Source organism: Sminthopsis crassicaudata, chromosome 4, assembly GCF_048593235.1.
Source record: "Sminthopsis crassicaudata isolate SCR6 chromosome 4, ASM4859323v1, whole genome shotgun sequence".
Classification (NCBI taxonomy): Eukaryota; Metazoa; Chordata; class Mammalia; order Dasyuromorphia; family Dasyuridae; genus Sminthopsis; species Sminthopsis crassicaudata.
Window position 1 is genome coordinate 429,129,127 of NC_133620.1, and position 144,179 is coordinate 429,273,305.

Consider the following 144,179-nt stretch of genomic DNA (forward strand, 5'->3'; position numbering starts at 1 on the left):
GGGTATAAAGCTACATGACTTCTTAAATAAATAAGCAAATATATTTATGTGTGTGTTGTTTATTTTTAACATTGTTTTTAAAAAAAAACTTTTTTGAATTCTGAAGTTTCTCTCTGCCTCCAGTCTCTCCTTTCTCCATTGAAAAGACAAGGAATATATTAATGTGTGCATATGAAATCTTGCAAAACATGCCTCCATATTAGCTATGTTGCAGAAAAGACAAGAAAAATAATGAAAGTTTATAAGGTATACTTCAGTCTGCATTCAGAGTTCATCTATGGTGATAGACTTTGTTCTTTAGAATTGTTTTGGATCATTACATTGGTCAGAGTAACTATATCTTTCATAGTTGATCATCTTTACAATGTTGTTACTGTGTCCTTGTTCTTCTTATTTTACTTTGCATTAGTTCATAAGTCTTTTCAAGGTTTTCTGAAAGCATCCTGCTCATCATTTCTTATAGCACGATAGTATTTTATCACAATCATATACTATAACTGGTTTAGTCATTCCTTAATCAATGTGTATTTCCTTTATTTCTAATTCTTTGCTATCAGAAAAGAGCTGCTATAAAGATTTTTGTAGTATAAATTATTTCACTTTTTCTTTGATCTCTTTGGAATATATATCTAATAGTTGCATTGATAAATCAAATGATATGTCTTATAGCCCTTTGGGCCTGGTTTCAAATTATTCTCCAGACTGGATGGACCAGTTCACAACTTCACTAATAGTGCATTGATATCCTAATTTTTCCACACTCCCTCTAGCATTTATCCTTTTCTGTCATGTTAGCCAATCTGATAAGTGTTAAGGTATATGGTATCTTCAAATTGTTTTAATATGCATTTCTCTAATTAATAGTGATGGAGAGCATTTTATATGACTATTGATAGCTTTGATTACTTCTTCTGACAATTTATTTTGACCAGTTATCAATTGGGGAGTGGCTTTTATTTTTATAAATTTGACTCAGTTTCCTAGAAATTTGAAAAGTGAGGCATTTATAACCTTTTGATCTTTGGCTACATTGGTTTGTTTATGTAAACCATTTTTAATTTAATGCAACCAAAATTATCCATTTTATTTCTTGTGATCATCCCCATCTCTTGTTTGGTCATAATATCTTCTATTATCCACAGGTCTGATAGATACTTTTTCCCTAATTTGCTTAAAATAGATAATTTTAATAGATGACTATATTTAAAATAATAATAAAATAATGTTTAAATCATGTACCCACTTTGATCTTATCTTGGCATGTGGTATGAGTTGTTAATATATAACTAGTTTCTGCCAAACTACTTTCCAGTTTTCCCAGCAATTTTTGTCAAATAGTGAGTTTTTGACCCCAAATTTTAGGTCTTTGAGTTTTTCAAATATTTGATTACTATGATCATTTCCTATATGGTATACCTAATCTGTTCTATCATTCTATTTCTTAGCCAAAGCAGATTGTTTTCTGCTTTGTAATATAGTTTGAACTTTGGTGCTGCTAGGTCACCTTCCTTCACATGTTTTTCATTGATTCCCTTGATTTTCTTGACCTTTTGTTCTTCCAGATGAATTTTTCTCTAGCTCTATAAAATAATTCTTTGATCATTTGGTTGGCATGGCATGAAATAATAAAATAATTTAGGTAGAATTTTTATTTTTATTACATTGGCTCAGCCTACCCAAGAGAAATTAGCCTGAAATAGTCAATGAAAGCTTCATAGAGAAGCTGGACTTATAGAATGGGAAGAGTTTAAAGAGACATAAAGAAGTTGGGTGACATTTCTGTTTAAGAGTAGCATCATGAGCAAAGAAATAGATACAGAGGGAGCATGACATGTTCAGGGAACAGTGAAAAGACCAGTGTGGTTTGATTGTGGGATTTATGTTAAGAAATACCTAGGTAGGAGGATAGATGGACCAGTTGGTGGATGACCACTTTTAAAAGCCAGACCAAAGACTTGGGGATTGATGTGGCAAGCTAAAGAAATAACATGAACAAAGAGATTTGTCCATTTTGTAGGGATCAGATTAAATGGAGAAGACATTGGGAAAAAAAGAATGAAAGTGAAGAAAATTCATTAGTTTAGGCATGAGATGGTGAGGACCTAAATTATGGATTTTTAGCAGTGAAAATGATAAATGAACGGAATGACCATAAGAAACATTTTACCTGGGAGGCTCAAGAGAACTTGATGATTGTTTAGGGGCACAAAGGAAGGCATAAACCAAAATTCTCTAACAGCTTTTGAACTCATGGGACTGTGTGCTTAAAAGAATACTGATATCTATCCACATAAAGGATACATATAGGGCCTATGATTTTATCAATATAGAGAACTCCAGATAAGGAAACTCACTTCACCAATGCAGACTGGCACTTTTCTGTAACTTAAAACCTTAGAAAATCAACTGGGAAATTCAAAGCTTATGTGAATTGTCTAGAGTCATATAGACAATTAGAGAGGGAACTTGAATATATTTTTTTCCTGGTTCTATACTGCCTCTGTGATTTTAAAAAGAAATTTAATAATCCCTTCCCAAATTATAGTTACATTTTAAGTGTACTTCTGTTTTTCTGGAGGAAAACAAAAAGTGTCTTGAAAATGGGGACTAAAAATTGAAAGGAGTCTCTATATATGTGAATCTATAGCCTTCTAGATTGCCAACTCCAATAATCTCTCAATTAATTTACCTTTATTAAGCACCTACTCTATGCCAGGAACCATGCTAAGTGCTAGAGACACAGAAAGAGGCAAGGCACAGAAAGAGAAAAACAATCCCTGCCTTCAAGAAGCTTTCAATCTAAAGAGGAAGAAAACATGCAAATATATACAAAGCAACAGGACAGATGCTGTATCTTAAACTTGATCTTCTCCAGCATTTAGCACAGTCATCTACGTACAGTAGACATTTAATAAATAGTAGTTAATTGTTGTTATAATTTCATGATAGGTCATGATTAATCGACAGGTTACTTTGCCAGAAAGTCTAAGTCTTGTGGAGAAGGGCACAGTGATCTCAATAACATGTGTAAAGAAAGGGAAATGATTGGATCCTGTCAAATCCTGTTTATTCTGCCTCTGAAACAACTTTTCTATCTCTCTGTTCCTTTTTATTCTCACTGCTATGACCATAGTTAGCACAGGCCTTTGTGGACTTGTTGTGAGGCATTTCAGTTGTTGCTTCCTCCCCATTAATCCATTCTTCAAACCTTTGCCTAAATTCACCTTCCTTGTTCACAGATCTGATCCTCCCCATTCTCTGTTCAAAAGCATTCAACGACTCCTAATTGCTAACCAGTGTTCTTTTTTTGAACTCCACTAGTGGGTCATTCAAGGTCTTCCACACTCTGGCTGTACCTTACATTTCTAAGGTTTCTTACACCCTTCCTTCCAGTGCTTTGTGCTGCAGCCAAATTGGAGGGCTTCTCCATACAAACTCCAGTCCCCCCACATCTCCTGGGCCTTTGTTCCATATGTTACTTTTGGTTGTAAAGTCCTACCCCCACATCATCTTCCCCTGAATAAATGTTACTTATCATTCAAGGTTCAACTCAAAAGTCACCACCTGCTTGAAGCCTCCAGACACTAATGATTCACACCTCCTCAAGTTTTGAATATTACTTGATTTGAATCTCCCTCATATGCCATTTTATATTATATTCATTGTATAACTCTATAATCTCAATTTTGTTTTTTCCCCTGTGCCCTGCCATACTTTATATAGAGAAATAACAGTTGATAAGCTTTTATAACACTTGATATTGGGCAAAACTCCTTATGTATATTATCTTACTTGAGCTATGAGGATAAATTTGATCATCCCCATTTTACAAATGAAGATACAGTCTTACAGAGGTTAAAAGCTGTAAGTTCACATAAATCATAAGGTATTTGAGCTTAGGTGTTCCTAATTTGATACCCATCATTCTATGAATTATGTGATTATACTTCTCTAGAAGCAAATGGCTAATAAAATGTATAATGAGGATCATATTATCTGCCTTTTCAATGGGTGGGGGAAGAGCAGGAGAAGGGAGAGAAGGTGAAACTCAAAAATTTTAAAATGAGTGTTAAAAATTAATTTTTTTAATTCTAAAAAAAGAAATGAAAGGGAGCACTGGGCATGTAGGAGAGCAGTACTTGAATGAAGTTATATAAGCATGAGATGAAGTAAAGGAAAAAAAGAGATTAAAAAGAGAGAAGCTGGGCTTTGGCATGTAGGTCTATAATTCCTGCTGATGAGCAGGATGAGACGAGTAGATTTCTTGAGCTCAGGAATTCTGATTTAAAATGAGCAGATCCAATAGGGCATTCACATTCTGTTCTAAAGGAAGACAATATTGACTCGGAAGAAATGAGTTATCTTGGGTAGGAAAACAGAGCAGGTCAAAGCTATCCTGCCAGTTAGCAGTGAAATCAGATTATAAGCAGCCCCTGAATGTCCAATCTGGGTAAGATAGGGAAATCCCCTCTTTCAAAAGTATTTAATTAATTTAATTTAATAATAAAATTTTAAAAATAAAGAAGAGAGAGTCTGAAAGTTTGACAGAGGGAGGAAGGGCAGTCTAAGGAAAAAAGAGGCTTACTGAAGCATAATTAGGAAAAATTATTCAGAGGAACAGACAGTTCAGTTAGCCACAGAGAAGACAGTTTTGACTTGAAGCTAAGCATGAGATCTACAGCTTAGACAGAAAAGAAGAAATAAATGTCTCTTCAAAGATAAGGATTGACTAGCCTTATGGAGAAGAAACTATGAGAAGAAAATGTCTGGGTAAAGTCATTTCAAGATGTACTTATTAACCAGGCTACAACCTGTATATAGTTTGTGCTCTGAGATTTCTTGACATTATGGTTAATTTATTTTGAGCCTAAATGGCTAACTGAGAATATGATAGATAGATAGATAGATAGATAGATAGATAGATAGATAGATAGATAAATAGATAGATATGTATGTATATATATATCATATTCTCAGTTAGCCATTTATATATATATATATATATATATATATCATATTCTCAGTTAGCCATTTATATATATATGTATATATATATATATATATACATATATATGTATATATATATATATATGACTTTGGAGGCTCAGGGGCATATAGGGGTATCTGGCAAGAGAAGCTGATTTTCCCTATATTTCAGCATATAAAAAAGATTACAGTCTCTCTAGTTATTTATTCCCCTTAAATGTTTGTAGAATTGAATAATATCTAGTATAGGGTTCTCGGTTTTTATGGAATTAACTTAATTGGAAAGAAATAGTCATCATAGACTTTCAGGGTGGGAGGGATCCCTAGAGTTCAACTAATACAATCTAATTATCAATAAAATATTCTTTTGCAGCATTTTAGTCTCAGGGATCTTTTGTGGGTCATATGTTGCTGTGTATCTGACTAACAAAAGTTCAGAAAAAGGTTTTGGATAGCTTAGTGGATAGAAACTTGGAATTAGGAAGACATGAATTCAAATAATATATTTAATAAATGCTTGTTGACTGACTGATTGAAATTTGTTAGTTAATCTTTGAGTCAGGTTCGCCCAGGGTTAGTCTCACAAAAGAGTAATAACACTTCTCTATTCCTCCCAACACATCCCAAGGAACATGAGCAGGTGACAGCTCAAGCAGGTAGTAGCAGCAGTCCAATAAAAAGAGCAGCAAATAGAAACTTCATAAGTAGAATAAGAGATTCTGAGTCAGAGCCTAAGTGGATGATGTGTGGAACAACAGTACAAAGAGGAATGCTGCAGTATTTAAGCCAAGAAGCAATGAGACACATCTGGCTGTCAGGAAAGGGAGAAGTAAAAGATGTGCTAATCTCAATATAATCGTACCTCAGCTAGGAGCATGAATTTCCTTTCCCCATCATGATGAGAATTGAGAGAAATCATATCCCTCTGTGTATGTGGGAACTAAGACAGGTTTTAAAATTTGATTTTCTCTTATTATTCACTTTGATGTTCTGTATTAATTAAATGCTTTGATATTTAATTTGTTATAACTGCCCAGTATGTTGGTAGAGAGTTCATTAACAGGATCCTAAGTCATTTGCATAATCATGATTACTGAAAACACTTCAGTACAACTGAGGTTGAAAGTGACTCCAGATCAAGTGGAATCCAAGTTACATTAATAATACTTTCTATTTTATATCACTTCTCTTCCTCCCTCCCCTCATGTCTCCTCTTCTTCTTTCCTTTCTTTCTATTTCCCCTTTCCTTCCTCCCTCCATCCTTCCCTTTCTTCCTTTTTTTCCTTCTTCCATCTCTCCTTTCCTTTATTATTTCCTTCGATTCTACTTCCAGCTTCCTTTCTCAAATGTTTATTGACTACTTTTATTTTAGTTTCTAGGAAAGGTACAAGGTTCTTGAAGAGACCCATGACATCAAATAGGTCCAGAGGCAAACTATGGATCAGAATGATTGGAGATAGCCCTGGATGCATTTATATAAATATATTTTATGAAGGAAGGGTATACAGACCTTGACCTCAAAAAATCTTCTAGGGCCGTTGAGCATAAAAATTTGTATTGTAGTAAAAAACCAAGAACTGATTATAGTTTAAGACCTAAATATCAAAGGATATAGAAGTGACTGTAATGCATAATGTTATGTGACAATTGCATTAGAAAAGTGTAAAATAAAATATTATGAGATATCTAAGGGAGAAATTCATTACTGACCTGAGAGGAATAATGAGAGAATTTGACATTTAATTTAGGCTTTTAGAAAGTGAATAGGAATTCGTCTGGAAAGGAAGAGAGAGAGAGAACACATTCCAAAAATAGGGGGAAAATAAAGGCAAATAGAAGCATGAGTGAACGTTGTTATGGATGGCAGAGAGTAGGTTGGAATGTAGAATGAGTGGAGACAAGTAATGTGAGATAAAACTGTAGCAACTGGGTGACACCATATTGTGAAGAGCTTGAAATGATTGGCAAGAAGTTTAAACTTGGCTCACTAGGCAATAGAGAGCCAGAAAAAAATTTTTTTTTGAATCAGAGCTAATGAGATTTAGACATAGGAAAAATCACTTCAACAGTGATAATAAAGGATGGGATAAACAGGAATGAGAATACATGGGAGCTGATGAAGTCATTGAGAAACAATGTACAGATGAGAAGAGAATTGGATTAATTTCAATATGAAAAAATAATTTCTACAAATTGTTGCTTTTCAAAAGTGGAATGAATTCCTTTAGGAGTTGGTAGGATCCCTCTAGAAAGTAGTCTTGAGGCAGGTTGGTGGTTAGGTGGATAGAGTGCTGGGCCTGGAGTTCAAATCTAACCTCAGATATTTATTGTGTGACTCTGGGTCACACTTCCTTAGATCCATCTTCCTTCGAATCCTCAACTGTAAAATGGAAATTATAATAGCACCTAACTCCTAGGGTTGTTGTGACAGTCAAATGAGATAATATTTGTAAAGTGATTAGTACATAGTAGGTATTTAATAAATGCTTATTTTCTTTCTTAAGGCAAAAGCTAGTTGACCACTTCTGAGAATCTTTCAGAGGGAATTTTTTAATGAATATATTTTATTGATGGCTTTTGTCTTTATATTACAGTTATTTCTGGGAAAAACAAAAACACCTTTAGCTCAGACTGAATACTCTTTCATGGCAAAGAAAAACAATCAAAAACCCTAGTGTGATGACTGGATCTAAAAATGTGTGTAATATTCTGCCCTGCTAGGGTCCCCACCATCTTTGATCTATGAAAAGAGAGATAAAATTCAGTGTCTGTATTCTAGTATATTCATTGGCTTTTCAGCTACTCAGAATTTAGCTTTTAGGAATCTTTTGCTGTAATCACTGGGCATTTTCTTCTTTTGATTCTCCACTCCACCCCCTCAGCTGGTGCCTTCCTCCTGAATACAAATAGCAATCATTTCTGTTTTGAACAGAAACCCTGAGGATCTTCCCCTCTCAGATTCATTTATTATTTTTTTCTTTTTTGGGTTAGGTAAAAGAGACTATCCTTCGCCTCAAATCTTACCTGGTCTCAATCACAGAATTGGCATGGCCTCGATCAAACTGAGACCTGGGAAGGACTTAGTTTTAAAGGCCAAGGTCTCCCACTGCATCCAAGGCCATCTTCAGTCGTCCTGATCTATATCTGGCCACTGAACCCAGGTGGCTCTGGAGGGGAAAGTGAGGCAGGTGACCTTACCCAGCTCTCCTTCACTTCAGTTCAATTTACTTTCATGTTGTAGGATCACCTCCTTGATGTCATGGTCTTCTTCAAGAATGAAGGACAAAAACAATTCAAATTACTATATATGTGTGTATGCATAAGTATATACATATACACACATACAGTTACACATAGAACATGTATATAATATAAATATATGTATATATAATACAAATTAATTTTAAAAGGGAGAACAGGAAGTCACCAGCTGCAGAGGAGGAGTGAATTAGAACATATATATGTATATGCATATATATATATATATATGTGTATATTAGGATAGATATAACATAAATAAATATATGCATGTAACATAGTATATATGTACATATCTAGATATATACATACACATATATATGTATACACATATATTCACAATAATTTAAAGGTGAAGGCAAGAAGTTATTAGCAAAGAAGGATTTTACATATGTGTATGGATAGTATACAAAGATAGCTAGATATACTTATATTTTGGTAATTGTAAAAGACTGCGAGCTCTTTGAAATCAGAGAATATTTCTTTTTCAATTTTTTCTTTGTATTCCAAGCACCTAATACAATGCCTGGCATATAGGTAGGTTCTTAATGACGAGTGGATTCTAATACCTGGGAAAGAACACAGAGAATATTTGATGAATGGAGGAGGGCATCTGACAAAGTTCACATTAAATGATCTCAGTCTTTCAGGAGGCCAGGTTTTCTGCTGAAAATGTTAGGAATTAGGGTGTAGTTAGGGAATGAAAGGAGAGGGGAAAGTGTTTCTGGAATAGTCTCTGTGGGAACGAAAGAGAAAATTGATAAGTGAGTTTGAATCTCTCAGCTCATTTATTATTACATCCCAATTTGGGAGATATTATTCTCCTGTTCACTTTCAGCTGGGGAACCTGAAACTCAATCTATGGAGCTGAGCCTAGAATGTGGGACTCTCTCTTCTGGTTGCAGCCCTGCAAGTCAGTGTTGTCTCAGGATGATGAATGTATTTAAATCTACAGAGTGCTTTGAATTCAAAGATAAATTGAAAGTTTTTAATTATCTTGCCCCCTCCAAGTCCCCTCCCCTACCTAAGAGTAGGATGGAACCAAATTCATGGCTCTTATCATGAGCTTGATTGAGCTTAAAGCCTTAATGAGCTTCAGTAATGTAGTATTTTCCTCTTGTTTGTGCTGGAAGTTGCTCTTTTAATTCAGAGCAGGAGTGGGAGAAGGAGCTGAATGTTAACAGCACACTTCAGAGGGACTGAAGGAGAGCAGAGAGACAGAATGCTCCTCAGCATGCATGAAAGGAAGCCAGGGTTTGACACAGGACGGGATCTATTACTCCTGGGATGCTCTGGGGAGTCAGCTCTGGATCTCTGACAAGCCTCCACTGGGGACAGAGCTCATCTTCAGACCTGGCTGATGTTAGAGAAGGGATGTTTCCTAGCTTCACTGACAGCCCCAGGGCCACGTTAGCTGGCAGGCTGAGCTCAGCCTGAAATGACAGTGGAAGAGAAGATATGTGTCACAGTTGCCCCTAGAGGAAAAATTTCCCTCCTGCCAGAAGGTGGGGGGTTTGAGTTATATGACTAATGAATCAGTCAGCATAGCCTTTAAAAAGAGAGTCAGTTCTACTCAGTCTGGGATGAAAATGGTAGACTAAGGTGGTCCCGGCCAGAGGCAGCAAAATGGACCTCAGGCCGGTGATACCTTGAATAACTTTAAAGGGGAAATCTTTTGTGAGACTGATGGAAAAGGGTAACCTATGCTTTGAATTACATTACTCAGATTTCAAGGTAATGGGATAAATTCAATGTAACAGTTCTTTCTATCTTTTTACCAATTTGGGAGAGAACTATGTGACAAATCCACTATTTGTTCACCCAAAAGGCTTTTTGATTGTCTGAAAATGAGCCTGGGATTAGAAGAACACATCAGTGATCTTCACCAATGACCAGAGGGGCAAATTCCAAAAAGCTCTGTTGGGTAATTTTAGGAGGGGAAATTCCCTGTTCATCTGGAGCCTGAAACTACCTGAAACAAGGAGAATCTCAAATTCTGGGTCTTTCTGTGCTCCTGGGCTACTCACTTTTCCTATGGAAAGATTACATGGGACTTGACCTAGTACAGATGGTACTTTTATCTGTCAGGGCTCGTCAGTACAACTGCCCAAATACTAGAATTACTCTATGGGGATTGGTATATGACTCAGTAGGGCTAATCTCAATGACCACAAGTTGTGAGGGAGGGGTAAGTGATCTTGCCCTATTACGTTAATTTCCAGTTATCTCCATACTCTATAAAATTGGGTTTTACTGAAGGGGGCACTCTTGATCCTCTAGGGCTTTATACCTGAACAACCCTTCACACATGAATCCTGGTCATATTTTTCTGCCACAAAGGTGTGCCTTCCATGTATGTGTGAGCCTCTTTCTATGTGTTCCATGCCTTAAACCCAAACCAACTGATTCTCATTGATTGGCCAATAGGTCCCAGGCCAAGCCTAATTTGGTCATTGTTTGGGTCCTGATTGACTCCGATTGAATATAAGTAACAATCTTCTCTGCTCTGACCAGAAATCCTGAGGTTCTTCACCTTCATTTATTTAGAGAGTATCCTAGATTTGTTTATGGGGAAATTGGCTATTATTTTTCTGATGTACCATCCAACTAAATGCTCTTACTTGGATCAATGCTGTCCTCCAGCTGACTAGTAAAAGTTAATACATGGATGAGAACTTGTATATGTGAATTCACAAAGTATAATGAACTTGGGGACTCATTGTTAGTTGGTGAGGTGTCCCATGTTTTCTCTTTCTTGCTATCCATCTTCCCCTTCTTTCTCTTTCTCCCTCCCTTCCCTCCTCTCAAGTTCTCCTTTTATCCTCATCTTATTCCTCTTTACTCCTCTCTTTCATTTTCTCTCTCATCTACTCTCTCCTTCCCCTCTCTTTCTCCTTTCTCTGCTCTGTTCTCACTTCTCTTTCCCTATTCCTCTACTCTTTCTGCCTCCCTTTCCACTCTGCTCCAGGGTCAACTGTCAATTATAAGAATATTGTGTAATATTATATGATAAGAATACCTCTAACAAAGGCAAATAAGTGCTTCCTCCAGCTTTTAGATGCTAACATAAGGCAGAAAAACACAGCAGAAAAACTGATGCTCTGATGGAAACTTTGTAGCACCACAATAACTTCCCTACAGCTCATTCGTACTGCCTTCTTTGTGAAAATATAATGCTTCTTTAGAATAGGAATTGGGACTTAAGATCTCATACAGTAATGATAACTCACATTTGTACAGTACCCTAAGATTTGCAAATCTCTTCATAATAATTTTATTATGATAGTACTAGTGCTCATTATCCTATATTACAAATGAAAAATTGTGGCTAGAAGATATTAAGTATTTTGATACTAATAAGTATCTGAAAAAGGGTTCAAAAGCCAGGCTTCTTGACTTCAAATCTAAGCCAATTCAATACAGCATGAGAAGCATTTATTGTTTGTAAAACATAATTCCTTTCCTCCAGAATTATAGGCTCATAAGATTTAGATTTGAGATTACATTCTGCTAGGGGGATATAATATGTAAACAAATACATGATAATCTGAGGGAAAAGGGGAGAATACAAACTAAGGGAATTAAGAAAGCCTTCCTTAAATAAACCAACCTTTGAAGGAGGCTAGGTATTCTAGGAGATGGCAGTGAGAAGGAAAAGTATCATAGGTAAAGGACTCAGTTTTTTCAAAATTATGGAAGAATGATTCCATATTCTCAGACTTCTCCATCACTTCTGGGTGAGGTTCTATGAGTTCAGATGGGATGGACCCATAAGGAAGTCATGATGAGGTCATTTTACTGTTTTTAGAGCCTTCAGAGACGTCTATTGCTAACTTTCCCTTCATTTCCTGATGTTCTGTGGAGATACACTTCTAACTGCTCAGATCACAATTCTCTTCTTAAATTCATCTGACATAATGGGCTACCCTGGACAGGAATTCCTAATCGGGGTCTATGATTTTTTTAGATAGGTAGTTAAATAGACAAATAGGTAGATAAATAGATGTATGGATAGATGAATAGGCAGGTTGATAGATAAATATATTTTACTATAATTGGTTACCTTTGTAATACTGTGCATTTTATTTTATACATTTTAAAACATTATTTAAGGGTCCATAGATATCACCAAACTGCTAATTAAGGCTGGGACACACCAAAAAAAATTAAGAAGCTCTGAGTTAAGGATAAATATTTGGTATTTATTTCTAAAGTTGATCTAGATGACCTGGTAAGGGGTCCTGTCAGTTACAGCTGAAAAGGGGTTTTAGCTGGCAAGAACTCATGGATTGCCTGTCTTTCTCTTGAGGAGACATCACAAGTTTAGGGCTTGTTATTCACTTTTATAGGTTTGCATCTATTTTATCAGTTCACCCAGAGTTGATGAGGTGAGAAACTTTGAGAAACTGATTTATGCTTACTTTACCTATAATTTTTAAACCAGAGGGCTGTTATTAGTCATGTGAATAGGACACACCCTTCTGATGAGTATTTTCAGTCAGAATACCAAATCACACAAAATAGGAAATAAGCACAGAATTAGAACCAAATTGCTCCCACCTCGATCCTTCCTCATAAGAAACATTTTACAGTTTCCTTGATGACAATGTCTCTTTAGAGACAGAAATAGAAGGGCAGAAACATTTATTAAGCACCCTACTATATGCCAGGCACCATCCTAAAAACTTATAAATATTCCATTGGAGTTTCATAACAACCCTATAAGATAAGTACCACATTTTACAGTTGAAGAAACTGAGGCAGAGAGGTTAAGTGAGTCACCCAGCATCACACAGCTAGTAAGTATCTAAGGCCATATTTGAACTCAGGTCTTCCTTAGTGCTCAATCCAATGTGCCACCTAATGCTACCATGGCTAATAAACAGATACTTTCATTTTACAGTATGATTCTAAGTTCCTTGTAGTTTCAGGAATCTTTTCAGTAGCACTTTTGCAAAGTCCCTCCTGGAGCCAATAGAATATTATTTTACAAAGGATATTCTGTCTATATAGGCAACTTCATTTATACACTCCTGGATAGACACCTGGATCAGCTCATTATTCCTATTTCTGCTTCTGCTTTAATTTCACTTTGATTCTTCAGGGCTACTCTACTGATTCCATACTAGTAAAATGGAATTTGTGCCCAGCTAGGTAGTATAGTGGTTAGGGCACCACACATGGCCACTGACCTACCCTTGTAGGCAATGTACCCCATAGGCATGGACTCTGTATCCTTTCTCTGCATCTCTTCACATTGGCAATTTTGGGGAGGGGGGCAAAGAGGGGTATGGTTCCAGAGAGGAGTCCAATTATGGCTATGGCCACACTGCTCCAACTCCAAGTTTCCTAGGAATAACCCTGGTATGTGTAGAAACATACCTCACTACATATGACTATAACTTCTGAGTCCTGGTCATTGTGCCTCCAATTTACACAATATCAATCTCATTAACTTCACTGACTCTTAAACATAAAATATTTATTAAATGAGAGGGAAAATGTAAGAACAACCACATAATTTACTCAACAGAAAGCAAAAATAGAAATGCTCAGAATATTTTCATTTTAAAATCTAAGTCATACTCTCCCATCAATGCGCAGAATGTTTATAAGGTGAGTGGGCACACACTTACAAAAACTCAGCAAGAAGCCACATGAGTAGGGAAAACTAGGGGTCTAAGACAATTCACAATCTGGATAGTGGAGCCAAAATATTCTCAGTTTCTTAAGAGAACAATTTGAATGGGAGTCAATTGCTTGCCAAGCAATTTCTCTGCTGCTCTCACAGCACTGAAGATCTCTGTCTTTTTTTTAAGTATACAGCCAGCCACCTTTGACAAAGTTATGCTTTTTCATCTCCTTTAATCAGGAGAACTATCAAACCTTTTGGTATTCTCTAAAGTTTTGAGTGATTTCTTCTCAAGTTAGTGAGAGGACTATGCAGTCTTTTCCCAGTCAGCTTTTCAAATAGGACTCTAATTCTACATCCAATCAGCTTTCAGCAAAGCCATACCTCTTCTCCAATCTGCACAGCTACCAGCAATGCAAATGTAAAACCTTTCTTTCCCTACTCTTTCTACCTCTCAAACCAGAGGTTGATGAAGGACAACTTTGGCAAATCTCTGCAAGATTTTGTTTCTCAGGGACTAGGTGACAATAGAAAGACAACACCGCACTTCTCCAGCCAATCACCTCCTCTTAAAATCATCATTGTTCCAGAAAAACAGCTGTAAAATCTGCTTTTACATCTAATGTCTTATGAATTGGCTTTTGACAAGAGCTCCCTTGACCTCTTACATCTTCAGTTCCTGATTCCTCCTTCCTCCATAGGTTTTTCTCCTTTTAGTTTTATCTGATCATCTCCTTACCACTCCTTTAATTTGAAAGTTTCAATTTAGAGCCTCTTTATAAGTGACCCCATTTCTATCTAATAATATTAAACTAAAAAAGTCTATATTTCTATGAATTATGATGAAATCAATAATTCTTTTTTTTGTTTTTTTTAATTTTAAATCTTTTTTTTTATTATTGTTTTTATATACAAAACATATGCATGGGTAATTTTTCAACATTGACCCTTGCAAAACCTTCTGTTCCAACTTTTCCCCTACTTCCCCCCACCCCTTCCCCAAGATGGCAGGTAGTCCCATATATGTTAAATATGTTAAAGTATATCTTAAATACAATATATGTATACATATTTATACAGTTATCTTGTTGCACAGGAAAGATAGGATTTAACCTGAGAAGAAAAAAAACAAAAATGCAAACAAACATTAACAGAAAGACTGGAAATGTTATTTTGTGGTCCATACTCATTTCCCAGTATTCTTTCTCTGGGTGTATGGTTCTGTTCATTACAGATCAATTGGAACTGATTTTAATCCTTTCATTGTTGAAGAGAGCCAGGTCCATCATGTAGTGTTGTTGTTGAAGTGTATAATGATCTCCTAGTTCTGATCGTTTCACTCAGCATCAGTTCATATAAGTCTCTCCAAACCTCTCTGTATTCATCCTGCTGGTCATTTCTTACATTATGGACCAGTTCCATAATGTCATGTTCCATAACATTCATATACCACAGTTTATTCAGCCATTATCCAACTGATGGGCATCCCCTCAGTTTCCAGTTTCTGGCCACTACAAAAAGGGCTGCTACAAACATTTTTGCACATACAGGTCCCTTTCCCTTCTTTAATATCTCTTTTGGGATTTATAGCCCAGTAGTAACGATGCTGGATCAAAGGATATGCACAGTTGAAACCAATAATTCTTATATGACAATAATACCTGAACAGTTTTTTGATTTATGATTTCTCAGTTATAAACTTTCAAAATTCTAACACACACACACGTATATATATAGAGAGAGATATAGATATAGATATAGATATAAGCTGATGGACCATAATGCCCTTCATCCATTTTTACCATGATTCTGATACCCAGCTACCTAGTGCTACCCAGCTTTTAAAGGAGAGAAGATGGACTAAATATGCAGAATAAGGTACACATTTTTGAACATGACTAGTATGGGAATTTGCTTTATATAACTATGCATATTTGTTATAAAATTATTTTTATTATCCCTGAGGCAGGAGAGAAAAAAATCACTATTAATTTAAAAAATTAATTTAACAAGTAGATGAATAATGAGACAGTGGACATAAACAGTATAGCCACTTCCAAGGGAAAGGAGGAGATGGGATGATTGGTCGAAGTTAGAGCAAGACCAAGGGATATCTGAAAAATCCTTATTCAACATGTATCTTTGCATATGTGCCTCTCTGCTTTACTGAGTGAGTCATTCAGATATAATTTCCTTCCTGAGGAAATACCCTTACCTGAGGCTCCTTTCTTGCTTGGTTTCCTTTTGTCTTTCTTTTTGGAGGGGAGGATGTGAGTGGGGAGGATGTCAAGTTGCTTTTTCCAAGTATATGTCCCTCATTCTTACCTCTCACATTACAGAACAAGAGAATCTTTCCCCTAGTTACATATGTAATTGAATGTTTTTATGGAGATAATAATTATCTTCTATATGCTCTCTTCCACAGAAAGGAAGTAGTCGTGACTAGGAGGAGTCACTACAATAAGGCAAAAAGGTTAAATTTAGTCCGGGCAGGGGGAGCAAAAAATTATGGGTTACAAGAAAAAAAAAGGAGATGGGATAGCAGTGTGAACAGAATCAAGGATTGAGTTAGCAAAAGGAAGATGGAGAAGCTTGAAGTTTGAGAAAGGTCCAGATTAGAAAGAGGAAGTCTAGAGAAAATGTAACTGTACAATGTACACTGCCTAGAATGTAGACTTGAGCTTGAAGATTAAACTTTGGGAATTAATTAGGACATAGCACATTTTTTGTCCCTAGAGAATTGTAGTTGGACTGGAAATAGAAGTAAGCTTCAACTAAAAAGGGAGCTCACCAAATAACGTCCTAGTCTGACTAAGGTTGGAATTGTACCATGTACACATATTATCCATGACAATTAGGAGTTTGCTGTAGCATAGGGCAAATCAAGATATCCAGCCTGGTTCCTGCCTTTTGGGGAATTGAAGCTGTTGGTGGGACCATACTGTAGATGCTAGGAATTATTCACTGAGGAAGAAAATGCTTCTGTCGGGTATTTAAAAAATAAAAAGGAAAAACAAGGCTTTAAGTTACTAGGATCCATCGAATGGATGGGGGAAAACAAAATCTCACTACCTGGCAATGATGGCATCCATCTTCTTCCACACACAGCCTGAAACTTCTTGTCATTTTAGATTACTTTCCCTTTTAGTCCCCATTCAAGGCTATTCTTGATATACATTTAACTCAAATTTATAAGAAGCATTTTCCCCAGCTCTTGCCTTAAGTGGTGGCTTTGCCTATTTGCATATAGTTTATGCACTTAAATGGCGTTTTCTTGCCCTCTATATGCTGAATGACTCCCCAGTGAAACTGATGATTTACTAGTGATGAAGGGAAATTAGAAAAAATAAAGAAGCTAGAGCTGTGGATCCAAAGCTTCAGAGGAAAGAAGAGACCCTACCCTCCTCTCTTTCCAGCCTCAAATGACGATAGAGAAAGTGGCTGATGGAGAAAACGGGGAGTTTCCTTTTGGGGCTGCCCCTGGGAGAGAGATATTACCACATATCCAGTTCTGCTTTTGAGAATATAAATCCCTTCAGTCTCATTCATTTACAACTTCCTGTTCCAATTTGCCCTCCTAATCAGAAGTCTTTTCCCCATAAAGTCTTTTCCTTTACATTTTGTAGGATTTTGTAATCCTAGCTCAATCCAAAAAGCATGTTTTTCCTAAAATGTAGTGCAAAGAAATGGGCAGAGTCCAGTATAGCCTGTTCTTTCTTCCTTTGCTCCAGTTTCAGAGGATAAAGTAGTCTTTCTCCTTGTCAAGAACACAGTTTCCACCAATGGAGTCTTCAATAATGTGCCCTCATATCTTTTAGGATGTTGCCCCATTGAACATCTCTTCACTCTGTTCTTCAGTCTCTATCTTTTGTGTCCTATCTTGCTAGATACAAAATACTTCTACATCTTCCCTATTTTTGAAAATTCATTCCTTTAAACTGACAAATCATTCAAGCTATCATCTCATGCTCCTCATCCCTTTTTTTCCCCCCTGAGGCTGGGATTAAGTGACTTGCTCAGGGTCACACAGCTAGGAAGTGTTAAGTGTCTGAGACCAGATTTGAACTCGGGTCCTCCTGAATTTAGGGCTGGTGCTCTATCACTGCGCTATGTAGTTACCCCCCCATCCCTTTTAATACAAAACCTCAGAAAAAAATAGTGCCCTTATCTCTTCACCATTCATTAACACATCTATTCCTTTGAAAAAAGCCACTTTCTCAAAGGGCAGCAGTGACTTCTTTATTTCTAAATGCCTAAATTGTTAGGTCCTCAATTGCCTTGATTATTTTGAAATATTTAACCATTTTAATTCACTCTACCTCATTTCTCTGTTCCATAATAGTTTTTTCTCCTTCCTTTCCTTTCATTTTCACTTTCTCTCTCTTCTCTCCCTCTTTCTCTCCCTCTTTCTCCTTCTCTCTCTCTCTCTCTCTCTCTCTCTGTCTCTCTCTCTCTCTCTCTCTTTCTCTCTCTCTCTCTCTCTCTCTCTCTCTCTCTCTCTCTCTCTCTCTCTCTCTCTCTCTCTCTCTGTCTCTCTGTCTCTCTGTCTCTTCTCCACCTCTCCTTTTTTTCTCCCTCTTCTTGCCTCTTTTTCTGCCTCTCTCTTCCTCTCTCTCCTTCTCTCCCCACTCCCCCCTTCTCTCTCTCCTTCCTGGTTCTGATTGTTCTTCCTTGTTCTCTTTCACTGTTTCATTCTCCTATTCTGACCTCTATATATGTCTTGAGAAAGCATCTTTTCTTTTCTCTCTCTGTTCTCTCCATGATTTTGCCTACTCCTACAGTGAATTAAATAATTACCTTTCTGTAGCTGAAGCTACCATCTATATATTGAATTCAAATCTCTATCCTGACCTCTATTCTTGTATTGAAAAGTGGTTTGAACATTTCTATCTACCTATCCCAGCGATAACTCAAACTCAGAGCTATCTCAAGATGAACATCTTTCTTCCTCAATCTGGACAGCTAGGAGGTGCTGTGAAAAGGCTTGGAAACAGGAAAATCCAGTTTCAGACACTTACCAACTGTGTGACCCTGGGCAAACCATTTATCTGCTTGTCTCATTTTTCTGAGCTGGACAATAATTGGAGATAAAAAGGATCAAATGAAATAATATATGCAAAGTGCTTAACACAGCACCTGGCACATAGGAGGCATTTAATAAATCCATTTCCTTCCACTCAATCTGCTCCATCCTCCCACTTTCCTCATTTCTATTGCAGTAGCCACCATCTTCCAACATACTTACGCACAAATCCTTAAGCGTTTCACTGACCTTTCCTTCCTCCCCTTAACCTCTAGTCCATATCTAATCTTCTGACAAGTCCTATTGATTAACATCTCACACAACTATACACTTCTCATCTGCTGTCATCGCTATAGTTTAGACTCTTATCATCTACAGACAGAAGAGGTTTTTGTGTCACTTAAGCCCAACTCCCTCATTTTACAAATAAGGAAACTGAAACGGTCAAGGTTAAGTGACTTACTTAGAGTCAGAGTTAGTAAGTATCTGAGGCTGGATTTGAACTTAGGAAGATAAGTTTTCATGACTCTAGGCCCAGTGCTCTATTCACTGTGCCATTTCCTCCCTCTCATCCACCCTCTATAGACATATCCATCTTCATAAATATCTATGAAGATTGAATGTTAACTTAGAAAATCATATATATTAACATCATTTATGCTCTACTTTATTTTTAATTAAATATTTCCCAAATTAATACTTTAATCTAGTTTGGGCTGCACTGGCCAGTATTGCTGACTGCAGCTATATTTGATATTTCTGAGTGATGGCAAATTAATCTTCCAAGTGAGCATGGTTGACTATTCATCAATGATACTTTCTCAAGATGAATTTGGTCTAGTCCAGTTCCCCTTTCTGACTTTATTTACTTAACAACTATTTCTATGCCACCTTGGCCAACCAGATGGTATAATGACTAGAACACTGAATTTGGAGTCAGAAAGTATTAAATTCAAATTTTGCTTTACATATTTACTAGCTATATACCCCTGGGGAAATCTATTAAACATATCTCTGCTTCCATTTCCCTTTCTATAAAGTAAATAAAATAATAACACATATTTCTTAGGATTTGTGTGAGAAACAAATGAAATAATATATGCAAAGCATTTAGCAAACTTTTAATTTAGAATATAAATGTTACTTGTTACTACTTCCTCATATAACACATTAGGGACTAGAATTGATTTACAAGTGTGGTGGCTCAATCAGCCACAATGATGAGAATAGATCATTGTAGAGACTTTGAAGAATCTGTTCCACTTTCCATCTCGGTTCCATCTCTTGCTAATTTCTTCTATGAATGCTCTTGGGATGATACAGCTTTATTGGATCTCCTGTCTTTGCATCAAAAGGCTGTAAAATTAATGTCTTCTCTATTGTTTTTTCGTGCCTTTTGTGGTAATACTTCTTGTAATCTTCTGCCATCCTTCCCGAGAGTGTTCTACAAATGAGTTTCTATTCAAAACTGATGTAACTTTTGTCCTCTCCCTCTGCTTGAAAAGGAAACCAAGTATTTTTTTAAATAAAGTGGACTTGAGACTTTTGTGACCTCCATATGGAAGTCTCTCTTTTCTATTGATTAATTTTTCACAGGAATAGCTGATAAGTTAATATCTTTGCTTTTTCCATTTCTATTTTCAAGCATCTATGACTTGTTTGAATAGGTCAGTTTGAAACTGTTGTAACTATTATATTCAATTATCATCCTTTCCCCCCCCAACTCGATGTTGATTTTATTTTTTTCTTCTAAGTTTATTACTGTTAATAGTCTACTTATGTTAAGAACAAAGATTCTTTCTCAACTGCCAATCACTTCCTGTTTTTAAAGATGTAATCAAATTCATTTCTCAGGATGTGGTTTGGTGTATATTGTTATACCCAGAGCTTTCTGAATCTCTTCTTCAAGAAAATATTTATATTATATAGTCAAAAGCTTCTGGGTATTCTACAAACTTTTGGTCTCCTTTATTTCTTAAACCTGAACCATATTTTATAAGGTATCTTACCCTTCTTGCTGAGGCTCACTTTTGCATTGAAGTTCCATAGCATTAGATTGTGCATTGACTTAGTTTGAAGGATGCTACCAAGCTATTCAAAGAACTTCTCTATCTCATTATTCTCAGCAGCAGATGCTGATGCATAAGCTTCAGATATCTCATGGTGTTCTGTTTGCTTTTGTTCATCACGAGCACTGCAGGATGAGATAGCCAAGTGTTCCATGAAATTATGTTTCCTATTAGCTTTGGGGAGACAGTGAAACTAGTCCTGCCAGTTCCTTTCTTTGGCTCTCCAAGGAGAACCTGTGGGGCGTCCTACTGTTTGCTGATCTTATTTAATGAGAAAGTCCTCAAAGTGGACCGCAGGCATGATGTGAGTCAACAGTTTGACATGGAAGCCAAAAAAAAAGCTACGTGAGGAGAATGAGAGATGTAACAGTCCTACTTTTCTCTGCCCTAATCAGACTTCATCTGAATTATGGTGTTAAGCGTGGGGGATCACATCTTAGAATGGACAATTAATCAGCTGGAGTGTTTAGAAAAAAAGGAGGAGGAGGAGAAGAAAGATCTTGAGATGATTCCAGGCAAAGATCTGGTAATAGAATTGGACATGTTTTATCCTTGAAAAGAGAAATCTTAAGAAGTCTTCTTTCATGGTGGATGAATAGTGGAGCATGACAGATAACTTCACATATCTGAAAAACTGTCATGTGGAAAAGAGTTTATTCTTTTCCCACTATGTCCCAGAGGACAAACCTAGGAGTAATAGGTAGAAATTACAAAGAGGTATAGATTGTGGTTTGACATGTAAAAAAAAAAAACTTATTCCCAATTATGGCTGTCTTCAAGCAAGGAGATCTTTAAGAACAATAGGGTGGCTAAGTAGTACAGTGGATAGAGCACCAGGCTCAGAGTTAGAAAGTCCTGGCTTCAAATCTGATTTCAGACATTTCCTTGCTGTGTGAACATGAGAAAATTACTTAACCTCTATTTGCTTCTGTTTCCTTATCTATAAATTAGCACTTATTTCCTAGGGTTTTTGTGAGAATCAAGTGAGGTAATAATTGTATAGCCCTGAGCACAGTGGCTGGCACTTTATAAGTATGATATCAATGTTTGTCATTAATACTTTTATTATTCAAGCTTTTGAATATTATTCAATTCAAGTAATTGAATATTATTCAATTATTCTATAAGCACTCTTGCTTGGATGCTTGTAGGAAGGATTCTTGTTCAGGTAGAGCACATAAGAACAAGCTAAGAGAAGAGAAATAATAAATAAGTGCTGCTTTCTCTTTGTCACCCTTTATCATCAATCCATTCCCAAAATGGAGATGGCCCCATCCCTCCCTTTTTTTTGCCTTGTCCTTTCTGTAATATAGGAAAAAAGTAGATATTGTATCGTCCTTCATTTTATTAACCACTGTTAGCTCATCCTTAGCATGCTTGAGACTATTCTGCCAGAACCATGTCATACTCTGATGACCATGTACCCAACTGCTCCTTTCTGGGTCTTGTTCTCAAGACCAAGGGAAGCCATTGTCCCCTTTAGCACCATCAATGAAGCTGCTTCTTTCTGAAAAGAAATTCAGTAAGTTCTGGGGATGGGCATAGAGTGAAATTTTCAAGAAAAGGACCAAGCCCTATATTCTGGTTGGCAAGAATAGTGTCATTACCAAGATATAGTGGCTAGCAATGGAGGATGGAGTCAGGATAAGGCTGCCATGAGCAAGCCACATCTGAGCACAGATTCCTGTGTATCCCATTCATCCCCAAATGATTTCTAAGAATATTTTCTATCTCCCCCCTCTTGGTGTAGACAATCCATGCCAATGAGTTCAGTGGTTTTCCTTATACTTCGACATTTATGTTTCTATAGTCCTTGGAATTCTCTAGTTGAGTTCTTATCTCTTCCTCTATTTATCCTTATTTCTCCACTTCCCTGATTCTGGCTCACATATCTCTTTAATCTCTATTCTAACTCTGCCTTCAGCAAAGATCAGGAATTGTGACTGTAATTTTTGGTATAGAATAAAAAAATGTTGATTTTCACTTAAAACATATTGCCTATTTTTACAGCATATTAGAGCCAGAAGTATCCTAAAGATCATTTATAAAGTTCTACTCTTCCAAATTTTACAGATAAGGATGTTGAAGTCTATCAAGGTAAAGTGACTTGCTACAGCACTCAGGACTGTGATTTAGGATTCCATGTGATGTTTTCCTCTATACCAATGGTAACCAACTCAAATAGAAACAAATTCCTGTGGACCATATATTGACTCCAAAAGCACAAATTAACATTATCTATGTTGTATTGTATTTTTATTTTGTTGAACATTTCCTAATTACATTTTAATCTGGTTTAGGCAGGTGTTTTGTTCTTATGTGTCTCTTAAAAGCTGAGTCAATCAGGGAAGAAGAGAGATGAATAATGAAGCAACAGCTACATTAAACAGCCTTCTGGATTAGTAATAATCTGCCCAGGTAATGGGAAATAGTGGGTGGGCAAGCAGGATTGGCTAAGGGGCCTTTTCTTAAAAATGTAAGGGTCAAGGCAATTGGAATTTTTGACTTGTCTGGGTATTCTGGGCTGATAGTGGAGGAAGGAGAAAGAATAGTGATGGAGAATAACAAAGGTGCTCTTCTTTATGGATAATGTGGTAGGATTAGCATCCACTAAGACTGGAAATTCCCTGCCAACTGAGCTAAACTACCTTTCCCTAAAAAGACAATCAATCCATTCATGACACTTAATTGGTTCAAGGGATTTGAAACTTAACATAGTTTCCTGGCTGCTTATAGCATTAAAATCTCAGTATAAGAATAGAAGTAAGTCAGTGCTCCTTGAGCTTGACATACTGGTACCTTCTGATAAAGCATGTCACCATGGCAAATGTTAATTGTAAGGGGAGCAGCACCTACATGAACCAATGTTGTTTCTTTACTAGATATCCTTTCCATGTTATTATTGAAGAAGTTCTTTTTTTTCTTGCTAAATGTCAGATGGTCTACAAATGATTTCTTTCTTCATTTCTTCAAGTTAACCATTTTATCCTTTCACCTCCAGGGAGCATTTGGAGCAAAAGGCAAAAGGAATGGATCCATTCTTCCTTGCCCCCAGACACCTCTCCCAATCTAGTGTCAAGCTTTCATTATGATTCTGAGTTTTTAATACAGTGATAACATACAACCAGAGACAACAGGAAGGAGAAAACCTTTATATCAGCAGGACTAATATCAGATTAGAACATACTGTTCCCCTGACAACCCCATTTTCACATTCCTAGGACATAAGATACAACAGGTACTCCTACCTCATTCTTGGAAGAGTAGGGTCACAGGTGAGTTTGGGGGCTGAGAATATATGTAAGTACAAGGATATCGTTTTATGGTAATTAGGAAATGGAGATAAGAGGACACTGAAACAAAGAGTTATCAAGCAAGAGACTGTAACTTTTAAAAAAGGTTGTTATGATAAAAAATTATCAAGAATTTGCAAATGAATTCACATTCAAACTGTTCTGGAAGATAATATACAAGAAATGTAGTAATTGGCCAGAAACTAATGGGAAGCAAATCTGGGCAAATTAAAGCATTATCTTTTCCCAAATGAATAAAGCAACAAACAAAATATCCAATAATCCTATTCTTAAGATGCTCAGGAAATTGAAATCATCAAGCACTAGTTAAGGAATCATCTACCCCAAATCAGAGACTGACTCTGCCATTTCAAATGCCTTTGGAAACAAGGGTTCTGGCAGCATCTCCAAAGCTGTAAACACCCCTATGATGTCCCTAAAGAGGATGAGGCAGTCAAATTTAGGAGAATGTGGGCAAGGGGACAGTCAGATGATCTTTTTTTTTTTTTTGCTGAGGCATTTGGGGAAGTGTTAAGTGTCTGAGACCAGATTTGAACTCAGGTCCTCCTGACTTCAAGGCTGATGCTCTATCCACTGCACAACTTCACTGTCCCAGATGCTCTTCAATGTGTGCTTGACAAGTGCACAAAGATATGGAGAAAGAAGACCACATGGCTAGGATATCCAGGCTTTAGGGAACTTTCTTAGATGACTGAAATGAGACTGATATTCCCTTTATGGCTATTCACCTGAACACAATGAAACAGCCCTTAGGGGACTCTTTAATTATTTAATGAGCAATTAGGGATCAAAATGAAGATTTATGAGATCCATACTCTGATAATAGGTCCCATGCATGTGTCCTGGAACATGGACTAACTTCCATGCCTCCAGTCATGGGAAATCATAGTAGGTTATTGTCTCAAGCAGTGACCTGAAGTTCAGATTTTATTTTCAGCTATTTATGATAATTATCTCCATTGCATATAATGTCACTTTTGGTTTACCTGGCTTGATAATGTGGTATCACACTATCAATCAGCTCCATTAGGAGGGCATGCTTTATTAGTACATAGATAAGTAACCTTGTCTAGAAATCAAAATTGAGTATCAAGCCAAGGGTAGGACATGTGAGAGCTGCAAGATGGTCACTGGGACGGCTTTTTTTTAACCCGGATCTATTTCTGAAAGAATCACTGAATGGAACTCTAGAACCTGTCCAGAAAATTCAGCTGCAAAGGATGCTATTTGGAAGCCTCTGTGTCGCTTACTATATGAAGGACTCTTCTAGCTATGGCTCAATTCCTGTCCAGGTAGGAGCTTCAGTGGCGTGATAAGGAACCTTGAATTCTTTGGCAGATTTGCTTTCTTGAAAACAAACTAGTCCATTAATCAATATGTATTAAGTGACTACTCTGTCCCACAGTGTTAGGATCTCCTCTTGTTCTTCTTGTTTCTCCTTCATTTTTGAAGAGAACCATGGTACCATAATGTCCTGACATGCAAATGACTTGAATTTAAGTCACCAGTCTCATTTTCTCCTCCAGAGCCATCTGGGTCCACTGGCACAATATAGGTCAAGATGACTGGAGATGGTCGAATATGCAGGGGGAGACCTTGACCTTTTTAAGCTGAATTTTAACAGGTCTCAGTCTGACTGAGTCAATGTCCAATCAGTGATTAAGGTTAGGTAAGAAATGGGGCAGAGAGTATTAGGAGATAGGAATATAAAAATATAAATAAAATAATTCCTGCCCTGAAAAAACTTACATTATGCCAGGAGGAATCAATATTTATATAGATGAGTATTTTGAGTATTTGTAAAACATAAAAAAGTATTTTAGTAAGGGGAAAAAACCAACAACACAAAACAATCCAGGACATCAGTTAAAGGGTTCATTTAATCAGTTTCCTGTTTGGTTGTATTTTTATCCCTCATTTTCTTACCTTTGTATCAAATTAATTAAGAAAATCTGTCAATTCTGCCTTTAAAACATTGCCCCCAACTGTGGCCCTATTCTTTGTTCTCACTGGTACCATCTAGAATACACCTTCACTGCCACCTCTCTGGATGGTGGCAATAGATTTCTAACAGGGGACAATAAGGTATAAATTCCTAGTTCTAAAGTCAGAAGAGTTGTGTTCAAATCCTGATTCTTTTACTTAGAAGTTGTGTGACCTCCAAGCTTCAGTTTCATCATCTATAAAATGAGGGGATTAGTCAAATAATTTCTGGGGTCTCTTTCAGCTCTAGTTCTATGACCCTACAGCCCTTTGATCCATCCTTTATATCACTGCCAGACTAACCTTTCTAATGCATTGTTTAGATCATGTTATCAAGCCTGGAGGCAGATATGTAGCACAGAGAATACATCTGAGCCTAAAAGTAATAAGACACAAGTTTAAATCCAGCCTCAAACATTTACTAGCTATGTGATCTTGGATAAGTCACTTAGCTGCTATTTCCCTCAGTTTCTCATCTGTAAAATGGGAATACACTGGAGGAGGAAATGACAAATCATTCCACCGTCTTTGCAAAAAAAACCAATACTATATACAAGTCCATGGAGTCATGTAGAGTTAGACATGAATGAATGGTTGCACAATAAGTCTACACTAGAGAAAAGTCTCTGTCCCTTTGGCATGACTCAAATGAACTTTTGCTTTCCCTGTCTCCTATACTTGGTCATCTTCCCTCTTCTTTTTGCTTTTAGCATTACTATCCATTCTTTAAAGTCTTACTGAAATACCACCTCTTCCATGAAGTTTTCTTTGATTCCCTCAACCCATTGGTGATGACCTTTCTCCCAAGCACCTTCCCCAGAACTTTCTTTTACAATTTGGTAATGCAATCATAATGTGTTATTTTGCATTATGAGTATCTGTTTATGTCTTATCCTTCTTATAGACTGTATGTTCTTTGAGTACATGGACTAGGTCCTATCTCAGATAGAGCTACCTGCAAGCTGAAGATGCCTTATCAATAGTGCCTCTTGATAGTGTACTATAATAATAAGATTTGGTAAAATACTAAAGAATTCATCTATTATCATTCAGTCAATAATCCTCCTTCTGCTTCTTAGAATGTTCTTATTTCTCTTTATTCTAGATACTCTTTATTCCTCCATCTTTCTTTCCCCTTCTAATAGTCAGTTAGCCCCTGAACATTCCTCCTCAGACAATTTCATTTTTTCTCTCTCTAATGTTGGTATGCAATCACATTTTATGAGCTATAGGAGCTCCTTCAGCTCCCGACAGTATATGTTATGGATTCACAGACTTTTGCCAAAGCAATCTAAGAAATGGCACTTTTCATCACCAAGCATCACATCTATACATATGCACGGACACACACACACACACACACACACACACACACACACACACATACACACACACACACACAAAGGCACACAGAAGCTGAGGATTAAGGATCAGCCCTGGGTGGGAAAAACCAGTCTTACTTATTTCATTCACAAATGGCCTGGGGAGACACAGTGGAGATGGAAAATCTGACTTATGAATTTTTCAACAGTACTTGGGCTTTCTCTTCAGACAAGGAAGATCATCTTTAAGGCTGAATTTTTCAAACAACCCAATGGACCCTGACCTGATTTCATTTTGATTTTATTCTCTGGCTTTCTTCCAGGGTAGGGAAAAGAAGAGGGAGGGAGATTGTCTGAAGGAGATGAATACAACTGTCAGAGACACTGTCAGAGTCCAGAGCTCTGCTGGCTGTAAACCTTCCTGTAACCTGCACGAATCCTTCTCACATAATGCCTCCCACTAAGATGTTCAGCCCACACTGTCTCACTTGCCCCTTCACTTCCACATACAAAGTCTTAGCTCTGCAGCCCTACAAATCTGTGCCTAAAAACTGGAGTTTGGGTAGGCCTTTCTGATTCCAGGTATCCAGCAGAAGGAATGTAAGCCCCTTGAGAGCAGAGACCCATCTCACAGTTGTAGTTGTACTCTTGTTATTTGGCAACAGAATACTGGAATGCAGTAGATGCTTAATAAGTGCTTATTGGATGATTGATTTTCTCTTTGTGACCCAATTTGTCAGTCAAAAATTCTGAGTTTGAGTCTTGGTTCAACACTTAGAAAATCATAAAATTTAGAGCTCTAAGGGACCTTAAAGATATTTACTTTTCCATAAGGAATTCTTCTTGGAGGAAGTGATACTTGCGCTGCAAGACATCAGTGGATGAGGATGCAGTTTCAAATTTTGACTGATCCTCACTATCTCTAGCCTTGAATAAGACACTTCATATGTAAATCAACACATGCTATGTTAATTTTTTCTTTTTCTTGTTTTTTTTTCCTCTTGTGATTGTTCTGATTTTTCTCTCCCAACATGATTCATAAAAAAATGTGTTCTTTAAAATGAATGTACATGGGGGCAGCTAGTTGGTATAGTGGATAGAGCACCACTCTTGAAGTCAGGAGGATCTGAGTTCAAATTTGACCTCAGACACTTAACACTTCTTAGCTGTGTGACCCTGGGAAAGTCACTTAACCCCAATTCCTCAGCAAAAAAAAAAGTACATGTATAACCAAAACATAAAAAAATAAAAAACCCAAGTCACTTCACATTCTAAGCTTCAATTTCTTTAGAAATAAAATGGAGCAAGGCTAGACAGTCTGTAAAATTTTATTTAGGTTCCAAATCCTGTAGAACAACGCAGACATGAGAAATGGGACAGAACAGAGCACTTCAGGAATGCATGATGGCTTTCAATAAAGCATGGAGGTCGAAGAGAGCAGGGTAGAATCAGGGAACAACAAGGGATCAACCCAGTCTGGTAGGAGCAAAAGTAGGAGAAAGAGGGTGGGAATGAAGTATGGTTTATCACTTAACTCCATTTTTACCTCAGTTCTTCAACTATAAAATGGGTTGAAGAAGAATATGAAAAACCACTGCAGTGAAGAAAACCTCAAATGAAAAAATGAAAACAATAAACAACAATAATAACAAACACAGAAATATTAGACCAAGATGCAGAAGGGCCTTTAATGCTGGACCAATAATTTTTATTTTCTTTTCTGGGCTATGGGAAGAATGGATAGTTGTTTCAATTTATCATCTGTTGATTTGTGTGTGTGTGTGTGTGTGTGTGTGTGTGTGTGTGTGTGTGTGTGAGAGAGAGAGAGAGAGAGAGAGAGAGAGAGAGAGAGAGAGAGAGAGAGAGAGAGAGAGAGAGAATTAATTAGGGTTAAGCGACTTTTCTAGGGTTACACAGTTAAGTAAGTGTTAAGTGTTTGAAGTCAGGTTTGAATTCAGGTCCTCCTGACTTCAGGGCTAGAGCTCTATCCACTGCTCCATCTAGCTGCCCCAATCTGTTGATTTCACTTAGTTGTGAGACTAAAACACCAAATTGAACAGTCCTGTTCTTCCTCCCTCAGCTTTTCAGCACACAAGAAGCATGTGGACTTTCACTAAATTATTATAAGCTCCTGTGCCCTTCAGGCAACATCAGAATAACTCTATAGAAATGAAAATTCCTTTTTCAATTTATGCTGTTGGAATAAATGGGGATCAGTAATGGGCTTTGGCAAGAAATTGGACCTGCAGAGTCTAATACATGTCAAAGGCCAAATGGGAAAACGCAAGTTTTGGGGAATTTGAATTCAGGATTAGCAACTTCAGTAAAGAGGCAGACAGTCAGAGCCCACAAGTAAGTCTAGAATCTAAACACCAGCCTCATTGAATTCGATTCCTCAAAGATAGATTGAGCACAAATTGTGTGAAGCATGGGGGTGAAAAAGGACAATCCTTGTTCAAGGGAATCAATAATTCCACTGTGTTCTACACTGATCAGTCCATATTTGGAGGATGATGTCTAGTTCTGGATGCCTTGTTATAGCAAGGGCAATGACAAACTGAAACATATCCAGAGGACAGTGACTTGGATGGTAAAAAGAATGAAGATCATTTAAAGGAACTGAAAAGCCATGCAGTTGGGTAAAAGGAACATGTAACTTGTGGTCAGAAGAAATCTGGATATAAATGCCACTCTGACACTAGTTGGCCATTCTCTGAACCCTGTTTTCCTTAACCAAAAAATGAGGAAAATACCCATTTTTAGAGATATATAATTATTGTAAGACTAAGAAAATAGACCTGCCTTGACGGCTTGCCCTTGAAGGTTGGATCTCCATCTCTGCTTTGAAGAACCCCTAGCTTCTTAAAGCTTGGCAAAGAATCCCACCTGTTTAAAGAAAGCTTATTCTGATATATCCCTGCTCTGAAAATTACTTTTTATGTGTTTGGTTTTCTGTGTCCATGTTTTTTCCACTAATGATGTATAACTCCCTGAAGGTAGAAATTGTTTCATTTTGGAGTTTTTTGTCCCCAGTACTTAGAATAGTGCCTAAGTCATGTAAGTCCTTAATAAATGTTTATGACAGATATGAGCAGAGCAATAGAAAGACCCATGGTGCTTTCAAATACATTACAAGCCACTTCTCAATGTTGGTCTCTGTTCAGGAAGGGACAACAGGGATTTCACTAAGGAAATGTATATGCAGAAAAGGAAACAGGCCTGTCATGTGATAAGAACAACAGATAATTTATGGATAACCACAATGCTTCACTAGTACCCCACAATATATATTTTTAAAGACCTAGAAAGGATTCTTACTCAATGAATGTGAGATCTATGGGAAAATATCAACTAGAATCACCTAGGCAAAGAAGGAATAGGAAGGATGAGGTCTGTATAAATGGAGTGTATAACACCCTAAGGCTCTGTTACACACTCCATTTATACAGACCTCATGAAAATAAAACTTATCAAAAAAATTTCCAGCTCTCAAAATCCATGTTTCTGTTGTCCTATGATTTATTGAATATACACTAATAAATCATTCAGCATTTATTAAATGTCTGCTTTGGGCCAGGCACTGTTCTCATTGCTAGAGATATAAAAACAAATAATAAGTAGTTTCCTGTTCTCAAAGAACTCACAAGGGCAAGCATGTGGTATTTATACACATAAACATGTATCAAAAATTCTTACTGCAGTTTTTCTTTTTCTTCTTTGTTTTTTCCTCCCTTCTCTTCCTTCCTCCTCCCCTCCTTCTTTCTTCCTTCCTCCCTCTTTCCTCCCTTCCTTCCTTCCTTCCTCCTCCCCTCCTTCTTTCTTCCTTCCCCCCTCTTTCCTTCCTCCCTCCCTCCCCTCTCTCCCTCCCTCTCTCCCTCCCTCCCTCCCTCCCTCTCTCCCTCCCTCCCTCCCTTCCTCCTTCCTTCCTTCCTCCTCCCTCCCCTCCCTCCCTCCCTCCCTCCCTCCTTCCTTTCTTTCTTTCTTTCTTTCTTTCTTTCTTTCTCTTTCTTTCTTTCTTTCTTTCTTTCTTTCTTTCTTTCTTTCTTTCTTTCTTTCTTTCTTTCTTTCTTTCTTTCTTTTCTTTCTTTCTTTCTTTCTTTCTTTCTTCCTTCCTTTCCTTCTTCCTTCCTTCCTTCCTTCCTTCCTTCCTTTCTTTCTTCTTTCTTCTTTCTTTCTTTCTTTCTTTCTTTCTTTCTTTCTTTCTTTCTTTCTTTCTTTCTTTCTTCTTTCTTTCTTTCTTTCTTTCTTTCTTCTTCCTTTCTTCCTTCCTTCCTTCCTTCCTTCCTTCCTTCCTTCCTTCCTTCCTTCCTTCCTTCCTTCCTTCCTTCCTTCCTTTCTTTCTTTCTTTCTTTCTTTCTTTCTTTCTTTCTTTCTTTCTTTCTTTCTTTCTTTCTTTCTTTCTTCCTTCCTTCCTTCCTTCCTTCCTTCCTTTCTTCCTTTCTTCCTTCCTTCCTTCCTTCCTTTCTTTCTTTCTTTCTTTCTTTCTTTCTTTCTTTTCTTTCTTTCTTTCTTTCTTTCTTTCTTTCTTTCTTTCTTTCTTTCTTTCTTCCTTTCTTTCTTTCTTTCTTTCTTCCTTTCTTTCTTTTTCTCTTTCTTTCTTTCTTCTCTCTCTCTCTCTTTCTTTCTTTCTTTCTCCTCTTTCTTTCTTTCTCTCTTTCTTTCTTTCTTTCTCTCTTTCTTCCTTTCTTTCCCTTGAGGCAATTGGGTTAAGTGACTTGCCTAGAGTCACACAGCTAATAAATGTCTGAGGTCACATTTGAATTCACATCCTCCTGACTCTAGGGCTGGTACTCTATCGACTGTGCCACCTAGCTGCACTTTAGTACAGTTTTCAAAACTTTAATTGCTTAAAACTACATCATTATCTAGGGTTTTTTTTCCTTTTTTTTTTTTTTTTTAAAAAGCATTCAGAAAGATGCATTCCTAGGTCAGAATGCCTATTTTTTCCCCCAAGTCATTAAAGCTTAAAACTGCACTAAGAATTTGGGGACAAAGATACAGACACTCATATTACATTTAGAAAAATTCAAAATAAATGCAAATAAATTATGGAAAGAACTCATTAAGATTTGTGGAGTAGTGGGATAGGAGAACTAAGAAAGACTTCATATAAAAAGGTGATGCCTGAGCTGAGATTTAAAAGAAGTAAGAATTATACAGTTTAGAAATGAAGTAAATGAGAATTTCTGGAATTAAAACATACAGGGAAAAGTCATGGAAACAAGAAACCAAGTGCTACATGTGAAGAATAGCACAAAGATTAGTTTGACAATCACAGAAGGTGAGAAGGGAATAATGTAGTACAAGACTAGAAAGGTAGGTTAGGGATCAAGTTAGGAAAGGCTTTAAAAATCAGAGGTATTTATATTTTATCCTAGAAGGAATTGCAGGAAATGGAATAAGCATTTGCATCGTACCTACTATGTGCCAGGTATTGTGCTAAGCATTTTCATAAATACTCTTTCATTTGATGTTTATTATAGTTTGATGTTGTAGTTTATTGAATTGGGAAGTGACATGGTCAGATGTGTAATTAAGTAAAGAACTTTACTGGTTATGCAAAGGATAGAGAAAGAGGGATATTGAAAAAGTCTAGATGAGAAGTAATTATAACATAATACAAAGGTGGTGGTGGTCACGGTTATGAGTAGGGAAAATAGACACAAGACTGTAATAGATATTGTGCAATTCTGGCCTCAGACACTTAATAGTTCCTAGCTGTGGGACTCTGGGCAAGTCACTTAATCCCAAGTGCCTCAGGGGGAAAAAAAAGATATTGTGTAAGTAGTAATGAGAAGATTTGGCAATTCATTAGCTAAATTCATTAGAGTGAGAAGTCATGGAAGAAAGACTATATGTATATATGTATGCATGTATGTATGTATATATATGTATATAATATATAAATATAGTATCTACATATATAGTTCTATTGCAATCCTGAAAACTAGAAGGATGGTAGAAACCGCTAAAGAAATAGGGAAATTTGCTAAAGGGTTTGAGGATAAAGATAATGAGTTTTATTTTGATCATGATAAGATTGAGATATCTATGGAATATCCAGTATGAAATATCAACTAGTGGGTAACGTAGGGCAGCTAGGTGTAATGATGCATAGAGTATGATGTCTAGATTTAGGAAGTCCTGGATTTAGCAAATCCATTCTCAGACACTTACTAGTTGTGTGACTGTGGGCTATCTTTCTGTTTGCCTCAGTTTCCTCTTCTGTAAAATAAGCTGCAGAAGGAAATGGCAAACCACTCCAGTAGCTTTGCCAAGAAAATCCCAAAAGAGATCACTAAGAATTAGACATCACTGAACAAAAACTCCTTAACTCCTGACCCAGCTCTCTATCTACTTACCCACCAAGATACCTAGAATAGTGAGTTCAAATCTCTTTTCAAACACTGTCTCTGAAGTCATGAGCAGGTCATTCAATCTCTTAGAGATCTCAGTTTTGTAATCCGTAAAATGGGCATAATTGAGGATTGCTGTGAGGAAAGGGCTTTTCAGATAGTGGAGGGCTTTATACGTGGTAGTTAATTGTAATTTTTTGGTCCTGTAGCCATATCCTGTTGCATTTGAGTACCCCAAACCAACAAAAGTCTCCTTATATATACATACACACACATCTGTATAAATACATACATATATTTGCATTGTGTATATGCATATGTATGTATTCTAATCCCCCCTGATAGAAGCAGTACCCATGGATTAAAAGATCTGCAAGATTAAAAACTGATAAAAGCTGTTGTCTTATAGAAAAGGTTAAAAGCAGTCCGCAAGTCCTTAGGAGCTGCCTGACAAAGCATTTATTTTTATATTCTTCTTGACCAAAGGCTCCAAGTCTAGGTCCCAAATCAATCCACCTGGGAGTCAGATCTCTCCGGGTCTGCATAGATGCTTCCTTGTTTTCCTCCATCTCCTCCAAGAAACTCATCACTAGATATTGCTTCAGCTCTGGAACTTGCACCTCATCAGATTCTCATGGCTTTTGCTCCTCTGATTAGAAGACTGTGGGGTGGAAGCAAAAACTTCTCCCATAGCCTCCCCATAAAGAGAGCTTGGAAGCCCAGTGATTTCCTCACATTAGCTGTACTGTTTAAATCCCACTATCCTCATGCCCCTTCCCCACAGCTACCTTTCTTTTCTTATTTGCATCACTTGTGCTTAGAACAGTACCTAGGATGTAGTAGATACTTACATGTTTATTGTATAGTATTTTGACTGTGCAGGCTGGTATGGTAGGAATATGGGGTTTTCTACAGTTTCACCATCATTATTATTTTCTAGTTCTTTTCATTTTACAAAGGCTTTTCAGAAAGAAGCAGTTCTAGGTCAGATTGCTAGCCTATAATCATTATTCACTGATATTTAATTTTCTGTAAACTTGCACAGGTGGAGTAAATGATTGATTTTTCTCCTAACTGCCTACAAATATTGGGATGTCAGACCATCTGTAGAGAAATTTGCAGAAATTTGCAGATAAGATGATTGGGATAATATGTTTCTATGTAGGTTTTGATTTCTTTTTAATCCTGCTCTATATTTCGAAAGTTTTTTTTAATCCACATGACTTGGAGGTTATGGGTATTTGGTTTGGTAATATCTATTAAAAATGCCAAACTTAAATTTGAATCGATAATTATTATGTCGGAATGGTTGTGAGCAATGGTTTGAACAGTAATGATGATTGTGTTCCAGTGCAATTTATTGGTTGAGTGCTCAAGGAAAAGGCTCCAAGATCATAGGTGAGTGCTTTGTGAAGCATTTACAGAAATAGAGGACAAATTCACAAAGGGATAGGGGGAAGGTTGGCAATCCATCAGGAAAGCAGAATCTACCTGGGCAAAATGTCAAATTCCCTGCCACTCTCCCTTTATCCAAACCTGACCTGCAGAAACCACGTCTTAGGAGAATTAATCTACCCTATTTTTTAACTGTTTTCTCTGAGGATGAATTGTCTGGATTGATGAGTAAGTATGGACTCACCTAACTCTATATCCCTGACGCTTCCCATTCTATCCTGCAACAATCCATTGAGATACTTATTTTGGATTGACTTCTACATTTTGTTGCCTGTCTTGATATTGTATGTGTTCTTTATAGTTCCCACCTCCTTTTTACTCCTATTTCTCTTTTCACTTCTTTCTCTGGGAAGAATGATTGAATCAATACTAAGATTGCTCCTAGAAAGAACATGCTAATCATTTGCCCTGTTGTTTCACATTCAATCCCTGTAACTGTCCAAATCTAAATAATAGTCTAATATAAGCTTCTTGAGAGGGACTATCTCGATTTGGTATTTGTATCTCTAGCACCTAGCAGAATCCTAGTAAATGTTTTTTGTTCATTCATCATTCATTTATTCATTCTGCACCATTGGAGAGAGCATTCAGACTGATGAAACCGATAATGTTCCTATATATTTACTATATACTACACTGTTATAGACACAGAGAAAAATATAAGGAAATTCAGAATATCCCAAAAGTCATAGTGCAGTTTTAAGCTATTAAATCTTTTTTAAGCTATTAAATCTTTAATAGCATGAAATTAAGTATTAATATTTTCTAGATGAATAATTTATGATTATTATACATAAGTACATATTATATAACACAATTATAAATAACCAATCATATATAATTATGTAAGAACATTATCAATAATTATATAAACTTTATTTTATAACAATAATTATAAATAATTGTTTGTTGTTTGTCCTTCATTTTCAAAGAGAACCAATAACTTTATGGGGTGAAAGCTTGACTTGCACATGAATTGGATTTAAGTGAAACAGAATTGCACAAAGTCGTCAGTCTCACTCTTTCCCAGAGTCATCAAAGTCCAGTAAGATTGGGTGAATCAGGTGAGACACCAAAGATGGATGAACAACCTGAAAAAATCCCTGAATAGCTGAATGGCAACCTCCTATACCAAAGGAGCTAGTCCTCCTGAATACCCAATATACCTCAAATAAGTAATTATTAATTTAATAGTTTAACTAAGCTTTTAAAGCTTTAAAGTCTTAACACTGCACTAAGACTTTTGGGATACTCTGTGATCCCAATGTTAACTTTTTTTTGAAGGGATGATTTCATATGAAAAACTACGATGGCATGATTTTAAAATAAATCATGCTTGTTGATATTTGTGCATATATCCAAACAAATCATAAAGATAAACATCTTAGAACTGATTGAAATCATGAAGCAACATTACTTTGGAGTTCTTAAAAAAAAAAAAAAAAAACTCCTGTTCTCTACTCTTCAAGCTTCCAGGGACCTTTTGAATTATTTAATTAAAACCTCTCATTTTTCCAGGTAAGGAAATAGCCCTAACAAAATGAAAACAACTTGACTGAGGTTCCACAGCTAAATAATGGCAAATCCAGGTTGTTTAAGTATCAGCCTAGTGGGCTTGCATCTCTGCTACCCTGGCTTTTGGCTTGGTTTCCATGGAAACCTGCATCAGAGGGAAAAGTCTAGGTTTGTGTTTGTTAGTGGTATTTGGGGCAGCCTAAGGGAGGTAACTGGTAGCAGAGCTTGCTGGCTGTGACCAGAGATACTGCTGCTGAATTTGAGAATATGTGGCTAGAAGGATAAAGGGAGCTGGGCCATGTACATACCAGACACTGATGTCATGCTGACCTTTTTGGGCAATGGGAAGTTGGTGGATGCGACATACCTACTCACAAGCAATGCAAAAATATCATCAGGATATTGCTATTCTAAGCACTTATTACATAATAGAAATGACCTTTGATGAAGATGCATGATTATTGAACTGCATCTGATTAGAAGGTAAAAGAAAATAGCACAACAACAGTTATTGGTGAATGGCAATGGTGTGATTTGGGCTTTTAAGAGAAGCATTCAAGCCTCTCTCAGGATTCTATCTTTTCCACTGAAACTAAGCTTTATTATTTGAATACCAGACTTTGAACTATGTGAATATGGCTAAATTGCCTAAGTTCTGTCTGATTGTAAAAAGGAAAATAAAATCAAATGCTCATAGCATGGTAGGGGATCATTTAATACTGACTTTCCAAATCTATAAAATGGAGGTCATTATAATATTGCCTATTTCACAGAATCACAGAATTTGAGAGCTAGAAGAGATAACAGCAGTCATTTTTTTCTGTCCCATATGCAAAAGGAATGTCCCCTATTACGTCCATGACAAATGATCACGTAGCATCTGTTTGAAAATTTCCAAGGAGGGACCATTCCCCACTTCTAGCAGCAGTCTATTTTACCTGCCAACAAGTCTAATTATTAGAAGGTTCCAGTTGAGGGGGGGGGACTAAAGTTGCTTTTGGTCAATTGTTCATTGTTCTTAGTTCTGATTTCTGAGATCAAACAGATTCAGTATAATCCCTTCAAATTCTTGAACACAGCTATTCCATCTCCCTTTCTCATGCTACCCCCTTCTTATCTCCTTGCTAAAACCCCTGAATTCCTTCAAGTGATCCTCACAGGACATCAACCATTCTGAAGGACTTTAGGGCTCCAATTGAATTCTGGTGAGGGTGCCATCCCTATTTCTGGAAACTCTGCCTCCTTCCATCTAGCTAAAGAATGATTTGGCTGCCATATAGGCTGATTCATATGGAGTATGAATCCAGTAAAACCTACATATCTTTTTCAGAAAAGCTACGACCTAACCATGCTTCCCTCATCTTGTAATTAAAGTTGGTTATTTTGATACCTAAATGTAAAACTTCACATTTATCTCGACTGGATTTTCCCTTTTGAAATTCAGACCAATGCCCTAGTCTATAAAGACTTTCACGGTTCCTAACTGTCATCTGATTTGTCATCTCACAGTTTCCCAGGGTTGTTGGAAGAAAAGTACCTTATAAACTTTGAAAAATTACAAAAAATGTGAGTCATTATTATCCTTGCATGGCACTGAATAGCTGGCATTGCATAGAAATTATTATCCTTACATGGCACTGAGTGACTAGCATTGCATAGAAAAGGTGGATATTCAGTAGTAATGCCGGCTTTAAAAGTAATTTCACTTGGACCAAGGAAAGAAGGACTCACAAAGTAAATTTAATGTCCCTTGGTCACAGAGGAAAAGGTTCATGTTTTTAGCCAAAAAAATAGTCTTTGGAGCAAAGGGATACCTTAGAAATAATCTAGTCCAACGTTTTTACCTCTTATTTTACAAATGAGGAAATGAGACTCAGAGAAGGAATGACTTGCCTTAGTTCATGTAGGTATTAAATAGCAGAATCAGAATTCAAATCCAGATCTGCTGATTTTGCATCCATTGTTCTTTCAATTGTCAGTCAACAAGCATTTATTAAGCTTATGAGTCTGGGAGTATACTAAACACTGGGTTTTTTTTTTAAAGGCAAAAACATGGTCTCTGTCCTCAAGGAACTCATTCTAGTGGGGGAGACAGCATGTAAACAACTACATACTTACAAGAATACACAGTGTAGGGGCAGCTAGGTGGAGCAGTGGATAGAGCACCAGCCCTGAAGTCAGGAGGGCCTGAGTTCAAATTTGACCTTTCTTCTCTAGCTCATTTTACAAATGAGGAACTTAGACAAACAGGGTTAAATGACTTGCGCAGTTTTGGACAGCTAGTATGTCTGAGACAGGAGCTGAACTCAGGAAAAGGAGTCTTTGACTCTAAGCCTAGTGCTCTAGTCATTTTGCACAGAATTTTGTATCTCTTATTATTGTAACCCTTGTCCCAAAGCCCATTGGTATGAAATTCTCACCTTTTAGTGGGAGAGAAATGACTTGCTCTGTGAGAGAGACAGAGTGGGGTTAGCAAGAGACAGAGAGTTCTGACCCTTTACAGTATTCTTTGGGACTCTTGGAGTTCTAGTTTTCTTCAAGACATTTCAAGGAGGAATCACTTTGGGTACTTCTGGCTTCCAGCTTTAGGAAAGAAGATGAAAGAAATCAACCTCACTTCAGTTTGCTGAAAGGAAAAACTCTGAGAAAACTCAAGAGAAGCTGTAAGTCCCCAATTAACTACTGTAGAGGCTTGGGGACTTTCAATATTTGTGCACATATATATCTTGTTACTTTTCTAGACTTTAAACTCCCAGACGGCAGGTTCTGGGTCATATTTGATCTTTCCATGTCTTGTATTATTTAGCATAATAAATGCTTAATAAATGTTTATGCAAACATGGGGAAAATGTTTGCTTTTTTCAAAAGCATGGACCAATCCTGTTTTTGGAATTCCCATCACCAATAAAAGCAGGTCACAATCATTCTGTGATTTAATAGAGAAAATTATAGAGTTGCTATAGGTGTATTGAAGGAAGGAGAGAACAAACATTTATTGAGTGCCTACTATGTGTCAGGCACTGTGCTTTACAAGTATTATCTCCACTGATCGTCACAGGTCTGGGAGGTAGGTGCTATTATCTTCCCCTATTTTCTCATTGGGGAGACTGAGGCTGACAAAGATAAACCAGGTCACACAGCTTGTAAATATTAGAAGTACAATTTTAACTGTGTTCTTTCTGACCCCCGAACAAAATATTGTATCCACTGCACCATATTTCCTTTAAGAATCATAGATAGGATGATGGATTGGAAAGAAGATTGGATTTGAAATCAGAGGTCCAGAGTTTGATCCTTGATTTCTCCATTCGCTATTTGTACAACCTTATCAAGACACAACCCCCCCCCTAGGAATCAATGTCCATATTTATAAAAAAAAAAAGGGGGGGGTGGTTGGATACAAGTTCTCTACAATCTAGTGCTAAGTCTATGTCCTTGAATGTTGATTGAATGAAACTGAATCAAGTTGAATCGAAAAACAGCCTGTTTCTCAAACTTCTGAATTATCATGTTACCTCTGGTCAATGCCATCAGAACCATGGGAAGAAAAGAAACCACAGGATTGATTCTCCTTCCTATTAATATTGAAACACTAATAATAAGCAACACCAGTGCTTTAAAGAATGTGAGTTCCATGACTGTGAATGATAGGGAAAAATGATTGCATAATCAGTTCCTAGATTATTCATGGAGAATTCGTCCTAAAAGTCTTAAGAGATGATTTACACTAATCATAAGAAAGTTTCTATATCCTTCTATCCTAAACTGCATTCCAACTATATTTAGGACCTGGGCGTCTGAGTTCTCTTATCATCCCTAGAATGAAATTGAATTAATATAATTCATTAGAATTGACCTCTGAAAATGTGACTGGTAGAGCAGAACAGAAAATAATAAAGCAGTGTACAGAAAGGGCACGAAGACAATTGAAAAATCAGGTGAACAGGTGTTAAGACATACCCAGGGCCAGGCAATTAAGCTGAGCAAGAATTTCAGTGGAAGCAAGAAGTGGAAATGATGAGCCAGCTTCTTTGGCTGATGTATCAGCCTCCTAACAATCTAGCAGCCAGGTGTTTCTGTAAGTAAGACTGTTTTCTGCATGACAACAAACTGATTCATGAATTTGGTTAACTCTTCAGGAGTGTTAATATAGCAGTGCTCTAACAACAAGATTATATGATGATCAATTCTGATGGACGTGGCTCTTTTCAGCAATGAGATGATTCAGACCAGTTCCAATGGTCTTGTGATGAAGAGGGCCATTTACACCCAGAGAGAGGACTGTGGGAACTGAGTGTGGGATTACAACATAGCATTTTCACCCTTTTTGTTGCTGTTTATTTGAATTTTATTTCTCTTTTTTTCCTTTTTGATTTGATTTTTCTTGTGGAACAAGACATTTGTATAAATATGTTTGCCTATATTGGATTTAACATATATATTTTACCATGTTTAACATATATTGCATTACTTGCCATCTAGGGGAGAAAGTGGGGGGAAGTCAGAGAAAAATTGGAATGCAATGTTTTACAGGGAATAATGCTGAAAAATTATCCATGCATATGTTTTGAAAATTAAAAAGCTCTAATAATAAAAATATAGCAGTGCTGTGATTAGAAGGAAGTGTCTAGAGAAGCTCCTAGACAAAGACTTCCCAGCAAGGAATAAACAAATACATCTTGCTATGACAAAAGCAACAACAAAAAACAAACAATAAACCAAAAGAGGAGTCAGTAGAGCCCAATAATACTGGAAAATAAGTTTACAAGTGCAGAGCAAACAATTACTGGGTCAATAGCTCAGCAGGAGCTGGCTTTTCCTCAGCTGTTGTTCCAAGTGGAAGCTCTTAGCTCAAGTCTTCAAGAGTTAGCCATAAAAATCCTTAATATTGGTGATCTGCTCTAGGTTCCCATTTCTGCCTTGCTGGAAAAGTCATCGCAAAGCAGGGATTCGGCTTGATTTTACAGCCCAGAATACTAGAGAGAATAGTCAAAAATTACTCTCCTCATTGACTAGGATTCTTCCATCAATTGTTCTGGAGTTTGAGTTTCTGTGTTTCCTCTAGATAACATAATACAATATATAACATAATATAATACATAATAATAGCCAGAATTTATATAGTGATTTAAAGTTTGTGAGTGCTTTACAAATTTCACCTTTATTTGATCGTCACAACAATCCTTGGAAATATGTTGCTAATATTATCTCCATTTTACAGATTAGTAAGCGAAAGTTGTTCAGTCATTTTTAGTCCTGTCCTACTTTTCAAGACCCCATTTGGATTTTTTTGTCAAAGATACTGGAATATTTTGCCATTTTTTTCTCCAGCTCATTTTACAGATGAAGAATTAAGGCTAACAGAGTTAAATGATTTGACTAGAATCATCCAACTAGTGTCTGAGGCCAGATTTGATCTCAGGAAGATAAGCCTTCTTGACTCCAAGATCAGCACTAAGATGGGCAGTGGTTAAATGACTTGTGCAGGAATACCCAGCTACTAAATGTCCAAGGCTGGACTTTAGCCTCAGCACTCTATCCACTGTGCCACCTGCCTCTTTTAGGAATGATACAAAGGAAATGCATCTTATCTTTATGTTTCTGGGAAATCTGAAATCACTGAGCAAGTTCTTTCCAGTCCTATCACTCTCTGGATTCAGATCTGACCTCAGACACTGTCACTCTAAACAATTCACTTCAACTCAATTTCCCCATTTGTAAAATGGAGCTAATAATGTGCTAATAATAGCACCTCTCAGAATTGTTCTAAGGATAATACTTGTAAAGCATCATAAGAACAAGTTATATTAATATTTTTTTTAGAATTTTGGATCTAGTGTCCAGGTCCTTTGTACACAGGTTAGACAAGGGAATTGTCCTGAGCTGGTTAGTTTTAGACATGTCAGCCCTGAGAAAAAAAGATCCCAGATTAAACTAACTAACTAGCTCACTAGAATGGCAACTAGTTGACAGTGAACAGAACTGCCTTTTCCTAAGTTCACATCTTGCCTCAGACTCTTAGTAGCTCTGGGTAAATCACTTAACCCTGTATGCCTTAGTTTTCTCATCTATAAAATGAGCTGGAGAAGGAAATGGCAAACCACTTCAATATCCTTGTCAAGAAAACCTCAAACGGGGTTACAAGTCAAACATGACTGAAAAATAATTGAACAACAACAAAGCCCACTAGATTATGGTTCTGAGAAGTCCAATCCTTTACTGTCAAGAAATAAGACCTAGAAGAAAGTTTTTAATGAAAAAAACTTAAGTCAGTGGGTAGAAAAAGTCTTTCAGATAAGTTTATTCAGTCCAAATATTAGCTTTAAAACTTCCATATATTCAAACTTGGTCCTGAGTGAATTGTCTTGGGTGCTCAGAGTGCCTAGTCAGAGTCAATCAATAAACATTTATTAAGTACCTACTGTGTGCTCGGGACACCAAGGATACAGAGAGAGAGAGAGAGAGAGACAGAGAGAGACAGAGAGAGAGAGAGAGATAAAAGTACCTTCCCTCAAGGCACTTAATCTAACAGGAAACATGTAAACTGTGATGTCCAAACAAGCTAATACAAGATAAAACAGGAAAGAATCAGAAAAACCCCAGTGGACTTTGAATTCTGGACTTTGAGCAACATATCACTAGTAAATATTTATTAAGCACCTAGTATGTGTTAGGCATTGTGCAAAGTGCTGAAGTAAACAACAAAAAAGGCAGTAGATAATTCCTTCTGTCAAGGAGCTTACAATGTAATGAAGATATCACTAAGACATGATGCCTGTAGGAAGTATTAAAGCTTCTTCACTTGGCAGAATCTGGAAATTGGGAGACAGACTGTTTATCTACTAATTTCTTTTAATAAAAAGTGACATTTTCCTAATAGCAAAAGACTCACATAAATACTCTACCCGATGTTTCATGCTTCCATTGAAGTCCTGCCCAATGGAATAAGGGTGTCATTCAAGTACAAGAGTACATCCCAGATAAATAGAATAGCTCAAATTTACTTATGTTTTACACTTTCCACATTTGGTTTCATATTCACAACCTCCTTTTAGCTTTACCATTCATTCTTTTGGGGATATATATTATCTTTCCCATTTTACAGATGAGGAAACTGAGGTCCAAAAATAAAGTAGTGTGATTTGTTCAGGATCATACAGGAAGTCCTAGTTCTGTTATTCACCAGAAAACCAAAGTCAAGCCCCTGACTCATGCTGCCCCCTTTCCTCTTCCACATATTGCAAGATTCATTTTCTGTTTTGTTAAACATTCTTTTTTCTCTCTTTTCTCACTGATGAGGGGAAGGGAAGAGAATGTATTAGAAAAATGAAAGTGATACAAAAACAAGATATAGCAACAAGAATTAAAAGTAAAGCAAGAAAATAACCCCATCAAATCCTAAAGTCAGAGACTCTTATTAGAGATTTTTTAAAAATTTCTCAGCCCCAACTCCCTCATTTTATGGATGCAGAACCTCCAACTCAATGATATGTCTAGCTCGTTATAGTTATAGAAGCTAACACTAGAACCCAGAGGTACTGACTCCAAGTCCCGTGTCTTATCTAATGTGCCACAAACTAAGTGCCAAGTCTAAGCAGTTATACTATCTCATCCCTCTGGGTCAGGGATGTCAAACTGAAATTGAAATGGGGACCGTTACATGGGCAGCTAGGTGGTGCCTTAGTGGATAAGAGCACCAGACTCAAAATCAGGAAGACTCATCTTCATGAGCTCAAATCCAGCCTCAGAAAACTTACCATCTGTGTGACCTTGGGCAAGTCACTTAACTCTATTTGTCCCAGTTTCCTCATCTGTAAAAAGAGCTAGAGATGAAAATGGCAAACTAGTAAGGGATCTTTGCCAAAAAAAAGAAAAAAGAAAAAACAAATGGAGTCACAAAGAGTCAGATACAACTGAACAATAAACAAGAAATAAAAATCCCTATAAACTTCATATTGACATCATTTTAAAATGTTATATCTAGATTTTATTGTGTTTTTGTTTTCTTAAATAATTCCCAATGACATTATAATATTATTGAGGTTTCAGTTGTGAGTATTGTGGGTTATGTGGAGGTCCAAGGTCTAAAGGATACAAACATATATAAAACATAGGAACCACTGAGACCTCCAGTCAGTAACATTTTAGAGGGAATTACAACTCAAATACATGTTGGCAGAGATGCCTTCTGGGGTCCCATCTGATTCTGACATTCCATGTGACTTATTTCCTGCCCTTAGGAAGCCTACAATCAGCTAGCATTTGTGTGTCTCCCTCTAGATCTGCTCTAATGAGGAAGATGATAATGGTACTGATGATGTTGATAATAACGATGATGATAATAGTGGTGATGATGGTGGTGGTGATGGTGATAATTATGGTGATAATAGTGATTGTGATGATGATATGATGATGATAATAATCCTTTTCATAGGACCATAATTTAGAGCTGGGAAGAACCTAGCAGGTCATCTGTTCCAATCCCTTCATTTTAGAAATAAGAATAATGAGGCAGAGACATAGTTAAGTGATTTGCCTACGGCCACTCAGGAAATAAGGTTGGTATTTGAACCCAAGTCCTCTGTGTCTATAATCACTTTGCTTTCTACTGCATTTCTAAGTTCCCTTCTAACTCTGAGTTTAGATTCTATCTTAATTGGGGTGATAATAAATCACTTTTATTTGTAATTTCCTAAGTGCTTTCCTCATAATGATCCATAGATAGAGAGCATTTATTATTTTAATATTAATATTATTGCAATATTACTATTATTTTCATAATGAAAAGGAGGTAATCAGAGAGGTAATGGAAGGAGAAAAGAATAAGCATTTTTGTTAAACACCTCCTATGTTCTAGGCAATATGCTAAGCATTTTACAAAAATTATCCCATTTGATTCTCACAACAACCCTAAGAGGTAGGGGCTGTTGTGATTTCAATTTTGCAGATGAGGAAATTGAGGTAAACCAATATTAAGTGGTTTGCCCAGAGTTAAATGTCCCATTTGAACTCATCTCTCAGGCCTAGCTCTCTACCCACTGCACTACCTACATCCCTAGGTGAGAAGGGAGGTTGAAAGAAGTCAACATTTTCTAAGTATCGTGGGACCCAGATGACTCCAGAGGAGAGATTGAGGCTGGTGACTTTGCATAGCCCTCTCTCATTTAAATCCAATTCATTTGCAAGTCATGGCATCACCTTCCTGATTCATGGTCCAATTTGAGAACAAAGGACAAACAGCAATAGGGTCACACAGTTAGTATGCATTGGGTCTGACATTCCAGTCCATAAATGCACTGCTCTTTCTAAGACTTGCATACAAAAAAAGCTAATAAAATACTAGCTTTAAATAGCAGTTCAAGACAATAGAAAAGATGTCAAAGCAGTGCATGATTAATTGTTCATGCTTGCCACAGACAATTGTTGCCATAGGAGTTCAGAAGAGAATGAGACCTCTTTAGGATGGGATAATCAGAAAAAGCTTTATGGAGAAGATGAGATTTCAACTAGGATATGGAATGTTTTAAGATCATCAGAGCAAAGATGCAGGGGTAGAAAGACCAAAGATCCTTGGGCTCATCCTATTCTACAACACCATCATTATTCAGATGAATTCATTGAGGTCCAGGGAAGCTCCATCAGATAAAGATCTAAGGATCACAAAGCCAATAGGGGCAGAACCAGATTTTGAACTTGTGATACCAATCTAACCCTTAGAGAGTATTTGGGTCATTTTAGGTTGAAAGTTACTTATGTAATATTTTGGATGTTTAGGAGAAAACTGAGGCTTCTCAGAGCCAAAGACAAAAAGAACTTGTCTTTTTACTTTTTTTTTGTTTTTGTTTTTCCTTTTTACTTTTTTAAAAAAATTTTTACACATCCCAAAAAAGAACATGATACAGTAAAAGTGATTACACAGCTTTTAAAATTAAGTGTCAGTATTGGCCCCCTCACACCAGCATTAAAAAGGGTTGTTATCACTGTAGTTTCACCATTTTGTAGTTTTTTTTCTTCTGAGCATATAACCAAACTAAAGATATAGATAATTTTATGAAAGCTGCGATAAGAAAGTACTGTGTAATTAGATTTACTTGGCGCTATTTAAATTTAAATAGATTGCCACTTGCAAGAATAAATAACTTTAAATATTGTAAATGAATTAATATTAAAAGTTTTTCCATTTAATACTTTGTTAACACTGGGTGCAACAATTTAATAGTTTAGCATTAATGAAAACAACTGGATCTTTCTGCTGATCACTTGGGTTATATGAGTTATACCTAAAAGCTTTAAATCTAATGTTTCTTGTATCTGTCACACAATGTTAAAATGTTACCTTCAAACATCTTCCTGCAACTTCTCAAACTGTATGGAATTGATATACCTTGAAGTCTGACTCTGTGCTAACAAAATTTCATTTTAAATAGTATATGGTTTTAATTTTTGTTAAGCTGCTGAATTTTAAAGAAAGTTTTTGGGGAATACTAAATATTTTGAATAATGCAGAGAATATATATTGTACTGCAGTAATTTTGTATTTACATTTATATGATGTGACAAAGTAGATGTGAATGTTAATCACTGTTAATAAAATTGTTTAAATATAAAAAAATAAAATGACTGATCTAAGAAATAAATATCCTGTGTGACCCTGTTTAAACTCAATTGCCTCAGCAAAAAGAAAAGAATAAGAAATAAATATCCCCATTAGGATGGATGAATGGATAGATGGATGGATGGATGGATGGATGGAGAGATAGATAGACAGATGGACTAATAAGTGCCTACTATGCATCAGTGCTGAATCCTGGCTTTATAAATAAAAGAGAGCTAAACAGTACCTGACCTCAAGGAGCTTATATTCTAAAAGGGAAGACAATGCATAAAGTGGAAGTGGAAAACCATTAAGGGATTACACGTACTAGGGCACAGCTGAAGATATCCAGAAATTGTTGTGGAGACCTGTTATTGAGCAAGAAAAGGCCAAAGCAGCCTTTCTAATAACACGATGATTCTAAACTCAGGGCCCAAAAGTATGGTTATTTTAATGCCCTTGGAAGGATACATCTGACTTGGAAGAAATGAGAGGGGATCAATTCTGAATGGAAGGTTGTATGGGGAATTAAGGAGAGCATTCTGGTGTAGACAGCTTAAGTGGAACTGAAAAGAATGTGGAACAGATGTGCAGAATTGTAGATATGAAAAAGCCCTACAAGAGTTTGGGGACTAATGAGCACAAGTAGCTTAGTAAGAAGTTCTCTCTTAACTAACAAGACAACTTTCATCTCTTTGGCAATCAAGAAGAATGTTAGCTCTTTAAAAACAGGAAACATGTCTTACTCCATTCAATTTCAATCTACTGCCTACTCAACATATAGCCACTTGCTCTGGACAAACTGGACTATCTGCCATTCCTGATATACAGTTTCTTTTTTCCTGTGTCACATCTTTCCTGCTGCCTGGAATAATCCCCTCTTTCTAATATTACCAAATAGCCTTTTACCCATTCTATAGAATCCAATTCATATGCTACCTCCTTTGTGAAGGCTTCTCTCTCCCCTCCCTCCCTTCATCTGTACCCCCAGAATTATTTATAGAAATTGTGATTTGTATTCTAAGAGGTTTCCAGAGCCAGTAATGACTGTGGGATAATATCCAACTAGAGGCCAGATGTCTCCAAATGAGATGATAGTTTTAAATGTCCCAGAGCAGAGACAGCTTCAAATTTCTCTTGATTTCTTACAGTTCCTTGTTCCAATATCTCTACCACATTTTGCCTTGCATTGTAGCTGTTAGTAAAATGCTTTCTCTCCCTACCAGACTGTAAACTGCATAAAGACAATAATTATGTCTTATTCATCTTTGTATTTCTCACACTCCTATCACATGGCCTTGTATGTGACATGCACAGCTATTACGTCTGCCCTAAAGTCTTCTTTCATTAAATAATAGTGAAATGAATACATTTGATCTCCCTAATACTGAAGACTCATGTTGTGGGGGATCTGACTGAGCTGAAGCCTCTAGGAATCTTGGTCTGGACACAAGTGCAAGTCTTCTTCCTAATAATTTTGTTTCTGTTTAGTTTTCTGTGTTCCTTGGTATGGCGGCTCCTAAGCTAATGCAGTGTCCTAGCAGGTATGGATGGAGGGAAGAGGGGCAGCACTACAGAAAATCCTGCCTTGTAACTAATTTGTTATTCTCTTTTCCTGAACAAATTCTTTCCTGACTTTGCTCTACATCTCAGAGTGGATTCTTTTTACAAAGCATTTCTAATGAGGACAAAGTCAAATCAGTGCAGTGAGGGGAACTGAACCAGCTCCACATAACCTTTTTTTCTGTAAGTAGAGTCAAGACTCATCTTATAATAATAGTTTAATTGATTTATATTGAGAAGAAATCATAAAGGTCATTTGGTCCAACCTTCTAATCTTCAGATAGGGAAACTGAGTTCTAGAGTCTTGTCCTGGGGCATTCAACTGCTAAATGTCTGAAGTGGGATTTTAATCCAGGTCTCCAAGTATCATTCTGCCTATATTCAACACGCTTCCTCCAGTTATGGAGCATCCTTTCCCTCCTTCCTATGATGTCCAAGCTCCCTTTCCTTTGAGGGTATTTGGTGAATCAGAGTAGAAGGGGAAAGAAAATTTTTCATTTTATCTCTAGTGCTTAGCACATCTTGGACTATTTTCCCACGTGTGGAAGGAAATTCCAGTGCTGATTATCAGCTGTTTCAGTATTAGTCCAAGAGCTGCTTGGAACACCATGAAGTCAAATGATTTGGCCAAGATCATACTCAGATCGCAACAGATGCAAGATTTAAACCCAGGGCTCTCTTTACCATAGCATGCTGTCTTTGACATAACAGATGCTTAAATGTTTTTAATTAAATTGAATTAGATTGATCTGAAAGCCAAGCAAGATAATGTGGCAAGGCAACGAGCCTTTATTAAGTGGGTAGAATGGGCCACACATGTGCTAAGTGCTGGAAATAGAAATATAAGCAAAAAGAAAGATAATTCCTGCTCTCAAGAAGATTACATTCTAATAAGGGAACACTATGCACAACGCATAACTGAAAAGGAGAAGGATCAAGGGAAGCAGAAGGTACCTCCCTACATGGAAGGGAGTAGAAAAGAAGGTAGAATCAGAAACACAGGGAATGAGGCACAGATGATCTGAGCTTGTTCCCAAAATGGAGGCCCTAAAAGGAACCTGAAAATGAGAGAGGATTCCAGGGTGAGAAGGCTCTGGGTGCTGAAGGAAGTTCCAGAGTGAAAAGGCAGTCGAATCATGGTATCAAAGTCCTGAGAGTAACACAGGAAGGAAATGAAACATGGCCTATATGTTTTCCATCCCCAAAATGGAAGCTTCATGAAGAATTCACCAAAGAGAAAAGGGTGAGAAGGTGACTAGCATTAGCTTCTTTCTTGTGGGAAGAGACTGAAACTCAGAAAGCTGTTAATGTGATGGAGTCTTCAACAGGGTCTATTTAGTCCTTAAACCAGATTCAAGATCATTGAATAATTGAGATGAAAGTCTGATTTCTTCTTGCTTTTTCCTGTCTTGCTGCAGTTCAGACTAGAGAGACAATGTTAGAAGGGGAAGGTTCCTTCTCACCCCAAGTTAACATATGGCCCATGAAAATGGTCTTCTTTCTTTGCCTATTCCCTCCTCGCTTTAGCTGTAAATTGGAAGTAACTCTGTCGTTTTGAATTTCTAAAGGTCAAGAGGCAGGAGCTGGAGTTCTAGCCAGGTTTAGCAACCTCCCAACTCCTCAGTAAGGCCATGTAGAATGACCTGAGGGGCCCAGCTTTATAACAGCTAATAAGAGGACTCATCCAGTGGCTATATCAAATTTGAAAGTCAATTGGTAAGAGTGACTGCTCTGCAGGGACTGAAATGGTATAGGACAGGGGTTTTAAAACTTTTTCTACTCCTAATACCTTTTCATTCTAGAAAATTTTAGTATATAAAATAGGTATACAAATCAAGCCTTTACTGATAATAAATCACAAAGAAATTTATTTTTGAAATAATTCTTTGGTATATGTATAATTTTATCATATGTTAAAGACAAAAACAAATTTGTTAATGAGAAGAATGTGCTTGTTTATTTTTACATAAAGAATTAAATCTTGCTGGAATAATTGATACATTTTACTTGTCAAATTTTTCACAACTCCCATATTCAATTATACAAATCATATAGGGTCTCAATTCACAGTTTAATAAGCTTTGGTATAGGGGAGACTGTGCTCCCCAAGGTTTTGGAGGAGAAAGAATGACATGCTTTTATTCTTGCTCTATCATCTCAGAAAAATCATCATTTTGTAAATGCTTTCAACAAGTAAAATGAGGCAAACAGGAGCTAGAGAGGGATACTTTTAAGCAGATGGTTCAATTCCCAAAAGACAGAGAAGAAGGTGTTGGGATCATTATGTAGGTAATTGAGCATCTTCTGCTCCTGTTCAAAGTGGAAGGATCACAAGTTTGGGGTTCCTACTGGAGGGAGTCTAGAGAAGCTTTTCTCTAAGTTGACATCCTTCAGGGCAGAGCCTGCCAGTCCATTGTTGTTCATTGGAAAGTTCCTTGATTCCTTTTCCCAATCTCCCATCTGCTGCACTTCCCCCACTCTCCATTTAAATCCAAAGCACCGAGGCTTCTAGTCACCAGTGGAAACAGCAGAGCTGCTGCAGTGTCTGAGACTGACTTTCATTTAAAGAGTATTTCCCACACACCCTGACTGAAGTGAGGTGTGACAGTAGCCCCATTCTCACCAACTTTTCAAAACATTTCCAAGGTTTGATCTTGCTTGGCAGGAGTTGCCTGTCAGCTGTGGTGGGGAAATAACCAGCATTCCACATTTCCACATTTGCATAATGCTTTTAATCTTGGTGGCACAGCATTACATCATTAGCCCAGCCTGACATTCTCCAAAGATTACTCTGCTTTATCATCTGGTATTCAGATCAGAGAGTGTGCTTCTATTTGTAAGGAGAGCAGCCCTTCATGAGTTTATGTCAGGTAAGGAAAATTTATTTCTCCCTGCCCCAAACTGGAACAGTTTTTCTTAAGGTATACTGTTCTCCACAATGGTACCCTAGTAGCATTTTCCCAAGGAGCCAAATCACTCTTTCATGTGCCCATCAGAGACATACAGAAACAGACTTAAAACTAGGAAGGGTGACCAGTAATTTCTCCCAGGACACCAAGATTCAGAGGCCTGTCATTGTTTGGGTTTGCCATTGTTGTTTAACCTTTGTTCTCAAGGTTAATCAACATGGAGGTGATTCTGAGACATGCAAGTGAATTGGATTTGAATGAGAGACAGATGTTCAAGGTCATCAGCCTTGTTTTCTCCTCTGGAATCATCAGGGACAACTAGAGAACAAGAATAATTAATAAAATAGGAAGCTACTAGATGGCCCCACTCTATATGTGGCAGCTGCCCCATCAGCAAACTCTTTGTGTTCTAAGGTCTCTAAGTCTACAACCTTCAATCTCCTGCTCAAAAGTTGGACCTTGTGCACTGAGAGCTGAGGTTTCTTTCTGCAGCCTCCCTTTCACAGCTAAATTTGTGCTCGTCAAAAACCAGCTGATCAATTAAAATAACTTATTCGGCACCTGCTACATCCTAGATATTGTGCTGTCTAGGGATGATGCTGGTGATCACATAATCCCTGCCCTCAAGGACCTCCATTCTCCTTATGACTCTGCTCAGGAGTATGGAAGTCAAGTGAATTGCTGATCTATGTATGACTGGAGATTTTTCAGTGAAATCCAGGAAAGAATATATAGCAGGAGACACATCCTTTATCAACAATTCAGGAATCTAACTGGCTCTGAATAAAATTGTGAAGTGGGCAAAACTGATCTTTTGAATCTCCTTGCTCTCTTATCTTTCTTTCTTTTCCATCCTTTTGCTTGTTTTATGCCTTCTTCACTGCAAACATTTTGGGCCTTTATAATGTTCTATATATTTCAAGGGTCATCCAATATGACAGCATAGCAGCCTAAATCATTCCCCTAGTTTTGGGAGCTCCTCTTCTCTATCAAAACATTCATACCTTCTGTCCTATCCCAGCAGAGAAACTGTCCTCCCTTTGGTAGAAGTGGGTAATAATGGAAAAATCAGATATCTAAACCTTTCTCCCCTTTAATATGTTTAAAGAAATGCTGGCTTGTTCTTCCATCAACAACCTTTCTAGCAGAATACAGTGTCTTAATCCATTTGAGTTTATTGTTCTTTACAAAGGTTCATCAAAATAATAGCAGGCAATTGGGATACTGATATTTTTAGTAGGAGGTCAAGAAAGCTTTTGGAGCCATTCATATCACTGTATCTGGGCATCTTTTGCTTTGGCAACCTTTTGGTACAATTCTAGGTGGGCACACTAGTAAGACAACATATTTTATTCAAAACCATAGGGAAGGGAAGGGTTGCGCTAGCGGCAGCTCCTACCAACTTGAGAAAGTCAACTGTTAAATTTTCATTGTGAACATTTACACCTTAGAAATCTGCAAATGCTTCAAATCAAGCTTTAATTTATTTTTTGCTAGATGCTAGACTTAAGAAAATGATGGATATAGCAATAATGCAGATGAAACTTAAAAAATATGTTGCATGTACTTTTTTCAGAGAGCCTGTTGTTAAGCATTTATTAACACATTAGTGGGAAGGCTATCTAAAATGCCCATTGACTCTTCTATCTTGAAATGTATTTCTGACTTCCTGGGCCTTGGTGTAGGGGCTAGAACTAGAGAGACTTTTTGTGCAGGAGAAACTGGGTATCAAGTACTGCATTGTGACGCCAGACCATGATGAAGTCTGGAATCAAGCTAGAGGAATATCAGACAACTCGTAATCGCAAGGGTTTCCTAAATCCTTTGTAGAAGGAATCTCAAGTCCTGTCCAAGCCCTCAAACTTGGGAATTCTGGACTTTCTGATGTGACTCAAAATTAAGCCTTGATTAGAAGGAAGAATGGGTAGGGAAAAGAAGGATGAGAGAGAATGAGATAGGAGAAAAGGTGTGATCACAGAGTCTGAGAATTACGTTTCCAATACACAGTAATTCCAAGTGACCTCATTTTGTTTTCAAAAAACAAAAACAAAAACAAAACAAACAAACCAAAAAAACCCAATGGTCAAAAAAAATTTGGAACTCAAAATCTTATAAAAGTGAATGTTGAAAACTATCTTCACATGTAAGTGGAAAAAATTAAATACCATTAAGTGAAAAAACAAAAGCAAAAAACCTCTTTGGGATATGGAGGATATCATTGTCGATAATATTGACACTCTGAAGCCATCACCAGGTTATATTTGTCAGCTGCTCACAGAAGCCTTTGAAATCTCTCTCTAAATTGGCCAGTTACATATTTTGAGTTTGTATGTCTCCCTCCGGATCAATCTATTAACCATCTACACTAGGGAATCATGGCTTGTCTTTGTGTTTTCAGATAAACAGGGATGCTTGAGCAGGCACTGACTGGTCTATGTCTGTGGGATGTGGGAAGGCGCTCTTTTCTGGGTTTGAAATGTCATCACTTTGCAGAAAAGCTTCCCCTGAGAGCTGTCTGCTCTCTCAGAATGAAGTATTAATTGCAGAGACAATAGAAACAAAGCGAATGGCTTGTAGCACGTGCCAGAAATTTTAATCATTTTCCCCAGAATGACTTTGATTAATGTTCTTTCCAACCTTACCCAGGTGTGTTTCAAGGCTCACTCAACACCAGCTGCTAGGTAATTATTGTGCTGGGGAGGGAGGAAGGGAGGGAGATCCTTGTCTTTCCCTAATTTTGCCTCTTACTGGTGCCACATTTTTGATACTGATAAGCTAAAGAGCATTCAGAGGAAGGTTGTAGGGATAATAATAAGAGCTGACATTTATATAACATTGTAAGGTTTGCAAATCATTTTCACAAATATCATCTTGCATTTAGCCTCATAAAAATCTTGGAAAATTTTATCTTCATTTTATAGATGAGCAAACTGAGATTGACAGATGTTGTGAATTGCTGGGTCTTACAACAGTAAGTATATGTGATAGAATTTGAACTCAAGTCTTACTGATTCCAGTCCACAATCCTGTTCACTGAACTACTTTATTCTATTATTCTAGGAATTTGGAATATTATGCCTAGAAAAAGAGTAAATTTGGAATGAGTATGTCTTCATATATTTTAAAGCTTATCTTGGGAAAAGGGACCTAGACCCATTTTGTTTGACCATAAGCTAAAGGAAAGGAGTAAGCATTTAAATGCTTATGTGTTTGGCACTGTGTTAAGTACTTTACATCTATCTCATCTGATCATCACAACTCTGTAAGGTAAAGGCGATTAATTCTCCCATTTTATGGTTGAGCAAACTGAGGCTAGATTTGAACTCTGATTTTCTTACTCTAGCTCCAGCACTCTACTGACCATGTCAACTAACTGCCTCAAGAAGATGTTGCTTTGGAAAGTAGAGGATGTCTCCTCATTAGAGACTTGAAGCAAAGACTATATGAATAAATAATATTTAGAACATTCCCATAATGTGCTAAGCACTGGGGGTTCAAAATAAGTCTGTAGTATGACCTCAAGGAGCTTGCATTCTAATGGAGGACACTCCACTTTATGACTGCAGACTGGGTTTTCTGTAGAGAGAGCTGCTTGTTCAGGTCAGGGTGGACTCTTAGGTCCCTTCTTTTTACTCTGTGATTCTGTGATTTCTGCCTCCAAAGTATTCATCTAAGGTCCCACTTCCCATTTCAGATTCTCTGTTTTAGACTCTGACAAGAAGGAGAAATGAATACCTAAATCACCAAAAAAGAAAGAAAAAAGGCAGATAGAGGAAGAAGGAACAGCTGGTATCTTTCCCTCTTGAGTCACCAAAAAGTTGAATGTAGAATATATGGCATCTGATTACATCACTTTTTTCAGATCCTCTTGCTTTTATTTTTCAAACTTCAGTTAACTCCATCCTTCCTCAGTGGCTTCAGTTCCCAGATCATAGTCTTTACAACAAGACTTGTCCTATTTTGGTGACCCTAGTATTTAGTTTGATCACTTTGACCTCCTAGTTCATCACTCTCCCCATGAACTCTGTCTCCACTTTAGTACAAGTGCTAACATCTCTCTAGGAAAGAAGGAACCACATTTATTAAGCATCTGCTGTGTACCAGGCATGGTGCCAAATACTTTACAAATATAATCTTATTTGATCTTCACAACAACCCTGAGAGGTAAATGCTGTTATCCCCATATTATAGTTGGGAAAACTGAGGCAGACAGCTAATAAGGGTCTGAGGCTAAACCTGAACTCAGGTTTTACTGACTCCAAGCCTAGTACTTTATTTACTGTACAATCTATCTATTTTTATCCTGCCAAACTTTTTCCATCCCATTCCCAACTCTAAAATTTTCCTCTTATTCCTTCAACATTTATTAAGTCACTATATTCTAAGTCCAAGAATACAAAAATAACAAACCATGATAATTCCAGTCCTCCAGAGACTTACATGTAAATGACATGGAGAAGGTTGGGATATATGATCCTGAAACAAACTTAGACTCTGGTAAAGTCTCACCTCTTAGAACCTGGGGACCCAGGGCTAGAAATGATGATTTTGCTTAAGGAGGTGGTAGAGATCGTGCAACAAGAAACTCGATTTTACACACATATATTGTACCTAGGATATACTATAACACATGTAACATGTATGGGATTTTGCCTGCGGTAGAGGGAGGGAGGGGAAAATTCGGAAAAGAAGTGAGTACAAGGGATAATGCTGTAAAAAAAAAATTACCCATGTATATTTAATGTCAAAAAAATTAATTATAAAATTAATTTAAAAATTAAAAAAATTTTTAAAAAGGAGGTGGTGGAGATAATTGTCTGAAAGGAGAAGGCATTGCTTGGAAATAGCCAGATGATGCAGATATGAACAAAAACCGAGCTACTCGGAGCCAACATTTCTCATTGAAATCTTTTGACTTCCTCTGTCTTTCATTGACTCACTCCACCCTAACCCTATTTTCAGTCTCAGATGACTTCTGCTTTTCCAGTTTTCCCTTATTTTCTATCTTTCAACCTTTCTTCTGCCCTCAACATTTTTCTCTAATTTTGAGGATTGGGATTTTCATGTCTTTGGATCCTTTGACTTTTTGTTCTACATCTCACAAATCCGTCACATCAAATCTTCTTTACCTACCAATTCCCTTCTTCTCTTCCATTCCTGAGCTGGTAAATGCTCTGGATATGAAGCCGGCTATCAATTCATTTTATCTAACTTCCACTGGGTTCTCAGCACTACACAGAAATCCTTTTATTTATTTCTAAAGGACTCCCAATTTATCATCCAAAAAGTGAAGGAAAGCTTCATGGAAGGCATGCTTGGGCTGCACCATAGAACAAGTGAGGAAGTAGATAGGAGACCTCTGGCTAAAGAATGCCATCAGAAAAATGCTTGACCAAAGAAAAAGATGGAGTGCCTATGGCGCAAGAATGAGGAATAGTAAATGACAGCCTGTGTGCTTTGCTGCTAAGATTGCAGTGTTAGGAGAAGTGAAGTAAGGGCCCTACCCAGCATGCTGAACAGACTCTTTGTAGTGAATAAACAGAAAAACACAGAAAAGGATTGCATAGAAGAGGCAATCATAAATGACTTGTAATCAGTACTGTTAGAAAGACTATTATTAACATCTATGAAATCACAGATTGCTGAATTTTAATTGACTCCCTATCAGACTTCTCATATCTGTTCCAAGTCCCAGATCCATGACAATTTTACTCTTTCCCGGCAGATGTTTTTATCCCCTATTTTATTAGGGTAGGGGTTCTGGAGGGGGGAGCATAGTAAGGAGGAGGAATAAAGCATTTATTTATTAAACTCTTATTATGTGCCAGGCTCTGGGATAAGTTCTTTATAAATATCTCATTTGATCCTTACAACAACCCTGGGAGGTAGGTGATATTATTCATCCCTATTTTACAATTGAAGAAACCAAGGCAGAAAGTGATTCAATGACTTGTCCAAAATCACACAACTAGGAAGTATTTGATGTAGAATTTGAACTCCAGGTCTTCCTGATTCAGACCCAGCACTCCATCCACCTCACCACCTACGTCAATTTTACTGAAAACATTGAGAATCTGCAATGACCTCCCTCCCTCTCTTTCATACCTTGAAGCTTCTTGATCCCATCACCCATCTTCTCTTTCTGCTAAAGAATTAGAGGATGTGGTCATCCTTTTCTTTCTTTCTTTTTTTTTTTTTGAGTTACAAGTACTATTTTTATTAATTTAATTAATTAATTAATTTGGGGACATTGCTGATCATATGATTGTTTCTACTCCTTTTTTTACATTCATTGAATGAATTTTTTTATTAATTTTTATCAATTATAACATTTTCTTTGACAGTAGATATGCATAGGTAAAATTTTTTTACAACATAATCCCTTGTACTCCCTTCTGTTCCAAATTTTTCCCCTCCTTCCCTCCACCCCCTCCCCTAGATGACAGGCATTCCCATACATATTAAATATCTTATAGTATATCCTAGGTACAATATATATGTGCAGAACCGAATTTGTTGTTGTTGTTGCAAAGGAATAATTGTATTCAGAAGGTAAAAATAATATGGGAAGAAAAACAAAAAAAAAAAATGCTCACAGTTTATACTCATTTCCCAGTGTTTATTTTCTGGGTGTAGCTGATTCTGTCCATCATTGATCAATTGGAATTGGATTAGCTCTTCTCTATGTTGAAGATATTCCATCCCACTCCATCCATTCCACTTCCATCAGAATACATCCTCATACAGTATCATTGTTGAAGTGTATAATGATCCCCTAGTTCTTCTCGTTTAACTCAGCATCAGTTGATATAAGTCTCTCCAAGCCTTTCTGTATTCCTCCAGTTGGTCATTTCTTACAGAGCAATAATATTCCATAACATTCATAAACCATAAGTTGCCCAACCATTCTCCAATTGATGGACAGCCATTCATTTTCCAGTTTCTAGCCACTATGAAAAGGGCTGCCACAAACATTTTGGCACATACGGATCCCTTTCCCTTCTTTAGTATTTCCTTGGGATATAAGCCCAGTAGTAGCACTGCTGGATCAAAGGATATGGACATTTTGATAACTTTTTGGGCATAATTCCAGATTGCTCTCCAGAATGGTTGGATTATTTCACAACTCCACCAACAATGCATCAGTGTCCCAGTTTTCCCACGGCCTTTCCAACATTCATCCTTCTTTGTTCCTGTCATCTTAGCCAATCTGACAGGTGTGTAGTGATATCTCAGAGTTGTTTTAATTTGCATTTCTCTGATCAATAGTGATTTGGAACACTTTCATATGAGTGGAAATAGTTTTAATTTCATCATCTGAAAAATATCTGTTTATATCCTTTGACCATTTATCAATTGGAGAATGGCTTGATTTCTTATAAATTAAAGTCAATTCTCTGTATATTTTGGAGATGAGGCCTTTATCAGAACCTTTAACTGTAAAGATGTTTTCCCAATTTGTTACTTCCCTTCTAATCTTGTTTGCATTAGTTTTGTTTGTGCAGAAACTTTTTAATTTGGTGTAATCAAAATTTTCTATTTTGTGATCAATAATGGTCTCTAGTTCTCCCTTGGACACAAACTCCTTCCTCCTCCACAAGTCTGAGAGGTAAACCATCCCAGGTTCCTCCAATTTATTTATGATTTCGTTCTTTATGCCTAAATCTTGGACCCATTTTGATCTAATCTTAGTATGTGGTGTTAAATGTGGGTCCATGCCTAGTTTCTGCCATACTAATTTCCAGTTTTCCCAGAAGTTTTTGTCAAATAATGAATTCTTATCCCAAAATTTGGGATCTTTGGGTTTGTCAAACACTAGATTGCTATTTTTATTCACTATCTTGCCCTGTGAACCTAACCTATGCCACTGATCAACTAGTCTATTTCTTAGCCAATACCAGATGGTTTTGGTGACTGTTGCTTTATAATATAGTTCTAGATCAGGTACAGCTAGACCACCTTCACTTAATTTTTTTTTCATTACTTCCCTTGAAATTCTCGACCTTTTGTTGTTCTATATGAATTCTGTTGTTATTTTTTCTAGGTCATTAAAGTAGTTTCTTGGGAGTCTGATTGGTATAGCACTAAATAAATAGATTAGTTTAAGGAGTATTGTCATCTTAATTATATTCGCTCAGCCTATCCAAGAGCACTGAATGTCTTTCCAATTATTTAAATCTGACTTTATTTTTGTGGCAAGTGTTTTGTAATTTTGCTCATATAATTCCTGACTCTCCTTTGGTAGATATATTCCCAAATATTTTATACTATCGACCGTTATTTGGAATGGAATTTCTCTTTGTATCTCTTGCTGTTGGATTGTGTTGGTAATGTATAAAAATGCTGAGGATTTATGTGGATTTATTTTATATCCTGCAACTTTGCTAAAATTCTGAATTATTTCTAATAGCTTTTTAGCAGAGTCTTTGGGGTTCTCTAAGTATACCATCATGTCATCGTCATCCTTTTCAAAAAGGTATTAAGGCAATGAGAAGGGAGGAGGAACCAGAAAAGCTCATATAAAGCTATGTCCTCTGAGATATGATTGATCAAAGATCCCCAAAAATCTGCTGTGAGTCACTACTGCTTGTTATACCAGGTTCAGACTTCTTCCCCTAAGATTCAAGTCTTATCTTTGACTCTTCCCCATCAGCATTCCCTAAGCTTATTTGAACCCAGTCTATAAGTCAAAGTCTCTGTTATTTTAAGAGACAGGTAAATTCAAGTCTGTGGATGGGGCTGGTCTCATGAGTTCACACTTATGTAGTATGATTTGATAACTGAGGGAAAGATTTCCTTGCCCTCAAGTAACATGCTCAATCACACCTGTCAGTGATGGTAAATTCCCTTGTTAGGGATTGATTCCTTTGTATTAAGGTCTCCACCCCTTTCAAAATGTAAAATCCTTCCCTTCTCCTGATAAGTGCTAAGACATTAACCTTAGCAGTCATTTATATGAATGAAGTCACACAATCCTTTCCTGAGAGCAGGTGTCATTGGGGAGAGATTAGAAGATATTAAATAGGAATATTGGCAAGATGGGAGAAGACATCTGAACTCTGATCAGTGGAGATTGGATAGAGTGCAGAGTGGATAAAATGCATTTCTACTCTAGAAGCTCCTGCAGATGACAGATGAGGCAGCAAGGAGGTAAAGCCTCATTAGGGCTTTGGCAGAAATCTAATGCTCAGGTACAGACAAAAGGCAGCTTAGCCCTCTAGAATCCTATTTTGAGATAAGATTTACAGTGAATTAAGTAAGCCTTATTAGGTAACCCTCAATATCTGAGCCCCTAGCTTAGTGAACAGAAGAGGCAAACAAACACCAGAGACCAAAGAATCTCCTTTCTAGAAATTAGAAGAAAGGAGGAGAGTTTTGTTAAGTACCCAAGAGTGTACATGTGTGTGCAGGCATCAATGTGAGTGGCTATTATATGCACCAAGTTGATCTTCCTTACTAGAGAGCATGAAAGTATGGCAAGAACATATCTCAGGGAGAATGAGTAGTTCCCTGGAAGAATGAAGCTAATATTTTAGAAGGAAAATCATAATAATAGCTGGCATTTGCAGAGTGCTTTGAAACTCATAACAGGCCTTATACATGTCATTTCTTTTTAGTCTCACAATTCTAATGGGGTTAGATGCTATTATTATACCCATTTTATAGATGAAAAAAATTGAGGCTGAAAGAAATAAGGGGATTTGGCCATGGTCACTCAGTTAATAAGTGTCTATGACAGGATTTAAAACTCAGGATCTTCTGATGTAAGGTCTAGTTCATTACCTACCCATTGGGCCACCTAGTTCTAGTTCCCTCCAAAAAGAATGAGATAGTTAAATTCTATTGTTATTGAGTCATATCCAATCTTTTGTGACCCATATGGAGTTTTAATGGCAAAGATAATGGAGTCACTTATCATTTCCTTCTCTGGATCATTTTACAGATGAGAAAATTGAGGCAATGTTAGATTGGCTAAGATGACAGGAAAAGATAATGATGAATGTTGGAGGGGATGTGGGAAAACTGAGACACTGGTACATTGTTGGTGGAGCTGTAAACAAATCCAACCATTCTGGAGAGAAATTTGGAACTATGCTCAAAAAGTTATCAAACTGTGCATACCCTTCAACCCAGCAGTGTTTCTATTGGGCTTATCTCCCAAAGAGATTTTAAAGGAGGGAAAGGGACCCACATGTGCAAAAGTGTTTGTGGCAGCCCTCTTTGTAGTGGCCAGAAACTGGAAACTGAGTGGATGCCCAACAATTGGAGAATGGTTGAATAAATTGTGGCATATGAATGTTATGGAATATTATTGTTCTGTAAGAAATGACCAGCAGGATGATTTTAGAGAGGCTTAGAGAAATTTATATGAATTGATGCTAAGTGAAACAAGCAGAACCAAGAGATCTTTATACACGACTATATGACAATCAATTCTGATGGATGTGGCTCTCTTTAACAATGAGATGATTCAAACCAGTTCCTGTTGTTCAGTGATGAAGAGAGCCATCTACACCCAGAGAGAGGGCTATGGGAACTGAGTATAGACCACAACATAGCATTTTCATGCTTTCCATTGATATTTGCTTGTATTTTGTTTTCTTTTACAGGGTTTTTTTTTCCTTCTTGATCCGATTTTTCATGTGCAGCAAGATAGTTGTAAAAATATGTGTACATATATCGGATTTAACATATATTTTAACATATTTAACATGTATTGAACTACCTGCCATCTAGGGGAGGGGATGGGGGAAAGAGGGGAAAATTTGGAACAGAAAGTTTTGCAAGGCTCATTATTGAAAAATTACCCATGGAATTGAATATAAACTGTTAGCACTACTGTCTATCTACCCAGGTTACTTATATCTTTGGAATCCAATTCTTTTTTTTTTGTCCCCCTGAATAATATATTTTTATTGTAAATATTTTTTTATTCATTTTTCCAAATTATCCCCTCCCTCCCTCCACTCCCTCCCCCCGATGGCAGGTAATCCCATACATTTTACATGTGTTACAATATAACCTAGATACAATATATGTGTGTAAATACCATTTTCTTGTTGCACATTAATTATTAGCTTCCAAAGGTATAAGTAACCTGGGTAGATAGACAGTAGTGCTAACAATTTACATTCGCTTCCCACTGTTCCTTCTCTGGGTATAGTTATTTCTGTCCATCATTGATCAACTGGAAGTGAGTTGGATCTTCTTTATGTTGAAGATTTCCACTTCCATCAGAATACATCCTCATACAGTATTGTTGTTGAAGTGTATAGTGATCTTCCGGTTCTGCTCATTTCACTCAGCAACAGTTGATTTAAGTCTCTCCAGGCCTCTTTGTATTTCTCCTGCTGGCCATTTCTTACACAGCAATAATATTCCATAACCTTCATATACCACAATTTACCCAACCATTCTCCAATTGATGGACATCCATTCAACTTCCAGTTTCTAGCTACAACAAAAAGAGCTGCCACAAACATTTTGGCACATACAGGTCCCTTTCCACTCTTTAGTATTTCTTTGGGATATAATCCCAGTAACAGCAATGCTGGGTATGCACAGTTTGACAGAATCCAATTCTTAACGTGCAACAAGAAAATTGGATTTACGCACATATATTGTATATAGGTTATACTGTAACACATGTAAAATGTATGGGATTGCCTGTCATCTAGGGGAGGGAGTAGAGGGAGGGAGGGGAAAATTTGGAAAAATAAATATAAGGGATAATGTTATAAAAAAAATTACTCATGCATATGTACTGTCAAAAAATATATAATTATAAAATTAATTTAAAAATAACAATAAAAAAGAAAAATTACCCATGCATATGTTTTGTAAATAAAAAAGCTTTAATAATAATAATAATAATAATAATAATAAAGAACTCAGGCAAACAGGATAAAGTGGTACACCAGGATCTCACAGATGGTAAATGTCTGAGACTGGATTTGAACTTATGAAAATGAGTTTTCCTGACTCTAGGCCCAGGATTCTATCTACTGGGCCAATTAACCTGTCTCCTATGGAATTTTAACCAATATCAGAATGTTGGAAGATGAAAGAGCATCATACATATGAGAAAATGAAAAAGGAAGATAACTGAATGTTTTGGGTTACATAATGAATATAATGCTCTTTCTTTAGAGGATGTTTCTGAACACTATGAGGAAAAATGGTAGTCTTGTGCTTCCAATAATAATGATGTGAATCTATGAATGTCTTCAAGAAAGAACAGATGTAGAAACTTTCCTCCAAAGAGATGCTGAGACATCTATGTATGGCCCTGAAATAAATAGTAGGTAGACATTCCAAAGGGAATTGATTTCTGATGGAGTAGAGAACCTCTGGATATGAATCATGACTTCTGGGTAATTCACAGAGAGACAAATAATAGTATCAAGAGAAACCTGGAAAGTATGGATAAGGATGATGAAATCATCAGGTTATAGGAATGAGAGCTAGAAGGGAATTTAAAAGCCATTGAGTCTAATTTCTTCATTTTGTAATTGAAAAAACAAAGGTACAGAGATATAAATGACTTACTTGGAGTCACACAGCTACTGAGTACCTGAAACACAATTAGAAATCAGGTCTTGGTGATTCCAAGTGAGTATTCCATCCACTATACCAAATAGCAGCTTGGGCAAAAATAAATGAATGAACAGATAAATAAATGCATCTCAAAACAATCACAGAGGGCCCAAAGGACAGAGTATTGGCCATGGAGTAGGGAGGACCTGAGTTCAAATCCAGCCTTAGACACTCAACACTTACTAGCTGTGTGACTTAAGTCATACAAGTCACTTAACCCCAATTGAATTTTGCCAAAACAAACATCCAGTGGTATAGATGGTATTTTGTTTTGTTTGTTTTTTTGGTCACTGCTTTCTATATTAGTATTCTTACCTTATACTTACCAGATTACTTTGTATTTATTTCATATAAATTATATTAACTTATCTGCGTTTTTGTTACCTCTTTTCTCCAATGGAATGTGAACTCCAGGAGGCTGGGGGCTAATTAATGTATGCCTTTGTATTCCCAGTGCCTAAGATTTCCTGCAATATCATAGTTGCTTAACAAGGGCCATTGGAAATAGACTGACTTGAAGGTAAGATGCTTTAGAAGAAAAAGGAAGATTTGAGATTGTGATTAAGAAAAAAATAGAGCATCTGTATATATATTTGATATATATATATATTAAACATATATATGTATTTATTAAATAATATTTATTTATAGATATTTATTAAATTATAATACTTTGGAAATATGTGTATATATATTCATGGATGTGTTTAATATACAAATATGTATATATATGGGCTATACAATGCTATGGAAATATTGGTCATATATACATGTGCATGTTATATAGGTTTGATATATAAATATATAAAATTGAAATACTATGGAAACATGTTAGCATATTTACATATATGTATAACATATGTTTGATATATAAATATATATATGTTAATGAGATTTAAAACCATGGAATTATATGTGTACATATACTCATATTGCAATAAATGCAGGTTTTATATATTAATATATTTATAAGATATACAAGATTATGGAAATATAAGTGTATGCATATGTACATATATGTATACAGTTCTTGGGTGTCTTAAAAACATACAAATGCTGGGTTCAGATGGCCAATATCTTAGAATACTAAAAGAACTGACAGCTATGATTGCTGAACTCTTATCATACAACCATAGTTAGAAAGAATTTTAGAGAAATCCAACATCATTATTATCTCATAGATGAGGAATCTGAGGCACAAAGAAATTAGGTGGCTTACCCTGAGTAATCAATGAGCTAAATATCTGAGATACGATTTGAACTCTTTTTTTCTTTAAAATTTCAGTCTTAGCATTTCCCATGTATCTTTTGTTTCTCTCAGCAGCTCTACTTGGTTTTGACTCCATAGAACATTATATCGCCTGGGAGCCCCTTCACTCATTTCAGCTTTCTTTTGTCTTCCCCTATTAGATTGTAAGCTCCTTGAGGGTTGAGCATGTTTTTTCCCCTTGTTTATATCCCAGCACTTAGCACAGTGCGTGGCACATAATAGATACTTAATAAATATTTATACATACACTAGACTCTAGATAATATTCTATAAACTAGAACACCTATTAGTTATTTTTTCAAAACTGAAAAAATGGAGAGGTGAGACAAGGCCAAAGACAAGTGAGTTTTATTCTCTTTCCAAAAAGACATGAGAACATAGTCTTCAAGTCATAAGCTAGGGAGCTTCATTCTCATTGCCAACCAAATTCTAGAGTATATTATTTAAGTTACTGATTTATTCATTCATCTATCTAATTTAGAAAGGAAGGCAGGGATTATCAACCAGAATAGTTTGATCAAGAATAGGTCTATCAAGCTAATGTGCATCCCTTTCTTTTTGACAGGGTTGCTTGATGGCAGAAAAGGGAAATTATATAGATGGAGCATGCTTGGATTTCAGCAATTCATTTGACAGTTTCATTCTGCCTTTGTGGATGAGGGAAAAACATAGGTTACAGTTAGTGGTTTGGAAAATGCTTTAATGAATAGACCAAAAGAATAATTCAATTCTATTCAATTCAATAAATATTTATTAAGCACTTACTATGTATCTGACCACTTTGCTAAGTGGTACAGATGCAAATAAGAAAAAAAAAATAGTCCCTCTCCTCATGGAGCTTACAATAAAGTAGAAGAAGATAATATCCAAAAGGAAACTGAAAAATAAGGAGTGCATGAGGGTGGATTAGGAAGTACCTAATACGGGGTCATGATGTTCAACAATAGAAACCAAGCGGAGCTGCCAATGGAAAATGAAGATTTATCGGAAAGTTCTGGGTCCTCTAAAATGGAAAGTTTTGAGAAGAGTTGATTTCTCTTCCTTTTAGCTCTCCAATCAGAGGACAAAAGCAACTGAGGGAGTTGAGAAGATTTTGACTATCAAAGCCAAGTGAATTTTCAAGGTGATGAGGTTTGAGGTGATCATGTTATCCTGGGGAAAGTGTGTTTGTGGAGTTGAAACCAAGCAGGGTCCTTGATGGAAAATGAAGAGAACAGCCATTTGATGGGTCACTGTCAACTTGTGAAGTATTACAGTGAAGTGCTTCAGGCATTTTTTCATTGTCCCTTTGTGATTTAATCTTTTTTTTTCAATGATTTAATTAAAAGCATGATTATGAAATTTGCAGATGATATAAAACTTGGAGAGATGTCTAATATATTGGAAGATAGAATCCAAAATTAAAAAGATCTTGTCAGAATATAGTGCTGAATCTAAAAAGTTGGAACTAATTGAACTAAATGCAGAATTCTCTTGGGCACACACACACAAAAGTAGTTGCACAGGTAGAAAGAAGATAGGGAGAGAAAAAAGTTCCCCACTCTTCAATTTCTTCAGTTGTAAAGCAAATCTAAAAATAATTTTATTTTTTGAACTTTATTAATAAAAACAATATACTCTACTTTGATTTTCAAGATGCTTTCCTTAAGACCCTGTGGAGTAAGCAGATTTCATATAATTGAACTCTTTTCTTTTTTCAGATTAATTAACTGTAGCTCAGGAAGTTAGATGATTTGACAAGGTCATAAAGATAATAAACATAAGAACTGTATAACAAACTCAGGTCCTCTGATTTGATGACTAATGTTCTTACCTAGAGCAGCAAAGTGATCAGGGTATAGGAACTGGAGTCAGGAAGTCTCATCTTCCTGAGTCCAAATCTGTCCTCAAACATTTACTATCTGTGTGAGCCTGAACGAGTCCTTTTACTCTGTTTACCTCAGTTTCCCCATCTATAAAATGAACAGGAGAAAGAAATAGCAAATCACTCCAGTATCTTTGTAAGAAAACCCCAAATAGGTTTATAGAAGAATCAGATATGGCTGAAAAGCAACAAAGTTCTTATTATTAGATGATGTTTCTGTCACATGCTTAATAACCATAAGACAGTACATAAATCAAAAGTCATATTTTAATTCTTCAAAAGAACTAGGATTCTTCCAGTGAATGAATGAATGAAAAATTCCTCATTTGTCATTAATGGAAACTTCTCTAATTATTATATCTAGTTGGTTCTATACCATGCTTCACATGTATCCAGCTTCAGACATCTTGCCAGCTGCCCTTAGCAGCTCCCTCTTCCCATCTAGAATAATACCTCAAGACTAGCCCTCCAAGGACCAAATCCTACTCCCTAGAGAAAGTAATCCGCTCAGCTTTGGGATTCTGTCTTAAAGCTTGAGTTGTTCCAAGTATGAATTGATTGCAAAATCACTCAACTGACTATAAATAGATTCATTCATACATCTCATTTACCTTGCCATTTAAACTGTGGGTTCCCCCCCCCATTGTTGATATTTCATGACCTAGGAATAGTAATCATAACAATACTATCATTGCTACTGGGAAGAGCATAGAAATTAACTTCCCTATGGCTCCACTCACCATTACTATGATTCCCAAGACCAAAACTTTATTCTCTGGCTATTATTCCCTTTTATGTGCTGATTTCCTTCATTAAAATCTAAATTTTTTGATGCTTCTCAAGGGACCATCTCATTTTTGTAGCTGTATCCCCCAATGTCAGGCACAAGGTAGACACTTAAATGTTTTTTCAATCATTTATTTATCCATCAGTGGGAGCAATTCCCACTGTCCCCTTTAGCAAATAGCCTTCTAGAGGTTCTCTGCTCCCCAAATTCATTATTTGGTGTTCAACCATCTGCTATTGAGTCTCTCCAAATTTACTTGCCTGAATCCTTAGGCAGAAATACAATTTATCACAAGGTCCCCTTTAAAAAAAATTCCAGTCCCCTAGGACCAACCTGGTAGGGTTCAAAATTACTTCTGTGCCTCCAGGAAGCAGATGAGGAGTAAATCAAGACAAGCATGTGTAATGATGATGATGATGATGATGATGATGATGATGATGATGATGATGGTCAAACTCCGCTAAGACTTCTATTTCCAGTACTTCCTCATGATATTAGCAGCTAGATGGTGCCAAAGTGCCCAGAACACTAACCTTGGTTTAAATCTAGTTTTAGACACATTAACTGTGTGACCTTGAACAAATCATTTAACTTGTCTGCCTCAGTTTCCTCATCTGTAAATGAGGATGATAACAGTACCTAATCTTACAATGTTGCTGTATCAAATGATAGAACATGTAAAGTGTTTTGCAAACCTTAAAGCACTATACAAATGTTGTTGCAAGGTTGTTTTATTTTTATTTTTTAATTTTAATTATTTTCACTAAAGAGATGACCCTTCCTGAGGTCTTAAGGCTATGCCAGTGGAGTACAACCTCTGGCAGTTTCCAGGCAAGGAATATCTCAAATTCAGGCTAGAAACAGATCACACTACTGGAGGATCAGCCTTCCTAGATGCAAAAAGATCCCTCACCAAAAGAAAGTTTTATACAAGATAATTATTAAGGTCCTGGCTGTAGCAGCTCATGAAATATGGAGTAGTTGTTATTTGCATGAGTGAAATGAGGCTCCACCCCAATGAAATTATGGGATCGTTCAAAGTACTACTATAGAATGAATTTGTCTCCTTATACTTTTTAGTGCACTGAAGAAGCAACTAACAGTGAAGCAGCTGTGTGCAGGTCTTGGCAATAATGTCTCCCTTTGTTGTGAATAAAAAAAGAGCTGGAGGCAAAAAGACATAGGGCAATGAAGACATATATATATATATATACATATATATATGAAGATATATATGTGTATATATATATATCCTATCCTCCCTCTTCATTCCTATGTGTTGCATTATCTATATAATCTTCATTTGCTTTGACCCTCTCTAAGTGCCCATCTTGAAACTCCCTGCACTGGAAATCCCCATAGGCCAGCGACTCTGTATTTTCTTGGTAAGGCAGGCTACATACTACCTTGCATATACTTAGTAAGGACTTGAGGAAGATGGTTCACAAAACAAATGACAAAGGTGATGAAGAATTGCCAACAGGGAGAAGTGTCTTTCAAATAAACTGTCCCTCATGGGAATTGTGGGAATCTAACAAGATGGAATAATGAACATAATTCCTCCGTTCTTCCGAAGAACAAGCAGGAACACCAGATGAAGCTGCTGGCCATACTTTAGCACAGGGACTAGTTACTTTTGATTTAACATGCAGTTTCCTTCCAAAGAAATGTGTCCTGGAGGCCTAAACAAGGTACCAAGACAATAACCAGGCTCCAGTCCAAGGAACATGCTTCCAGGAAGCTGAAGGACAGCAGCTAATTCTTTTCTAGCTCATTAAGCATTACAACCTTGGGTTTTTATTTGAATATAATCAAATCAGACAAACTGGTGGCTTGGCTTGAGGCCAGAGGGAGCTTTAAAACAACCCAGCTGTGGGTGGAATATCCTCCTTCTGAAAGGGTACATTGGTCTTAGTTGACAGGAATTTACCACCTCCTATGAGCAGAAAACTGACCTCAAGTGGTATGAGTGGAATATGATAGAACCTTCCTAGATCTTAAGTAGTCAATCTAGTCAAGGTGACAAGATCTACATTCCAGAGATAATAAGAATAACTAATTACAAGGCACTGCAATGCTTATGAAGTGGCAAAATAGAAAAAAAAAAATCCTGAGAGGAGGTGCAGAAGTGATTAGTGAGTGCAGAAGTGATTAGTAAGAAGTCTTCAGGGCTTAGTTCAAGTGCAATCTCTTTCAAAAGTGTTTTACTGATCCCCTCATTTCTTATGATTTGTTGCCAGTCTCACCTACCTCAAAATTATTTACTATGTATTTATTTTGTATTAACTTTTTTCCCAGTAGAATGTAAGTTGATTGAGAACAATAACTATTTCATTTTTATATTTAAAAAAATTTTAGTGCCTTGCAAACAGGAAGTGCCTAATAACTGCATGTGGAATTGATGTGAGGAAGACTTTTAAAAATATTAAATAAATTGGTGTTTATCTAACTTTTAAAGGCAATCATGATATATACTGGTAGACATCACAGCTGATGTTTTCCCTTCATTTTACTCTCCCTACTGGTAGATGAGGCAAGGACTTGTAATGATTTATGTCATCCAGGACGGAAGTTGCCAACTTTCATCCTAGTCTACGAATTTATCTGTAACTCAAGAAGCTATGGGGTTTAATCTTGAACTTTCTTCTAGTCCTCGAAATTAAATGTAGACTAACATGATTCCTCAGGGGATCCACCCTTCAGAATACAGAAGAAACTAAATATTTTTATCTTTTCCAGTTATACTTTGCCCCTCTGTGGACTTTGTCCCCATAATTCTCACCATGGAACTTCCCTCAGTGCCTGAGGCTTCTTTCCATCATAGTGGCCCCCTTTTCTATTTATTGAGTTCCTTGGACTATTTTCCTTTTGGGGATGGGTCAAGGCTGGTTATATTTTATTCCCCTCCAAACTGTATTTCTAATTGTATGAAATTTGCCACTATCCCCGGAACCAGGTACTCCTACCCCATTGCTTTTCATCTCCCTGTGTAGATGTTGTCTTTTACTATTTTGATGTAAGACTCTTGAGGACAAAAACTGCCTTTTTTTGTTTGTCCTTCTGTCCTACTACTTACCACAGTGCCTGTCCATAGTGAGCACTTAGTAAATGCTCATATACTTCGCTCACCTCTGTTAAGAAGTAGCAATTGTCATATCCAAGAGCAGGATTCACACAATTTAAAATTACTTCATCTTCCTGGACTTGAAGATTCTCATCATCAAAATCTAGGTGAAGGAGAGTAAACTAGATGATATTTACTTTATTTCAATTGCAAATATATGATAAAATGACAATCAAATTTATGAAGTATCCTTCCTCTTTAACTTCAGGGAAAAATTTTATGTTGTACCTTTCTGATATACGTATTACTAATAGTGTGTCTTATAGTTATCTATAATAAGGTCTTATTTCCTACTTATCTCCTAATCTCCCCATTAAGGTATTGTCTTAATAACATTTTATGTACCTACTCCTACCTCCAGAACCTAGTATAGTGTTCTAATAGTCAAAACTTAAATGTTCCTTAATTCAATAAATGAATCAATCCTATGAATGAAAGACACTCTATATTTAGACAATGGAGGAGACAGTTTCTTCAGGTCTTTAATTTTAGTCTTTAGTTTTCTAAGTCATTACTAGATTTTGAAGGTTTCTTGGAAGGTTCATAAAAAGGATATGAAGAGGAGTGAAGGTTTATTATATTCTATATAGTCTATTTATTATATCATAATGTTTGTCTTTTTTTTTCTAACAAGATAGAGAGATTGCAACTCTATGTGAGCCACTCTCTTCACTAACATTTGCAATAGGAAAGGGTGGGATTTGCTTGTCAAAGCACAAGAGGATCTGTCAGTACCATGGCCAGAGGCTGACTCTTCACCTTTGCTGTAGAGGACAAGATGAAGGAAGAGGTATAACATGATCAAGTTCCAGAGACAGAAAGAAGAAAAGTAGATTGGTTCAACTGAATCAGAGACATAGCATAGGAGTATATTAAGGAATAAGACTGGCTGTTTTCAAGGGAACTTTTTCTCTTTACATTTTTACTCAAGCACTTCCAGTGCTTCCAGTGGAGCTTATATACAATATGATTTAATAGGCAATATGAGAAATTTAATAAGCTATTGCCTGGTCATCACCTAATTGCCATAATGCTTGTACATCCAATAATTATACCCCAAAATAACTAACACCAACTGGGAAATTAGTAAGAGCAACAATAATAAAATGAAAAAGACTCCTTACTTGGAACCATGGCTCTGACACCAGTTGGGTCATGAGCATATCACTTTTCTTTTCTTTTTTTTAATTAAAGCTTTTTATTTTCAAAATATATGCATGGATAATTTTTCAACATTGACTCTTACAAAACCTTGTGTTCCAAATGTTTCCCTCCTCTCCCCCAATCCCTCCCCTAGATAGCAGGTAATCCAATATATGCTAAATATGGTAAAATATGTGTTAAACCTAATATATGCCTATATATTTATATAATTATCTTGCTGCACAAGAAAATATCAGATCAAAAAGGAAAAAAATGAGAAAGAAAACAAAATGCAAGCAAACAACACAAAAAGAGTGAAAATGCTGTGTTGTGATCCACACTCTGTCCCTACAATCCTCTCTCTGAATGGCTCTCTTCATCATAAGCTCACTGGAACTGACCTGAATCATCTCATTGTTGGAAAAAGCCAGGTCCATCAGAATTAATCATAGTATAATCTTATTGTTACTGTATATAATGATCTCCTGGTTCTGCTCATTTCATTTAGCATCAGTTTATGTAAGTCTCTCTAGGCCTCTCTAAAATCATCTGAGCAGGTCACTTTTCTTCTCTATAAAATAAAGATGGTAATACTTATGTCTGCTTTATAACATTGTTATGAAGAAAGTGTTTTTAAACCTTCAAGTTCCAGAGAAATATGAGCTATTAGCACTATTACTGTTCTTGCTATTGCTATTGCTGTCACTAATTTTGCCATAAAAATCAGAGGATCTGAGGTAAAAGAAGATCAAATGAAGGTTTTGAATATAAAAAGAAAGTAGACCAAAGACCAAAATAGAGATAAATGATCAAAGCTTTCCAATTTTCTTAGCCTTCTTTTATTATTTTGTGTTCTAATTAACATGTATGTATTATAATTTTTCTTATTAACCATTTATCAATAGGTACTCATTGACTTTATTCTTGAATTTGCCCTCCTCTCTCTCCCATCTTTGTCTTTGTTCTAATTGCTTCTTATAGATCAGCTTTATTTTTTACTCTAGACCCAGATAATCTTCACTATAATTAAAGCCCAACTCAAATATCCTCCAGTCTTAACTAATCTCCCTCCCCACCTTCAGCTGTCACATAGTGCTTTTGTAAAACTTCTGCTATCTAACAATTTCTAGCTGGATCCCTTGTACTTTCTGGATTCTTAGGAACCAGATAAAGACTAATGAGTGATGCTGGAATAGCTATAGGATTGTTTGCCATAAAGACACTAGTTAGTTGTCTGAAGTAGACTTCTAATCAGGCTTTTAAAAAACTTTAAAAAGGAACATGCATAGTCCTTTGGGGGCTCTTGGTCTTTATGATGTCCTCTTTATGATGTAAAGCATATCTGCTTTATATTTGGAAAAGGTGGAAGAGATTAGGTTGCATGTCTGCCTTAGAGTTTCCCCAAGATTAGGGTACAATTCTTGGTGTTCACCTGGCAGGTGGGCAGCAGTTTAAAAAAATCTCTGCTGCAGTGGCTCCATGAAATCATTACTACCAGCAATAACAAAAGGAAGCAAAGCTAGAAGATTATGTTGATCTATAATTCTCCACATCTTTTTGGTATCCTGAGGCTAGTACACTTTGATAGCATTTATCTATAAAGAAAAAGACCTTTGAAGATTTCTGTTCCCATGGAAATTGAAGGAATAGAATGCAGAAGGGAGTGGGAATTGGAAATTCAGATTCTACCATAAATCATTGTAGTTTACTCAATTTGTCTTGGATTTTAACACTCTTATTTTCTTTTAATAAATTCCTTTTTTATACAAATGCTAAGTGAGTGAATTCTTTGGAGAAAAACAAGGACAGGAATCAGAATGTAGTTGGAGATAAGATTCTTTCATAAATTATTATTTTAAGGGATTTAATTAAAGCTACTTCATTAAAATTCAAATTAGGGAGGGGCAGCTAGGTGGTGCAGTAGATAGAATACCAGTCCTGAAGTCAGGAGGACCTGAATTCAAATTTGACCTCAGACACTTAATACTTTCTAGCTGTGTCACCTGGGCAAGTCACTTAACTCTAATTGCCTCAGCCAAAAAAAAAAAAAAAAAAAAAAAAAAATTCAAATTAGGAGCATAAAAGAAAACATAAAGGGAAGAATTCAGGTCCAAATGGGCATACTCTATTTATTATAACTAGTATTGCTCAAGTTTAAGGCACCACATGGTTACTCTGAAGTAGCTTCAGGACAAAAACCATGTTGGGAATCGCACCTGTACATGTTTTCTTTATGGATGTCACACAGACAAGTCTTTTACTTTGTCTCTTATTATTTTGCTTATGTATTATTTTATAGCATCATTTTCTATTTTGTATATATATATATCCCATTAAACTATAAACTCCATGAGGGCAGAGTTATTATACCTTGCCTGATCAACATTTCTCTCACTCAACACATAAACACAGTTGTTTAATAAATATCCATTGAATTGAATTCTACACATTGATTTCCCCAGTGGTCATATGTGGATACAGGTAGAAAAAACAGAGGTCAGAGGAGGTTGAATTTGGGAAAATAGAGAATAATTACCTATTCTAAGTTTTTGGAACTTTCTCTGAGTCATTCTTCAGAGGATTCTACCATGTATCCAGTGTTCAACTTTTGATGACAGAGGAAAGAAGCTGATCCTCCTTTTTGTATCTGTTTTTGGGGGTGATATTGTCTGGAGGCATTGAAATGTTCATCAGTTAGTTCCCTATCAGTGTTCAGAACTTAACATCAGAAGGAAATGAGAAGTATATGAAACTACACTGAAGATTCTAGTTCCAGTACTATCCCTCTGATTAGGATAGCAGAACCTTGCTGTAATTGTAACATTACACATCCATTCCTATAAAAAAGACTGTCTCCATTATGACTGGCATGTGGTAACCTTTGACTGTATTGAAAACAGATTCAACTTCTGTTACACTCTATAAAGAAAAGGGGTAATCCTCAAATATCACAGCCTTTTAATGGCAAATAAAATGAAGTGATTTGTAATTGTTGTACATTTCAGTCTTTGAGATCAGGAAGCACCCACAGATATCTTCTCAATAAATACTAATGCAGTACTGCATTGCTAATTATTATGTGTTTCCAAATGGCAAAGGGAGCTAGCAAAATCCATAGCATCTTATCATTTTTAACAGGGCTGATTACTTTTAGTGCTTTTATTTTAATACTGAGTGATGCTTGTCTGTGTTCTCTCATAGATCTATCACAATGATCTATCCAGTGAGCTAGTTATTGGGTGGAGAAAGATTATTTATTTTTTAAATAATATTTTTATGGATGCCATTGTATTCTTCTCAGGAAGCCAAAGCATAGTTTTGGCAACTCTCTGACAAGACTGCTGGAGTGAAAATAATTCCCGATTCTTCAAGAATCTTTGATTTTTAGGTCTAGGTTCTCCCTCCATTGAAGCACATTATAGTCCCTTTTTGATGGTAAAAGGTCTTTAGTAGTTTTCTTGAGCAAAAATTTTGAGAGAAATTTGATAACATGCTTCTCTGAACTTAGGCTGATACTCATCCTTCAGATATACTGGTCATTCCAGATATGAATATTTGCTTTCTTGAAACTCAACTAAATAATGGATCCCATTAAATTTCTTTTATCAGACAGTTATAGTTTCATGTCCCAAACCAAGAGGACACAAAGCAAAGAAAGAAAAAATAGACATCAATATCTTTAACGAACACAATACAAATGCTGAATATAATATTAACAAAGACATTCAACATATTTAAACATATTTAAATGACATAGGACTAGAAGGTTGGATGAATAATAGAAAAAAACACAAACACAATAGTCTGTACTCATAGCACAACATAATAATATCACATAATTATTAATAGATTCAGAAAATAGTTTTGATGAAATAGAACACCTCTTTCTATTAGAAAAACATTCAAATTAACTGTTTCTCAATATAGTAAAAAGAGGTTATTTATAACCAAGAGCTAGTATTATTTGTGATGGAGAAATGCTAGAGGCTTTCAAATTATATTGAGACAAAGCAAGGATATCTATTATCATCACTATTATTTGATAACATTCTAAAAATGTTAGCACTTGGTATGGGCCAAGAAAAAGGTTGAGAGAATAAGCATGAATAATAAAAAATTACCATGTTTTGCAGGTGAAATGAAGGCTTACTAAAAGAATCCCAGAACTCAACTAAAAATCGATTGAAACTAATTTCAGTACAGTAACAGAATGTGACAAATTCATAAAATCATCAAATTTTGGCATGTTACTAGTAAAACCAAGCTGAAAAAGAGATAAACAGTAAAATTCCACTTAATATTACTACAGAATACATGTAATATCCAGTTCTCAACGTACCAATTACATAAAAACATTTTTTACAGAAATAAAGACAAAATCATTAAAGAGATATTAATTGTTTATAGTTGGGCCATATAGATACACTAAAAATTGGAAGGGTAAATTTAAAGGTAAATTTTCAGATTTACTGTCATACCAATCAAACTATCAAATGATTATTTTCTAGAACTAGAAAACATAATAACAAAATTCAACTGGAAAAACACAAGGTCAAAATATGAAAGGAAATAATGAAAAAAGAGTAGAAAGGAAGAAGGCCTAAGCAATAACAAATCTCATACTACACTACAAAATCATGGTTATTGAATTTATTTGGTGCTATCTAAAAAAGCAAACATTTGCCCAATGGAATGGATTATATATGCAGGATCTAAAAGGAATTATATATAAGGCATAATACTAGACAAATTCAAAGACTCCAGCTATTAGAGTAAGCTCTCATTATTTAGCAAAAATTACCGGGAAAGATGGAAAGTAGCCTGGAAAAAATTAAATTTAGACAGCACCTCATACCATATACCACATTATCCTCCATCATGACTCAAATACAAAGTCATATCATAAACATAAAAGGAGCAGAGAAAATACCTTTTATTATTATGAGTAAAAGAAGAGTTTTTGACCAAGTAAGGGATAGAAATAGTCACAGAAGATAGACAATTTTAATTACAGAAAAATTATTTTTGCACAATTAAAACAATGTAGTTAGAAGAGAAGCAGTTGACTAGGATAGTAACCTTGATAGTAAATTTGTCTGATAAAGGTCTAATAGACTATAAAAGCTATATAAGGAATTGACATAAATATATAAAAGCAAGATCCATTCCTTAATAAGTATTCAAAGAATACAAACAAGCCATTCTCCAAAGAAAAAAGACAAGCTATCACACAGCCATGTGAAAAAGTATTTGAAATCACTAATAAGAAGAGAGGTGTAAATTAAATCAATTCTGACATCCCATCACTTTGATGAAAATGACAAAAAAAGAGAAATGACAGTTGTTGGACAGACTGTGTGAAGACAAACACACTAATGCATTATTGGTAGAGTTTTGAAATTATACCCTCAATGTCACTAAGTTTTCTATACTTTGACTTGGTCAGTTGGCTTATTCTTTGAAGATATAAAAAAAAAAAAAGCGGGGAAATAGCTATAGAAGCATCCTTTTTCTTGTTTTGGTAAGGAACTATAAATAAAGTGTATATCTATCAATTGAGAAATAATTAAACAAATTAATGACTATAATGGAAGAAATGATAAAAAGGAAAGATTCAGAGAATCTTAGGAGAAATCATATGAATTGATGCAGAATTAGTTGATCAGAACTAGAGAAACTATTTATATGATATTTTGTCATTGGCTGGTTGTTTCAGTCATGTTCAACTCTTCAAGACCCCATCTGGAGTTTTCTTGGGAAAGATTCTGAAGTTATTTGTCATTTACTTCTCCAACTCATTTTACAGATGAAGAACTGAAGCAAACTGAGTGAAGTAAGTTAAGTAGGATCACACAGCTAGTAAATATCTGGGGCCAGATTTGAACCGACAAAGATGAGTCTTTCTGACTCCAGATCCCACATTCTATCCATTGTGTCATCCAGCTGCCCTTACATGATGTCTATTATATTGTAAATAAAAGGAACTGTGAAAGACAACAATAATTGGCATTTGCATGCTCTATGGATTGCAAAGCACTTTGCTTTAATTGTTCTTATTGACTCTTAAAGCAAATCCATGATATGGATTGTCCTTATTTTGTAGATGAGGAAACCAAAGATGAGTAGGTCTGGGTGAATTGTCCAGGATCACTCACAGCTAGTTGATGTCTGAAGCAAGATTAAAACTTAGGCCTTTCTGATTCTAATTCCTTGCATTGTCTGTTATACTCCCAAGTACCTAGAACTCTTTTCAATGTAATGACCAAGAATCATTCATCAGGGACAACTGGCTCAGAAGATTGATCTGCTTTCCATCTTTTGGAAGAGAAGTGATAGAAAAGAGGTACAAAATGAAATATACATTTTAAAACAACAGTATTATGTAGGATTGGCTGGCCATATTTATAAGCTATAAAGGAGGGATTTTAAAAGTTTTAGAGAAGAGGAGACTTTGAGGGAGCAATGAAGTAAAGTAATGCTCCCAAAAAAGAAAGAAAAAGGTATCATAGAATCATTTTACAAACTACAGAAAAGATCATAAGGAAGTTCAAAAAGGAACTTAGAGAAGTAGAGCAGTAACTATCATGTTAAATTTGAAATATATGTGTGTGTCATTTATGTATATATTGTGTATGTATATGGTACAGTGGATATTTCATCTGATCTAGACTTAGAAAGCCTTGTCTTCCTGAGTTCAAACCTGGTCTCAGACACTTAACAGATGTGTAACTGAGCAAGTCACTTAACTCTGTCTGTCTATTTCCTCATCTTTCAAATGAGCTACAGAAGGAAATGGCAAATCACTCTAGTACCTTTGCCAAGAAAACCCCAAACGGAATCATGAAGAGTCAGACAAGACTGAACAATAACAGTAGAAATTAATGAATTCATATCCAGTTCTTTTTTCCTATTATATATGTGTGTGTATAAAAATTCATGTTCATTAGTGTTTGTCAAGCTCATAATAGTAAAAAGGAAATTAAAAAATAATTAAATTCTCCTGAAACTAACCTCAATCCCCATGGATACAAAGGGTCAGGAACAAAAATGAATTTGGTGTTTTATGTCATCTTAATCCCCTCTAAAGCCCTTGGGTAAATGATGTTCATTTTAAATGTGACTAAGGTTTTTCTCCACTCCCCTGAGACACTCACTGAGCTAGCTGTTTTCTGTGGCTCCCCCAAGCAAAAGAGGGAATGCTGTGATCCCAACAAGAGTTACTCAAGCAGAGCCTCAGGGAATGACTACCCTTTGCTTCGGACAAATCACCCAACTGGCATCTCTTTTGCTGCAAGGCTGTGTCCAGGGAGGGAGATTGTCCCCTCCTTCAAAGCTCTGGCTAGGAAGAAACAGGAGGCAGGAAGTTGTCAGACCACAGCCATATGAAAATTAGCATGATGCTGTTTCTAATCAACACATGCTGACTTCCAATTAAGATTAATGACTATGGGCACCAGAATGTGACTGACTTGGGCTGAGCACCCAGATAGGAGCAAAGAGATGCCCAGAGAAGGGATTCTAGTGTAGAACTGCCTTCTGTCCCAGGAGGAAACCCTAGTGTGTCCCCAATTGGGTCAGCCCTTAGTAAGATTGGGAAATAAGTGAAATTTATCTCCAATACCTCCTCTCCATTTGTCGTTAGTGTCCAGGCTCCAGAATCTTGAGACCTTCTGTGATAGCATTCCCCTAAGCCAGTTGCTTTCTCAGAAATGTAAGATATAACACAGTCCACAGCTTCCCTCAATCTCTTCAACCTTGTGGTCCCTCCCCATCTCTAGGCTAGGTGACAAAAAACTAACCTAATTAGCATAGCTACCAAGGGGTTAGCCTGTTACCCCTCACATAACAGTGTCTTAACACAAAAACGGGACTCTGAGACTGGAATCTGGGGCACTGTGAGAGACTAGTGGAGAATATAAATTGGGAAATAGGGTATTTTGAAAACTTCCCTTCTCCCAATCAAACTTCCTAGGCCATGATAGGCTCTGAACAATACAAGTCCATTATACCATGTGAAAAAATAGGCCATAGTACTCACAAGTGAAAGCAATATGTGTTATTCTAATATCCATGGGGATGGAGGAAGAGCTGGGAAGGCAAATGAGAATGGGGAAGTGGGGATGTGTACTCTTTCTTAGATCATGATATTATGCTCTTTTTTCTTTGCTTGTCCCTAGTAAATCACTTCTATAGAGGTTCCTCCACATATACCATGCTTAGTCAGCCATTAAAATGCAAAATTACTTGATTATAGTGCGAAGAAATCTTAGGGCAAAAAGCTAAAAGCAGGTAGGTAATTCACAGATGCACAACTCATTAACTGAATCCAGTTTGACTCAGCATAACACATAACTCTAATTTTTAACAGCTTTTAAGACTCCTGTCTGTCTTAACCCTCCCTCTCTTTCTTTCTTGTTTTTAGAGGATATGTCTCTTCCTCAACAAAGCAAACACCTCTACCTGTGCCCTCCCACACTTGTGAAGACCTTGTTCTATCAATCATTCTCTCTTTTATGCTCAAGCTCCACTGGTTCCTTCAGTCTGGTTCAGAAACACTCTCAGAAAGAGGCTGGAAGTAAAGATAGATATTATTTCTCTACATTAAGATAGTATTTGAATACTATTTGGAATAGATTGAGGAGGATCAAAGAAGAGAATACAAAGAAAATGCACCATGCTTTGGATTCTGAGATCCAGAAAAGGCTGAAATTAGACTAAAGAAAATAACTCTGAGGGTTAGATCTGAGCTAGATCAAGTTCAAAACAGACACTTAACAACACATAACACTAGTTGTGTGATACTGGGTAAGTCACTGAACCCTAATTGCCTCACAAAAATAAATATATTTTTAAAATTTGGAAAAAAATCAGAATAGGTTAAAGGAATTATATATTATTATGGAATAAGAACAAATATACATGGATGGTGAGATACCAAAGATACAGAAAAAATATCAAACCTAATTAATACCTCAAAAGGAGACTACAAAAACACCAACCTATGCTACTATCTCACTTATACAAACTATTTATGAGGGTCATCTATACACAAATTGATGACACTTCAGTGAAGGTATTAGTAATGGCAAAAAATATGCTTTTGCCGATGATATTCAACAATAGATTCCATAATTGACTGAAAAATTTAGAGAATGTAAGATCGCATTATACTTATTGTTTACTAATTAGAGTATATGAAAAAATATTGGAGTTCTTAGATTTTAAAGGCTTCCCATCTATATAACAAGGTCATTTATATTTTTGGATGATATAACAACAGATATAAGCTTGCTTAATAATGCAAAAAGTGGAAAGCAAGTTTCATTATCAAATCTTCTAGAGTTGCAGTTGGTGACTGTTAAAAATAACACTCTTGATGCTGAAAATCAGATATCAAGGAAAAATTTTTAAAGAATCTTAAGGAATTGTCTTTGGGAAGAGGAAGCACTGAGTTTAGAAATGGGGGAACCTTTATATTTGCTTGTGTGATGCAGATCCTCCATTCAGAGAATGGATTGGTTCATTTTATCTGCGCTACAGTCTTTCTGATACTCCCATTACATGCTTCCCCTTAATATGTATAAAATATGCTCCCCTTCATATATCCCATGTTTTAAAATGGCCAAAAACTCCTCTTCTAGGGTTTGTTGTTTAATATTCAATTAGCCTACTAAGCATGTGCAATAGTGATTTGGTCAAGTCAGGTCATTGATCCCAACTGGGGCTGGATGGGGTATTAAATTTGTGGTTTTCTCAAAACCACAAGTCTTTCTGATTGGCTGAATTCACCTGTGTCTTCTTAGCCCCCCAATTTCTTGTTTGCTCAAGGCTTCTGTTGATCACATAATTGTTCTATGAATCCTAATCTTCCTTATCCTTTCACTTTCTGAAAACCTCTTGGTCACTGGTACCCACTATCCCAATCCCATACCACCTCAAAGCTGGCAACACTGTGGAAACCCAACTTTTCAGCATTTCTCACAGTGACCATAGTGATCCGACTTAAAGTGTTTCACTTTTCCTTTCAATGTTTGATCATTAAATAAATAGTTATATTGCTTCTGCTTCTATTTTTCATGGTCTTTAATATACCACTCACAGCAGCATTAGCCATCATCCCTATCAGATTTCTCAATACGTTATCATTATTATCATAGCTAGCATTTACAGAGAGTTCACTATGTGCCAGGCATTGTGATAAATGCTTTACAAATATTATTGTATTTGATCCTCACAATAACCCTGAAAGTTACCTCCCTTTTACAAATGAGAAAATTGAGGCAAAAAAAGAGGTTAAGAGACTTCTTCAGGAATACACAGATGTCTGAGGGTCCAAGACTTGATTTGAAGTCTTTCTGACTTCAAGCCCAGCCATCTATGTACTGTGACATCCTGTTACCTTAAAGTTATGGAGGGAAAGAAGCGGGGGGAATCATTTATCAAGTGCCTACTATGTGCCTGGCACTATGCTAAGTGCTTTACAAGCATTATCTGATTTGATCCTGGCATTGATCTTTGGATGCAGATGCTACTTTTAGCCCCATTTTATAATTCAGGAAACTGAGGTAGACAGAAGTTAAGCAATGCAATACAATTAGTAAATATTTGAGGTTGGATTTGAACCCAGGACTTCCTGACTTCAGGTCTAGTCTTTTATCTATTTATTGTGTCACCAGCTGCTAGAAGATCTATCTCTTCTGGCTCAGAGGTATAACTTCATCAAGAGCAACCAAGTACTACTTTACTCTTATTACTTATCTTGGGTATCCCTACAATTTTTGTTCTGTCATTTTTTTTTTGATATGGAAAGACCTTTTGATGAGAAAACAGAAGTAGTATTGCATCGTTCCACTTTCTCTTTGTTATCATCATCCCATCAAACATCCCAAGGAGTTGTGCTATCCCTTCTTTTATCTCTACTTCCCTCCAAAATAGTTTTATACTAAAAAATAAAAGATAGATAGATAGATAGATAGATAGATAGATAGATAGATAGATAGATAGATAAATGAATGAAATTTTGGTTGTCAGTCTCCTCTATTCTGAGATTTGGAGCTCTTGATACATTTTTACAGGACCATGCTACTACATTCAAATTCATCTTGTTAACTGACCTTGCAAGTCTCTATCTTCTTCACATCTTTTTAAATTTTAAATTGATTGGTGAGCTCCTTGTGTATCCTCATCTATCTCTTCTGAAAAAGTTTTTTCCTCACCATTATGAATGTGTTCCTTTTTATCTTAAAAAATTCATCTTTTGAGAATTTCCTATTCTTTTCAATCAGATTTCCTTTCTGGAATTTTAATTCATAGGATTTTACCTACCCTTCTTCTGAAAAAAAATTTGTTTTCCCCAAATCTATTGAAATCCAGACTTTCCAATTTTTCTTTCACAAACTCTAGGAGTGGCTGCACAGAGGGAAGAATCCAAGCATATAACCAAGCTGGTAATAAAGAATACTTTGGCCCTCATCTCTCTCTTTCCCTGACTACTCTACCTTACAAGTTTGGTGGGTAAGAACAATCTGCAAGGTGCTTGTAGAATGTCCCTGGTGCCCCATTATATAATTTGTTGCAGAAGAATAGGAATTTCTACCAAACCTCTAAAAAGAGACATGTACTGGAAAGATGTCTGAAATAAAGAAGGTCCCAAAAGTATTAGTGTAGCTTAATATCATTAAAGCTTTTAAAGCTTTGGGAAACCCCAAATTATATAAAATATATTAGATCCCTTATTCTAAGAGGTTCTTTATTACATATGAAGTTCTAGCCCTAAAGAAGTTTGTGATACTACCCAAGTAATAGAAAAAAGAAAAACTGACATCCTTTACACAAATATGTATATATACATATACATTTATTTTCACATGTATGTGTATATATTATATATATTATATGGGCATATATGCATGCATACATACATAGATAAACACACACATTTAGGTAAAAGGGAAAAATCAAGTGAGGAAGGAGTTTCATAAAGAATTCAAAAAAATATTAACAACAGTGAAATAATTCCAGAGTCCTTTTAATGACAATTTCAATACAGCTTAAAAGATCATACATGTGACTTCTGACTATTGCTAAAGAAGATCAAAGCAAGTGACAAAAAGGTTCTACTGTGTCCAGTAGAATACAGTAAAGTAATGGCAACAATTATTCTCATGGTTCCCCCTAGGACACAGATCTTCAAGCCTATAATGTAAGAACTACCCTTGGCTTAAATATATATATATATATATATATATATATTAAATTTAGAACATGAAATTCCCTTAAAATGAAACATTTCAACTTTGAATGAATAATAAATTGAATATAACTTTTTTATTTGTCATTGTCTTCTACCCCTCCCAAAGTTTCTATCTTTTCTACCCAAGCAACCATTTGTTCCTCCTTAGTAATTAAAACAATCAGAATCTAATTTCTCCTTGGTTCCTCTACCTTTTGAAGGATGAAATTACTAAGGCAAATCTAAAAGTTATTTGTTGTTTTGATTCTGTCATTGGGAACTCCAGGAGATGTGTGGATAATCGAAGTCCTTCATCATTATCAGCTTAGTGCCTCTGAGCCAAGCTTATGGTGTAATAGCAAAAATCTCTTGTTTTTTTTTTCTTTTTCTTTATCTTTATTCAAATAGTATCTACCATGATTTTTCCTCTGATCCATGGGTTCATAGCTCTGGGACAAGCTGGTCCTACTCCTTCATTTTACAGCTGAGGAAACAGAGACTCAAAGAAATTAACTTAATTTTGACTTGACCAAGATCACATAAATAGTAAACATCAGAGGCAGGATTTCAATACGATCATAGCTACTTCCACTGTATCATATTGTCTCACATGAGTGTACTTTCATAGTATATAATGTTTTCCTACCACAGTTCACCATTCACTGACCTGAGGAAATATAAAGAAAAAGAAAATATTCTTATCTGATCCTGTGTGATTATGTGAATTGTTTTTAAGTCCTTTCTCACATGCTATCCTACATACTTTTCCATCCTTCCAAAGTTCCTTTTCCTAAAAACCATTGCCCAACTTTCTGTATATAGTGGCATTTGAGTAATTTATACCATATTAATTTTCCCATTTTGATCCTATTTCTTTTGAACGAGATATATTTGTCTCAAGTCATCTTCTAGTCATGAGTTTTATTTAATCAAATCTCAATGATACCTATTATGGTCCAGTGTATATTCTTGTATTGAAATCTTTAGTTCCTCTTGCTCATTGAAGAATACATATTTGTAGTCATGGCCATTGCTACTTGTTCCTTTCTAGGATATTTTTACTCCACTGGATGTCTCAAGTGCTATTTTTCATTCTTTATAATAATTGCTATCCATGGTATTTGACTCATAACCATTTTCCCCCTCTACCACAATTTTTAGCTTAAAAAATTTTGCTAGATTTACAAGATGGTTGAAAAATATACATTTTCACCAGCTGTTGCTAGGTGGTCTCTCTCAGGCTGTGGTCCAAACACCCAAATCAAATTTTCTCTTCTATATGCATTACCTTAAATGTAATAAAGAACTGTCAGTGAAGAAAACATAACTTAAACTCTAAAGTTTCCATTTATTTGTCCAAGACTTTCTGATTTGGGGGAATACTTTTTGTGTTCTTTCTGGTGAGATTATTTGGACCATTATCCAAATGAATCACCAGAAGTGAGTAGAAGTCATCCATTTTAAGGTCTTGGGAAGTTCTCTGTTATTCTGGATTCATGCTTTAGGAAGACAACAGATCTTTGGACTATTGTTTTGAACTCAACAAATAGCAGTCACATTGCCTTCAAATCCTTCCCCATTTCAAATTGTAGATATAAAATGAGATAATATTTATAAAGCACTTATGTAGTACCTAGCACAAAGGAGCATTTAATAAATGCTTATTTCTTTCTTTCTTTCCTCAGAGCATCTAGATCTCATCTCCTTTTAAAGAGCCACAAATCACCAAGTAAATAATTGTTTCTTTCTCTTTCATCTCCATTATATCCTTCTATTCTCCAACCTCTAACAAGAATTATTTGCTTTTCTCCACCTCAGATCCCAATCCCTTTTCCCCCTATTGAAACTCTAGTTCTGATTCCTTAAGAATACATCATTGAATATTGTATTACTTGCCACCTAGGGGAGGAGAGAAGAAAAAATTGGAACACAAAGTTTTGAAAGGGTGAGAGTTGAAAACTATGCATATATTTTGAAAATAAAAAGCTTTAAACAATTTTTAAAAGAATACTTCATTGACTCTAACAACCTGGAATGTGCAGAGGTGTTCTTTGATTTACCTTACCTTTTCTTCCAGAAAAGGGAGCAACTTAGACTAAAGATCAAGCTGCTAAGGTAAGGTGACATCAGGTTACAAAAAATCTTGAATGCTAGGCAGAGAAGTTTCAAATCTATTCCATATTCAATATGGAACCTATGAAGATTTTTAAGGAGATCACATGACATTGTAATCCTCCCCATGTTCTTTCTCTGTCTTCAATGCATAGATCAAATGTCATCTCCATCAGGAAGTCTTTCATGATCCCCAGACATAATTAATTTTTCCTTGCTTAGACATGACAGTTTTCTTAATTCATTTTTCTGCACTTACACTTTGATGATGTCATTGATGTGGCACTTTTCTAATAATGAAGGTTATAATTCATCCATGCCATTTCATCCTGTGATTCTTATCCATGTTATTTATCCCATAATTCTTTCACGGGTGAATCACCCACGTGACTGAATGCCTTTCTCCAGTTCTCTTGACATGACATGTACATCAATGAAACACTTATGTTCTCCATCAGTTTTCTCTCACTCTTGTGACCTCCTTTTCTGGTGATTTGATTGATTTAAACTAAATATTGATAAAATGAAATAAAAATGAATAAAGGAATAAACAGTGACACAGACTATCACCATTTTCTGAGGAAGTCTAACTAATGTAATTAGTGACCAAATAAAAAGACTTTTAAAAGCTCAGAAATAACCTCAGTTGGAAAACTTGTTTTCCTTAACAAGGAAAGAGATATAATAATTAAGGACAGCACTGCTTGAAAGGAGAAGCTTGATTAAAAAACTTTAAGGAGGAAGATAATGAAAGATCATGAATCTGTTGCTTCATAAAGCAATAAGAAGCAATGGAAATTTAAAAAAATTTATAGAAAGTTTGGTGAAAGATCCAATTAAGCCCAGTCATCCCCAGAGAATTTGTGGATGAGCCTAGGAACAACAACAAAATTATATAAAATGGAAAAATGCAGATGTGTTAAGATTTTAGTAACCAATTCTCTTCTCCATCAATGACAATGGAGCTACTACAGTTTAACTTTTACATTACAATCTCTGATGTTTTGACTGAGGAAATAAAAATGATCCTTTAAAAATTTTTTCATGTTCTGTTTTAATATCATTATTTGTATACATGCCATTTTTACATGATTATAATTTCTCTGGAGTAGCTACATGGCACAGTAGATATATCACCAGTCCCAGAGTCATGAAAACTCCTCTTCCTAAATTAAAATCTAGTCTCAGACACTTACTAGCTAGATGACCTTGGACAAGTCACTTAATCCTGTTTACTTCACTTTCCTCATCTATAAAATGAGCTGATGAAGAAAATGACAAACCACCCCAAAATCTCTTCTAAGAAAACCCCAAATGGGGCATGAAGAGTCAGGCACAACTGAAAATACCTAAAAATTGTCTCACTTATCTTCTCCACCTCAGATCCCAATCCCTTTTCCCCCTATTGAAACTCTAGTTCTGATTCCTTAAGAATACATCATTGAATATTGTATTACTTGCCATCTAGGGGAGGAGAGAAGATACACATAACTGATACTCAACAACTGTTTATTGGATAAATAATTTCAACTTTTTTCTCCTTTATTTTGAGTTATTCCTCCTTAACTCCAGGTTAGAGTAATAACTCCTTCTTGCTTAATTCCAGTTGTAATGCTTCAGTTTTGCATCTAATCTACTTTCACATAGTGACACAATCCCAGATTTGTAAGTTTTGCCTAAATCATGAACATTGACTGTTTCCCAAATCTTTCTTCCCTAAACTTCCCAATTTTCTTTCTTGTTTCTTTTTTGAAAAGGGATTTCTTGTTTTGTCTGAAGAAATTCACATCAGTAGTCAGTCCCTGTTCTTAAATATTTTTCAGTCTGCTTTCTGAGACTCCTTGCTCACTGTCGAGGATAATCCTCCAAAGAATTAGAGGGGTGGCTTGGGTTTAGTGAATTTAAAGCTCAATATGAATTGATAATGTAACACTACAAAAAAAAATGCTAGTGCAATCTTAGATTACTTTAAGAAAGGTATCTTGTCCAGAATGAGGGAGATATAAATCCTCTTCTATCCTGGTCTGATCACCTTATAACTGACTCATATTTTTAGAAGGACATTGACACACTCGAATATAATCAGAATGGCATGGAGATTTGAAATGATATTGATAATAATAGCTAACAATTATATATCACGTATTTTGCCTTTTTTGATCCTCATGATCAGTTGGTAAGATAAGCAGTAAGGTAAATACTATTATTATTCTCATTTTACAAATAAGGAATCTGAGGTTGAGAGTGATTAAGTAACTGGCCCTAAGTATTACAATTATTAAGTGACTAAGACAGGATTGAAACTGAAGTTGTCTTGACTTTTAGAGATTAAAAAAATACAACTGAGACCAAGATAAAGAAAAAGACTTTCTACTTACATAGGCAGTAAATGAAAGAATTAGAATTTATTCCATAAAGACCTCTGTGTGCTATATGGAGCAGCTAGGTGACACAGTGGATAGAGTGCTTGAATTGGAGTCAGGTAGATTTATCTTTCAGAGTTCAAATCTGGTCTCAGACATTTATTAACTATGTGTCTCAGGCAAGTCACTTACCCCTGTTTGCCTAAGTTCCTTATCTATAAATTGAGCTGGAGAAGAGAATAACAAACCATTCTAACATCTTTACCAAGAAAACCCAAATGGAGTCATAAAAAGTTGGACATGACTAAAAAATAACTGAATAACAACATAAGGCAGAGCTTCTAAACCTTTCTTGTATCATGGATCCCTTTGGCAATCAAGTAAAGTCAATAAAGATTCTTTTTCATAATTTTTAAAATAATAATTGAAGAAATTGGTAAGTTTCAGTTAGATGTCATGGAAAATAAAGAATTTTTTTCCTCATTTAACTCCACAGATCACTTGAAGTCTATTCACAGAGTCTTCTCCAGGTTAGGAACTCATGCCCTAGAATGACTGGTTGAAGAATTGAGGATGTTTCACTTGGAGAAGAACAGACTGGGAAATTTCAAGAGAGCAGTCTTCCAGTACTTAAAGAGGTGTCTTATTTAAAAAGAGGGATTTAATTGAAGAGGTTTATCTCTGGAAAAAATAAAGAACAAGGAGAAGAAGAGCCAGCTCCAGTGTTTATATATAAATAAACATTTCCAAACGTATTTATTTATTTTTACAATTAGAGCTATTCAAAAGTGGAATGAACCACCTTAGACAATAAAAGACTACACTTTACCTCAGATTTTCAATTGGATGTGGAAGACCACTTGTCAAGTATATTGCATAAGACCAGATGAAGTAGATAGATAGATAGCCTCTGAATTTTCTTCCACATCTAACATGATTAAATTTTTTTTATTATTAAACTATTAAAACTTTTGTTTTTTCTTTTTCTTTACAGTAGCTATTTTCTCAATATCCTTTTTCCATATGTGTATGCACATTTGTAGATGATAAATATTATAGTATAATATAATTACACATAAATATCTAATTCATGTGTGTATATATAGATGATGCATGTTATAATATATGCATATATGTATATATATACATATGCATACATAATATAAATTGGTAAAGAAGAGAACAAGAGGGATATTTCTTTAGAGGCCATATAAGAAATGTCTATTAGTCCAGGGCTAAGCTAATGACTGAAATGAATAACAATAGCAACATTTATATGGCATTTTAAGGTTTTTGAAAATTTCACATATTGTTAATAATGCAGATTAGTTTGAAAAGTATATTTAGAATGTACCATATCTCAGAGGTGGGACTAGAACCCAAGTTTTTCATATTTCAAAGTCAGCTCACCAACCCTTCTGCCACAGGCTGATAAGAAGATAAGATTCAATATTTATACTGTAGAAAAGTATATTGAGGGGAGCCTATTTGGAAGGGAGAGACTTTTTAATATCTCCAATTAATTATTCATTAGTGACTTATACACTGTCTTCTTATCCAAAGGATTTGAAATAGTTTTTGTGAGTTAAAGCTCATTTTAAAAACCAGCAGGACTATGAAAATAAACACTGAACGAAATCCAGTTAAAAGGAACAGAGGAAGAGGTACACTGGGCATGAGGGATGAGTCAGCACAGCTGAGCACCAAATTGGGCTTTGAGCTGTCCTTAAGGCAAAAAGGGAACCACAGATTATTTGCTTCTCATTGTCTGACAGTATAAGCAAGAATATTCATCTAGTCCACAAATTTCCTAGAACTGAATTCTGGAAGGATTTATTGAAAATCGTTATTCCCTAATTTAAAAAAAAAATAATTTGTTGAAGCAAAGTTAGGTGATTTTTTTTCCCCTTCTGGCTTACACAGATTTTTATGCCTATTACCTTATTTACTCTTCACAATACCCCTTTTGTGTAAGTTGTACAGATACTATTATTTCCATTTTGCAAATGAGAAATCTGAGTTATAACAAAGTTAAATGATTTGATCAAGATCCCAAAGCTATTATGTATCAGAGGTTCAAACCCAGGTCTTCTGATTACTGAAAATACAAAAAGTGGGATTGGAATAAATTGCAATATCCATTCTGATGAGTCTGAAATATGTAGCATAGAAGGGAAACCATAACAATGAGAAAAAGAGTATGATGGACTGAGGTGAAGGAATGGGAAGGACATTTTAGGCACATGAAACTACTCTGAAGAATGCATAGAGGTTACAACAAAGAGATGATGAGTGCAGAGTGAGAGATGGTTTTTTGTGACATGTTTTATTTGACTATACACATTTTATACAAAGGTGACATTTTTCCTTTTTTACAATAGGGTAGAGTGGAACAGGGGAGAAGGTGGAAGTGAGAAAAAACATCTATTTTTGTTAGTTTAAAATATAGAATAAATTTCAAAAGAATTCATAGAGGTCTTTATGGAATAAATTCTAATTCTTTCATTTACTGCCTATGTAAGTAGAAAGTCTTTTTCTTTATCTTGGTCTCAGTTGTATTTTTTTAATCTCTAAAATAAGATTAGTGAGATCACCTCTGATTTTTCAGTTCTAAATCCAATGATCCAAAGTCCTTCTAAGCTCAGGACCCTTCAAGAAAAGAAATTTTTTTTTAAAATTTGCAAAGAAGAAGACATTTCCAAACCTAGATTGATAGTTGTGACTCATTTGCTAATTTTAACTAGTAAATTCAAGAGTTAGCAGCTATTTTGAGTCATGTCTAAAGGACACTTTCTTCCATGCATCCTACATCCTAGGCTGTTAAATCTTGGCATATGCCATTGTGGTTTCTCAATAACTGTGCCCTTTATTTACTGAAATTTCTCTTAACACATACACATTGTCCTTATGGCCCCTTTTTTTGGCCTGGGTTACTAGAGAACCCAGGTTTTAAAAATAAGCCCAGGAATGAAATATCTTCTCTGACCTGACAAAATGGAAATAGCAATAAAATATGTAGTCTTCCTTATTCCTGTATGATGATGTGACTTCTCTTTCCTACCCATCCCAATTGCTATTCTATGCCCCTTTCTATTCCTTTAAACTTGTTTTTTGTCCAAAACACTTCCCAAGTATTTTTACAGCATAATACCTCATTCATTAAGAACCTGTGTGTAATCTGTATTACATAAATATGCCTTTAGGATTCTTGATACACAGAATGTTAAAGCTTATATTTATAAGAATTTTGGGGGTTTTATATTCTGTTTATTCCTCAGTTTCTCCCCTCCCCAAAATTGACTAGAAGCTCCACAGAATTCAGACCCATTGCTCCGCATCTCCTTGTGGGATTTATTATTGGACCCCTCTACACAGGGAAAAATTAACATAGGTATTGATTGGCTGATATTGAAGCAATAGAAAGTGATTGGTGAGGTGTAAAGTAAGTTTTAAGGTTGCTTGGTAAAGAGCATTGAGGTAAAGATAACCTGAGGGAGAAACATAAATTTAATTTTGATGCACTACAGACCACCTGGACAGAATGAGGATATAGATTAGAACATTAAGAAGTATATATGAGACTTATCATAGAGGCAGGAAATGGTAGTAATGGGAAAGTTTATTTAATTTTATCCCTATTGCTTATTTTCTCTTTCAAAATCAAAGCTGCTAACTAATTACTGGCTTGATTTAATAATAATTTTTTAAAGATCATTATTTAAAAGGTAGAAAAAGCTGTCTACATAACTGATGCTCCAGATATGATTCTGCCAATAAAGATTTCACCAACAAGGTGAAACTGAGTTCTGAAGAAAATTTTGGGAACCTTTAGAGAAACTGATCACTTCAATCTGAATTATGAAGAGAAGAAAGACAGGATTAGGCTAACATATATCCTAAAATTTGTGAAGGTTTTGTGGAGGTATAGTTGAAAGAGTTCAGAAAATGAATAAACTTAATTCTACAACTTAAAATTCTATAGCAAGGGTTCTTAATCTGGGGTCTGTACCCACTAAAAACAACAACTTGATTTGCTAATTGCATTCCAACATGATTGGTTTCTTTTGCAATCTTGGATATTTGATTTTCTGCATAAAAACATTGTTCTCATGGGATTCATAAAATACAAGAAGCCCTGTTATTAAGAAGCCTATTCTGTAGAGTATCAGTCAAGTATTATAGACTAGAACTAAAAGGTACTTTACATGGCAGCTACCCCAATTCACAGATGATGAAACTGAACCTCAGAGAAGCAAAGTAATTGGCCCAAGTTTATGTAAGCAGTTAGGAGGCAGCATAGGGATTTAAATGCAGGTCCTGTGATAATAAGTTAAACATACTGAGTTTCTCCCCTAAGCTTTTTTCCATATATCTTGCAGCCAACTTTCAAGAATGAAATGCTGAAAACACAAAAGAAAAGTTTCTTTGAGGAGAAAAGAGATAAGGGGAGGAGATGGCTTAAAGAGACTGGATTCCTTAGAAATTCATCAACCAACTTTGATGTTTAAAAGTCAGTGACTGTGGGCACAAAGTTCCCAGTTTGAGCTTAAAGTGTGAAGGAAGGGTGCTAAGAACTATGTTAAGGCTGTGATTACATCTCACTTTGCAATTCCTTATCCCTGGCACCTTGTCCCTAAGAAATCTACCCAGAAACAGCAATTCAATACCAGGGTCATCCCCACACTTATGACGGAGTCGAGAGGAACCTGCAAAGCCAAACACAGCTCTTGAATATTAGAGGACTACTGAGAAAACATTTAAACTACTAAGAGACAAGCAAGGCAAGGACAGGGAATCCAGAAGTACATTAATCCAGTCCAGTGCTCCTTCAAGCATGTTATCTTCTCAAGCTTATTGTGTGTGTGGATTCAAACATTGATGAAGAGTTTGAAATGAACTTGTTTCAAATCAACCCTCAAATTTCTCAGCACATTCATCTGGAAAGAAAAGAAACAACTAATTCGAGGAAGATGGCAACTTTCATGATTCTATAAGAATGAGGGAATTTGGAGTAAATAAATGAAGATCGAGAAGCAACAGGATACAGAAAAAGTCATTAACTTCTAGAAAGAAATATATTTCCTCCATGCCATGGGATTGTCCTATATTTAAAAGTAACAGTGAAAAAGACTCTGAGGTCTTAATAAATGTTTGGTGTGGTAATGCCAGTGGAAGTAATATGGAAGCATTGAAGGAGGCGATAAAGGTACAATTCTCTTCTGATGTGAATAGGCCAAATGTTAACCTTGCCTTCAAAACCAAATTGTACTCAGTCTCCTAGGCAAAGAAAATGGAATAGACTATTGCTAAGAATAAGAATGGGCATCCATGACCTCATGCTAAGTGAGTAGAATCAAGAGAACATTGTACACAGTAACAAGATTACATGACGATTGACGGTGATGGACTGGGCTCTTTTGAGCAATGAGGTGTTTTGGACCATTTCCAATAGACTTGTATGGTGAAAGCCATCAGCATTCAGAAAGAGGTCTATGGGAACTAAATGTAGATCACAACATAGTATTTTCATCTTTGTTGTTGTTTGCTTGCTTAGTTTTTTTTTCCTTTTTTTTCCTTTTTGATCTGATTTTTCTTGCACAACATGATAAAGGTAGAAATATGTTTAGAAGAATTATACAGTTTAATATATATTGATTATTTGCCATCTAGAGGAGGGGGGGAAGAAGGGAAAGAAGAAGGGAGAAGAATTTGGAATACAAGGTTTTGAGAGGGTGAATGTTGAAAACCATCTTTGCATATATTTTGAAAAATAAAAAAGTTATAATAAAAAAAAAGACTGACCATCCAAAGGAAGGCAGAGTTCACAGGTCAGGGAATGCTGGTGATCTATTATCAGATAATGATTTTAAGTATTTAATGTATCAAATAAAGAAAGGAGTTAACACCTCATACTACAAACCCAACTGTAAATAGATTTGTTCATGTTCAACAAGCAAACAGCAATAAAGAATGGAAAAGCTTCAAGACTCCTTACGGAAATATGCCCAGCTCAGTTAAGAAGGATTCAGAGATCTTCTCACTAGGCTTTTCAGCCAAAGGCGTTTCTTCTGGCCAAGTATTTCCCCTATTTAATTATCTTATCAAACCAGCAAACTATACAGATGCTCCAAGGAACAGAATAAGGAAAGGCATATGTCAAGTGCCTGGTTGTCTCTTGGAGAATCTTTCAAACTGGGAAGCATCTGATTATGGGAAGAACTTCCAGCTAAAGAAAAAGTTGGCTTAGAAACTCTATAGTTTCTATAACAGCACAGTTTTTGAGAAATGGCTGCCAAATAAAATGGAAATAATCTGGAATAAAAAGATATGTACAACAGCAGGATGCTGTTCTTATTCAGGCAAAGAAAATAGCCTAAAAGGGAAGGCAAGGCCAGAATCAAGCCTGTGATTTTGTAGACCACCTCTAGGACACACTGATCCATGAATTATGTCCTGTGGCTGTCTGGTTATTTCATGGCACCAAAAGTGGCTATGGTACCTCTGTCTATGCCCAAAAAGCACCCAAAGCTGCCTATGGTCACACAATGCCACAATTACAATATTCATTACAAGTTTACTCATGAATGTTCTCAGTATAAATCAAGATTGGTCATCAGTCTAGATCACTGGATACAGAGCATGCTTTCTGTTCCTGCCAGAGGGCTCTGTTCCTGCTTCCACCCACCCAGAAAGGTGGTATCTGGGTGGACCTGGTTCACTATTTGCCAAGTTTGTGAAAGAAAATTATGGCTCTGCCAAGAAGGAAACGCTTATGTTGGGCCACAGAGATGTGATACAGAAACTGAGTGTATTCTTTGCCTGCAAGTCCAAGATCAACAGAGCTTAAGTATTTCCTGGAGTTGGTGGCCTGTTGCTTCTAGTAGATATATTTAGGAAATCTAGTCTGAGAAGTGTCCTTGAATTGTTGGAAATATTTCCCATGTATTGAATTGAAATTTATGTATTGGAATATGAATTATTACATTTAAACAGTGATGAAACATCCCAAGAAGTGTTATGAGGACCACATTTCAGAACAGAATCATGACTGTGAAAGTGTCCTAGAGAGTATTCTCTCTTTGCAGCTCCATCCCAGACCTTGTTCTGGACCTATGATGCTGATATGTGTTGAACTAATTTAAGTAAGATGGGACCCCTTTTTGCAGTGTCCAGTTAAGCAAATAAGGCCTAAATTCTAGGAAAGAACTGAGAATGATGGTAGTATTTCCAGGCCAGCGCTCATGGGAGTTATGTCCAATACAGAAATAAGGAGGTCATTCTTTAAGATGCTGAGAGAAAACTGGCACAGATGACTATCTGGGGGGTAAATGGAAAAAGAAACTTCCCAAGGATTTAAGAACAGGAGAGACCCATGTGGGAGGTCAAAATGTGGGGAGATTTTTTTTACGTAAGATTGATTTTAGCCAAGATTAGTCTATTTTCTACCAAAAGAAAAATTATATTAAACTAGACATTATGTAGTGGAGTTTTATATTGAATAAAATATTTTCTGTGCTTTAGGGGGAAAAGTCATGCACAGAAGATTGAAAAATAGGTGAGTAACAGAATGAATACAAAACTGAACATAATCTCATGACAGGAACATTGAATGTTAAAACCGAAAATGAACTGAGACTGGCAGACCAGTTAAGGGAAAGAGTTTTTAATCAGAATTGAGGGAAAGTTGAAATTTAAAATGGATAAAGTTTCTGCTTTAAATAGATGAAATAGTAATAACTCATTTATGTACCTCTTAAAGATTTTCACACAACAACCCTGTGAGATAGGTAGTGCAAGTATTGATTAACATCCTCATTTTGGATGGGAGAAAACTTAAACTGTTAGAAATTAAGTGACTTAGCCACAATCACACATTTAGGGGAGTGTTGGAGGCAAGATGCAAGCCCACCCTAGTTTCAAATCTAGCACTGTAGTTACTATTACACAATGTAGGTGATGGAGAAAGTAGAATTACTTAGCTTTTATTTTGCCTTCATTTTCCCCATTGAGGAAAATTTCTTTGCACTGGGAAAGACAGGACAAAAATTGATAAAAAGGAACTGAATTTCAAGAAAGATAAAAAGATAGTAAGAGAGGACCCAATTGCCCTAGAGGAGTCTGAGTCATCAAATACAGATAAACTCTACCCCAGAGCACATAAAAAAAAAAAAACTACTGGATACAACTACTGAGCCTTTTTGTGGTGTTTGCAAAGCAGGAAAGTAGGAGAGATTCCACAGAATGGGAGAAAGGTGATTTTTTTTTCAATTCTCAGAAAAGGGAAAGTGGATTTTATAAATTACAGACCTATGAGCTTGACTGCTTTGTCAAAATTCCAGAAAATATTATTAAAGGAGTGAGGAATGGAGAGCTAAAACAGGATGTGTTGAACTCAAAGAATAAGCAGAATCTAAGCAAGAGTGGATCATCCTGGCCTAAGTTCATTTACTTTTTTGACAGGGAAATTAAACTGGTCCATCAAGGCAATGTTGCAAGCAAAGGTTAATCAGATAGCAACAAAGTGTCTGATGAAGACTCTCATATGGGCTAGAATATAGTATAGATTCTGAACTATTTAAGTTCAATTCAATAAACATTTATTAAGCACTTCAATCAGATACTGTGCTAAGTTCTATGTATAAAAAAGAAGCAAGATATTTCCTGCCTGCTCTAAAAGAGCTTATTATCGAATGGGAGAGACAACATGCAAACACATACATACAAAGTAACTGTATACAAGATAAATAGGAGATTAACAGAAGGGTGAAGCAATATAATTAACAGGCCTGAGTAAGGCTTCCTGTGGGATTTTAGCTGAGACTTGAAACCAGAGTATGACTGGGTCCAGAGAAGAGTCACCAGTGACTCAATGCTACTTGGAAGGAAGTCTCTAGAGGAATGCTCAGCGATATGGTCCTGGCCCTGATGGAAAATTAAAAATAACTCTTTTGCCTTTATTTCCACTTTCTGGCTCACATCTCCTTCCATCACTCATCCTGGCTTATCTTCCTGCCACTCACCCCAGGGCTTCTTCCTCCAGACCATAGGACCTCCCAAGACTGTGTTCTGATAGTGCTAAGTGATCCACTCAGCTTTGGAGCCATGTTCCCCTGAATGATAAATCAACTAGTATAGACACATAAAGTACACTCCCAATAATCAGATTCAGACCTAGTTGGTGCAGCAGATGGAGTACAGACCTGAAGTCAGGAAGATTTATCTTCACGAGTTCAAATCTGACTTCAGACACTGTGTATGACTCTGGTTAAGTAACGTTTACCCCAGTTTGTTCATCTGCAAAATGAGCTAGAGAAGGAAATGGCAAACTTCTCTAGTATCTTTGCCCAAAAAACCCCAAATGAGGTCACAAAGAGTCAGACACAACTGAAATGACTAAACAATAAAACCTTCTACTAGGCTTCTAAACACATTCCATCCCACCATCCACTGCAGCCTTCTTCTTGTCATTGACCCTTTATTTATTTGTTCTTTGCTATATTCTCCTCCAAAGACCAGGCCTGGAACAGCTTAACACACTCAGCTTTGGAAACACTTCTTTTTTAAAAAATATATTATTTTAAATACAAAACAGGAAAAGAAAAAACATTGCCATGTGTACAGCAGCACATAAGAGAGGATTGAAAGTATAAAGCAATAAATCCTATATAACAAATACCATACATTGTGTTTGAAGCTGTCCATCTTTTTTCTGCTTCCTTGTAGGGTTTCTTTTGTTTCCTCCTATGTACCTTTTATTTTTTTTTCCCTTCCTCCCACTCTTTCTTTCAAGAAGATTACACTTAAGCATGGAATAGATAGAGATAGAGATATGAGCATACACACATAATTACATAGATATGTGAATATATGTTATATATGTATAAACACGCAAATGCATATACATTTATATACAGATATCTATAATCATACATGTATACTTTCATATGCATCTGTATAAGATCATACCAAGATTCTTTGTCCTCTGTTTCTCTGAAAGTAGATATCTTCTTTTTATAAGTCCAAGTCTTTCCACATTTTTTCTGAATTTAGAAGACTTTCATAACCTTCTAGATATGTTTTGTTCTCTCTTTAACTCATTCATTCCTGATGAGAACAGAGTTCCAGAACGACCATCCCTGCTCTCCCATCTAATTCTTCTGTGTCAGTTCTTCCTCTCTTATTTGTCTTATTTGTATAAGATGATTATTCTTTTTATTTTTCCCTACATTGTTTTGCTTTTTTTTAAGGATCACAACATACTTAGTTCTATTTCAATTTTTCTTTCAAATTACCCAATTACTAATGAAAGTCTTAGACATAGTTTACATTTTCATGTATAAAAAATAAAGTTTGTCCTTATTGAGTCCCTTGTAATTATTCTTAGATATTTACCTTATATTTCTCTTAGATCTTTTATGTCAAATTTTTGATTTAGATCATTTTGCAACAAAATCCTGAAAGTCTGGAAATTGATTGAATATGTTAGGTTTTTTTATGCTCAGGATTATGATTAACTTTGCTGAGTGTGATTATTTCCATCTATAATCCCAGTGTTTTTTTTGTTTGTTTGTTTGTTTGATTGTTTGTTTGTTGCTGTCTGATATATAGTAGTCCAAGACTTGTGGTCTTCTAATGTAGCCACTTCTAGATTTTGTGTGATTCCAAAGTAACTTTCTATGGTTGGGTTTTTCTTTCTTTGTCTCTTAAAAAAAATTATAGCAGCTTGCTAGTGTAATTACCTCTAATCCTGGGATATATGAAATGACACCTCTGAGCTCAGGTCTTCCTTCAATTCTCCCCTCTGATTTGAAATCAAGACTAAAAAAACCTTCCTGTAAGAGCCTGCAGCCAACAGCATCGTTGCCCCACTGTGTGCAGATTCCTTTTCTCCCAGAGCTGCACCTCCACAGCAGAGATGGGTCTGACTTCCCTTATTAACAGAGGTTCCCTCAATCTTCCCCTCCTTAGACACCTGACTCTCTATAATCTGCTGGAGATAAAAATTCCTGTGGCTGAGTTCTAGGCTTTCTCCTAACTTATCTAGCCCCAAGGCTTGCTGCTTGTTGTTTCAGTGGAGTTAGCCTGGAGGTGTTTATACTTCACATAGACCAAACCTCCCTCTTGGTATTTTTCTTTTGATCTCCTCCAATTATCCCAGGAGAACAACTGCTCTGCCCCAATTTGTTTAATTTTACTACTCTAAATTCACCCTGAGGCATTATTTTATCTAATTTGTGGGGAAGATCTGGAGCTTTAAGTTTTCTGATCTATTCTGCCATCTTCCCTTTGAAACCACTTTAAGGGGGAATTGAGGGGTTATGCTGTCCTAATAAGTCAGCCAGTGAAAAAGCCAATACTTCACCATATCCAATCAACCCCAGAGCCCAGATCTTGTTTCATATATTCTATTCACTCATCCATATTGACCATTTCTTTTTCATTCATATTGAAATCTTGTATATATCTCATTCTTCCTCATTCCTCCCTGCTTTCTACTTTTTGCTCTGGAAATAGCACCCAAATTAATATTGTAATTGCTCCTGGAGAAGGCATGTCATCTGACTTCTCTGATGGCTCTGTAGATCATTCTATGATTTCCCCAACCATAATACTCTTCCCTGGCCACCAACACCTTATGTGTGTGAAAAACTTCTTGAGGGCAGAGCTTGTCTTGCTTTTGTACCTGTAATCCCAACACTCAGCAGAATGCTTGGCATAAACTAAATGCTTAACAAACGTTTTTATTCATTCAATTATCAATGATCTAGATGAAAGCTCAGATTCACCTTGCATATCAAATTGGCAAGTAACACAAAGATGGGAACAGGAAAATGTTTATAGAACTGAATTAACATACTGGACAATGGAGGACTCAGGATTCAGAAAGTCCTCAACAATCCAAAACATCAGATCAAATCAAATGAAACTAAATTTAATCAAATGAGATGAGGAAGTATGACTAGCAGCCACTGGTGGTCACAAAGGGAATAGGTGGACTATAACCTCAATATCAGTCATAGGATCATTATTTCAAGCTAGAAAAGATTCTATAGGCCCTCTAATCTCTGCTTTTTAAAGATGAAGAAACTGAGACCTAGAGGTAAAGTAACTTTGCCTATTATAAGTAGTAAATTACAGAACTAGAATTTGAATTTAGGTCCTCAGATTTCTGAACCATCGCACCACAAAGAAGAAAAGGCTGCAACAAGAGAGATATTTTGCACAGGAATAGAGAAGTATTCTATGCCATGGTCAGACCACAGTTGAAGTATTGCCTTTTAGAGAGATCACTGACAAATGAGAGCATGGCTAGGAAGAGAGAAAGAAAAGAGAAGTCGAAGGTGGTCATAATGAGAGTCTTGGTCTATTTAAAGAACTATAACATGGAAGAGTAATTAGACTTGTCCTGTTTGGCTCCAACAAAAAAAAAGTGAAATAGGTAGTGAATGAAGACAAATTTTTTCTCAATGTGAGCAAAATTGGATTATAAAAATTGAGTCTTCAAAGCAAAAGGTCTTAAATCACAGCCAGATGAACACTTTTCAGAGATGTTATGGACATTTGTCTACAGATATAAATTGAATTAGATAATCTGCAATAGACTTCAACTTTGAGATTCTATAATTCTGTGTTTCAGATAAGTGACTAACAAATTTATTAGTTTATTCATTCAGTAAATATTTATTGAGCATTTATTAAGAATGATACATAGTACTAAGCACCATGAGGGATGTAGATTAGGTTGGCTATGATCCTTTCTAGACTTTTGGAATCTCATATGCTATCATATTTTCTCATCTTTCACATGGTTTTTCAAAGCTAGAAAAATGAGTATAAATTATTCCAATTATAGGACATATTTACAGAAAGCTAATAATTTTTTTAGAAAACTGAAAAAATTAGTGAGATAGTAACAGAAGAAATACAAAATGTTAGCAATCACATGAAAGAATGTTCTGAATCATTGAACAAACAAGCAAATGCAAATTAAAATCATCCTGAGGTTTCATCTAATAACCACCAGATTGGCAAAAACAAAAAACAAAAAATGGTAAATTTCTGAATTCCCTGGAAAGATATATAAGGTATCAAGTAAGATAGCCATTCTAGAAGAAAATTATCATCATATCTATATATGAATATGTTTATAATTCTCAACTTGTAATAGTCCAACTCCCATTTCTCTCCTAATCTCAAATACCAAATCAGAGTTGCTGCTGGACAGCTCCCCTGGGATGTACCATATGCATCTCAAACTCATTTCCAAAAAAGAGCTCATTATATTTCTCCCCAAATTCACCTGTTCTAAATTCTTTCTTTCTGCTATAATTACCATCATCCTTCAATTCACCTAGGACATTCTTGACTATTCATTCTTCTTCATTCTTTAGTAAACTATTAATTCTACCTCTACAGCATGTCTTATATGGGTCTCTTTTTCTCCCCTCACATAGTCATTATCTAATATGGAATTATCCCCACCTTTTACCCCTAACCTTTATTTGTGGGCTAGGTTATAGAGAGGATCAGGGTAAAGCAATTTCCTCAGAGGAGACTAGAAAAATCCACTTATTGCCAGATTCTTTGTCAGAATTTCTGGAATTCAAAAACATTTAGTAAACATTTATTAAATACCTACTATTATATGCTAGGCATTGGAAGTAAAAACAACAGGAAAAAAAAACACACCAAAAAACCACTGTTCTTGCTCTCAAGAAAATTACTTCCATTGGACATATTTAGCATTCTCTAGATATTTGTGTAATTCATGGCTCAGTACTAAACCACTGAGTTCATTTGCATTGGTTTTCATTGTGGGGGCCCTTCTCTCCAAAATCCCTTTGACTTGTGATCCCAAAAAGGGTTTCTCCTGGGAACATCAGAATTCAACTCATGTCTAATGGGTCCTTAGTTCCCATTCAAACCAAAGATCAAATATAGGAAAGGTTTTATTAAATTCAAAAGTAAATAGAAAGGAATCATACTCAAGCCTTTCAATAGTCAAAACATCTCCCTTTCTATCACACACACACACACACACACACACACACACACACACACACACACACACACACAAACACACACACACACACACACACACACGTTTTATTGATGCCTTTTTTGTTCTTATATCATTTGCTCCCTAATAATTTCCCTTTGCTCCAACAAAAAAGTACATGCAGTTAAGAAAAAAAGCCAACAGTTTAGTTTTCCAAATCAGATCAATTCAAGTCATATTATTAGGTGAGGTAGATGGGTGAATATAAATGTGTGGGAAGGAAGGAAAATAGCTATCTTTAATAATTTAATAAATTTAATTAATTAATTTTCTAATAGAGTATACATAGAAGTGGAAATGTAAATTTTGGCTCAGTATAAGGGAAAATGTCCTTCACATTAGGGCTATTGAAACATGTGCATGGCAAATAGCTGCTCATTACTGGATATGTCTTTAAATAGGGATCACTTTTGGTGGATTCTGTAGAGGATAATCTTGTTTGTACTAGCTGGCCTCCAGGGTCCTATCCAACTTTAGGGATTGTGGAATTTGGTTACTTAAATTCACATCAAATATTTTCATTTTCACTTAGTCATTTAAATTCTGAACAGGGAACCCAGGAAACTGAGAATAGGAGGTAGATTATGATACATTTTAAAAATAGTACCCACAATAATGTTTTAGGGTTTGCAGTGTGCTTTGTATATATTTTCTCAATTTATTCTTACAATACCCCTATGAAATAAATGCTGTTGTTATCCCTCTTTTTTAATGGGGATGGAATCGAGGCTGAGCTATGACTTGCCCAAGCTCATAAATGTCTAAGATGGAATTTGAACTCAGAAAGTTCTAACAATTTGGTCAGGGCTCTCTATTCATTATACTTGTTAATGCTTTAATTAAAAATTAAATTAAATTTCTTTAATTGAAAAAATTCTTTAATATTCTATATGGAGGCCATTAGTTATTTCCTTGGCATTATCTGGATTGTGCTAAAACTGTGATTCTATTGAGATGACTCCATCTATGTTGGGTCAGGATCCCAGGTACTTCTCTTTCCTTCTCACCATTGGTTATCACCTCTAGACATACCATTTCTTTACTGTGATTAGTGTTCCCAGCAGGGCAGCAGCAATGGGCATGCAATGCACCCTTGTTATTATTATTCTTATTGTTGGATTTTAGAGTCGACATTGTTTGCAAACAAAATAACGAATCAGCTGAATCTGTTTCCAAAAGGCAGATTATTGTGAGCTTCTTCTCTCTGCTGCAGGCCATCTGTGCTGGTTCAGGAAGGGTGGAATTATCCCTTTCCCTTATCACAGCTGTCGACTTTCCTCTGCTGTCTGGGGGCACAGCTGAGAGGGGGTAAAGCCACTTGTCTGGATTTCTTAAAGGATGAACTAGGAAGCAGGGGGAAACCAAGAAACATAAACAAGTGCTCAAAATGTGGACGGTTTAGAACAAGAGAGGGCATGGATAATATAATCAAGGAAAATAGTTGTAGACATAATAGCTGACATTTATATAGGGTTTTAGAGTTTATTGCAGGGTTTTTATAGCTTCTTTGACCTAACTATAGATAAACGACTTCAATTTATCTAAGTCCGATCCCTAAAATGGAAGTCACAGAATCATGAAATTTAAAATTAGAAGGAAAATCTAAGGCTACCTAGTCCAACCTATGCCCAAGCAAGAGTCCTTCTACCATGTCCCTGAGAAGTGATCATCTGATTTTTTTCTCATAGACCCATATCAAGAGAGAATTAACATATGTGAAGTGCTTTGAAAACCTTGTTGTTTTTAAGTCCTATCGGACTCTTCATGACCTCATTTGAGGTTTTCTTGGCATAGATACCATTTCATTCTCCAGTTCATTTTACAGATGAGAAAACTCTGCAAACCAGGTGAAGAGAATTGCCCAGGACCCAGCTAGTGAGTGTCTGAGAACATATTTGAACACAGGAAAGCAAATATTCCTGACTCCATGCCAGGCACTCTATGCACCATGGTATCACTTAGGTACCCTTAAAAATCTTAAAGCACCATATAAATACTATTATTATTATTATTAATTATTATTATTATTATTATTATTATTACAACCATTATTACAATCATTATTATTATTATTTTGCTGAAGCAATTGGGGTTAAGTGACTTGCCCAGAGTCACACAGCTAGGAAGTTTTAAGTGTCTGAGGACATATTTGAACTCAGATCCTCCCGATTTCAGACTGGTACTCTATCCACTGCGCCACCTAGCTGCCCCCTGTTATCATTATTACTGTTATTATTATTTGTCAAGGTAGCCTATTCCCATTAGTTAGCTTTAACTGTATACTCATGTCCTTCACACCTACCATCTGATTCATGTCCCAACCAACCTACTGAAAGTACTCCCTCTAAAAAATAATCTGAAAGAATAGTAGCTTTTTTCTCCTTTTTCTTTATCTTATATTTTTAAGTTATCTGGCATACCTTTGCCTTTTAGATATATTTACCTTTCTTGTTTTCAGAAACAACACTGTTTCTTGGATAACAATTATAACTCACATTTATAAAATCCAAATATTTTTCTGTTCTGATCTTTCTTTTCCCCCTCTGGTATTTAATTTGTTAGACTTCTTTTAAACTTGAGGTCAGAGATGTCCAAGAACAATCCTAAACCTATCTATTTAAATGGTAGCAGGTGCTCTAGAACATCTTTAAGACCTATCACTAAAGGGTAGAATATATAAGCACAATATCCTAAGTTCCCATCCAAAGCTGGTTAATTTTAAAAGGTATTGAAGTTGTCCTCATTTTTAATTGACTAAGAACGCTAGATCTCAGACCACTCATGTATTTTCCTAGTGACCTGAGCACAAAATCAATCAGGATACAAGAGACTTTAGGTTTATATTCGCAGACTAGAAGAATGGCCATTTTGGTACAGGAATGCTACACTCAGTTGAATTAAGGCTGTATCCTAGATTCTTTTCCTTATCATAATGTTCAGTTCACACTATAGCTGAATAAATCTTCTTTTGTTAACTATTAGATAGACTAAGAGTGTCTCATTTCATTCCAATTTCAGACCTGAGGTACTGACTGGCCTGGTTATACTTGACCTGCAATATCTATAATGGACTGAATATTGATTAACTCATAAAAACATATGAAGAGCATCTTTATTAGATTCTGACATAACAAAAAATCATGTGCGCTGAACTGCACATACTAAGAAGCTTTCAAAATGCAGAAACCTAACCAAAAAAACCATCAAAATCATGTGGCTACAGGATGAGATATTCATCATTTCTGCCATCTTTTATCTGGTACTGGCTAGAATCAGCAATGGGTAGTATCGCTCAGATATGGGAAAGGGGCAGGAGTATGCTAGATCCAGCACAAATAGGGCTTGAAAGAATTTGTAAATTTTTCAATGTGAGCATTTATATTTTAGATATCAACTAAGGTTATAAATCTGAATTTTATTGTTTTGTTGATTGTCTAGACCAAGGGTCAGCAAACTATGTCCCATAAGTCAAATGTCCACAGTTTATTTTTATATAGCTTTTCAGCTACATTTTTCCTGTTAAAAATAAATGTTTTTATTTGAATTTATTGTATTTAAAAATGGAAAAACCATTCTTGGTTTGTGGTCTGGACAAAAATAGTCTGAACAGGATTTGTCCCTCAGGCCTAGTTTGCTGACCCATAGTCTAGACTTAAGAAAGTGAAGGAAAAAAATGTTAGTTAAAACAGATTAGATTTTAAAATGTGTCCTGTCCATTGGTTGTTAAATATTTACCAGCACAATCCTAGAGTCAGGTTTAAGACCCAACCAGGTATAGGTTTGAATAAGGGAATAGAGCTCAGGCCTTGGCAATTTCAGTGCCCATAGCATCCAAATATTTTTGCTCTATTAAAAAAAAGCAGTTGTTTAGTCAACCATACAATAGTCTGTGGAACATTACACTTAGAACAATAATGAATATAAAACTCATCTTTTCCTTCAATGACTGTTTTTCAACAGTTTTGTGTGAAATAGGGGAGGAAATCACCTTATAAATAATTTTCTAGTAATGATGATGACAAATATTATAGAGATGTGAAATAAAAAATACATAATAAATAAATGAAAGAGGAAATAAGTGAAATCTACCACAGAGCAAGGTCTTTGGGGTTCTAGGCCTGAATCTTCACAATGTCCATTAAAGTCCAGTCAATATAGTAGAGTGGGAATCCTGTAGAAAATGGGATTGTATATGAAGGAAGCCAAAGAAAATTAGTAAGCTGAGATGGAAAAGGGGAGCTTTCCAGATGGAAAAGGGGAGAGCCAGTGAAAATTCCTGCAGGTGGGATATGGAGGGTCTTGTTCAAGGAACAGCTGGAAGACCAGTGTCACTGGGTCACAGAGAAGCCTGGCTTCTTTCCTCCTCAAGGAGGCCTTTTTACCTGATTGTTCATAGCTGGGACCTGGGTAACAAAATTATCTAGTGGGGTCTCTGTCTGTTGCTAATCCTCCAATTATTCTGGGGCATGACCCTGTCTATGAAAATTGGATTCTGTTTTAGTTAGCTCTTATTTATAAGTTATTATTCATGGACCAAATAATCCACCACACTTTTTATCTTTTTATCTCTTGGTGCTGAATTGGACCATATGGCTAGACTGGGCTGAAAAAGTGGGAGGAAGATTATAAGTAAGACATAAGAAAGAATTTGTGATGGTTCTTAAGACACTTTATCAAGTCAGCAAGGAAAGTAGAGGAACCTCATTCTTTGGAGACTTTAAGAATAGGATACTCTTCAACCTGTCTGGGATGACTTGGTGGTTTCAGGCCAGGGGAGGGACATGAGGACCTCTGCAAATTTTCTGAAATTGCATTGATTCTTTGCCCTGTACTAGGGGCAGTATGGTGATGCCTTCCTTTTAATTTCCAGGCATAGGAGTATTTAAGGGAATAATTAATATTTAATCTTCTAGAAGGAAAGTTGGTTGAGAAGTTCCAGGCTGGACCATTCTTACTATGGAACTAACTATAGGCCTGATTTTTCTTGTCACATTTGAATTCAAATGGAGCTATAGACTTGCCTATGTTTTCTTTGTTGTTGTTCAGTTGTTCTTAATCATGTCTGATTCTTCATGACCCTATCTAGGGATCTGCTTGGCAAAGATATTGAAATAGTTTGCCGTTTACTTCTCCAACTCATTTTATAAATGAAGAAATAAGGATTAAGTGACTTGCCCAGAATCATACAACTAAGAAATATCTGCAACCAGATTTGACTCAGAAAGACAAGTTTTCCTGATTCCAGGCCCTCCCAAATGCCATAATTTTATTTCAAACATAGCAATATACCTCAAAGGACTTAAAAACAGACTCTACTCAAAGATATTCTGGTCAGTTTTGTTATTTCCCCTTCTCTCATTTTCCTATTCTTTACATTTAGTTTTCTTGGAAATCTATGTCTGGGGAAAATCTCAATGGTTGTTTACCATACATCAGAGCAGTCATTTTCATGGATTGTCTTTTACCTATTTTAATGTTTTGACAAGTTCATTGATTATTATGGTGTCCCGTAGATAAGGACTGGGGATGTTTGTCTGGGGAAATGTCTCTGTTATCTGAAAGCAATGATAAAAGAAAGAGGAGGAAAAGGGGTTGGTGAGGTAGGGTTGTGCTGGGGGAGTAAATCTAGAGCAATGCTAAGAGAAGGATAAGCTAACACAGATGCATTGTATGGCTGAATCCACGGAGCATGGGGCATTCATTCATCCCTGTGCTATTATAGTTTATTCCATATTCAGGCCTGGTAAAACCTGACCTGTATTCTACTTAGAGAAATTGGGTCCCCTTCCTCATATTCACTAGCTCATTAACAAATTAAAAACAACCAAGTCATCTCAGGGGATTTGCTAACTATAGTAATAGTTATTATGGCTTTGGAGTGTCAGTGCTTCCCCAAAATGAGGTGAAATGTAAGAGGTAACCACTGTACAAATATCAGTTGGGGATAAGATATACTTATTCCTTCCCAGAAGTATTAAAAATAAAAGAATCACATTATGCATTAATAGAATGATTAGAATAGAATTTAGTAACACAATAAAACTACAGTTATTAATGGGGGAGTTAATATTTAAAACTCATTGGAATATAGTTATACAATCGGGCAATTTATCTTTTTCCTTGATAAGCACTATCTGATCAAATAGTCTAGTTTGACTTTTTTGTGGTTGACTGACCTCTCTTGATAAAGAAGTTTCCCTTGCTATTATTTCTCTAAGACACAGAAGTACTTTTTTTCAGGCTTTTCAGGAACTCTAGATCTTTCACAAGCTCATGATCAGCACTGGACACATCCAGTGTGGGAGACATATTTGTTTAAGATCAAGAGTGAACAAACACAAAAAGGGGCAAGAAAGCCAAGGGCCTTCACATACGACCAACTGGAGTCCATATTCTATCTATGGAACAATGTCAGGGTTTCCAGATACTAGGCTAGAGGAGGCGTGTCCTTCTCCATGAATCCTTCCTAGAATCACATGATACTTATCTGGAGAGTCACAGCTAAGAGATCTAGCAAGGATCTATTTCCTCTTAGTAAAAAAAAAAGAAAAGAAAAGTTCTTTAATTCATCTTTTTTGTAATTTTAATTTAATTTTATTTTATTGAAGTATTTTATTTTCAAAGCATATGCAAGGATAATTTTTCAACACTGACTCTTGAAAATCCTTGTGTTCCAGTTTTCCCCTCCTTCCCCAAGTGAATGGCATTTAAGGTACCCTTTCCCCTAGATGGCATGTAATCCAATATACATTAAACAAGGTAAAATATATGTTAAAGGAGCAGCTAGGTGGCGCAGTGGATAGAGCATTAGCCCTGAAGTCAGGAGGACCTGAGTTCAACTCTGGTCTCAGACACTGAACACTTCCTGGCTGTGTGACCCTGGGCAAGTCACTTAACCCCAATTGTCTCAGCAAAAAAAGATATATATATACATGCATATATATTAGATATATATGTTAAAATCAATATAGTCATATAGATTTATACAATTAGCTTGCTGCAAAGAAAAATCAGATCAAAAAGGAAAAAAATGAGAAGAAAATAAAATTCAGGCAAACCACAACAAAAGGAGTGAAAATGCTATATTGTGATCCACAATCCTTTCTCTAGGTGCAGATGGCTCTCATAATCACAAGATCATTGGAACTGGCCTGAAACATCTCATTGTTGAAAAGAACCATGTCCATCAGAATTGATCATCATAACAGATTAGATACAAAGGACAAAAAAGGGTACATCTATAGCAATCTAGTGTTTGACAAACCCAAAGATACCAACATTAGGGATAAAAATTCGTTATTTGAAAAAAACTGTTGGGAAAACTGGAAATTAGTATGGCAGAAATTAGATATGGATCCACACTTAACACCATATACCAAGATAAGATCAAAATGGGTCCATGATTTAGGCATAAAGAATGAGATCATAAATGGATTAGAGGAACAGAGAATAGTCTACCTCTCAGACCTGTGGAGGAGGAAGGAATTTATGACCAGAGGAGAACTAGAGACCATTATTGATCACAAAATAGAAGACTTTGATTACATCAAACTAAAAAGTTTCTGCACAAACAAAACTAATGCAAACAAGATTAGAAGGGAAGTAACAAATTGGGAAAATGGTTTTACAGTTAAAGGTTCTGATAAAGGCCTCATTTCCAAAATATATAGAGAATTGACTTTAATTTATAAGAAATCAAGCCATTCTCCAATTGATAAATGGTCAAAGGACATGAACAGAAAATTCTCAGATAATGAAATTGAAACTATATCCACTCATATGAAAGAGAGTTCCAAATCACTACTGATTAGAGAAATGCAAATTAAGACAACTCTGAGATACCACTACACACCTGTCAGATTGGCTAAGTTGACAGGAACAAATAATGATGAATGTTGGAGGGGATGTGGCGAAACTGGGACATTGTTGGTGGAGTTGTGAAAGAATCCGGCCATTTTGGAGAGCAATCTGGAACTATGCCCAAAAAGTTATCAAACTGTGCATACCCTTTGATCCAGCAATGCTACTATTGGGCCTATATCCCAATGAAATACTAAAGAAGGGAAAGGGACCTGTATGTGCCAAAATGTTTGTGGCAGCTCTTTTTGTTGTAGCTAGAAACTGGAAGATGAATGGATGTCCATCGATTGGAGAATGGTTGGGTAAATTATGATATATTAATGTTATGGAATATTATTGCTCTGTAAGAAATGACCAACAGGAGGAATACAGAGAGGCTTGGAGAGACTTACATCAACTGATGCTGAGTGAAATGAACAGAACCATTAGATCGCTGTGCACTTCAATGCTGTATGAGGATGTATTCTGATGGAAGTGGAAATCTTCAACATAAAGAAGATCCAACTCACTTCCAGCTGATCAATGATGGACATAAATAACTACACCCAGAGAAGGAACACTGGGAAGTGAATGTAAAATATTAGCACTACTGTCTATCTACCCAGGTTACTTACACCTTCGGAATCTAATACTTAATGTGCAACAAGAAAATTGGATTTACACACATATATTGTATCTAGGTTATACTGTAACACATGTAAAAGTATGAGATTGCCTGTCATCTAGGGGAGGGAGGGGAAAATCTGGAAAAATGAATACAAGGGATAATGTTATAAAAAAATTACTCATGCATATATGCTGTCAAAAATGTATAATTATAAAATTAATTTAAAAAAAAAAAAGAATTGATCATCATACAGTCTTGCTATTGCTGTGTACAATGATCTCCTGGTCCTGCTCATTTCACTCAGCATCAGTTCATATAAGTCTCTCCAGGCGTCTCTAAAATCATCCTGCTGATTGTTTCTTATAGAACAATAATATCCCATAACACTCATATACCACAATTTATTCAGCCATTCTCTAACTCATAGACATCTATTTGAGTCATCAGTTCTTCCAGTTTCTCAATCAGTTAGGGGACATGTCCAATTTTGAGTCCATGACCCTGAGGCTAGAAGCTGGCCTGAGAGCTCCCACCAGGTCAGCTAGAATCAGTCTGACAATATTTGCCTCCTAGGCCTACTCAGCCTTAATATAGTAGTAAAGATGAGGAAGGAAGAATACAGATATATGTATATAAGATTTATGTGTCTAGGTCAATCAGAATTTATTGTTTTTTATTCTCATTTATTCCTCTCCTTCCCCCATTCTCTCCCTTTCAGCTCACCTCCTCTTACCTTCTTTCCCTTCTATTCTCTTCTTCCTGATATCCACCACTAAATGTAATGGTCAGTAAAACACTATTCTCTGCCACAGGAAGTTTGCAGCATAATGAGGATTTATGTGGTCTCATCACATAGGAGCACAATTTCCAAACACTTAGCAGAGTACTATGCTTGGATAGACTTTTGCTCTTTATGGAGAAATGAATAAATAAATACTACTTATATCACTGACCAGGCTAATCCCCGGCAGAGCTGTGAATGAGACAATCTGTTTCATGATCCTTATATTCTTTTCACTGACCTCTTTTTCCTCCTCAATAGTGTTCATTTCTCTTTACATCTTCTTTAGATACCTAATGGCCATCTGATTCTCTTTTTCCTCCTTCCCCATCTAAGACTAATCTCAGAAAAATCATTTTCTATTAGAACTCATCTTTTTTTCACAGGATATTTTCATTTGTTGTTCTCAAAGAATGAAAAGTTTAGATCCAGGTGAATGGCATTTAAGGTAAGCATCAACTGTAGATAAAGGGAAATTGGGGGTAGAGAATGGGATCTTTTGGCTTCTTTCCCTGCTCCAATCAGCCCACGAAGGGAGCAGCTGTTGTTTGTCCTTCATTCTCAAAGAGTTCCTTGACATCAGGGAGGGGATGCCATGCCATGCCATGCCATGCCATGCCATCCAGGTGAGTTGGATTTAAATGAGGGAGAACTAGGCAAAATCACTTGCCTCACTTTCCCTTCCAGAATTATCTGAATCCAATGGCAGGATATGGATCAGGGCGACTGGACATGGCCCTGGATGCAGTGGGAAGCCTTGGCCTTTTTAAATTGGGATTTACTTAGTCTTCCTTTGGAAAAGCCTTTTCATTTAACAAAACTTTAAAAAGTGTGGCTCTGTGTGTGTTTGTGTATGTGTTGGAGGGGTGGCTGGGAGCTGGAGGGGAATAGTCAGAGCCCCCACCAGAAAATCAGAAGAAGGATGGAGAACTTGAGCTAATGGTCTTTTTGTTCCTTGAGAAAAGATGAGTAAATCTTCCTTCAGCATGAGAATGTAGCCAGAGAATACTTACTCCAAAGAAAGTATATACTCCAAAGAAAATGATGGTGAATTAGATATTCAGAACAGCTCTTTGGGGGCAGAAAAAGGGAAGGGGAGGGATCTTTTTGGGAAATAAGGCTTTGCCTCTTAACTACAACACTCGGGACACCACCTTCTTTGATATATGGGGAGACTCACTGGTCTTTGTTACAGTTTGTGGCCCAAGTCAGGCCCCCTCCCTGGGTATCTGTTACCTTAGCTGTCTAATGAATATATTAGATTATATGATTGCTAAGGTTTAATTCTGAAGACTTATTCCACTTCAGGTAAGCCTTCCTCCTCCTCTTAGCAGCAGTCAGGCTGAAATGCTGGCCTCTGGTTCTCTTGGGCAGGCTTCTGATAGAAAAGTGAAAGTTAACAGGCAATCTCCAGCATCCGTCTAGAAGAGCCCCAGTAGTCAAACATAACCAAGCAGATCCTTTTCCCCTTATAGCCAATATTGATTTTTTTTTCCATCCCAGGGTAGAAATCAATGTTCTTGCAAAATTAAGAAGAAGACAGTACACGTTATTCTTTCCTGAAGCCCCAGCAGGGGGGTACCCAGAATCTGCCTCTCTACCTTAAAAAGTGTGTGGGCTGCTACAAAATACCAGGGACCCTGCTTGGGGAATCTGGGTAAGATCCTAGTAGAAAGAAACTTCTGGCTCAGGATACCATGTCTTTAGGAGAATTGTGTAGTATCCCTCTCAGGATAACAATTTTATCTGTACAAGAACAACTCTCGGTCCATTAAGGAAACACAGCAATTCCTCTGCAATTTATAAATTTGCCTGGGCCAAGAATCACATAGTCTGTATGTATCAGGGGCAAAACTTGAATCCAGGTTTTCCTGCTTCCAAGACTGTCTTAGTAGGGAAATGGTAGGATTAATATAAGAAAAAAAGAAGCCGTTGTCAAAGGGTCCTCAAAATTGAAATGTGTATATTTGGGTATGTGTATATGAATGTGTATGGCCAGGGGAAGAGAGATAGAAATAGAGAGGCAGAGATAGAGAAAGAGCTAGACAAATAATTAGACAGAAACACAGACAAGACACACAGAGAAAAACAGAGACAGAAACAGGAAAACAAAGACAGAGACAGAGATAGAGAAAGAGCTAGACAAATAGAGAGACAGAGAGACAAAACAGAGAAAAACAGAGACAGAAGCAGGAAGACAAAGACAGAAAGAGAAATAGAGGGACAGAGGCAGAAAACGAAAAGACAGAGGCAGAAACAATATATAGAGAGACAAGACAGAAAGAAAAACAGAAGCAGAAGTAGGAAGACAAAGACAAACAGAAATAGACAGAGACAAAAAGAAAAAACAGGCAGAAACAGAGATAGAGAAATAAGACAGGAAAAAAAAGACAGAAGCAGGACAACAAACATAGAGAAATAGAAAGACAGAAAGAGAAAAGACAGAGGTAGAGAGTCAGAGAGATAGACAAAGAGAGACAGAAACATAGAGCTAGAGAGCCAGACAGAGAAAGCAGGGAAGGGAAAGAAGAGTAGAGTGGGACAGAAAAAGAGAAAGAGAGAGGGAGGGGAAAGAAAGAATGCCTCCAATTTATACCCCACTTCAAGGTTTACAAAGCATTTGCCTCATAATGGCCCTGTGAAATAGTTAATAGCTCAAGTCTAATAGAATATATGCTCCTTCAAGGCAAGAACTGATTTGTTTCCATATTCATATCATTAGTACCTCGCTCTTAATAAATCCTTGTTTAATTGAATTAAAGAAAGAATTGGTTGTTGGCACAGGAATGATGGGAAGCTAATCCTGCATTGCTCTGCCTGGGCTCCCCTTTGATCTTCCCTTCCTCGTGTTCATCTCCTAGTTAGCCTCAAAGTAGCTGGGCAGCTTCAAGCTCTGCCCCCATTATGCCCAGAAAAAAGGGTCTAAGGAATCAAACAGAAGCCCCAGATAAATGCAGGGTCAGGAGGATTGGCTGAGGACTAGAGAGGAACAAAGATCCTGCTTCTGGAGGGTAGAAATGATGTGAGGAATGTTACCCAGGGAGAAGCTGGCTAGCTCTTCTTTTCAGTGAGTCATACAATATTTCATTTAAAACTAGGAGCATCCTAGAGAAAATCTATATAATCCTATTCAGGAACCTGAGAGAAAAACAAGAAAAGTGGCTCACATGGTCATGGTGCTAGGAAATAAGACAACTGGAGATCAAGCCCAGATCTTGAGGCTCCAAACTCTGCTTTCTAGTACCTCATGATGCTTTCCTCTGACATTTATTGCTTTCCACAAAGCTGTATGTTTCCTTACTGAACAGCTTTAAGAATTGCTGAGAAAAAAAGAAAACAAAATCTTTGCTCTATTGGCTAACTTTCTGATTCCTAGCCTGTCCAGATTTAGCTAACAACAAGCACTGAATACGTTGCCAGGCTCATAGAGGAAACCTTACTATCTTTGTGGGATCTTCAGAGTTTGTGCTCTTCTGGAATAGCCTTCCAGAGCCCAAGTCCCCTATATACATAATTAGACATTGAGAAGGACTTCAGTAGAGTAATAACAATGGTATCAATGGCCACTTTGGGGGTGTCCCATGTAGTCTCTGTCCCTTCCCTTAGTGGACTTTTATCCTCCTGTTACTGCCTCTTATTTAAAATTTGAAGAATCCTTCTCATCTGCTATGCTCTAGACTTTCTTCCAAAGTCCTTATCTTTCTTGTGAGAATTTCTACACATTCTGTCATATTGAGTCTTGAGGGATTGGCTAAACAAACAGCAAGCAGATAAGATAAATAAGCTTAGATAGCTAGATAAAAACATTTATTACATTATGATGTAATGTGATAGATGCTGAGGATACAAAGATTAGACAGTCCCTACTCTCAACAAGCTTACTTTCTAATGAGGGAGATAGATGTTAGTTGGGGAGGGAAGGAGAGAAGAAAAAAAGAGCTGGCAAGGAAATGAAAATTCCTGATTAATCTGATTCCTCTTCCAATGCTTTCTTGGAGATTGGTTATCATGACTCTAGGGGCTTAGCACACTTTCTGCCATTACATGGATTAATGGAAAGCACTATTTGCATAACAGATAGCAATATTCCAGATGTGCTGTATTTAGCCAGAGCCAGGAATCTTGACAGACTTTGGTCAATAGAAATTAATTAAACCCTGGGGAAGAGAAGATATGAGTCTGAATGCAGAATTTGGAAACAGATTTATTGCAGTTTTTACACTCCTTTTGTAACCTTGAATCAGCAACTTCAAATTCATTAGGTTTTTTTCCTACTCTCTCCTTTGTCCTCTCAGACTCACTATCATCATTACTAAATGGTGGGGACAGACAAGTGAGGAGGGATGGGCAATGCCATAAGATTTCATAGAAAATAATAAACAAATCCATGAGGGGAAAACTCTTTAATTTGGGATAACTATCCTTTTAAGGGAGGCTGTCATTTTCACATGGGGAAATTGAGGCTCAGGAAGGAGATGTAAATTTATCCAAGATTTTATAGCAAATTGGTGATGAACTAGAGCTAAAACACAGAGATTCTGATTCAAAGTCCAGAATTTTCTTTTAGTTACCTTTTCCTGGCAGCAGAAAACTTGTTTTATAATAGTTAGTGTAGTGATGAGAATATCACTGAAGTCAGAAGATAGAAGGTCAGGTTCCATCTATAATCTATAGAATTGTGAGAAAGACAATTTGAGAGATGATCACAGGTTGTTTTTATTTTTGTTGTTGTTGTTAATGATGATGATGATGATGTTGTTTTGTTTTTAGAGCTGGAAATGATTGTAGGTTTTTTTAGTCTAAACTTCTACTTTTATAAATGGGGAAACTGAGGCTCAGACGGGCAGACTGAGTTGCTGTAGCCCATTTCCTCATCTATAAAATGGGGAGAGTAACGTCTAGCCTTACAGTATTGTAAGGATAAATGAGAGAACCTCCTCAAAACCCATTCTCTACTCTACATGATGTCTAGTTTAGATTTGAAAATGACTGTCACTTTCTAAAGGCTAAGCCAAGGAGTGGATGCTCTGACAGATTCCATAATTCTTCAGAGGCTTTGAGCACGGCTCTGATAATAGGCTAAATATGCTGTTTAGAAACTAACCTAGCTAACAATAGAGAGCATGAGTAAGTTGGTCACAGATTATGAATTATTTGACCATGAAAACCTGTGGAACAAAGGAAAGAGGATGGAACTGATTATAAGTAGTATGACCTTATAAAATAATGAGTACAAACAATGTCAATAAAAACCTTGGTATGAGACCCAATTCATAGATGAGTGAGGCACAAGAAAAACAACAACAAAAAAAAAAACATTGGAACAGTTTTGTCACCATTTCTATGTAGCATAGGCACTGGGCTCATTCCTCCAATCCATAATCACACTAGAAAATTGGATCCTCAGAGAGTAGATAGTTAGTCATCCTTTCAGGATTCTTGTTGTAACCCTAAAGGGCATGAGGATTGCTCAAAATCTCCTTTCTATTGGGTTCCTATCAATATTATTAAGCCAGTTAACATCTCCCCAATATCAATTAACCAGTTAAGATCCATTGGGGGAGCAAGATAATGCAATAGATAGAGCACTGGGCTTAGAGTCAGGAAGATTCTTCTTCCTGAATTCAAATCTGGCCTCAGACACTTTCTGCATATATGACCTTGGGCAAGTCATTTAACTTTGTTTGCCTCCATTTTTTATCTGTAAAATGAACTGGAGAAGGAAATGGCAAACTATTCCAATATCTTTGCCAAAAAAATCTCAAATGGGGTCATGAAGAATTAGATACAACTAAAAATTGACTTAATTCAACAATATTCATTATCATTTTAAAATTTATTTTTTGTTTCCTAAAATGTATTAAGTACTAAATCACAATATCTGATCTAAGAGCATGTTTTTTCTTCTATCCATTTTAGTCCTCAAAGGACAGTAAGTTTAAACTTAAAGTAGTTGCTACAATATCATTCCCCCCATAAAGTTCACTTCTAGGTATGCCATAGCTGATGGACAAGTCCTTCCCTTGTTTAGCTAGGCTTCCTCCTCACCTAGCTATGTTCAACAGTTCATTCTGCTATGAGTTGTGCACATTATATGCTCAGCCTTGGCAACTGGACCAGTAGTCCAGTTGCTGGACTTTTCATTGTTCTGATCTTCCAAAGCTCAAAAGTTTATAATGTGGTCTTCATTATTTTTAATACTGACACCTCCAATCAGAAAAGAAGAAACATTGGTCCAATTTGTTCATGGCCACATAACCACACAGGTGGCAGATGCAAAAGAGAATCTGAAGTTCCTTCCCCAGAGTCCCACAACCATTCTTGACTTTTTTGCCACTAGGGAAGACAGAGGGAGAATTCCAATCTTTAATATTCAAATTAACTTTTAACTTAATATTCCCTTAAGAGACTTTTCGTGACTGTGCACTAAATGACAGGAAAGCCAGAAAATATATACATATGCTCTGAAACAGAATGATAAAGGGTCCTTCCACATACTTCTAAAAGCCAATTTTCACCAAGACTCTATATGTATTGGAGAGAGTAAATTTTGTTCCTGTTTCTATGGCCAGGACTCAATCTGGAGTCCATGGACTTGTTTTTTAAAAAATATTTTTATAATTGTGTTTTAATATAATTGGTTTCTTTTGTAATGCTATTGTATTATATTTTTGCAATAGCCTTTATTATTTTGTAATATCATTTACTATTTTATATTTGTTATTGAATGTTTTATTTTCTGCATTTGAAAACATTATTATGAGAAGTAGTTGATGTGTCTGGCCAGACTATGAAAGGGTCTATGTCATGAAGAAAAAAAGGAAAAATTCCTGTCCTAGGAATAATTTGCCTGTCAGATCTTTGAGGAAGGGAGGAATTTATGACCAAATAAGAAATAGAGAACATTATGAGATTCAAAAAGAACAATTTTGATTACATTAAATTAAAAAGATTTTGCACAAACAAAACCAAAGCAGCCAATATTAGAAGGAAAGTAGAAAGCTGGAAAACAATTCTCACAGCTAGTATTTCTGAAAAAGGACTCATTTCTAAAATATATAGAGAACTGACTCAAATTTATAAGAACACAAGTCATTCCCCAATTGATAAATGGTTAAAGGATAGGAATAGATAATTTTCAGATCAAGAAATTAAAGTCATTTATACTCATATGAAAAAAATGCTCTAAATCATTGCTGATTAGAGAAATGCCCATTAAAACAATTCTGAGAGAGCATCTTGCATCTATTGGATTGGCTAAGATAACAGGAAAAGATAATGATAAATGTTGGAGTATGGGAAAACTGGGACACTAATGCATTGTTGATTGAGTTGTGCACTGATCCAATCATTTTGGAGAGCAATTTAGAACTATGCCCAAAGGACTATAAAACTGTGCATACCCATTGATCCAGCAATGACACTATTAGCTCTGTATCCCAAGAAAATCATACAGCAGGGAAAATGATCCATATGTACAAAAATGTTTGTAGCAGCTCTTTTTGTGGTAGCAAAAAATTGGAAAATGAGTAGATGCCCATCAATTGAGAAATAGCTGAGCAAGCGGTGGTATATGAAGGTAATGGAATATTATTGCTTTATAAAAATGATGAACAAACTGATTTTAGAAAGGCTTGAAAAGATTCACATAAATTGACTGTGTGAAACAAGCAGAGCAAGGAATAGATTGTACACAATAACAGTGAGAATGTACAATGATCAGTTATGAAAGCCTAAATTCTTCTCAGTGTTTCAGTGATCCAAGGCAATCCCATAGACTACTGATAGAAAATGCCATCTGCATCCAGAGAGAGAATTATGGAGACTGATTGTGGATCAACACATACTATTTTCATGTTTTTTTTCTTCTGTTTTTTTTTTCTTTCTTGTGATGTTCTTCTTTTGTTCTGATTTTTCTTTATCCTTGTGATTCACATGGAAATATGTAAAAAAATGAATGTACATATATAGCCTAAAATTTTTTTTAAAACAACAAAAAAATTTTCTGGTCTAAAAATCAGGGTCTCATTAGCCAATCTTCTCTTGCCCAATTGCATCTATAAAGTTCTTTTATCACAAATGAGTGTGGAACATTAACATAAAAAAATCAGATTATTCAATAACAATAATTCTGTGGCTGTATTTATTTTTAAAAATTATATTTTAAATGGATTGATGAGTGACTTCCTTGTTAGAAGAAAATGTTAAAAGCTGTTATGGCCAGAACTCTGAACTTGAAACAAAGGATTCTTACAAGGTACTAAGTCAGTGGAATTGATAGAGACAATAGTTATCTAATTTAACATGGTGCTTAACAGTTCTCTGGTTCAGTACATGTACTTAATACTTAATATAGTTCCACAAGATTTACACCTACGATAAGAGAGCATATAAACTCAGACAAACTCAGCCAGAATCAGAACTAGGGAAGACAGAGAAGTGGTGGCAGGCTCTCCTCCTTCTCTTATCCACTGAAACCAAGGATCTGAAAGGCCTCCAGAAAACTAGCTGAGCTCCAAGTGAAGAAGACAAGACTTTGAAGGACACAATAAAGGATTTGGACTTTAACACTTGGCTACTTATATGGTGATTACTGAACTGAAATGAAGGCTGCTCCCAGAGATCCCAAGGAAACCCAATAAGAGATTACATTTTAGAGAGAATATTACAAAAAGCTACTTTTTGTCCTGGCACGATGAATGTTTTTGGGGAAAACAATAAACATAAAAAGTTTTTGTATGTTGAAAGGCAGTATGACACAATGGATTGCTGAACTTAGAAGTCAGGAAAAACTAAGTTCAAATCAGTCCCTTGGCATTTGCTAGCTTTGTGGCCATGGGCATGACACTTAACCTCTTTAAGCCTCAGTTTCTTCATCTGTAAAATGAGAGAGTTGCATTAGATGACTTCTAATGTCCCTTCCAGCTCTAAATCTATGATCTTATGATCAAGGATGACATTATTCCCCAGAAAAGGTAAATGAGGAAGATCAAGAACTACCAACCCGTATCACTGCATTCTTATCTTCATAAAGCCATTGAAAATCAGATACATAGGCATTAAGAATATATTTTATGAAAATAAGAGAAGGAAACTGACAAACTTTTGCAAATATTTTCTATAGCAGATTGTATAATTTTTAATCACAAAGTTGACTAAAAATGTAGGGAATACAAAATTCTGTTGTGTTTTTTGTGTCATGAGCACAAAAACACCTAAGTACAGCAAAAGTACACATTCATGGCTTTTCTTCAACAATATTACTCTTTATTTATGTGCTTAAGTCCACAAAACTCCTTAACAAATGTAAGTACAGAGCTATCTCTGCTCGGGTGACCCTTGGATTATTAGAATGAAATCAAGCATAAAACAAGGGAACACATGCATACCAAAAAGTGTTTACCACTACCATGGAAGATGCTCCACAGAGTATCCAAATTTTAAAAGGGATAGCTGAGAGGTACTAAGGTTCTCTATGAGCTCTTGTTTAAGGTTGATGATTGTATCAAGACCCAGAACAAGACAGGACTTTCACCATGGAATCTGCAATAACTCAAATGGGTTAGTACATAATACAAAGGAATGAAGGTTGTCTCTTTTTCTAAGTTATGACTTATAGTTAAAAGACCTGTCCATTGAGTTAATACATCTGTCATGTGTCTGGGTCAGATACTGCAGAAGGATAATAAGAAAAGCAAAGAACTGAGTGACAGAAGGTGCCCTGGACTGTATTTGGAAAATTGTAGGTTTCTTTAATGATCCAAACTTCTTCCTGGTAAAAAGGTTCTTAATTTTTTTAAAACACCATTGCTTTCCCAATGATGCTGTGTGACTATAAATTGCAGAATACCATCATCTCTGAAGAATCAAAATTGCTTATGATCCAAAAGTTATACAAAAGCCTTCAATTCATCCACACAGTTTCATGTTTCTAAAAGACAGGTATGATTATGGTGCTCTCCTAACCAAAAAGCTTAAGTGGTCCATTGTCTCTAGGGGTCCATTGTCTATCAAATTTAAAATCTTGGGTAGGCATTTAAAACTTTTCTACAATCCAACTATACCCACCTTTCCAGACTTAATTCATATTATTTCCTTCACACATAATATATTTTAATTAAGTTGATTTATTAGCTACTTGAACTACCTTCATCCATCTTTGTGTCTTTGTTTACTCCATCCCTCTTACCTGACAGAGTCTTCCCTTTACAACAACCCTGGGAGATAAACGCTATTATTGTCTCCATTTTACAGATAAAGAAATTGAGGTATAGAATGATTTGAATGATTTGATCACAAAGTCAGTAAGTATCCAAGATGAATTTGAATTGAAGATTTCCTGAGTTCAAGAACAATATACTATTTACTATGCCATCTAGACAAAAGATAAGAAGGGAAATCTGAATGACGAAATTCTTGGTGGAGAGCCATGGGAGAACATAGACAAGAACTGAATGGGTTATGTTCTGCATGGATGGAGGAAATTTCCCCTTTTATTAAATCACAGAACCATTGTACTATATATGTTCACATTATAGATGTGTAAAGGGAATAACAATCTATAAAGTATTATACAAATATAATTCGTTTCATCAGGGGAGCATCTATGGTTCTAGTAAGAGTGTCACCCTTGGTAAATACCTTGGACAGAAGCCTTTTCAGAGCTGTCTTTGGAGCTAGGCCCATTATTATCACACATCTACCTCGTCCCTTTCTGTGGGTCTCTTGATAAAAGACATGTACACCCAGAGGTTTTATGACTGCATTTCATATGTTGCCTTTTCATGTTCCCCTTTGGGGGTAAGAAAAAAATTACTTTAAAACTATGTCAGAGAGGATTAGCCAGTGAGCCAAGAAAATCCTACTAGCTCAGTAAGGAATGATTCTACTTTCTAGTATATACTCTCTTTTCTCTCACTCCAGAATATGTGGAATGGAACTCTGGGATTTTTTTGTGAATTGTAAATGAAGGGCTACCCTACCCCAAATTAGCAAAAATTTAAATTACTCATGTGTTGCCACTAATATAGGGATTTTTCCAAGTTATCTTGAGATGTCATCCTGAGAGGTAGCTACTGGATACCTTTTCTACTTTCCCTGAGCTTAGGTGCCTGAATAGTGACCCTGAGATGGACGTGGAGAAGTGGTTACCTCATTGTTTCCCTCTCTCCCACAGAAGTTCTTCCCCTTCATTTCTTAGAATGTCTCTTAAAGATGACTTTCAATAAGAACAGGAGTCATACCCCTGACCACACTTGCGAGAAAACAATATCCTTTGAGGAATTCTGTGAAGAGCTGAAGAGAAAGTGAAAGACCTATCCAGTAGTTCTGGAAAATATTTCACATTAAACTACAAAATATTATCATTCTTCTGAGATATCATAATAGTGGTGATCTCAGTGGAGATCTCAGTTTCTAACAAAGCATACTTTTGAATCTTTTGTGTTTTAAGCATTTTTTTATTGTGGAGGAATGTCCCATATATAATATAAGTTTTATATTAAGTTCCTTCCTATTGCTCTTTGGGGAGGAATTCTAGGCAACTACACCTAAGCTTTAATCACACCTTGGTGATTTAGGATGGAGATACATATAGGCTAACCCTTTTCTTTAGCATCCATAGACTGAAGACTGTTCACCTGGGTCCAGATCTAGAACTCTTTACAGGAAAAAGGTGAATCCTTCAGACCTATTAAGGCCAGAAGCCATTGGCCTGTTATTGGGTAGAAGTGAAAAGATGAGATGAATGAATATATATATTCACCAACTCTCACCACTGTGAGGCAATCCCAAGTTAAAAAGCATGGATATGTATTGGATATGTGTATTAAATCTTGATTCACAGAACCTACAGTGGAGACAGCTACTAGCCCTCTAACCCAATATTCTTGCCCTGTTCCTGACTTCTACTTCTTCCTCTGCTCTGGCTCTCATCATTGCTTAAGCATTTTTTAAAAATCTGTGCTATTAGTACAAGTAATCTCTTCAGTTATGCATAACACCTTCTTATCCTGTATAATTCTTATCTATATATTTCCATCAATCTTCCAAGGAGGATCTCCCTTTTGGGGCATCAAGGTCATATATCCATCTGCTATAGCTCTTTCTCCAACTATATGACTGATCCAGCTCTTTTTTAGTCATACATGTCCTTGATGTTCTCTTTCCACTTCTCATGAATAATTCATTGTTGATAATATACTACAGCCTAATTATTCCTGCCCTGAGTCTTTACATTGCCCTTCACCTGCAATTTTAATTCTTCTGAGATTATGGTATTCCATAATTATCAGCCATTTTGCATCATTAGGAGACTAGGGGTGCTAAAGGATGGTAAAGGTGTTTTGGTGTCAGGGAACCGCTTGAGATCATTGTAACCCTACATAGTTTCACAAATACAATATAGTCTGATCTCTTCTACTATTCAATTTGAGACTCAGCTTTTTGTCCATTTTTAGTGCCTCTAGGGGATATACAAACTAAAATAAAAGAAACATGTTCAAATTATGGCATTCCTTCTGGTACTATCCCTACCATGAAGTCAAACCCTAGGAAAATCTCTAAAATAAAATTTTAGTAGGGCTCATATCTAAGGTTTTCCCTTATATGGGTAACAGGGTCCTGTTTCACAAAAGGTACTCATTGTAGATATCAGATATAGAGGATATCTTTTTATTTTATCAACAACAAAAAATATACTAGACTCAAAGTGTTCCTTAAGTGCACATGAAAAAAATATAATAAATACTTTGTTGTTATTGTTTAGTTGTATCTGACCCTACCTGACTCCATGGACATTTTGTCCATGGCATTTTCCTGGCAAAGATACTGGAGTAGTTTTGCTATTTCTTTGTCCAGCTCATTTTAAAGATGAGGAACTGAGGCAAATGGGTTCAAGAGCTCAGAGTCATTCAGCAGTAAGTGTCTGAGGCCAGATTTGAACTCAGGCATTTATGACTCTGAGTCCAGTGCTCTATTCACTGTATCACCTAGCTGTGTCACAGAAAAGATAAAACACTCAAATGTAAGGTAATTATGCTGCTTCAGCAAATAAAAATCCTTTGTAAGACTATGAACAAAACTGTACTACTAGAGCAAATCACAGCAGCTATCATGGAGGTCCAAATTTCTTAGTTCCTCATTGGGTGTTTTTGATTCTTTAGCTGCAGGATGACTTTTTTTGGTAGTCCTCAAGTCCAGAAATCATCCACTTAAGGAAATCTTCTTTTATGGGTACCTAGCAGCCACTTCAGGCACTTTCGATATTACTTATGAGGTAATCCCACTGGATGCAGCGATTTTCAAGATTTTTGGCTTATATCCAGAAAAGGAAATAGAAAGGCACAAGAAGACAGAGAAAAATTCTCAAGTCTAGTAACTGCAACCTCAGGCTTGACAGGGAAAGCACAAGTTATGCTTACATATGCTTCTGCTGTTCAATCACCACTGCTGCTGGGAGGCTATCTCCTCCCTCCCCTCCCTCTTCTCTTGCTGCATTCTGATCTGCAAATCTAATGAAATTAAAGCGCAAGAAAAATGGCCCCGGAAGAACATATACATATAACACCTGTGTATACAATATAATGTTTAATACATATTTATAAAATAACTATATATTTATAAATCTATACACATATATGTTTGTGAAGAGAGACACAGAGCAAAGAGAGACAGAGACAGAGAGAGACAGAGAGAGAGAACTGAACCTCTCTTAGAAACCACAGGGAAAGCAATTTCTCTACAAGAGTCAGTTTTCCTGGGCTTCAATCAATCATTGGAAGGCAGCCTGTGAACCAATCAAAAGATTGTACTCTCAACAAGAGGTTTGTGTCACTGGAAGGTGTCCTGGTTTAAAAAAAAAAGGTTCATGTCCTGTTTTACAATCTTATATTGATTAATGAAGCAGGGGTGAGAAGATTCATATTGATTAGAGAGTCTCCTGATCAATGTTTCATTATAAATATGACGTATGCAAAGGAGAAAACTTGTTAGATAAGATCTAGTGATCATATTTATTTTTTAAATTAACAAATAACACTTTGATTTCATTCCCAACTCCAATACTTACTAGCTGCATGACATGGGAAGATTTATTAATCCCTCAATGCTTCAAACAAATACCACATATAAATTAAAGAGCAAAGACCCAATAGCATTGGTAAAGGGAGTTTCATCACCAGAAATTTCTCTCTATCATTGAATCACTAGTCCAGGAAAAAAAAGTATATAGACTATTTCACATAGTTGATGAGAGGACTATGTACTATAAACCTTTAAATGCTAGCTATACAAATATGAACAGTTATTATTTGGGAAGAAACAGAATGAGCCAAACAATCTAGTCTTGAAAAAAATTCTCTTTCCTGAACCAGGCCGAGCAATACTTTTAAATTTGGAAACTTATTCACAGTGTGATATGACAAGCTATCTGTTTTCTCTCTAGTCTTCTATCCTTCCCTTCCTCAATTAGTCAGCCAATAAACAGCCATTTAGTGAGTACATTCCAATATGGGAAAACAACACATAAGAGATAAGTGAAAAGGGGATCATGGAAAGTAAAAAAGAAAAGATTATGAAGGAGTCCTGATTTAAGCCTAGTGAGAAATTTAAGGAGTCTCTTCTTAAATGTAAGTTCTAGGAGGAGCCATCCAATCTGTAGAAAGGAATCAGAAAATGTCTCTTTAAAATTATATTTCTTAATTTGAACTGTGAAGGAAATTCACAAGAGGTAGAGGAGAGGAGGGAGAGCTTTTCAGGAATGGGTCAAAAGCACAGGCAGAGGAAACAACAAATAATCCAGTTTGGCTGAAATAGTGCACTTGGGAAAGAGAATAATATATGATAAGTTTGCAAATGTTTACTGGAGCTAGACTGTGAAGGGTCTTAAAAGACAGAGAAATCTGTCTTTTGTTCTAGAAGCAAGAGTTGTAATGTCAATTTAGTTCTGATGTGAAGGATGTATAGCAGTGATGAGAGACTTGAGGCAAGCCTTTCTCAGATCTGGGACTCTTAGTAGGTATGTGACTCCAGGCAAATCTCTTGACCTATGCCTGCCTTAATTCCCTCAACTGTAAAATGCAGATCAGAAGAGCAACTTCACAGGGTTTGTGAGGTACAAATGAGATAGTATTTGCAAAGCCCAATGCCTGCACATGGAAACATTTATTCCTCTTCCCCCCACATCCCATAAAAAGAATCTTGATTTGCAGTGTAATCACTCTACTAGAGTAGAAGCCATGTAAATGGAGAGAAGAGGAAATATAGGAGCTGTTGTAGAAATAGAATTGATAAGACAGCAATTGATTGAATGAAAAATCGGGAGATGTGGAGGGGGCGGGCAGAGGATGAAGTGTTAAAAATGAATCCTAGGCTGCAAACTAAGGGGGGGTCAGGAAATTGGTTGGTACCCTCAATGGAAGGAGAGAAGAAGGGCGCTGGGGAGCCGACATGGCAAAGGGTACACGCCGGGCATCCTAAGGAAGGTAAAAGCCAGACTCCACCGGCCCTGGGGTGAACATCACTCCACATGAAGCCCACCTGCTGCTGTCTGGCCAGTCCTGAGGTGGCCGCAGCGTAGGGAAGGGACAGGGCACGGGCCGGGGGAGGGGGCGCACATGTGTGTCCAGTGGGTTTTCACCCTTCTAGGCTCTGGTGCTGACCATGGTGCTGAGCTGGTCAGAGCTGCAGCCGGGTCTTCTCATTAACTCTTCCCAGGGATCCTTGGGAGAAGTGATGCTGCAGCTGCTGCCGGGCTTGCAGTGATGACTTTCTGCCCCCTGGTGAGCATTCTATAGAAATCACAGAGTATTTCTGCCTGCTTGACTCAGCATCCAGAAAGCCCTGGTTATGGCAGAAATTACAGGAGCATCCAGTCCAAGCCTCTTGATTTACAGATGAAGGAAGCATGGGAATGAAATGTCTTCTGAGAGATTGGGAAGAGTTCGGGCCGAGGGGGGGGGGGGGGGGGCGCTACGACCCAGGCTTCCCGCCTGCCAGCCCAAAGCTCTTTCTGCTGTGCTCCTGTCCCTAACAGTACCTATGATGCACTGACCCTAATCAACGTCCCCCAAGAGTCTCCCCTGCAGGCCACTGGTCACCTAGCGTCTCAGGTACATGGGTGACAAGCCCATGGTAAAGAAGGCAGCAGGGTGGATCGGGAGACAGAATTGACCGAGTCAGGAAGAGCTGAGTTCAAATCCAACCCCAGACACTTAATTAGCTGGATGACCATAGGCAATCCATTCAACCTTATTTTGCCTCAGTTTACTCTTCATTAAAATGGGGGTGATAATAACAGCTGACTAGAGAAGATAAAATGAGATTATCTTTGTAAAGAGATTTGCAAATCTTCAAGTGATGTCCATGCTAGCAATCATAGCTTGTCATTTTCATCATTAGAAGATGAATAGTCTAGATGTCATTGGACATGGGACCAGATTTGATCTGCTTGATCACTCTTTGTGAGCTCAAGCCATGTTTATAGATTTATAGATTAATACTGGACTATGCTGGTAAATATGTAACAAATGGTCTCTGAAGAAAAACCAAACCAATCTGCATACAGTTTGATATCTAATCTACATCATGTACAGTTGATTAAATCTAGACAGTCAACAACCAATAAATCAAACTCTGATTTATAGCAATTGTCAATTTCTGAGTGTAAATGCTCACATTACAAATTTCAAAATTGGCTGTCAGAAACCAGCCCATCCTTGATCCTTCCCCCCTTCTCCTCCCGCAAATCACAGAACCTCTTGGAAGGGATGATAGGTGGGCAGCTGAGCCTATGGCACTATCATCCAGTGACGTCAAAGGAAAGTGAAGAAGACTTCTTACATGTGAAATGACCTTAAATTATTGGTTGTCTTATCAAGATTTATTTAAACTGCTATTCCCTTCCACTCTTTTCTGTGGTTTAGGAGATAATTGATACTGTTCCTCAGTCTTACAAATAACTTATGGGAGGACAAAGACAAAAGCTATACAGGATGGGCAGACATGCATGAGTACTAATTGATATCACTGCCAAATTGAAGAGGTCACAGAATATAGAGGCTCATTGTCTTTGATGAAGGGGAGGGAGTTACATCTTCCATGGAAGAGGCCCAACTCTGAATTTATGCAGACTGGGCTCATATCCCAAAGGACCTGGCCTCAAAGGTTGCTCCCTAGATCTTTATGCCCAAATGCTGGGAATTCCAATGAAAATCTCTAAAATAAAGCTTACATATGATATATGTCTACAGTCTTTCCAAAAAATATCAATAAGGTTCCTTCTAGAAAGATACTCAGTATACAAAATAGATAAGGTTTAGGACATGAAACAAATGTTTAATACTTAAAATCAAAAAGCAAAGACCTATAGACAATGGTTATATCTTTAGAAACTTCCAAATTTATTGATTAGAATCCTTACTTCAAAAATCTAAACTCAAGGGCAGTTAGTTGGTTCAGTGGATAGGGCATCAGCCCCTGAAGTCAGGGGGACCTGAGTTCAAATCTGGCCCTGGTGTGACCCTGGTCAAGTCATTTAATCCCAATTGCCTAAGCAAAACCAAAAAAAAAAATCCAAACTCAAGATTTTTTAAGCTAATGATAGATTCTCAACTTTCTTTTTTTATTAAAGCTTTATTTTCAAAATATATGCACAGTCCCATTACTAAGGCATATCAATCATCTTTCTCCCCTCAAATAAGTTGGAAAATATCTAGCACCATTTTTTTAATGGAAGGGGTAAAATAACTTGTAAAGAAATTAGGTTAGCACAACTATTTCTCAGAACTCCTGATGGCTTCTAATGTAAAAAAAAATGAAGAATCTGTGTTGGTTATTAAAGCTTCATTTGTAGCAAGAATCTCTTTTGTGACTCTTATCTAGCGGAACATTTTATAGCATTACTACGATGCCATCCATGACGTGATGAAGATGTTTGCAATTGATTTTGCAGTCTATATACTGGCCTGTACCAATGATATTTTTCATGGCTCCAAAGAGGTAATTTGTCAGAAATCAGTGCTTAATTTTTCAAGTAATGTTGATAATCTCATTGAGGCTGATATTTTCACTGAGTTTGGTATTTTTCTGCTTCCTTCTGATGGAGTTTAGTTCTTGCAATAATTTGATGGCAATCAGAGATGACTTTCTCTGTCTGAGTGAATCAGTTTTGAATGGAGAGTTTCACTGTGATTCTTAGCCCTTTCCATTCACTAATATCCTTGACAATTTCCTCTTAAAATTTTGATGAGTTAAACCCAAGGCAGCTATGGGGGAATAGAGAAGATGTGACACCAGCTTTACCACAAAAAAACACAATTTTAATCTCAACAGGACCTAAAGTGATCAATGTAGAAATGACCAAAAAAGGAAAAGATCCAGTTTTTGTGGAGTAGCTGTCACATGAAGGTTGATTTGGGATTACCACCTATGAATTGGAACCCACGAGTCATGTTCTTTGTATGTTGAATGTTTGCATTGATATTGTTTAAATCATGGCTTTTTAAACTTTTTCCATTCACAATCCCTTTTGCTCAAGAAATTTTTACATGACCCCAGGTTTATAAGTATATAAAATGGTTCGAAAAAAGTTAAATTTATTGATAATAAATAATAATCTTGCGACCATCACATTCAGTCTTGAGAATCTACATTGGGTCTGATTCACAATTTAAGAAGCTTTGGTTTAGATCACAATAAAAAGAAAAATGAGGGAAAAATCTATTCCTTTATTCAAGCCATTGGTAAAAATGTTAAATATCTAGGAAAAATTCTAAGGAATATCTTAAGAATTTCCCTTCAGAAAGCAATAAACTGGGAAAACATTTTACAGTCAAAGTTTCTGATAAAGGCCTCATTTTCAAAATATATAGAGAATTGACTCTAATTTATAAGAAATTCAGCTATTCTCCAATTGACAAATGGTCAAAGGATATGAACAGACAATTCTCAGACAAAGAAACTGAAACTATTTCTAGCCATATGAAAAGATGCTCCAAGTCATTATTAATCAGAGAAATGCAAATTAAGACAACTCTGAGGTACCACTATACACCTGTCAGATTGGCTAGAATGACAGGGAAAGATAATGCGCAATGTTGGAGGGGATGTGGGAAAACAGGGACACTGATACATTGTTGGTGGAATTGTGAATAGATTCAGCCATTCTAGAGAATGATTTGGAACTATGCTTAAAAAGTTATCAAACTGTGCATACCCTTTGATCCAGCAGTGTTATACTGGGCTTATATCTCAAAGAGATTTTTAAAAAGGGAAAAGGATCTGTATGTGCAAGAATGTTTGTGGCAGCCCTTTTTGTAGTGGCCAGAAACTGGAAACCGAGTGGATTCCCATCAATTGGAGAATGGCTGAATAAACTGTGCTATATGAATATTATGGAATATTATTGCTTTGTAAGAAATGACCAGCAGGATAATTTCAGAAAGGTCTTGAGAGACTTACATAAACTGATGTTGAGTGAAATGAGCAGGACCAGGAGATCATTATATACTTCAACAACAATACTATATGATAATCAATTCTGATGGACGAGGCCCTCTCCAACAATGAGATGAACCAAATCAGTTCCAATAGAGCAGGAATGAATTGAACCAGCTACACCCAGAGAAAGAACTCTGAGAGATGACTATGAACCACTACATAGAATTCCCAATCCCTCTATTTTTGTCCGCCTGCATTTTGGATTTCCTTCACAGGCTAATTGCATACTATTTTAAAGTCCGATTTTTTTGTACAACAAAATAACTGTATGGACATGTATACATATATTGTATTTAACTTATATTCTAACATATTTAACATGTATTGGTCAACCTGCCATCTGGGGGAAAGGGTGGGAGGAAGGAGGGGAAAAATTGAAACAAAAGGTTTGGCAATTGTCAATGCTAAAAAATTACCATGCATATATCTTGTAAATAAAAAGCTATAATAAAAAAAAGAATTTCCCTTCAGATCAATAAATACCAACCAATTAATGACTAGATTTTGGGTCTAATCATTCATTTAATTAACCTAATACTACAATCATGTAGACCCTATTATCTTTTTCTTAAGACTGGATAATAGTTTCTATTCAAGGAGGACAGTTTTCAGTTTTCTAGGAATTAGCCTATGTGGATTAGATTCCAAGGTCCTTCCAGTATTAAAATTCTATGATTCCATGGTTCTGTTACTTCAACAATATTTATATGAACACATGGACAATACTCATGAAAGGAAAATGTATTTGCAATGAACGGGAACTTTGTCCAGGACCTGAAGGGCTAGTTAAGGCATGGTTGTTCTGGGAATATTACAACCATATAACCCACTGGCCCAATGCAAAAGCAGCAATTCGGTGAAAACAGCATATTTTCTGTATTGTTTCATTTTCTTTCTCCTTTTATCTAGCATAGAATCTTTGGTTTCCTTGGCCCTCATGTGGCCAGAACTAAGAATTGCCACACTCTATTCTAGATATCTGACATTATATTTAAAGGAGTGAATGAGGTAGTTAAGGAGAGACTAAACTCTCTAGGGTTTTGGAAAAAAAAACTGGCATAAAGAGGATAAAGTGCTAGACTTGGAATCAGAAAGACCTGAGACCAATTCCAACATAATTATGTGATGAAATTACTTAATTTCCGTCTTTATCTAGGGATGAAAAATGTGGATAATAATAGCATCTCCTTTTCAGGATTGTTGTGAAGATTAAATGAGATAGTATTTGTAAAATACTTTACAAATCTTAAAGCACTACATAAATGTCAGCTATTATTGTTAATTCCATTCTATTCAACAAAATATGTGTTCACTATGTGCAAGAAAAAACAAAATCTTTCCTCAAAGAAAGTAAAATCCACTAGTGACAGAGGAATAAACTATATACATGGATATATAATAACATCAATAAACTATATAAAACACAGCAGAGAAAAAGTCATGAAAAATGATGGACTAGGAGAAAGCAATATAGTCCAACCATGTCCCACAACTACTTCAAGATGAAGGAAGACAACCAGATTAAATAGTGATGAGGGAATCCATGAATAAGCCACAGTGACTGGTCATTTTTCTAATTTGGGTTCAATTCAATAAATTTAAGTTATTAAATGTCTGCTACATGTCAGACAGTGTTAAGTGCTGGGGGTACAAATAAGATAACATGGAGGTTATAATCTAATGTGGGAAGACAACAGAAGAGGAAATTAGAAACTTGGTATGTTTGTGTGTATATACATGTTTGTGTGTATGTGACATTTATTAGGCACTCAATTTGTGCCAGGCTCTGTGCTATGCACATGTTGCTAAGCCATCAATTATATCTGACTCTTTATGACCCCTTTTGGGGTTTTTATTGGCAAAGATACTAAGGTAGCTTGCCATTTCCTCTCCCAGTGGATTAAGACAAACAAATATCAAATAACTTGTTCAGGGTCACACAGCTGAAGGCATTTGAGTCTTAGAACTCAAGTCTTCTAATTCCAGGCCCAGCATCCTATCCACTGAGACACCTAGCTCTTCAGGCTAAATACTGTTGTTGTTTATCCTTCATTCTTTTTATATTTTTTTTCTGCTTACAGATTTAAATACAAAATTTCTTTATTAATGATGTTGGAGAGAATACTCAGAATAAAAAGGAAAAACCATTAGAGAAAAATAAAGAAAAAAGAAGTGAACATAACATGCATTGATTTACATTAAATCTCCATAGTTCTTTTTCTCTATACAGATATTTTCTATCCAAATTTTATCTTGGATATCCAAAGTTGTCTTGGATCACTTAACCCCAATTGCCTCAGAAAAAAAAGGTATGACATAGTTCCAAACTGCTCTCCAGAATGGTTGAATCTGTTCACAATTCCACCAATGTATCAGTGTCCCAGTTTTCCCACATTCCCCCAACATTTATCATTATCTTTTCCTGTCATTTTAGCCAATATGAAAGGTATGAGTGATGCAAATTGTGTGACTTTTGGGGGGAAGCAATGGGGTGAACTCTGAGAAACTCTCCTCTGGGAGAGGGCCTACCTCAAGCAATCAAGATAAGTGATTTCATTCAGTTGGAAATCTTGACTAGTTGCACCCTCTATTGAGCTGAAAATTAGTTCAGGACCACTCTCAGTAACTTATTCAATTGGAGATCTTGGCCTGATAGTCAGCTCAAACTGCTCCCCAGCCCCCAGGCCAAGACTTACCCATAGAACAGGAGTCTGTTAGCACACCTTTGCCAAATTCCTAATTAGGAATTTTGTCCACTAAGAAAGTCTTCTTCTTAGTGAACAATAAAACTTCCTTTTTGCCACAGATTTTGGGTTCACAAATTCTTTCACATTGGACCTGCATCACCAAGCAGAGCAGATCTCTCCCCCTATTCCCACACCTCAACATTTGGTGGCCCATATGGGGATCCTCAAAAGCCCGGCTGAGGTAAGCCCCTTTTTCTATCCTATAACTAGGACAGCGCTTCCAAAACCATTCCCTTATCAAAAACAGGATCTTGAGTCCCACAATATCTGATGCCCCTTCCTCCTGAACCAGATTCTGAGGCCGCCCAGCCCACACTCCTCTCACACAAGAAGTGGGATCCCTTTTTCTTCAACCGAATCCCTCCCACCTCCTAAACCAGATTCTGATGTCACCTCCAGCCCCCACACCTCAATCCTTCTCCTTCATGGAATGGGACTCCCCTTTCTCCTCCCCAAGAGCCAGATTCAGCCACATCTTCTACTCAGGACCCTGATTTAGCCATCCCTTCTAAACTCTGCCCCCCTGAGGGAAGTAGCAGACTCTCATGGAGGGACACTCAGAGTACAGGTGCCCTTTTCAATACCAGATATTTCCCAAAAAGGAAAAAATTGGTCCAGCATTCTGAGGACTATTGTATATTGAGAAGTTTAAGGCTCCAATTCGATCTTTCCTGGGGAGATGTTAATATCATTATCTCCTCCTGTTGATCCATAGAGGAGGAAAAGAGAATTTGGGATCTGGCCCAGAAGTTTGGAGATGACATGGCTGCCTCCTCCTCTTCTGGCAGGTACCCCCCCGGGGCTATTGCCATGACAGTCTCAGACGGGTGGAACTACCAGGAGGGGAGTAGAGATAGACAGAGAAGGGACCACCTCTAAACCTGCCTCACTGAAGGCATGAAGAGGGGAATTAAGAAGCAGGTTAATTATGACAAACTTAGGGAGATCACCCAAGGAGCCAAGGAAAGCTATGCCCTCTTTCAGGGCCGCCTTGTAGAGGCACTGAGGAAATACACTAATCTGGACCCCACTTCTCCAGAGGGGACCACTGTTCTTAGCAGGTATTTTATTAACAATCTGCCCCAGATACATGGAGGAAGCTGTAGAAGTTAACCCTGGGTCCCCAAACTCCCATGTCCCAAAATCACCAAAGCCAGGGTCACTTTGGAAGTGGCAGGTAAGCCTACTGAATTTCTTTTTGATACGGGGGTCTCTCTTTTGGTTCTGCTCTGCACTTGGGACCCACTCAATCCTCCCTCCATAGGATGATGGGAATTGAAGGGAAACTTAAGAACTGTTTTGAAACTTTACCTTTGTCTTGCCAGATCAGTGACCTGTTGTTTCTTCACTCCTTGCTTATACTTCCCTCCTGTCTTGATCCCTTATTGGGGCGTGATTTAATGGTGAAATTGAGGACACAATTTTCTCTTCTCAGACCTCCTAGTGATCTTTTTGTACTTCTTTCAAGACCCTCGCATATTCCCTATGAAATCTGGGAGGAATTAGATTCTTCTGTGTGGGATCAGGGAATCCCCAGGAAGGCGACACACACGCCACCCCAGCCTTAATTAAACTGCCAGCTCCCAGTGTATTTCCTCATAGACATCAATACCCAATTAAGCCTGAAGCCAGGGAAGGGTTGCAACCTCTGATTGAGAAATTCCTTAAATATAAGCTTTTAGTTCCCTGCAAGTCTCCCTACAATACTCCAATTCTTTCTGTTAGGAAACCAAAAGGGGAGTTTAGAATGGTACAAGGATCTCAGGGCAATTAATGAAGCCGTCATTCTGATCCATCCCAGCGTGTTTAACCCTTATACAGTCTTTACTCAGTTCCCAGGGAACACAAAGCATCTTAAAGATGCTTTCTTTTGTATACCTTTGCATAAAGACACAGCCTCCACTCCTTCAGGGAGACAAAGGAGGGGATTGGGGGGAAATTTTCTTTGGTTCCTAAAGAAAGGCATAGCAATGCTAGTCCCCTGGGTGGGATACTTAGAACATGAAAACATCCTTTCCAACCTGATTGCAACAATCAACCAGATGCCCAATGAAACTGCACACTCCCTCTGGGATATCCAAGAATCTTTGGACTCTCTTGCTAACATGGTTTTAGAGAACCGAATAGCCTTGGATTATCTCCTTGCCTCGAGCAGAGATGTCTGTGCCCTGATCAATACCTCTTGCTTGTATGTACATTTACAACTCAAGAAAGATTGAGCTTTGTACTGAGAGAACCTTAGAGAAAGCTGGCTGGATGCAAACCATTCATGAGAAACTCCTTACCCCCTCCATCCCCATCTTCCTCTGGGAGGGATTCCTGGTTATGGTCTCTATTATCCCCTACACTAACTCCATTTCTAATAATTATTTTTTACTCATATTCGGCCCCTGCATTTTTAATGTGCTTGTGAGATTTGTTTCCTCTAGGCTCTAAGCTACAAAATTTCCACTTTCAGCCTAGAGATTATGGGATGACTGACTGGGACACACAACACTGCTTAGATGCTGCTGCTGCTGTCTTCAGATATCACACTTCCCCTCCTGACCTGAATCCCCAGGGAACTTAGGAGCAGCTCTAGGACCCTTGTCAACTAGAAGCAGTTACAGAAGAGGAGACCTTTGCCCCTTTATCCCAAATGAATTTGGGGGGGACTGTTTGAGGGGGGAAATGATGCAAATTGTATCCCCGTTGATTTTGTGGGGAAGCAATGGGGTGAACTCTGAGAAACTCTCCTCTGGAAGAGGCCCATCCTCAGGGAATCAAGATAAGTGGTTTCATTCAGTTGGAAATCTTCGCACTAACTAGTTGCACCGTCTATTGAGTTGAAAATTAGTCCAGGACCATTACCATTAGCTTATTCAATTGGCTTGATAGTCAGCTCAAACTGCTCCCCAGCCCCCATGCCAAGACTTACAGGGGTCTGTTAACGCACCTTTGCCAAATTCTTAATTAGGAATTTGCCCATTAAAAATACCAACTTCTTAGTGAACAATAAAACTTCCTTTTTGCCACAGATTTTGGGTTCATAAATTATTTTGCATTGGATCTGTGTCTCCGAGCAGAGGGGATCTCTTCCCCCTATTCCTACATTTCAATATTAGGTAGTATCTCAGAGTTGTTTTAATTTGCATTTCTCTAATCCATAGTGATTTAGAACATTTTTTCATGGGACCACAGATGGCTTTAATTTTGTCATCTGAAAATTGTTCATATCTTTTGACCATTTATCAGTTGGGAAATGACTTGCATTCTTATATATTTGATATAGTTAATTATTTTAGAAATGAAACCGTTATCAGAAACACTAACTGTTAAAAAAAAATTCCCTAATTTTGTACTTTCCTTTTGTGTGGAACAAGAACACCAGCTCAAATAAATCAAATAAGATTTCTCAAGGCAAAAGCAGAAAGGAATTTTATTATGATCATATGAGAAAGAGTGCCTTCTTCCCACATAAGCAGATAGGCAAAGAGAGGCAAGGCCCAGTTAACAGACAAGAATTATGTAAGGGCCTGGGCAAATACTTTCTATAGGCTGGATTTTTGCCCTGATTAGCCAGGGCACATTTTAAGTCATAAATGAGGAAAACTTTCAACCCAATCACATCTTTAGGATTACTAAAATTACCTTATTTGGAAGTTTCAATGCCAAGGTGGCTCCAACAAAGAAAATGTCACACTTCTTGTAAACCACGGGATTTCTGGAGTCAGAAACCTGGACCTTAGGTACAACCAACCCACTCACTCTTTAAAACAGTCTCCATCTTGTGAGACAGTTTTCACAGTTCACTTCATCCACTTTTAATCTTGTTTGTGTTATTTTTGTTTGTGCAGAAACATTTTAATTTGATGTAATCAGAGCCAAGGACTCTAAAATTGGTTTTTTATACTTACTATAGGTTGAAGAGAGTAGGAAAAAACTAGAATGTAGGGTTTAAGTCACTTTATTTCTTATTGGTGGAGAGGACTGGGATTTTCTCCCAAGTAGTTTGGGAGTAGAGAAATAAGGAAGGGAAGAGCAGTGTTAGGATTTTTTCCAGAAGTTCTACGGTTTACAAAAAGTTAAAACTTATCTTAACAAAATGATGAATAAAATTGGAGTTGTTATTGATTTGTCTTGCTTTATTATAACATTCCCCACTTTGGTCCTAGTGTTCTCAATGCCAGGGCAACTTATTTAAATGTCTTATCTATTAAAGATCTTTGGGTGTAAAGTCTACCTTAAGGAGCAACATAGTGATAATATAGAAGAAAGAGTACAAGCAGAGTTATAATTTCCTATATGTCCTTAGGATGCAAACCTTATTATCAGCAAACAGAAATACCATGGAACAAAAAGTCAAAGCAACACAATAATGATTATCAATATTAAATAGCATTAAGTCACCTTATAACCTAGGAATCTACTCCCAATGTCCATTTAATCAATACATTTCATCTTGAGCCCCAGATTTTCCAAGTAGTTGTCTAATCCTTGTAAAAAGATTTCCTTGGACATTCTGGAATAGGTCTCATTCTCAGGGTAACTCTAAAGGGAGCTCCTTCTAATACCTTTGCTTCTGTGATTCCAAGTCATTTGCAGAAATTCCTGGGTAATTCTGCTAAAATCTTTTGCAAAACCAATACCCTAAATTTGATTTTTCAATGAACTAGTCTATGTAATGAAAACCAGCTCAAGGCTTGTAGGTCTGATCTTATTAACAAATTAGGAACCCATATTTCACCTGAAACTTCAAAGAATTACAGTTTTTATATACCAGTTGCTATTTCTACCTTTACCTGACATTAAGTAGTGCAATGTGAATAGAGTTCTTGGTCGGGAGTCAGGAAATGACACTTCCTAGTTATGTGACTTTAGGAAAATCACTTAACTTTTTCTCAGTTTCCTGACCTGTAAAATGAGCTGGAGAAAGAAATGGCAAACTACTCCATTATCTTTGCTAAGAAAATTCCAAATGGGATACAAAGAGTCAGAAATGACTGAAAAATCACTGAACATCAAGAATAACAAAATTAATAGGGTTAGTATTGTAACAGCAAAACTTCCACTGTCCACTAGCCCTGATTATAAAAATTTATTAAGAAAAGAAAAGAAGGGATATGGTCATTATGATATTAGATAGGATGTTATTCTTAAAGACTCCAAAGAAATCAACTAAAAACTACTTGAAATGATTAACAACTTTAGCAAAGTTGCAGGATGTAAAATAACTCCACATCTCTGTGGTATATGATTATATATGAATATTATTGTGCCATAAGAAAGGACAAGAAAAATTTCAGAAAAACATGGAAAGACTTTCATGGACTAATACAAAATAAAGTGACAAAAACCAGGAGAACTTCATACAAAATAACAGCAATATTGTATGATAAAGACTTGTGAAAACCTGTTATTCTCAGCAATACAATGATCCAATACAATACTAAAATATTCATGATTTTAAAAAATCTGCCTTCTGAGGAAAAAATTATTTGGATGCAGACTGAAGCATGCAATTTTCCTTTTCATTAATTTTTTTCTTTTATTTTAGTCTTCCTGTACAAAATGACTGATATGGAAAAGTTTTGCATGATTGCACATATATAATTTATGTCTTATTGCTTACCATCTTCAAAGTGGTGGAAGGATAAAAAGGAGAAATAGAATCTAGAACTCAAAACTTAAAAAACAACTCCAAATATTTTAAAAATTATCATGTAATTGGGGAGAAATTATATACATATACATGTGCTTATGTTAGACCACATTGAAGAAGAAAAAAGAAGACTGTCCTTTCAAGAGCACAAAGTGATGACATAAGCTGTAACAGGGAAAAGCTCCCTTACTCTGTTTGATTCCAGTCAAAATTCATAGTTAACAGCCAATCATATAGAAAAGGTCCCCATTATTCACAGTATATAAAGTAAAGCTCAACCAGGTAAAAAAAATATTCTGTTCCAAAAGAAAATAGCACAATGGAAAACTGAGTCAAAATAATCTTACCTTTGCCTGTGCAAAGTCATTTCTCAACTTTTCTTCCTGATCATTATCCATTTGTAGTATTTCTCAGGTTGCACTCCCTTTGGTTAACACATGGCATTCCATGTGAACTATGAACTATTGGCTTAATGACAATTCAGATAGCCATACCTGAAATAAAAACTCAGAACAATATCAATTTACAATCCCATGAGATTTTACCTCAAATAGCAAAATTTCACATATCACAGCTTAGGGTTAGGTTATTATTTTATTGTTCACATTTTGCAACAACAGTTAACAATGAGCCCATAAGGACATTTCATTAATCAATTAAGATTAATTCCATTCCAGGATTTCACACATGCAGTGATAGTTGACTTCAAACCCCAGAAAAATCTGGACAAGCTAAGTCTCCAAAGTAACAAGTCCATATTGTCTCTTATCCCCTAAGACCGATGTAATTTTAATATACACTATTTATTAAGATACAATTCCATAATTTGCATAAGAGATGACTAAATAATCTATCAAATTAAATTCAGTCTTTATCACAAGCAAGGTTATAAGTCCCCCACTTTAACTGGGTAATGGTCCTACTTTTTCAAGCCCTAGTACTTTAGAATTTTATCACATGCTGTTATCAAGGCTGATAAGATCTTATGACTTTGTCTAAGTATAAAATCCCAAGAAACCTCCTAGACATGCATAACTTAAGGAATATGTGCTACTTTTTTTCCCAATACCAAATAATTTGTATCATCCATTTTAAAGCCAAAAGTTAACAGTTTTCAAACAGTTGAGCACATACTTTTAACAGCTCGATTCGTAACATAACGGTATTTGGATAAAAAAGGTACTTTTTAAATAAAATTGCTGATACAATGGTTTCCCATATTCCACAATATAAGAAAAATATTTTAAATACAATAACATACATGATATGTTTAAAATGTAAACCTAATAGGAGAATATATCTCACTGTGAATATAACTACATAATTTTGTTTGCAGAACAAAATTTCAATCAAATTAAATTTGGCTTTACAATCTTAACAGGTAATATATTGAATCTCAATATCCCCAGGGTCACTTACTGCTAGCTCTTCAAATTTTAGAGACAGCTAGTCTAAATAGATAGTCTACTGCCAAAGATTTAAAGTGACAATCTTGTATTATCATCTTTCTTTTAGGATTAATGGAAAATTTCCAAAATATAGAAATTATGAATACAACCTCTGTTATATAGTTATAAATTAATAATAAATTTTCAAGGATTAAACTATGTACTTCTAATGTTCCTTCAAGGACCGAATTTTGTTGTGCTATCCCCAAATAACTCAATGCTGCAAATATATTTCTGTATTTTCCATATCATGAAGAATAAGCAAATAAAATATTTCATATCCTTATCTGAACAAGATCAAAACTCTTCCTCAACACTCTTTTTCCAGAATCTTCAAACGTTTTACTCTTAAGTCCTTGTTCTGTGAACTGTCAGTTCAAATAGATAACAACTATCTGAGCATTCTACTCATTTTCTTTTATCACTGCTTGCTTAAACATTCTCTTTTCCTTTCTCCTATAAATTAAAGCCCTTCAAAACTGGATGATTCTTTCATACTGTGATTTGACACTTTTCTTACTTTCTTCTACTTATTTAATTACCCTTGTCTTTACGCTTCCCAATCATATCACAAACGATGTCTAAAACCAATCTTCACTTCACTGAATTTCTCCTTTACAATTAAGTTTTTTTTTTTATTACACAGTACATTAATTGAAATACTGTTGTCTTTGTGATTCTTAAAAACTTATAAATGCATAGTCTATTTACATTCCTTTTGATGACTTTGCTTCTATTCTATCTAAATATTTAAGACTTGTTATATCATTCACAGAATAAAATACACTGGTAACATAAAACATTTTTTTCATATTAAATTGTACTTACTTTTAAATTGCTCCCTGATTTATAGAAGCTTCTTTCTTTGTCAAGAAAAGAATTGATAAGAGACAGTTCTTACATTTAAACTGAAACCCATTTTTCCTACTCTTCAATCAATGAAATCCCTTGCACTAAAAAATAAATCTATTACTCCCTGGAAAAAGAGTACTAAAATATTTAAGTGCTGTTTTTATGTAACTTTAACAGCATTTTATTCTTATTATCTTTTTAAAAATTCTACATGGTACTCCCAAAATTCATTTATAGCTTAACATTTATTAAAATATTTGAACCATGATTTGGAAATTCACAGTAGAGAAATTATATTTCAATCACAAATGTAATACCTAAATAGTTTACAATGCATAAATTCCTGCAGAGTGGGGGGAGAGGAAAGAGTACCTTCTCTCTTCTATGTTGTCTCTTATCTGGCTCCCCAACTTTGCCAGAATTAGAAAGACAGGGGAGACTTTATTTTTGAAGACTTTGAAAATTCCTCAGGAAAAAAAATTTCAGTTTTCACACTTTTTTCTTTGGCTGATCAGGCCCATAGGGAGAAATTAGTTTGATTTACCAAGACACAAAGCACAGACAATACAAGCAAAACACATTAAAGAACTTCCTGGCAAAGATTTCCTTTTTAGTACCCATTGAAAGTTTAATCAAAAAGGCCATGAAAGTAAATCCCCACTTAATATTATCAATAGCTGGGAGAGCTGTTCTGAAATTCCACTCTTCTTTGACTTTTCCATACAAAGTGATTTATGATTACTGTGGAGTCATTCTCTCTGTCTCTGTCTCTCTTTATGTGTATGTCTGTCTGTCTCTGTCTGTCTCTGTCTCTGTCTCTGTCTCTCTCTCTCTCTCTCTCTCTCTCTCTGTCTCTCTCTCTCTCTCTCTCTGTCTGTCTCTCTCTCTCTCTCTTTCACACACACACACACATTATATCCCTGTCAAAACTTTCTTAGATCAACAAAAGTGGCAGCGCAAAGGCATGACAACTATCAGAAGACTCACATTACCAGTTCAGTGTTTTTCTCCATGAGTGAGTGAACAGTTTGTTATTGACTTGAAGGAAAGTTAAACTAACCAATTGTTGGTAACAGTGGAGGAGAAAAGGAGTGAGCAGCTTTTAGAATTTTGAGGTAAAATACTTCATTTCATCATCTGAGTCCAAATACACAGAATGGTTTTGTTAAGATGATGGTGAAATTCAGAAAGTGCTAAATAAAAAATGAAGATTCTA